General features: G+C 37.9%; 4 long non-coding RNA genes across 5 annotated transcripts; 1 reads left to right on the top strand and 3 right to left on the bottom strand.

Annotated features, from left to right (window-relative positions):
- The first annotated feature begins 50,360 nt into the window (after nt 1-50,360).
- On the top strand, nt 50,361-64,421 carry LOC112640756 (uncharacterized). The gene is made up of 3 exons (XR_003124185.3): nt 50,361-50,497; nt 56,502-56,633; nt 64,035-64,421. It is a non-coding gene; the product is annotated as an uncharacterized LOC112640756 (long non-coding RNA).
- On the bottom strand, nt 58,069-93,147 carry LOC112640755 (uncharacterized). Its single transcript, XR_003124184.3, has 6 exons — nt 93,094-93,147; nt 90,693-90,764; nt 89,019-89,605; nt 88,805-88,904; nt 62,704-62,758; nt 58,069-59,584 (listed from the first exon to the last, which is right to left on the bottom strand). It is a non-coding gene; the product is annotated as an uncharacterized LOC112640755 (long non-coding RNA).
- Nucleotides 93,148-99,802: 6,655 nt separating this feature from the next.
- On the bottom strand, nt 99,803-105,062 carry LOC112679093 (uncharacterized). Its single transcript, XR_003148107.3, has 4 exons — nt 104,928-105,062; nt 104,318-104,376; nt 103,422-103,508; nt 99,803-99,926 (listed from the first exon to the last, which is right to left on the bottom strand). It is a non-coding gene; the product is annotated as an uncharacterized LOC112679093 (long non-coding RNA).
- A 23,634-nt stretch (nt 105,063-128,696) lies between these two features.
- On the bottom strand, nt 128,697-134,481 carry LOC112679092 (uncharacterized). 2 transcript variants are annotated; one of them, XR_003148106.3, is made up of 4 exons: nt 134,407-134,481; nt 132,872-133,100; nt 131,141-131,266; nt 128,697-128,953 (listed from the first exon to the last, which is right to left on the bottom strand). It is a non-coding gene; the product is annotated as an uncharacterized LOC112679092 (long non-coding RNA). The 2 variants fall into 2 exon arrangements; XR_003148105.3 differs by having other exon boundaries at nt 132,872-133,103; nt 134,407-134,476.
- Nucleotides 134,482-144,179: the final 9,698 nt, after the last annotated feature.

The following is a 144,179-nucleotide window of genomic DNA, read 5'->3' as shown; positions in this document are numbered from 1 at the left end:
CCAGTCAGCCTTCTATTCATTATCTGATTTTCTTCAGAGACAGTTCTAGCGTACTATATTAAATGTTACAGTGCTGATTTGATATTTTATATCTTAGAAATAATTTTAGAATATTTAGGGTATATTGTTGAGACCCAGTTTCAGTTTATTAAGCATTGGTATGAGTTGTTTTTATAAAAGTTTCTAAGAATTCATGTGAAAATTTCTCTTTAGGAGTTCATATTACCTTTGACATTTTTGTAATTTCTCCATTTTCTTTGATGCTTCAGAATATTTTGCTTGTTTCTTTGTTTTAAACTGAGAACAGGTTTTCTCTAAACCAATACTCTCTACTAATTAGCTTGCTACTTCTGGGAAACAGAATTTGAAACAGACTTAAAAGCCCCAATTTTGGAAGGGGAAGTAAAACAACTTAACTTAAGAAGTGTCCTTTCCTTGCTTCCAACCTCAAATATTTGTACAACACATTCCTGTATTTTAAAAAAAAAATTAAAATGCAATTCTTGATTTCACATTGGCAATTCTATGTCTCAAGAAGAGGATTAAAGAATGAATAAAAGTGTACATATATGTATTCTTACTGGAAGCTATATATTAAAATGCACATAGGTGCATACTCATAGCCCCAGACTAGTAAACAAAACAAGCAAACAAAAACAAATTTTCAGCAACAGTAGAATGAATAAATAAGTTGTAGTTACCCATAAAATGGGATATTAAATAACAGTGCTACTGAATGTACCATGAATAATACTGTACTCACATACATAATATTGAGCACAAGAATCCAGATACACAAAACTAAAACTTCTATTTGGTCACGAGAGCTGGAGTGGTGTCACCTTGGGGAGAAGATCTGTGATACGGAGGGAGCACAAAGGCCACAGTTTAGGAACTGTTAGTATCCTACTATAGCTCTGGAAAAGGATTATATAAATATATTCCCTTTGTAAAAGTGGTTGAGAAGTATATTGTGATTTGTACACTTCTTTGTATAAATGTAACACAGAATAGTTTATTTTAAAAATGGGTGGGATGACAGAGGATCCGCACTGCATCTGTATCTACCATTAAGTATCAGTAACCAATTATCTGCATCATCTGTAATGAATACATTATCTAATGATAACATATATCACGTTCCCTAAAACAGGAGTAAGTGTGGTGCCTTAACGACAGGTTGAGATAATCCTAAGGAGGAATCAGAAATGGTGTCACAAAGGAATGGGCAGTTAGAGGATTGATGGGTGCATAGAGAGGCAAAACTCAAGGAGATTAGCTAAGACACTACTGCAATACTCTAATATTATATCTTAGTATTTAAGGGCTGAGCATTGTGCCACATGCAGCTAGGTAATTCAGAAATATTTGCAAACTGTGTGAACAATATAGGGCTGAGTCTTACCTTTGACCATAAATTGAGTTACCACAGGGGAAAAAGAAAATACAAGCTTTTTTCTCATTACTTACACTAATTATCTTTTGGGGGAAATTCTGGACACAGGCATAGGTTTTGGGGATTTTGATTCTTAATAAATAAAAATGCGTGGGCTAAATGTTGTTTATGTAGTTATTAGCATGTTGGAAACATGGAAAATGACAAACACCACAAAAGTGACAAAATACTTGCAAATTCATGTTGTGAAGATTTCCAGTTCAATGAACTACTAATTGATTTATCTTTGCATTTATTTTTTGATAAAAAACATAGTGATATTTTATAAATGCAGATATAAGAAAATATGAGAAGAAAAATTATATGTACCCAAGTCTAAGGTGACCTCCCTACCATGGTCTAAATCTATCTCCTCATCCACTGAAACAGCACCTGCTACAGAAGGTCTAATTTCACTTTCAGCAGCATTACTCAAAGAACAAACAGAAAAACCTAGCAAGTCCACTAAATGTGGACTTCATCAATCAGCTAGCAAATACAACCATGTCTAAAACAAGTCAATGATAATTTCTATTGGGCCGGAAAGCAGAAAATCAAATATAAGTACCGAGATTTATCTGAGGCCAACGTGACTTTCCACAAGTATTCTTTCTCCCTGCAAAATATATTATCGGTTACCACAGGGGAGACAACTCTGTCCTCTTCAAAGGAATTTGGAAAATGATGTCACTTACAACAGATAAACTGTGAAATGTAAATGAGGGAGGGAGCAGATGTAGTCGCAAAAAAAGAAAAGTATCATTAAAAAAAGAACTTCAAAATTAATTCTTACCTCATGGAGCTGTGACAAATGAGGAGCCGTGGAAGGGAGATAAAGAAGGAGACCAGTGGGCTGAGACTGGATACAGGGAGGCAGTCACATCGGCAGAAAACCACGCTCCCTGTGCCATACTCAGTCCCTCTTCATACTCCACAGCTTTGGTACCCCATGCGAGTATGCACCTGCCTTGCATTATTTCCACAGATTTCCTCCACTCTCCAAAGAGGTTTGAAGAACTTCTTGAAGAGTGTGTGCCCACTTGCTCACAGTGGGCAACCTAGTTAAATAAACTTGTTTTATTGCAATCTCCAGTTGCAAGTCAACAAAAGCAAATGAGGTGTATATGAAAAAGTGGAATGGATAAATGTGGAAAAGAAAGGTCACTACATGCATATATAGTGAAAAATTTCTAGTCTTATTATTTTGCACACCGCCACAAAATTAATTTCTAGATGTTCTAGTCAAAACTGTACCCAATCACTGGCATTCTATAAAGCAGAACAAATCTCTCTTTGGTAGCATTGATCACCCAACTGGATCATTCAGATCAGCCTGAAGGCCATGGAGCTTCACTTAGTAGCACATGGTGTAATTCTTACCCATACAAAGCAGAGACTTTTTGGACAGAAACCCTCCAGGGAAAGAAATACAGTAATATGTTTTCGTTTTGTTGGACTGGTTCATTTCCAGGCTCCTGTACTCAGCTACATTTTAACAAAAGCAAAAGCAAAAGCAAAAAAAACACCACATGAGCAGAGACTGAAGGAGAGAGAAAGAGAAATGCTCACGTTGTCTTTTGTTTTGAGTGGAGGGAATCTATATAATATCTATCCCCAGTACCTAAAACTGGGGATACTAGTGAAGGGAGCAAGTGCCCAGTATTCATGGCAGTGAGGCAATGCATGTAGCCTTGTTCAGCATGCACTTGCTGCACCACCTTAGACAAGTCATTTCCCCCTCTCAACTTTGGTGTACCCTTTGTAAAGTATGGTTGGTAATAATACCCCTTCCTGGGATTGTTTCAAGAATGTAATTAGATAATGCCTATGAAAGCACTTTGTGAACTCTAAAGTGCTCTGCAAATATAAGGGACAAAAGATTGGAAAGTTGCCCCTGAGTGGCTCCTTCTCAAATATGCCCAGATATTAACATTTTAGTGGTGAAAAAGGAGTGCTAATATTTCTCATTGGCACTTTTCTACTGCAGAAGGAAGTAATCTAAGTAGAAGAAATATATTTTTCCTTGAGACTCAATAAAGCTATTTTCATTTTAATTGGAAAATTGTGGCATATAAACATTTTTATTTTCCCTGAATTGACCCTTTAGGGAAAAAAATTAAAGGTTGCTCTCGGCTTGTCTAATGGAAAAATCTGAAAGACTGTCCAGGTCTTGCCATCCCCTGTGTCTGTGTGACCTTGAACAAGTTACTGCTCTTTCCATCAATCAGTTCTGTACAACAGATATTTATCTAGCCTCGAATATATGCCAAGTTCAGTGCAAGCTCTGCTTGAGGAACAAAGAGCAAAAGACATAGTCCTTCACACCTATGTAAACCTATGAAGTTTACAACTTGGCAATTGTTTTTTCTCTCAGATGGAAGTGGTAATCACTGCTACCCACGTGTCAGGTTTGTTATGAGGATGAAAAGCTAGTACAGGAGAGTGCTTGGCAAAATTGAAAAGTGGTGCATAAATGCAAAGTAGTTTTATTACTAGATATAAAACCATCAGCAGCATATAGATGGTTAAAGAATTCTTAACAGAGAATGATGACAAATGGATTAATATTTATAGAGCCTCTGCCCCGTATATACACAGAGATCTACATATATTATTTCACCCACACAACAGACTGGTTGATATTAATTGCTGCTTTTGACCAACGGGGAAATGGAGACTTACATCAGTTAAAACGACTCAGCTAACAAATCAGAGCCACTGCAAAGACTCTACAGAAACTATTGATGTAAACTGTGTTGCTTCAGAAATCCACACAGAGTTTTCACTAGGCAAAGGAGTTGCCAGAACTTCACAAGCAGCATAATCAGCTGTAGAAATGGTTAAAAACTTATTTCGTCTACTTATTTTAAAAAAGGCATTTGAAGGAAAGGAATAAATGGAACTAAATTAATGTGGCAACATAAAGGAATCAAAAAATATATCATTATCTTTTCTTAACCCTCTAAACATAACTCAGGGCTAGAATAATTTTTATTTAAAAGTGAAACAAATAATGTTTTCTGAATCCCTGAGTGCTTGGAATGTATTGCAAAACTGCACATTTCAGTACTCACATGGTTAAAAGAATCATTTAGAGAGGACTTCATAAAATCAAAATTTCTGTACTGCTTTCTGTATGGATTAGCATACCAAGCAAAATACAAAAGGTAGCTTAATGCCCAGATATATTAAAATCAAGAGCTTAACTTCTAATATCCTCTCTCCAATCAGGTACGGATTTACAAAACATTTTACTATGGTTGTTATTTTCCCTAGCTAAGACTCACAACTAAATCCACCAGCCTGAAAGATTGTTGAGTTATATTGGTATGATTTTTCAAAATTTATTTCCAACCTATATAGCAGAATGAGATAAACTCTAGGGGTATGCAAAAGCTGGAAACTGCTTAGGAGCAGCTAACAGGAACACATATAAATCAAGCAGCCTGGAATTATAAATATGTAATGACTATTTAGAAAAAAAAATGTTAAATGATTGGATCTCCTGCTGACCTAAATGGCTACGAATTAACACTTCTCCCTCACAGCAGAAAGAGAACTACTAATATTTATCTAGCGTCTACTAAATGCTAGAGCCTGTGGTACATGCTTTTTATACGTATCTCATTTACCTCCCACAAAAACCCTGTGAAGCGAGTAATGTTGTCATCATGTTTTAACCAGATGATTGAAGTTCCACATGATAGAATTGAGATTTAGAATTTAAATAATGGTCCACAAGCACACAACTAATAAATAGAGCCAAGATTCATTTCCGAGTCTATCTCTTTACACTTCGATGTCCTAAGTCCCTCTTGCATGTTAAGTACCTGAGAAGATCACATCTCTTCTCTGTGTGCCATTAGCAAATATAAAAAAGCTCAAAAAGCTCAGTATATGTTCATTCATTCATTTAACAAATAATTATGAGGCACCTGCCCTCTGCCAAGCCCAGTGATGAGCAAAACAGTGATGAAGGAAACCTACACTGGCTCTGTTCTCATGGGGTTGATTTTAGTCTGAATTATTCTTCATTTTGAAGCAGAGGCATCTCAAAAATAACCCAGAATTGAAAAGAAACTAGACTCTATGTAGTGAACCAGATATATGTAGTCTGTCTGTCACCCACTGTCTGTTGACTCAGGCTAAATAGGAAGCACATGGAGCCCGGTTGTGTCATCTATGAAACACAGATAGTAAAAATTGTACTATTTACTTCAAGGTGGTATTATGCCATATATACCAGAATAAACCATATAATGTATATAAAATTACCATGAGTCTTTAAAAACAGATGATAAAATACACACACACGTATGTGTGTACAAGGATTAGCATTCTGCTTACGAAGGAAAAGCTAATACGTCTTTAGCATATAAAAAAAACGCTATTATGTGATATGATGGCAAGTTTTTACCAGACTGCAAAGACTTGAGGCTCCTGCTCGTGTAGACAATGCAGAGGGTTCAAGCAGCAGGAGTTTGCAGCAGAACATGGAACTGGAGAAAGGAACAAGGGAGAGGAGCAGTGGACTTAAGTACTTGGGAAGATATGTTAAGGAATGTGGAATTTTTCCTTGTGATAAGGCAACTGAAACTAAGAGTCTCTGATTTTGAGTTTAATATTGGCTTGGGGGCAGGCAAGGAGGATCACAGTCACACCTGCCTTTAAGAGACACCCCACCGATTTCTGGGCGGGAAGTGGGCTGGCAAAATTAAACCAGGACGCTGATTAGGAGGATGTTGAAACCTTTGACATAGAGCCTTTGCTGAGTTACCATGACTGATGACTGAAAATAAATGAGTGCTATAGATATACACTATAAGCTGAGTAAATAGTTTGCCAATGAAATGAAACACTAATTGAAAAGCCAGAAGAGTACTGAGCAAGGTGAGGAGGGGCACAGAGGTGATTAAAGCTGGATCCACTGGCCCAGGTTTATACGGACTTTCAGATTTGACTGGAATAATCTCTCTCTGTCCACCCCCTCCCCCCCAGACCTCCCAATTACCCTTTTTGTTCAGACTGGAGGAAAAGCGTGATTGCTGCCCTTTGGTTAAATGAAACACAAGCACCATCTGTGGGATGGTCAAGGCCAACAGGGTGCAGCATTTCCTTAGCGGGGACAGGCTCAGAACATCTCTCTGCACACAGTGCTCTGTAGAGTGAGGTACTTCTGTCTCCCACAGGAAGACAGATTTATTCATTTTTGTGGTATCATAATATTAAACAGCTGGTCATTGCTTCTCACTGTCTCACTTCTCATCCACTTCTGCTTTGTCAGCTGTAAGTCCCGTGGCTAAACACTGTGGAAACCAGAGGAAACGTGTTATGAAAGCAACTACACTGGTAAGCAAAACATATAAACCCCCTGGATATAGGTGAAAAATCCAACAATTCACTTTTCCCAAAATAAATTCTTTTTTTTTTTCCAAAATAAATTCTAAAAAAAAAAAAAAAAAAAAAAAAAAGTCTGCTGATATAAAGCCTCATATTTGAATGATCTATCTTGTAACTTCATAGTTCTGATGACCATCAATCTGATTTAATTCATGATTTTAAGAGGTATATATATTACTAGGGAGAACAGTTATGCACCTGGAGCATGGAAGTTAAGTAAATACTTCAGTGTCCACAGATTGATTTAAAAACTGCTGGAACTTAAAGGTAGGTCACCTGACTCCAGGATATATTGCCAACTCCTAGTCTAGGTGTAGAGGCAGGCTCTGGTTAGCTGAACTGGCCCCTTGATCAAACCATATGGTAGGCTCAAAGGCAATCTTTGTTCAAAGTCAAAACTCCATATGTAAGTTTTCCCATTATTACCTTTGTATCATCTGTCGGCTTTTTATTGATACTGGGTTGATAACAATAATATGGTTGTAACAAAAACAATGATAATAGAGCAGCTGTGGCATAATGGTTAATATTAAAATAGCAACAACAATAATAGAGCAGCTATAGCAAGGTAATTAAGCATGTAGTCTCTGGATGACACTGACTAGGTTCAGTGCATTGGCTCCAACATTCTTTGACTATATGTATGAGGTTAGGCAACTTAGCCTCTTCGTTCATCTCTCTCGCTCCCTCTCTCTTTTAAATTAACTCTATCCTTCAGGTGTAAGAAAAAATAGGTATGGGGGGGGGTTGGAACAATACCATAAAACAGAGATTTATTATAAACATTAAAAGAAGTAATACACCTTAAGGATCTGGTATATCATAAACATTCAGGAAGTGTTACTTACAATCATTATTTTATTTTATTTTTTTTATTTTTTTATTTTTTTTTTACAATCATTATTTTAAAAACAAATGTATGTATCTATCTTATCATGTTGTTAACATATAATTAGTATTATTGTTGTCATTACTGTTATTGTAACTACTTTCCAATTCCCAACAGCCCTATGATATAAGTAGTGAATAAAGCTCTATAATTATTCAGCGATTAAGGGACTGAGACAGAATTTGAACTAGATATCCCCAATACTGAAGTCCATAAGGCCTTGTTTATTGGTCCCATTATTCCTATAACAAATTACCACAAACTTAGCAGCTTAAACAACACAAATTTATTATTATACAGTATTGTAGGTCAGAAGTCTAGCATGATTTCACTGGGCTAAAGTCAAAGTTTAGCAAGGCTGTGTCATGTGCCCTTCTGTCTCTTTGCTCATTCAAATTCTTAGTAGAATTCAGTTTCTTGTGGTTGTCAGACTGAGGTCCCCATTTCCTTGATGACTGTCAGCTGAGGACAGTTTCCAACTTCTAAAGGCCAACCATTATTTGTCTCAAGACTTCCTTCACTGGCAAATTGAACAACGTAGGGTCAAGTCTCTCTCATGCCTCGAACGTCTCCTGCCTATTCTAACATTACATTTCTCTGACTGATTCTTCTGCCTTCCTCTTTCATTTTTAAGGGCCCATGTGATTATGTTGAGTCCATGCAGGTAATCCAAGATAGTTTCCCCATCTTACAGTCCATGATATTAATTCCATCTTCCAAGTTATTTTTGCCATATAGTATGTAACACATTCACACGTTTCAGAACTGAGGGCACAGGCATCTTTTGTGGGCCACCACTCTGCTTATTACCTCTGATTTGCACTACAGGCCAATTGCAGTCAGAGGACTAAAGCTGCTAGTGACAGAAAAGGAGAATGAACTTTATAAGCAAGAGTATAAAATTAATCAAACTTTTTAAAAGGCAATTCTAATTGCATACTAAACCTGTGGCCAATGGAGAAAGCAAGAGCTGGGTTCAATAGGTCAGTTTTGTGGGAAACAGAGCAAATTACAAATGTATTAAAGTGGTAAATTGGGGAAAGTAAAGAAAAAGCTAAAAGAAACTATAGGCAAATATTAATCTGACAGTACTAAATAAGTTCTTAGTTTAGAAGAAAAGGAAGGAATTATTTAAAAAAAAGAATTGGGATCCCTGGGTGGCACAGTGGTTTAGTGCCTGCCTTTGGCCCAGGGCGCAATCCTGGAGACCCAGGATCGAATCCCACGTCGGGCTCCGGGTGCATGGAGCCTGCTTCTCCCTCTGCCTATGTCTCTGCCTCTCTCTTTCTCTCTCTCTCTCTGTTACTATCATAAATAAAAATTAAAAAAAAAATAAAAAAAGAATTCGGTCCAAGTCCCTGCTCCGCTGTGTCGGGTATACTTGGACCCAAGCTTGAGCTTGTAAATAAACCCTCGTGTGTTTGCATCGGTGTCGGCTCCTTGGTGGTTTCTCGGATTCGCAATCTTGGGCACAACATTTGGGGGCTCGTCTGGGATCCAAGAAACCTCCAGGACCCCATCCGGAGGGTTTCACGCATGGTGAGTACACTCAGCTTTTTCCACCTTTTGCGTGCATATTTTCTGAGAGCTCTAAACTGTACTGTACCTGTAGGAATTCCAATCTGTATTAGGTTGGCATTGGCTTAGGTGGACGTGCTGGCGGGCTGTCAACCGGGGGTCTTGAGGAGACATCCCTTGCCCCTACCTGGAGGACTGAGGTCCTCATCTGTAAGGAGGACGGAGGTCCTCATCTGTAGGAGGACAGGAGTCCTCATCTGTAAGGAGGTCTGACTGTCAGCCCTTCGGGTTGCTTTCTGTTTTGTCTCTGCGGCCGTACTGGAACATTTGTCTGTGTTACTATGTCCTTGTTAACTTTTTTTGCATTTGTCTGTGTTGTTCTGTCCTTGTTAATTGTCTTTACTGTCTGTGTCTTGATGTGGATTGGGGACATAACGGGGGAGACAGAAACCACTCCCACTGTCTCTTATGCTCTCCCACTTCTCAGATGTTAGGGAAAGGGCTCATATTCTGAGCATAGACATATGGAGAGAGAGATTCCAAATTTATTGCATATCAGAATGGCCAACCTTTGACGTGGGATGGCCCCAAGAAGGAACTTTCCACCTACCTATTATCTTACAGGTTAAGGCCATGATCTTCAGGGACAAACCAGACGGCCACTCTGACCAGGTGCCCTACCTACATCCTGATCTGGCAGGACATGATTGAGAATCCCCCTCCTTGGCTAAAACCATTTTGACCCCCCAAAGCAGGATCCACTAAGATTCTAGCCCTGCGGAAAGCTGAGAAGGCGACCGACTCTACGCCCCAAGCGCCCCTTCATCCCGTCTTCCAGGATTCCTCCCCGGAGGACCTGATTCTCCCGCGTCCTACTGGGCACCCCCTCCCCCTTCCACCCCTCCATTGGAGACACCGGGGGCTGCAGAAGGGGCGCCACCCCTCCCTGAGGAGGGAGTCCCTGTGCGCGGGCCAGCAGCAGGGACACGCTGTCGGACCCACCGGATGGCCCCACCTCTGAATGTGGGGCCACCCGACTCCACCGCCCTTCCTCTCCGCGCCATGGGGCCCCCTGACGAGACTGGCGAACAGCTAATGTTATATTGGCCGTTCTCCACCAGTGATTTATATAATTGGAAAACCCAAAATGCAAAGTTCTCTGATAATCCGAGAGATCTAATTGGGCTTTTAGATACTGTTCTCTTTACCCACCAGCCTACTTGATGACTGCCAACAGCTCTTGCAGGTTCTCTTCACCACCCAGGAGAGAGAACGAATTCAGGTGGAGGCCCAGAAGTCTGTCCTCGGAGAGGACAGACAGCCGACTCAAAACCCAGACCTCATAAATGCTGCCTTCCCCTTATCCCACCCCACCTGGGACTACAACTCAGCTGAAGGTAAGGAGAGACTCCGGGTCCACCGCCAGACTCTGCTGGCAGGTCTCCAGGCTGCCGCGTGCAAGCCGACCAATCTGGCCAAGGTCTATGATGTGAGGCAGGGTAAGGATGAGAGTCCAGCAGCCTTCTTAGAGAGAGTCACAGAGGCTTTTAGGCAGTGCACCCCTATGAACCCAGAAACCCCGGAAACAAAGGCCGCAATTATCATGGCTTTTGTTAACCAGGCCGCTCCGGACATTAAAAAGAAATTGCAAAGAGTAGAGAGACTGGGAGAGAAGAGCTTGCAGGACTTAGTGATAGTGGCAGAACGAGTCTATAATAATAGAGAAAGTCCAGAAGAACAACAAACCAAACCAAGTGACCGGCAGACCCGAAACCTGGCCAAGATCCTGCTGGCCACAACCATGGATGACCCACAGGAAAGACGGAGGCACCTCAAAGAAGCTGGCTTCAGGGACAGGTAAGGAGGATGGCCCTGGTCCCCCTCGGGAGCGCCCTAAGATGAACAAAAACCAATGCGCCTATTGCAAAGAGGAGGGCCATTGGGCAAAAAGCTGCCCTAACAAATGATCTAAGGCCCCTGCCAAGATCTTGGAAATGGAGGACTTGGACAATTAGGGGAGTCAGGGTTCGGCACCCCTCCCTGAGCCCAGGGTAACTCTTAAAGTGGAGGGACAACCTGTTGAATTCCTAGTGGACACTGGGGCACAACATTCGGTTTTATTACACCCCCAAGGGAAATTGGCAAACAAAACTTCATGGCTGCAAGGGGCCACCAGGCACCAGCAAAATTTTGAATGGACAGAGGCCATGAACAGAGCCTTTAATGACCTTAAACAGGCCTTACTGTCTGCCCAGGCTCTTGGGTTGCCCGATCTAGCCAAGCCCTTCTACCTGTATGTGGATGAGAAAGACGGGGTGACAAAAGGGGTCCGTGTCCAGTACTTAGGGCCCTGGAAGAGACCCATAGCCTATCTCTCCAAAAAGTTGGACCCGGTGGCTGCTGGATGGCCCCCGTGCTTAAAAATTATTGCTGCGGTAGCCACTATGGTCAAGGATGCAGACAAACTGGCCATGGGACAAGAACTGCATGTTACCCCCCCACATGCTATTGAAGGGGCACTCAAACAGCCCCCAGACCGCTGGATCAGCAATGCCCGTCTGACCATTACCAGAGCCTGCTGCTAAACCCCACCAGAATTTCATTTAAGCCACCGACACCCTGAATCCGGCAACGCTACTCCCTAACCCAGACTGGGACCCCCCTCTGCACGACTGTCAAGAAATTGTGGCACAAGGGCACGGAGTCAGAGCTGATCTCCAGGGCCAGCCACTGCCGAATGGGACGTCACCTGGGACACGGCCGGCAGCAGTTTTGTCCGAGAAGGAGTCAGATGCGGGGCCCGTAACCACGGAGACGGAGACCGTCTGGGCGGGGCCACGGGCAGCCGGACCTCGGCTCCCGGCAGAACTGACCGCACTGGCCAAGGCGCGGACCATGGGGGAAGGTCAAGAATCAGCATCTACGCCGACAGCAGGTCCGCCCTGGCCACCGCTCACGTCCGCGGAGCCCTTTACAGGGAGGGCGGGAGGGCTCCTGACAGCGGAGGGAAGGACTGTTCAAAACCAAACGGAGATTCTCGAACTCCTGAGGGCCCTCCGCTGCCCAAGGCCCGGCCGTCACCCACTGTCCGGGGCACCAAAAGGCAGACACGCCAGTAGCGGGGGAAACCTGCGAGCCCATTTAAAAGCAAAGGAGGCGGCCCTTTTGGTGACCCAGGTCTTAGCAACCAGGCGACCTGATCCGGGGGCACCGACCCTGCCGGACACCCCCACCTATACTGATGCTGACTTACACTGGACCAAACGCTTGCCTGTGACCCAGCGCTTGCGTGGCTGGTGGAGGGCCCCAGACTCCAGCATCATCCTGCCAGAGGAACTGGGACGGCGAGGCCTATCCCAAATGCATCGGAGTCGTCACATGGGGACAAGGAAGACGGAAGACCTCATACGACATGCAGAGATCACTATTAAAGACTCTCGAGCAAAGATCGAGCAGATTGCCGCGAGCTGCCACCCAGGCCAGTTAACTAATGCCACCGCCCATGGATCTAACCCGGGCACCCGGCTCCGGGGGGACCGCCCAGGAGCCTACTGGGAAGTGGACTTCACTGAGGTAAAACCTGGAAAATACAGATCCAGGTATTTATTAGTGTTTGTAGATACTTTTTCAGGATGGACAGAGGCATTTCCCACCAAACACGAAACGGCACAGACCGTGACCAAGAAACTGCTGGAAGACAACTTACCGAGGTATGGTTTTCCTGTTAAGACTGGGTCAGACAACGGCCCAGGATTCGTCTCTAAGGTAACACGGGGAGTGGCACCAGTACTTGGGGCAGATTGGAAATTACATTGTGCATATAGGCCCCAGAGCTCAGGATAGGTAGAGAGGATGAACAGAACATTAAAGGAGACCTTAGGTAAATTAGCCCTGGAGACTGGCGGGGACTGGGTGACTCTCCTCCCCTTCGCCCTATATAGGGTGAGGAACTCCCCATATAAGATGGGACTGACTCCCTAGGAGATCATGTTCAGTCTTCCTCCACCTGTTATCCCCAATTTAAAACCTGAAGTGCTTGCTGAATTTGATGATCACCAACTTCTTTTCTCCTCCAAATGTTACAATGAACCCATGAGCAGGTGTGGCCTAAGCTGAGGGCCCTCTATGAGACTGGGCCACCCCCGGACCCCCATCGATATCGGCCAGGTGACTGGGTGTATACCAACACGGGACACTTCAACCTCGCTGGAAGGGACCTTCCATCGTGATCCTGACCACTCCCACCGCTCTCAAGGTCGACGGGATTACTCCCTGGGTCCACTACACCCACGTCCGGCCAGCTGACCCACACGCCGTTCTCAAGGACTTTGTTCCAGAATGGAAAAGCCAACCGGACAAGGACAATCCCCTAAAGCTAAGACTGCGCCGTTCTCACTTATTTCCCACCTCCAAGACTCCCTAGTCTGAGGTTGTCTTTCAAAATAGAAGGGGATTAGACTTAGTCTTCTTACAACAAAAGGGTCGGGTGGGGTTGGTTATGTGCTGCCTCAAAGTAAGATGTTGCTTCTTCCCTGGGATGTAAATGAGAGCGAGAATAGCAACAAGGTTGGTTAGAATCCTGGTTTAATCATTCCCCCTGGCTCACTCTGAGAGCAACCTGGACCCATGATTGGGTCCTTCCTTAGGTTCCTCTGAGAGGGGGAAATGTGGAGGCTGAGAAAATTAAGGCCATTCCACTTTGAGTTCAGCGTTATCACAAGTGCAGCCATCCCAGGCCCCTGTGAATAAGAGCTGAACTTTACCTTACTTCAGTTACATGAAGAAAACAGCTTGCAGCTTAACGTCCTAGAAAGCCCCTATTAGAATGAGAACAGAGCCCAAACCAAGGGCAAGCCCAAGCCAGGGGCAGCTCTGTTCTTATTATTTCCCTATTAGAATAAGAACAGAGCTCAACGCCCTTGAAAGCCCCATATCAAAATGTAAACAGAACTTGAGAAATTCCTCCAGCCCTTCTGAAGATCCCCTAGACCAGCCTATAAAAACTAAGCTGAAACCCACCTCGGGGTCCAAGTCCCTGCTCCGCTGTGTTGGGTATACTTGGACCCAAGCTCGAGCTTGTAAATAAACCCTCGTGTGTTTGCATCGGGGAAAAAAAAAAAGAATTAATAAGGTTGAGCAAATAAAATGTGTATTCAAGAATATGTGACAAGGGATTGATCCCACAAATTTATTAATATGTCTTACAAATTAGTAATAAGATGAAAAGTTCAAGACATATGGACAAAGGGAACTAAACGGGCAATTCATAATTGAAGAAACATCAGTGCTCAATAATATATACAAGCACTTATTTTCATATATAAATAAATACCAAATTTAGGCAAAGATTAAAATTTGCTTAAAAAAGAACATTTTCCTGGAGATAAAACTTCTAAACAATTATCTCAAGGAAATAAACAGAAATATGCACGAAAATTATGTATAAGAATATTCAGGGATGCCTGGGTGGCTCAGCAGTTGAGCACCTACCCCTGGCTCAGGGCATGATCCACGGTCTCAGGATCAAGTCCCACATCATGCTCCCTGCCTGGAGCCTGCTTCTCCCTCTGCCTACGTCTCTGCCTTTCTCTCTGTGTGTCTTTCATGAATAAATAAATAAAATCTTTAAAAAAAAAAAAAAGAATATTCATCAGAGCATTATTTACCCATAATGGAAAAAAATGAAGAAAAGCATATATGTGACTAAAATTATCCTCTATGTTTGCAATAAATGCCTTGTCTAATCATTGCTTAATGTTTTTAGCCAAACATGAGAATATGTTTTGGTATTGGAAATAAATGAAAAATCTATCCAAAATATTTTGAAAAACAAAAACAAAAATCAAGCTATTGAGATTTTCCTAAGAGCAGAGATTTGAAAGTAATTTGAGAAAGACATCCAAGTGATAGTGAACCCAGCAGAAAGCTACTTTAAGATTTTTTGGAAGAATTCAAGGTACAAATATAGAACTATTTGGGAAGGAATAAACTAGGATAAAGGCTAAAACACAAATGTGAAGCAAGCATATAAATGCATCCAGTTTCATGGAGATTAGAGCAAACATGAAATTTAGAAGGATACTATCATGAATTGAGTTAGATTGAGTCATTAGTTTTCATTTAATGATTCAGAATTAACCATGATTTTTCATCTAATGGATAAGATTTATGGTACTATACAAGATTGAAAATATTAGTAATTAATAGAAAAGGCTTGGTAAAGACATATGATCACTCAAAGACAATTCAATATTGGAAATGAGGCGTGATTACTTTACATCCGGCAGAAATTTATAACACTAAATTGATAGTAACATTTAACTATAGGAAGAGAATGTAAATTTCGCTCAGAGTTCACACTATGAGTAATGAATAATCAACTGAGGAATAATTGCAGTCATAAAACATCATTATTCATACACTTTACCTCTCAGGGCATCTTTACACAATACTGAATATGGAAAGATTTGAGCAGAAATGGAGAAATGGTCATTTCCCCTGGGCATCCTGAAAGGATGTAATAGTCCACACCGAAAAGACACAAGATCATAAATGCTTGGTTAACAAAGTACAAGAGATATAAGGTACACAAAGAGCATATATTTCCCTTATTTCAGGATGTTGACCTCAAAAGAATAGAGCTGCAGTTTTTGGAGAGTTTAAACATGAAGGCATTTTCCACGTGTAAAAACACAGGTATTTTCATCTTCCTCCAAAGAATGATTCATTTTCTCCTTTATGATCTTTATAAAAATCCACTTTTTAGCAAAACCTTTCAATTCTGCCCAAAACATTATTTCCAGTAATCTACTCTTTAGATATTGCTCACATGCTACAACATTATATGCTGTGTGTGAATCCCCATATCCCATGCCAAACTTTATGTTTTTCAAGTCTTGAAGCAAGAGTTCTACTGTCCTATGAAAATAATTCACTACTGAGAAGTAATTGATTAGGAAATCGTTGAAATGTATTGAGTGGTGTTATTTTTCTCCTTGAAGTAGTGTTCAAGGGATATCATGATGCCTACCTGTCTCTGCCCTCAGTCGGGTGCTCTGTGATGATTCTTAGACAAGTCCAATGGAAGCAAAAAGACAGGTGATTCCCTAAGTAGAGAAACATGACCATTTGACTACTTGGGATTTTCTGAAGAGATATAATAAGATATAATAATCAATATTTAATTATAAACTAGAGAGTTCATGTGGGTCACCTGAGAGGGAAATCTTTGTTAGGAGGCTCAAGGAGTTCTTCAGCTAAAGTCCTACAGTAAAATTGGGGTTTGGTCTAGCATCATCATGAAATACAGGAAGAAGAGACAATCACGCACAAATGAAAATACACATTTATTTATTTTTAAAGATTTTATTTATTTATTCATGAGAGACACAGAGAGAGAGGCAGAGACACAGGCCGAATGAGAAGCAGGCTCCCTGCAGGGAGCCTGATGTAGGACAGGCGCTAAACCACTGAACCACCCAGGGATCCCCTGAAAATACATTTTTAAACTACACATTTAAGCCACAGGAATGAGAAGAAGAAACAGATGACTGTTTAAATGACTAAGAATGTTAATAGATTCCTATTCACTCTTTAGCTTCACCAGTTAAAACATTAGCACTCTTCCCTGTCGGTTTGTTGTAGTGGGGCCATTCATACTTAGCCTGCAAAGACTTCAGGGCTGGGGGATTTGTCATGTTTTCTGCATATTCCAAAGGGTTACGTACTGCTAGGAGACAGCACTAATAATAAAGCATGGTCTCATCAATTCACACTAATAACTAGAAAACCGATACAAATTGCAGGATTGGAGAGATTAACGAGAATGCAGAGACATACAATAAGCAAATCAGCCCCACTTCATCAAGCAAATGTTCTTTGCTGTACAATAACAAAGATAATTGAAGACTGTACTGGAAGGGAGCCTAACCATCTAATAAGTACTTGGCTGTAATTCACTTGCCAATCAGAAACTGAGACATGACAAGTTCTGAAGCAGATAATGCCTGATTTGAGCAGTGGCCTTATTGTTTATTGATTTCAAATTTGGCTTAAAGAGTTACATTACAGTTAAAAAAAAAAAAAAGAGAGAGAGAGATTCTGAGGGAGGGACCAATCAGCCACCGCGAATTTAACTTAAAGTTCTATCACGTTCTATCTTAAAGTTCTATCAAAATAAAATTCACTTTGCTGGTTTCTCTATAATCAAGACATTACTTTTTTTATGTAACAAAAAGGAATGCAAATTAAAGCAATCAAACTGCTACAGTTTCCCACTCATGGAATAGGCTGCCAACATTTTCTAATAATGGAATCTTACTAGTCGTGTACCCTTAAGCTAGTTTCTCTAAACTTAAGTACACTTTGCTGTAAAACATGAATAGCAGTACCCACCTTGTAGGGTTGCTGTGAGGATTAATTGAGATGCATTGTGAATTTATTCAGTACCAAATGAAGATTGGACATGTAGGATCAGTGATACCTCCCAGCATTGTTTTGCATGAGTATATGTGAATGAGAAGTTTTAATTTTCGTTGTGAGGAAGGAAAGGAGTGGTGCATAGTGACCAGAGGCAGAAGGAATTCAAGTTGAGGAAATAGATGAAGTCTATTGTCCAGCCACCTCAAGGTCTGAAAAAAAGAGGTGCAAGACAGAAGATGAGAGATTGTTTTGACAAAAGATAGTGAGAGACTAGGTATGTGGTTGGCTGTACTTCAGGGCTCAGGGAACAGACTTAGAAAGGCCAAAATTCTTTCCGTCTTTCCATCACACAAAATGGCAGCATCAAGCCAGCCTGTAGAGCAGATGAGAAGCAGCAACAGTGCCAGCTGTGCCTGGCAGACAGCAAACATTTCCACTGACAGCAGTGGCCATGCTGAAATACCTCTTTCAAAGCATTTTTAAGCAATAAGTGTCCAAGAGAATGCTAGCCCAAAAGAATACAAGTAGACTTTCCTTGACAACATGAGAAACACCTCTTAGAAATTCCACAGAGAAATGGAAGGGTTTGGCAGGGAAGCGGAGAGGGCTGCTGGAAGGTGCTCAGGAGACACTGAAATCTGGAGTTTAATGTATTTTGTACCTGCAACTAATAGCACCCAGGTCACTTAAGTCACATGGTCTACATATTTTTGTTTTTGCTTTTTACCCCAGCTAAACACAAGCTTCTGGAGGACAGATGCATAATCTCAAATGTTTCGTATTTCCCACATTTCCCAGCACCATGCTGGGCACAAGTTAGCTGTTTAATATTTCCTAGTGACTTTCATACTATGTAGGCCAGAGAAATTGATCAATAAATAAGTAAGTAGAGAGGATACTTTAGAAAAAAAATTGACAAACAAAACATAAATAAATCACCAAGAACAGATGGCATCCAACCAAATGTTTTTAAAGCAGTCAGAGGACACTGGAATTGCTGGCTAAAATGTTTAATGTTTCATTAGAATTGGACACTGCACCAAACTCTTGGCACTTTGCCATCTCGTTTTTAAAAAGGACTTGGAAAGTGACCTTGGTATTGGTTTGCTGCTATCGAATTGAAAATTAGTAAATTATGTGATAAATATTAGTAACGAAATAAGCAGTTTTTAGTTGTTTTTAGAGAGGCAAAATGGGCCACAAATGGAATTAAATTTAACTAAGTGGTATTTATATTTTGAATAACGGAGGACAAAGGAGAACCAATGGGAATAATTTATTTCAACATTTAGAAAGTCTTGGGAAGCTTCCAGACCAACATATTCACCAGAAGATTAGAAGAAAATGCTTACTCACTCATGAAGAGACTTTGGTAGAGGAAACAAAACCAGGCCTATATTGTTTTTCTTTATCTATATGCTAGCAATACTGGGGTATGTGAGGGACAGCAACGGAATAGATATCTTTAATATCCTAATAACTGATCTCAAAGAGGGAGCAAACAATTTCACAAGCAAACTTTTGCCAAATAGAGAAGGAAAGACAGTTCAGGTAGAGGAGACAACATGTGCACAGGACACAGAGGCCTAATGCCTGCTGTGTTGCATCAGGGAACAGTCTTGGCTCAGTTGAGGAAGACGTGGCAGACGGGGAGTCTGGGCCAGGTCACAGAAGCCTTCACTTAGAAGGATGACTCTATCCTTTGGGCAACAGGGAAGTACAGTATTTCGAGCACAGAGTGAAGGTGACTCCATTAAACTTGTTTTTAAGAAAATAATTTTGGAAAGAGAATTTGTTGGGAAGCCAGAGGAGATGAAGAGGTGGACAAGGTTTAGCAATAATTAGGAAGTAAAAATGACAGGTTTTTTTGTGAGTTTTCAGGTGGCAAGAAGGAGTCATCAAAGAAGAATCTGATGTATTAGAGCTTGAGAGATGGAGGCACTTGATGAATAAATTATACAGGAAGTGAGTAGGTGGAGAGCAAAGTGTAAGGAGCTTGGCATGTGTCACATTTAACTAAAGATAGAAATGTTCAATTGATAGAAATATAGATTAATACAAAATTAAAGATGTAGGTACATGTACCTGTATAAAGGATGGCAAAGATCTCAAGAATGTCTATTTTGTGCCAATTTTTTTGTTACTTCCTATACACCACAGCATTGAGAACTTCCTTTCCAATCGTGTTCTGTTACCTCTAAGGCAGGAGAGTACTATTTTCTCTCTGGGTTATTTGGATAATCCTTTTATTATTTCCTCTGCTTTCTAGTTCTGTTTGTCCTTGAAATCAGTTGCATTCTGCAGCCCAGTGTGCTTTCAGACCACCAGTTCCCCAAGTTGAGGAAACATTGTCTACTATCCCCCCTTCAGGACATTTGTGAGGCATATCAACATTCTGAAGGCCCTGGAGGCCCTGCAGCTTGGACAAATGCTTAGCTGTGTTTGACTCCGCATTTCCCAAATTTATTTGACTATGAAAATTTTTTTAATTTATTTTTGTTTTTCCAAGTAAGATTTTTAATACCCAAGCAACTATCTGTGAACTTTAGTCTTCTAAAGTTAACAATAGCAATAACAACAATGCCACTTTATTTCTATCACTCTAGGATTAAAAGGAAATTTTTCTGCTTTCCTATTTCTTATTGAACTGAGGCCAGATGCACACGTTTTTCACTCAACCCCCAGAATCTAACACAAATGTGCCTTTTAAATCTTATCTTGATCCTATATGAATTTTGCCCAGCTCCTCCTCTAGAAACATGGCATTTAGAGAGGCTCCTTTGATACAGCTAATTATTAATACCAAAGACTTTCCACCAAGATCAGTTTTACTGAGTGTTTTTGATGTAGGAATTTTGAAATAAACAAGTAAAAAAACCAAACTTCTGACTATTTCAATTCTCAAAAACACATATTTTTATCTCATCCTTCAGCTTCACTCCATCTATAAACTCTACCACTTTATAAACAACCCAAGGTAGAGGATGAAATAGCATGAGGGCCAGGGATGTGTGAGGCAAGAAAAGGGCTGAAGAATGAATTGGTTTGTGAGAAACGTCCACCAGACAAATCACACAGAATCAGGAGTCATGTCACCACTCTTGTTTTTCTCAGGGAAGACCATTATTCAATATATGTTAAATGTTTCCTGATTATCTACATATTAAAATATACCTTGTATGGCCTGACTCTTGGTCTTGATTTCTCACTTAGAAGCATTATTTCCAAATGATGCATGACTTAGATGAAGTAACTCAATAATGGAACTTTTCCTGTTTATGTATATGAGAACTTGCTTCTGATAAACCCTCTAATTTGGCCAATGCTATTTCACTGCAAATATTTATCTAAAAAAAAGCAGCATTATGGGGAAACATGGCAGAGTTGGGTCACAGTATGATTACTTATCTGAGCATCAAATTGCACGAAGAATTCTCAATTGGAATTGAGAATTCTCAGTTATTTCTATTAATTTCCTTCATCATTAATGGCATATATACATTGTATTTTATTTTGTTCAATATTTTTACTATGATGGAAAGCATTAGGCTCTAAACTCTTACAATGCATACCTGGTATTGGTGGTTTTCTTGCTATAAAGAAGTGATGCTCAATGAGTGGCTGGAATGGGGGTAAGAAAGAAGTCAGCATCAGAGGTCTATGTTGTAGCATGACTTACTAATAAAAATAAATACACGCATGTAGGCCAGATAAATCTGTGTTTTAAAACTTTTACTTCAGAGGCTTATCTGGGCCTTGTCACATCTAGAAGAAACACAAATCCAACTCCAGTAGCCGAAAAAAAAATCACACAATTCTCTACTGGAGTACCTTGAAGAGGTGATAAAGTAGGAAAAGCATATTACACAAAGAGCTCCAAATGTCCTAATCAGCCCTATTTACCCATCGCACTCCTCAAAAATCCTCTTCACAGGACATCTGCTCCTCCTTCAATCTTTTTGTTTCTCTCTGAACATCAGCCCTCTTTCCTTGACTCTTTGCCTTCCTGATAAATGTTTTCTTTGCATGACTTACTACAGTACCTCTCTTATGTAAATCAATCACATCTTTTCTTCCCTCCAATTCTTCTCTATCAGAGACAAATATTAGCGATAGCCCTTTAATGGGAGGTAGTTCCCAGGATCTGTTCCACCTAAGATCCAAGAAAGTGAACAGAAAAAAATATATGCTCTTCCTTTGCAGGCATAAGAGGAGAAAAGCCTATGAATACTTGCCATGTGGTATTTTCATCACTGTCCCATCTATTTTACCAGAACCATTTTGATACAGATGCGTCAAAAAACTACAGCATCAAAATGGCCATATCAAAATGCCCTGCTTTTACGTCCTGCTATCCTTAATGCACCTTGTACTCTAGCCAACTACTTTCAAATATTTATTCTGTTACATCTGATCTTAAGTTCAATTATTGTGGGCACTGCCAATCCACAGCCACTTCACTACTATAATTTCATTCATTCATTCGTTCAAAAAATACCTACTGAAGGCTTATGATTGCCAAAGATCTGGGGAGGGGAGCTGCAAGCAACAACAAGATAGACATTGGTATAGCTTTAAGATATTTTACATTCTGCTGAAGTAGAGTGGAAAATAGAAGATAAACACATTCAAGTAAACAAACAATAAGAAAATGTCAAATAGTGCGAAGTGTTAAAATTTAAAATTAAAATAGTTTTACATGATGAAAATGAATAAGCTGCTTATGATGTGTGACCTCTCTGAGATCAAAAAGACAGGAAAAAAAAACAGTCATGAGATCAGGAGGGTGCATCAGAGAAAGAGAATGCTAGTGAATGGGCAAGAGTGAGTTGAGTGTGGTTAGGGAATAGAAAGGAAGCTCTCGACTGTCTGGAGATAAGATATACATAAGGCTATTAGTAAGGTATTTGTCTAACTTTGGGAAACAAACAAAGGGTTGCAAAAGGGGAGGTGGGTGAGGAGATGGGGAAATGGTAACTGGGTGATGGGCCCTAAGGAAGGCACTTGATGGGATGAGCAATGGGTGTTATGGTATATGCTGGCAAATTGAATTTAAAGAAAAAAATTTTGAAAAATACATATATTTTTTAAAAAGGAGGTCATTTTTTGTGATGAGCACTGGGTATTGAATGTAAGTGATGAATCACTGAATTCTACTCCAGAAACTGCTATTGCACTGTACATTAACTAACAAAATTCAAACAAATTTTTTAAAAGATGCCTGTAAGGCTAGACTGAAGGCAAATGACAAGTCACAAAGGGCTTTAAAGACACAGTCAGAAGTTTATATTTTATCCAAGAATAAGGAGAAGCTCATGTAGAGTTTTGAATTTGGAATTTACATGAGATCATTTATATATTTTTATTATCTTCCCAATGTTTTTCTAGATATAGAAATTATATCCATTCAATCCAAGCATCCCACCTCTATCATTTGTCCTCACAAATCCATACCAAAATGTTTCTCCTTGTTAGAAATTCTGTCAAAACATCAGATTTAGGGACCAGATAGACTTAAAGGACAAGTTTTAAAAGTAGGTAACTTTGAATCCAAATCCCAATTCCACCACCTAAGACTTTATAGTGCTTAGAAATCCACATAAACTTTCTGAGTTGTGGCTCAATTATCCCTAAAGAGAGATAATAATGCTTGCCTTACAAAGATGTTACAGGGTAAAATGACATAATTCATGGAAAGTATCTAGCACAATGTGTAGAACATAGTAAGAGATTTTAAAAGATTAGTTTCCTTAATCCCACCCATTCCCATTCATTCAATAAATGTCTACTGAGTTCCCAGTGGAATGGGATGAAAACTGAGAGGTTACAAAAATCAATTGCATACAAACTTGACCTTCAAGGAGTCTTCAATCCTTCACTTAATAAAGGAGAGAAGCATGCAGGCAATGTCTATTATACAATTGTATAAAGTGTTAAGTACTAGGAGAGAGGAACAGCTAAATTCTGTTTAAAACAAGAAAAGAAAGTATTCTTTCTTTTTCTCATCCCTCCATCCTTCCTTACCTGCCTCTCTTCCACTTTCCCACTGTCAAAATTGTGCCTCTTTCTGTAAACTGCTTTCATCAGTTTGGAAATTCAATGGCTTCCTCAAGTGTGGTTGTGCATAACGACCTCAACCAACTCCTGTTTATGTAAGATCAATAGTATATCATTATATCAGAAAAATCCCAGGGATGCCTGGGTGGCTCAGTGGTTGAGCATCTGCCTTTGGCTCAGGTCAAGATCCTGGGGTCCTGGGATTGAGTCCTGCATTAAGCTCCCCACAGGGAGCCTACTTCTCCCTCTGCCTGTGTCTCTGCCTCTCTCTGGTGCCTCTCATGAACAGATAAATAAAATCTTTTAAAAAGAAAAAAAGAATCCTAAAACTCCAGGGAAGATTTCACTGACCAAATTAGGACTGACCTATTCTAAACCTATTACTGAGATTGAAAAGATGGACTACCTAAATAATTCAGGTGTAAAAACACCTATTGGGAGTGCTAGTGGGGATAATGTGTGTGACAAGCCACACCTGAACCGAGGGGCGTGGTGTGTGCAGTGTGTTAAACTGTGTCCTTCCACAAAAGGTAGGTCCAAGTCCTAATCTCCTGTACCAGTGAATGTAACCTTATTTGGAAATAGAGACTTTGCAGATGTAATGTTAAAGATTTCAAGAAGAGATTATCTTGAATGTTGAGTAGATCTGAAATAGGATAAAGGAAAGGGAGACTGAGACACAGAAGAAGGCCAGGTAAAGACAGAGGCAGAGATTGCAAGAAACACCTTAGACCAAGAAACACCAAGAACCACCAGAAACTAGAAGAGGCAAAGAAGGTGTGTGACCCTGCTGGCACTTGATTTTAGATTTGCAGCTTCCAGAGCTTTCAGAGAATAAATTTCTGCAGTTTAAGCCACCCCATGTGCAGTTCATTGTTATGGCAGCCCAAGCAAACTAATGCAACTTGTATTACTGTTTCTACAACTACTTCCAATAACTGACATTTTTGTATGTTTGCAGTACCAGGCACTGATCTAAGGGCATAACGTATGTCAACCCCTTTACATCACTATCATTAGCCCCATGTTATAGAGAAACAAACAACTTAACCAAGTTAATAACTTGCCCCCATGACCAGAGACTTGAGGATATGGATTTGGCCCAGGCTATCCAGCTCTAGAGCGCTCAACATCTAAGCACCATAGTCCATCAAAACCAAAGTACAACTGGGCCACATGGTTTAAAACCCAAAAGTGAGACAGTGTCTTATGTTTTACATGTGATCTAATGGCCTCCCCTCCCTGTCCTCACGTATTTGTGGGATATTCTTTTCTCTACAGAATCAGGTAAAGAAGGAAAGCTATTTGCCAAGTTAACCTGCCCCTTAAAATTTTATTTCTTTTTGCATGTCCCAGAATGTAAAAGTTACCATTCCTTCCACCAAAAAAAAAAAAAAAAAAAAGAGGGCTTTGGCCATTTTATCTGCAAAATAACCCACTGAAACCTCACGTCACGTGATTTAGAAATAGTTTTGCGTATGTGATTCTAATGTTCATCCTTTCTTTTTCCACCCCCTCATGTTCTTTCTAACTTCAAAGCATGGAGGTTGTCTTAAATTCTCTTTCAGGTTGAGGCTACCTCCATTTCTTCACCATGTGCTGCTTCCTTCTTCTCCGTTTTGCTTCTTTTCAGGACTGAAAATGCTGAAAACAGTGTATTATTAAGCTCCTCCTTGCACTTAAAGTGTGCCAGATCCTGCACTAACCAACGAGAGCATCGCTGCCTTGTAGGAACTGTAAACAGATGTGCAAGTCATATGTTATCTACAAACTAAAAGACATACGTACCCAAATAGGTGCAAACAGATTCATCTGTGCACTAAAAGGTCAAACGGGCCATCTATCAAAGACACTGCATTGTTAGTGGAATCACTGCTTTCCGTCTTAAATGGAAGCTAAACTCTATTGGTGCATAAGTTGTTTGGAAATGAGAATGTGCCCTTTCTTGTTTATTCCAGAGGCAGCAGTTTTATGAGTTCTGCTGTAACACTATATTTTTGCAAGGGACAATTATGACCATAAAGGGAATTGTGTGGTAAAAACTACAGAATCTGCCGTTAGGCAAGAAGATGACCTTTTTACTCAGCTGGCTTGCCAAATTTGCGCAGGTTCTTAGCATTTGGGAGAGATTTATGGTCACTAAAGGAAGCTTGACTGCCAACCATAAGACTGAAAGTCCTTATTTCTTTAAAGAAAAAAGAAGAAGACGAAAAGGAAAAATAAAGAAAAAATCTATGTGTAAACAGTAACAACTTGTGATTTATATGGGCTCAAGAACTCTATTCACTAGCACTTTTCTCCTGGGTACTGAGACTTGGAATTTCTTCTACTCCATAATCCATGCCCTACCCCTCCATTCAAGGCTGTTTCCTCCCCTAAAATCCCTCAAGAGTATCCCCTTTTAGTGATTGTCTACCTACATACGTGGGAAAGTTGAATTTGCAAGAGTAGAATTTCCCAGGAGAAAACTATACTCCAGACCAGAAGGAATAAGCCTAGAAATTTCCAAGTCAGCTTAGCAAGAAGCTCTTGGGAATATATCATAAATAACTTAGTCTATCCTGATAAATAGGAAGAAAGAACATTAGGGAACCAGTCCAGGTGAGGGAAGGGCCTGTATTATGTATCATTCTGACCTGAAGCAGGGATTGGTTATGTGAGCCATAAACACAAGTTGATCTCTTTGTTAATAAAAGAGGTTTAAGGATGTGATGAAAGATAACATAATTAAGATCCCAATAAAAGTAAATTCCAAAGTAACCAAAAATTCAATTCTCTAAGTATTAAAAAGATAATTGGTTAATATAGGTACATTAAAGATAATCTTGGAATGATAGATATTTTTATAAGTAAGAAAATGCTATAAATTTAAAAAAGAAAGGCCACTATCAAAAAATTAAAGGTTTACAATAGCTATTTTTTTCTTAAATGAAGTGTAAAGACTACCTTACAAGATGTCTGCAGCACATATAAATTTTTAAGGAATTTACAAAACAATAGTAAGAAAGAGGCAAATAGTCTAGTAAAAATACTAGACAGAGAACATGACCAAGCATTATGGGTTGAGCTGGGGCCTAAACCAATATCTAATATTCTTATAAGAAAAGCAAAATTGGGGCTCAAAGACACACAGGTTAGAAGGCCATTAAATTATGATGTAGAGATTGGAGTTAATACTGCCACAAATCAAGGAAAGCCTGGAGATACCTGAAACTGGACCGGGCAAAAGGATTCTACTCTAGAGGCTTCAGAGGAGAGCATGGCCCTGCCAACACTTGATTTCAGACTTCTTGCCTCCAGAACAGTGAGCAAATAAATTTCTGTTGGTTTAAGCCACTCACTTTTCCTAGGAAAGTAACACATCAAGCAAATGACATAAAAACAAACAAATGGTCAATAAATATTAAAAGTCAGTTTGAGCATCTTTTTATGAATTATTGCCCACTTGTAATTTTGCCTCTATCTTTGCTTCCATATATCACATTTTCCACAGAGCACAGAATGTTCTTTGTAAAATTTACACTAGATTAAATCAGACTCCTGCTAAAAACCAACCCATATCTACTGTATCAGGATCAATTTGGTTACAAGTAACAAGAGGTTTAAACAAATAATGTTTGAGACCAGAAGTATGTAGGTCAGGGACTCAGCAGTGCCAGGAAGAACCTAGCTTCTTTAAATCCACGAATCTATTTCTCCATTTTCAGATGATTATGACACTATTTCCTTACCCTTCTCTACTTGTCCCGATACTCTATTTTCTGCAACTCAAAATTATCAAATCATAATAATCAAAATCCCCTAAGTACTCAAACTCTTCTCGGAATGTTTTCTTCTTTGTGCTAAGTGTCAACTGTGCTTCCCTCATATTTCTCATGCCTGAGCCTACAGAGTGTCACATATGCCCCCAATGCATACTAATGCTTCATGAGCATTTTCCTCCCTTCTCCCTTAAACATGTCCAGCTTTGAATCGTATGCAATTAAACTACACCACTAGCTACTCCTCCATAGTGCAGTCACCCACAGACCCTCGCTGTAACTCTCTGAAGATTGTAGCTCCTGAGTTATGGTCACTTTCTCCAATGCTGTGATTCCTGTCACAATTCTTGGTAATTCATAATTCATCCCTTTGTCATGGGCACCTTTCTTAAATCATTTAATCTTTACTCTGACTTTAACATGCCAGCAAACTTGAGTCTTAATTGCTTCTATTTTACCCCATGTGTTTGTCTCCATAGCCACAGCATTTTTTCCTCATGTTTCACAAATAAAATTCATACCTGAGTAAGATCTTTTGTACTAGCAGTTTCCTTTCCCTGGTAGCTTTTCTTTCTTTCTTTTTTCATAGGACTAGCTGCTTCTTATTTGTCTTTTTTTTAAGATTTATTTATTGATATGAGAAAGTGAGCAAGCAAGCATGAACAGGGGGAGGGGAAGAGAGAGAGAGAAAGAATCTTTTTTTAAAAGATTTTATTTATTTATTCATGAGAGACATAGAGAGACAGAGGCAGAGACATAGGCAGAGGTAAAAGCAGGCTCCCTGTGGGGAGCCCGATGTGGGACTTGATCCCAGGACCCCAGGATCATGACCTGAGCCAAAGGCAACTGCTCAACCACTGAGCCACCAGGCACCTCAGGAGAAAGAGAATCTTAAGCAGACTCCTCACCCTGAGCCGAAATCAAGAGTCAAACACTCAACCTACTGAGCCATGTAGGTGCCCCAACTTCTTGTTTTTTAAATCTTACCCTATATATTACTTTCTCTAATAAACATTTCCAGTCTACCCAAAATAACATTACCAACCATTCAATGACTGTCACCTAACCTGTTTTAATTTCTTGCATAGTTTTTCCACTTTACAATGTGTTTGTTAGTTGATTTATTTCTAGCTCTCTCACTCCAACCCAATCCCTTCCTAGAACTTGAATGAGTATCCTTGAGAGTCTGTAACCTTATGGGTATTATGTATAGTCTATCCAGAAACACAGACAGTATTTTTTTAACTATATGACAGGTCCTGAATTAATATCTATTGAATAAAGGTATTAAAAACAATAATGTGGAATTTCTTATCTAAGAGATAAGAAGTAAAAATATCAAAATTGATGATTAGCAAGTATGTAAGGAAATAAAAGTGCCCACTTTTGGAGGTAGTACAAATTGATACAATATGTATAGAGAGTAACATAAAAAAACACATTTAAAATTTATTACATCAAAATTCTGAACTTCTTTAATCAAAAGATAATATTAGGAGAATATAAAGTCACAGAGTGGAAAAGATATTTGTACCATGTATAATCAGCAAAAGTTTGTATCCTGAATCTGTAACAAAATCCAACAAAACAGTTAATAAATAAATAAAGGGTTCTGGAACTTTAACTCCCAGCCAGAACAAAACCCAACATAATGAGTTAACAAAATCCAAAGTATCTACAAGCCACTTATAATGGAATACAATTAAAAATTACAGAAAGATGTAGCCCATAGTCATGAAAAAGGTCAATAAAAAGCATACAAACAGGTGTCCTAGTCATAGAAATTAGCAGAAAAGGACTTTAAAAGAATGATTATAATTACATTAAAGAATTTATAGCAAAAGATGACTGGGTAAACAAATAAAGAGTGGGTGAACAAATAAAGAATCTCGACAGAAACATAGAAATTATAGAAAAAGAACATAGTGGCATACTAGAACTAAACAAGCTCTATCTCCGGAGGACTTTGACTATCTGTTGTAGTGAAGTAACAAGAACCAGATTCAACCCCCACTTTGAAGAAGTAACACACCATACAAAATATGTGATTTAATGTTTTTCAGACTTTCAGTAATAGATATCACAAGACAGTGAGCACTGAAAGAAGAAAAGCAAATGAGATGAGACTATTGTCCCAGAGGACTGGCTATTGCATTTCTAGACTATTGCCCAGGGAAAGGAACCATAAACAGATTCTGGTGGTCTCCCTACACTGAGGAGACATTATTGAGAATTCAAGAAGGGAAAGATAACCAAATTATGCAGGGAAGAGTATTAGACAGAGGGATGCCACACAGAAAGAACTTGGGAAAACTAGAGAACAACGTTCCATGAGCCCTCAGCTGAATACTTATCACACAATGGTGAGAAAAGAGTCACAGGAAAATAACTGGAGAAAGAATCCCTAGGAGTAATACAAGACTAGATGCAACACATGTCCCAACAGACACTGGCAAACCTCATGGTACCTGGCCTGAGGAGCACTCAGGAATGTGTTGCTTCATTAGTAGGACAAGACTACAGACTACTCCAATCCAAGATAACAAAGCTGAAAAGCAAACCTTGAAAGGATCAATCTGTTCCAAAGTAGCATACCCATATTTCAGAATTAAATTGAAAATACAAAATATCCAGTATCCAAGAGTTAAAATTCAAAATGTGTGACAGCTAACCAGAAATGATAAGGCATGCAAGTAAGCAGGAAAACATCATGCATAATGAGAAGATAAATTAATCAGCAGGAATGTGAGTAATAATAGAATTAAAAGTCAAGGATATTTTTAAATAACTTAAACTATATTTGATATATCAAGAAAGTAAAGGAAGTATGCACGAAAGTAGAGGAAGCATGAATGAGTATGTTAGAGTCATGAAAGTATTTTCTAAAAAATTGAACTTCTAATTGAACTTCTCTCTCTCTGTGACTATCATAAATAAATAAAAAAAAGAGAGATGATATAATCGATGTGTGATTAAAAATATACTGGATAAGGGTCCCTGGGTGGCTCGGTCACTTGAGCTTCAGACTCTTGATTTTTGGCTCAGGTCATGATCTCAGGGCCCTGGGATTGAGCCCCAAGGGATCTCCATGCTCAGCAGAGAGTCTACTTGGGATTCTCATTCTCCCTCTCTCTTTGCCCCTTCCCCCTACTTATGCATGCACTCTCTCTCTCTCTCTAAAATAAATAAATAAATATTTTAAAAAATATACTGGATGTGATTAACAACATATTAAATACTGGAGGAAGAAAACAGTGGAGGATGGGGAAGCATAGCAATAGAAATAAAAATTGAAACACAGAAAGGGGGAAGAAAACAGAAATAAATGAATAAAACATCAGTGAGATTTGCTACACTTTAATGGGTCTGACATATATGTAATTGGAATCCTGAAATAAGGAGAAGAGAACAGAAAAAAAATAAGTTGAAGACATAAAGGCCAAATTTTTCCAGACTTGACAAGAACTATGAACTCACAAATTCAAAAAGTGCAACAAACCCCAAATGTGAGAAAACGACACTAAAGTACATCACAATCAAATTGCTTGAAACTCACGATGAAGAGAAAAAAAATTAAAATCCACCAGGCATATAGCATAAAAGGAAATAAAAATAAAGATAGCAGTAGACTCCTCCATAGAATAACTGCAAGCTAGAAGATAATGGAACAATCTTTATGAACAATAACAACAAAAATGCTAGAATTCTATACCCAGAAAAAAATATATATCTTAAAAATATATACATGTATATTTGGTGTCTTCTTTCTTTTTGATTAAACATTTTTAATTTCTGTAAGCATACCTCAGAAAGAATAGATTTATAAAGAGACTACTTTTTAACTTCATAGCATTTTCATCCATATTTTGGGTTATGCATTGCTTTTATAGTAAAAACTTTAACCATGTGAAAAACCATAATTTCAATGAGTTTAAAATGGAATAAAATCCAGTTTTAAAAGACCAATGCAATGAATTGGATTATACTAAATATCAAAGGAATTATGCATAATTTCAACTCAAAACAGATGCCAGGGAGTAAGGCTAAAGACAGAAAAATTCAGATCCTCAAATCCAGAAAGTGAAACTCATGTTTGCTCCAAGAAGTGAAAGTAGAAATAGAATTATTGAAGTGTAGGTGAAATGGTGCCACGTAGAGCTGTTGGATGGGCAGAAGGTAGGCTCTATTCCTGAACTGTGACTGAGTCTTTCATAAAATTCAATAAATGTACCTACCGATCACTAAAGAAATGGATTTGACTTTCTATGATACATTTGCCAGCATCAACATAAAGGGTTCTAAACTAAGTATTTTCAATGACCATTTAAAAAATTTTAAATTGAAAGTCAAAGGAAAAGAAGAAAATCCTCCACTTTTTCACCTATACACAAAGTAAATACTAAAGGAAAAAAAAAAAAAAAGATGAGACAGAAAATCACAACAAAGAAGGGTTCCAGCATTCTTAGGTGCTAGTTAATAACTTTGGGAGCTTTCCAGGTGTAATCTGAAACTGGCCCCCATACCCAGAGGGCAGGGAGATAGTGAAGAAAGACTAGGCCACTCCCAATTGGTACATGACAAGTTTAATGGACAAAGACATTTACATCTGATGCCTGTCTTTGGCAGCCACAAAAGGAGCAGTTCTCTGCACCCTTCAGCCAAATCGTAAATGTTTATAAAGCAATCTCAACTGGGTTCAGTCACATATACCATCCAAAGGTTCTAAACACCATATCACTATCTTAAGGCTGCATCCTGGGGGCAGCTTCTGGGGGCAGGGGACATTCCATGGACACATTCCAAGATCAGGGGACAGGCCATTACCTTGGTCCAGCTCAAAGGTTAAACAGTAGTTATGTCCTTTCAATGACCTCCCCAAATATTAAGATAAAAAATGGGATGATCTAAAGCAAAATTGGAATTACTTGGCTTAGTAAAAATATTTTTCCCCACTTGCCTGTAATGCCATAAGAATAGAAAACATGTCTGTCTTTATTTCCCTATCCTCATCTCCTAAGTACAACGCCTATACACAATGAGAACACAATTCTGAATCAATGAGTTAACTCTTGGTATGTTCTAAACTGTGTTTTTGTCACTACACAAGTAAGGGTAAAAAATTGGGGCTTAGTATTGTAACACAAGTAGGCAAATATAGTTTTATACATAATGACGTAGTTTGATGCTATGGAACTGAATATTTCTTATAGAAAAGGAAATGACAGTACTTAACAAGAAATGTGTGTGTGTGTGTGTGTGTGTGTGTGTGTGTGTAACACATCTAGAAATAAAAATGTAGTGTTTGGAGGACAGTGTTAGGATGATTCCTTAAAGAGAAAAACTACACTCTCCTCATCTATATCACGAAAGGAGCAAAGAGGAAACAATAAAGTATTTGTAAAAAAGAAAACGCTCCTAGAAGAATCATTTAACTGAAAGCAGAATTAGAAAAAAACTTTGATGTATCTTTGACAATGTCTATATTCATAAGAACATGTTATACCAATTCTACACAAACTCTTCCAGAAAATGGAAGAAAAAAGACCACTTCCCAACTTATTTCATGAGTTCCCAACTCACCAGGCTTATACTGATAGGAAAAATGGACAAGGGCACCTGAGTGGCTCAGTCTGTTAAGCACCTGCCTTCAGCTCAGGTCATGATCCTGCATCAGGTTCCTTGCTCTGTTCTGCAGGGAGATTGTTTCTCCCTCTCCCTCTGCCTGCAGCTCCCCCTGTTTATTCTCTCTCTCTCAAAATAAATAAATAAATAAATAAATAAATAAATAAATAAATAAATAATCTTCAAAAAATGGAAAAGATATTACAAGAAGTTTACAGATCAATATACTTCATAAACATAGATTCAAACATACTTAAATTATTAGCAAATTGAATCCATAGAATCCATTATGATCAAATGTGTTTTATCCCAGGAATGCAAATTTGGTTCAGCATTTGAAAATCAATTTAATTCACCATATTTACAGAGTAAAGAAGGAAAATCATATTATCATTTCAATAGATGCAGGAAATAATGATGAAATTCAGCATTCATTAATGATATGCAATAGATCTCAGTAATCTAAGAATTAAAGGGACTTTCTTTTTTTTTAATTCTTTTTTTTATTTATTTATGATAGTCATACAGAGAGAGAGAGAGGCAGAGACATAGGCAGAGGGAGAAGCAGGCTCCATGCACCGGGAGCCTGAAGTGGGATTCAATCCCGAGTCTCCAGGATCGTGCCCTGGGCCAAAGGCAGGCACCAAACCCCTGCGCCACCCAGTGATCCCATAAAGGGACTTTCTTAACCAAAAAACAACAGCAACAACAACATCAAAGCAAAAATACAAAAAAAAAAAAAAAAAAATCAAAAACCCTATAACTAACATCACATTTAAGAGTGAAATAAAGAATGTTTCTTCCTAAGACTAGGAACAAGTCCAGGATTTCTTTTCATCTCTTCTATCCACCATTTTAAAATTGAGCACAAAATTCATTCAGTTTACCAAAGAGAATGTATGGATGACAAATAAACACACAAAAAGATACTCAACATCATGAGTCATTAGGAGAATGCTAATTAAACTCCCAATGAAATACCACTACACATATATTTCAGTGACTGTCATAGAAAATAAATCTGATAATACCAAGGCCTGGCCAAGATGCAGAGCAACTGGAACTCTTTCCACATCAATGGTGGGGAATGTAAAGTATACTCACCTTTGAAAACACTTCAGTAGTCTCCTAAAAAGTTAAACACATATTTACATGCAATCATCTAATCCCTACCTTCTGGTATTTAACCAAGAGGGCAAAAATATGTCCATATGGTAAGGACTGCAAACATTTTAGTCGCTTTATTATAATCACCCCAAACTGGAATTATTCCAAATGCTCATTATCTGGTAATAGATAAGTAACTATGGTCCATACATAAAATGGAATACTGCTCAGTTAAAAGGACTCAAGTACCGCTACATGAAACAACTTGGATGAATCTCAAATACATTATACTAATTGAAAGAAAACATAAACAAAAGGCTGTGTACTATATAATTCCATTTATATGACATTCTGGAAAAAGCAGAATCATAGGGACAGGAAACAGATCAGTTTGCCACGGGGTTGGGGACAGGGGAAGACCTTGATTAGAAAGGATCAAGACAGAACTTTAGGGAGTGAAGGTGTTGGAAAGATCTTATATCTGAATTGTGGTGCTGTGTACAGAAATGTATGCCGTTGCCAAAACTCAAAGAATTATACACCTAAAAAAGTGAAGTATACTTAGGGAAATTACGCAAGTTATCTATTGTTCCCTAGCAAAGTATCCCCAAACTTAGTGGCTTACAACAATAAACGCTTATTGTCACATGATCTCTGTGGGGCAGAAGTCGAAGCTCAGTTTTGTTGGTTGCCTGTGGCTTAGTCTCTACAAGGCTGCAGTCAAGTGGTGGGCTGGGCATACAGTCATCTTCATGTTCAATGGGAGTAGAGTCCACTTCCAAGCCCACTCCGGTGGGTGTTGGCAGAACTTAATTTCTTACTGCCTGTTGACCAGGGGTCTTCCTCAGTGCCTTGCCAGGTGGCTCTCTCCATAGGTGGCTCACAGCTTGGCCACTGGCTTCCCACAAAGCCAGAGATCAAAAGAGGGCAGGCTGTATTCCCCATAGGAGTGAAACCACATGAGGATTGTCATTCTGGTATTTTATTTACTTCACTCAGCATAATCCCCTCCAGTTCCATCCATGTCGAAGCAAATGGTGGGAATTCATCCTTTCTGATGGCTAATATTCCATTGTATACATAGACCACATCTTCTTTATCCATTAATTCTGAGAAACAAACAAGGGGTAGTGGAAGGGGAGGTGGGTGGGGAGTTGGGGTGACTGGGTGACAGGCACTGAGGGGGGCACTTGGCAGGATGAACACTGGGTGTCATACTATATGTTGGCAAATTGAACTTCAATAAAAAAATATATTAATAAAAAAAGAGAAGCCTAAGGCAGAAGGCACCGTGTTCTTTAACCTAACCTTGGTAACGACAGCCCACCACTTTTACCTTCTTCTATTCATCAGAAGTGACTCACCACATCCAGCCTACATAGGTTGGGAGGAAATTACGTAAAGATGTGCATACCAGGAGATAGAGCATTGGGAGCTCCCTTACAGCCTGCCCACTGCACAAATGATACCCCAGTAAGCTTGACTTTTAAAAACAAAGGGGATTAAAAATAAGACTAACAGAAAAGTATACAGTTAAGGGCAGCTAAGGCAAGGAGAGTAAAGCAAACGAGAACGTGTTACCGACCTAAACCTAAAATGCGCTCTTACAAATCAAGAGTGATATCTCTATCAGGAAAATCAGCTAAGAATGAGTGGGAAGAATGCAAAGAAACAGGGTTTTGTTGATTAGACACAAATTGGGGCTTAAGAGCAAGACTTGAACAAAGGAACGGAGACGGTCTCAGGACTCGGAGAGACAAGACATGATGCCAGCTGTTAATACTGAGCTCTCTGGGAAAGACTTCAATCCAAAGATCAAAGACAAAAACCAAAAACCAAAAAACCTCATCACAAAATTGTTGGTTCACAAATGCTAAATTGCCAAGCCCCAAATATAGGATTTTTAAAGTTGATTATGGGGTCTCACTTCCCTCAGGCTTGGCATGCAGTAGGGGCAGAAGGCAGGCCGATCGTTCAGAGACCTGACTTGACAGTGTGCGAGAGAAGAAACCCTGAAAGGCTTTCGATAACCACAAGTTCAATATGGGCCAATAGTGGAATTAATTTTCTTGAAAGGCCCACTCAATATTAGACTGCTTTCAAAAGCTACCATGTCCGATCAGGGGACATTCCTGTCCACCTTCATGGTAAGATCATACAAGAATTGGATGATTTGGCCTACGTTTTCTCTGTCAGTGAGATTAATCTTTAATATTTGAATGATATTATTTAAATTTTAACAGGGGATTGAAATCCAAAGTGTACAATGGGTAAAGAGATTTTAATGGAAAATTAAAATAGCATGCGCACTGGGCATAGAAACATAAAAATGTATTTTATCTACTAATATATTATATTCATTACACTTAATATAGGTGTTATAATATGAATCTTATTTACATAAAAATATAAAAAGGTCAGATATTCTGTCCCAATACCAAAACAAAAACAAAAACAAAAACAAAAACCCAGCTTCTCCCTTATTTCCGATGGATAATTTTCAGGGAGAATTTCTGGTTCATTGTCATTTTGCAGATTGGGACATGCTAAAGCCTTCCGTGGAAAGCAATCTCAGTAGCAATGCTGCTCGGCTGAGCCCACTCTTTCCAAGCCTCCAATGTGCATGTAAAGATGACGGGGAAGTTTGTGATTTATTCCTCCCATACATATCTAGGTAACTGGCAAGAGCAACTGTTTATTATCAGGTTTCCCTTTGTGTGAGTGTGTTTAAATATGCCATTAACTTAGATGCCTTCTCATGGGTTAATAGAAGAATTTAATTTTCTTGTATAGTTTCAATGAGAAATGGACCCATTTCGCACTGACATGCTTGTGAGTCACTCTTATTACCTTTTTTTAAGAATATGAAACCTGAGGGATTAGGGACCATATGTGTCTTATTTCTCACCCTTAGTAGAAAGCCTGCTACATGGTAGGTATTAATATTTACCTCCAAACTGGATGATAGCCTACTTACTTTCTCTATTCTCTGAGACAATATGAATTCTAGTTGATATATATGATCTTGTCTCAAGTGTTACTATGTTGGATTTCTTCCCCAAAAATCCCAGAGAGCAAATAATTCTCTCACATAATTATCTACAAAATGTGTAATTATGTATAAAGTCAACCCTGCCTTCTCAAACAATCTGGAGAAGCCTAGAGGGGTGGGAGAAACAATTACAGTGATTTTTCTGAAGACACGAAAGCTCCATTAAAAAAAATGCTGAGCAAATATGCATGAAGTCAGTTACCATAAAGCAGAGCTTACTCTTAGAAAAATTAAAGATGAAATTCAATCAAATTATAAATTAGAGCCAAGAAACTACAGCTTGAAGAAAATTGAGATAATTGACTAAGTGTTTTAGTTTAGAACACTAATGATAAAAGAATTAAAAACCTTTGGTAACTATGAAAGCTATGTAAAACTATTGGTAACATGTCAATTAAAAGAACAAGCATTTCTTTTCCACCCGGGTTTATACGTATGACCACATTGGTGTGTACTGTACACCTGCCACACACAACCTGTGTACCCAAACATGACCGCTGAATCACTATTTACCAAGTAACAGATTGATTTGCACATGGCATTCCACTTATTCTTCTCAACAATCCCCTGAGCAAGAGATTACAATCTCCATTCTACATACGGGGAAATTGAGTCATCCAGAGGTGAGAGGGGATCCTGAAGGTCATTCAGCTGGTAAACAGTGAAGCTAAGATTAAAACCACATCTGTTTCAGTTCTAGACCCAATTCTCCTTTTATTCAACATTGGTGTCTGAAATATCACTCTCCAATTAATTTGATTATTTATATCGATATTTATTTGGAAAGTGGAATTTCTTGGTCTGATTTCATTTCTACAAAATTATACTAAAGACTTAGTTTAAAATATAACCAAAGATTTAGGTAAAACGACGCTCACCATGATATTGCTGAAAAAATAGAAGAGTAATAAACAATAGAAAAATAAGCTCCCTAAAACTCTAAAATAGGCAAGTAGTTAAAAATATTGTAAGATAGAAGAATACACTCAAATATTAAGGACATAAGAAGTGCCCACCAACTATACAATCTTAAGTGATTACAAGCACTAAGAAGGTCACAAAGTAGCTACACAGTAAACATACCTTTTTTTTTTTTTTTTAGATTTTATTTATTTACTTGACAGGGAGAGAGAGAAAGCACAACAGCAGGAGCAAGAGGCAGCAGGAGAGGGAGAAGCAGGCTCCCCGTGGGGCACAGAGCCTGATGCCAGATCCAGATCGGATTGGATCCCAGGACCCTGGGGTCATGACCTGAGCCAAAGGTAGATGTTTAACCCACTCAGCCATCAGGCACCCCAGTAAACATAACTTTAATGCCTTTATTCTTCTGCACTGCATTTATGAGAATATATTCAACATCTGAATTTGTTTAATGCTGCTCTTTGATTCTAACGTTTACCTGATTCCAGTTCAATATAGAAAATATGTACTTCTTCTTTCCCAAAAGATGATTTCAGTAACAGAAGAAATATAAAAATAAAAACAATTCATTGTTTCCATGTAAAAGCCAAGAAGGGGCCATCGACTGAGTAACCCTGAGGGGTAGTCTGAAAATATAAAGAAGGCTGCCCTGGATTAATGACAGAAACTAGAGCAAAACAAAAACAGAAACAAAAACAAAAAGCATGCAATTCCATCAGACGTAATAGGATAGCTTCTGAATTAAATGGAATTGCCTGTCACCCAGGGTCTAGATTCATCACTGCTGGAGGGAGGGAGAAAGCCACAGGAGGAGTAAGCAGGTTGTTCGTTCAAGACAAGTATTCCGTGTGCCTGGCTATGATGTTTGTGCTCATTGAACACCATAAAATTAACTCTTGAAATAATGTAAACCTCGTCCTTGATAGAGTTTAAGAACAGACTTGCAGCCAGAGAGAGGATTCAGGGAGTTCCTCAGGTCACTCTAGCTAAGAGTATTTATACCACAGAATCAGCAAAAGCTGCAAAGCTTGTGCTTTTTACCTCCAAAGAGCCAGTTGTTAAACATTTATCAGAACACTACATATTGCTGCAAGGGAGGCTGGAAAATGAAGGTCTTTTTCTTTTTCTTGCCTTGTCTTTCTTTCTGTCTTGCCTTTCCTCCCTTGTTTCCTTCCTTCCTTCTTTTTTTTTCCTTCCTTCCTTTCTCCTTTTCTTTCTCTCTCTCTCTTTTTTTTAGCTGAGCACATTACCATTCCATATTCTATTGGCCAAGAGGATGAAAGGATAGAGCTAGCAATAACTATTACATGCAAGGATGTTGATGTTAGTCCTCAGAAATTAAAAGCCTGATTACTAAAATAATTTCGAATCTCCACATAAAGGATAAGTTGAAGAAAAAAAGATGGAATTTGTAATCTGGAAGATTGTTTTTATTTTCCCCAAAATATAGAACAAAATTTAAAAAGGGTAAAACTGTAAAGAAGCTTTATTTTTTTGTTAATTTAAGATGGTATTTGTAATCTGGAAGATATTTTTACCAAAATATAGAACAAAATAAAAAACATGTAACACTACGAAGAAGATTTATTTTTTGATTATAAATATAAAGAAGCTCTAAAAGACATGGAGGGTAGACTGGAAGGATCTAGTGTGTAATGTGTATCTAATAGAAATTTCACAAGCAGTTCTAGTATCCTACAAATGGAGAAGAGAAATAATGGAAGAGGAGAAAACATAAAATACTTAATATAGAAAATGTTTCCTTAGAGACAAGTCTAGGATAGGTCTTCGTGTAATCTGGGACATCAAAGAATAGAAAGAAATTCAAATTATATTTGGGATAAAAAAAATAAGTTACTTACATTAGATTGAAAAGCAGATGGTAAATACCGAACATTTGGTAAAGAGTGGAAAATGGACATGATTTTAACTATGGATAAAAGTGCAAACTGGGGGCAATGTGACAGCTTCTACAAAACTGTTAAATGTACACATCCCTTAGAGTGATCAGTTGGTTATCCTGGTGTCTATCCTCCATGAATATTGGCACCAATGCACAAAGACATATCCTGAACCATGTACGGTAGCGAAAACCAGAGTCCGCCTAGAGGTTTACCACTTAAGAATAATTAAATACATTTTAATATTTTCAAATTATGAAAATCTATATAGCCAATTAAAAGAATACATTCTGTGTCCATATACTGATATGAAAGGATTCTACTACATGTTGCTAAGTAAGGAGCAAGTTGCAGAACAATAGGTAAATTTGTGTATCGGAGGAAGTGCAGAGGATACAAGGAAACTGTTAGTAGCAATTAATCTTAGAATTGGTGAAAGATGAATATGTCTACTCCTTATTTTATGCTTTTGTCTTTTTTATTTCATTTTCTTAAAAGGAGCAAGCTCTTCTCTTAAAATTTTTTGTAAGTTATACTAGAATACATCCAAACATAACAGTCCAAACATGCAGGGGAAAATATAATAACAAAGAGCCTATACCTTTATGAACTATAATTTTCATATTTAGCCAGAACTCATGATGTTTAACTAATGTGACTATATAAAAAATAAAACAAAATTTCAAAACCAACTCCCCCATTTAAAAGAAAGAAAAAATAGGGATCCCTGGGTGGCTCAGCGGTTTAGCACCTGCCTTTGGCCCAGGGCGCAATCCTGGAGACCCGGGATCAAATCCCACGTCGGGCTCCCGGTGCATGGAGCCTGCTTCTCCCTCTGCCTGTGTCTCTGCCTCTCTCTCTCTCTCTCTCTCTCTCTCTCTGTGACTATCATAAATAAATAAAAATTAAAACAAATTTTAAAAAAGAAAAATATGTAAAGTGTATAAAAAAATAAAAGACAAAAAGAAATTGAAGCGAAAAAACATGTAACATGTACAATAAAGTATTAACTATATTTATATATGGTATTTTAAAATACAAAGTAGAAGAAAAAGAGTTTAAAAGCTTGTCTAAAATTATATACCTAAGAAAGCAAAGCCATGACAAGGTTGGAATTTTACTCAGGCTGCATGAGTGTGGGCACACAGGCTGACCACCCTGCTGCCCTTGGATAACTGGCAAGTCCAAGCCATAGGGGCAGGATGCAGGCAAGGGGCAGGACATAATAAGCCCTCTGGGATGGATGGATATTTAAGTCAGTTCAGAATTTCTGGACAGAAATTTGTAAAATGATTTAAATGACTTCAAAAAAAAATGTGCCTGTCATTTGACCTGTTAATCTCATTTGTAGAAATTCACTCTAAAACAATGAGGGAAGTATCCAAAACAGTTTTGTAGTAACTACAGTTGTGGACCTGCGAATACCATTGAAGCATCCAACAATAATGCATTGATTAAAATAATTATGATGTATGGATAGATACAGACTTAGATATATAGAGAAATATCCACATATAAGCCTAGAAATTTAACTTTTGATATATTTTAAGAGATGAGAATACAGTTTATTTCATGTTTCCATTTATGAAAGAAAGTATCCGTACATAGAAATGTATCAGGAAATGTATTGAATTCGCCCAGAAGATGCCTGAAGTGTCTAGTACAGAAGGGCAGCATTGTAGAGAGATTATTACAAGCATCCACCCTGCAGCCAGGGCCTGAGTGAATCGTGAGTCTTCCACTTCTAACTGTGTGGACTTGGGCACATTATGTATGCTCTCTCGATGGAAAATAGTTCTGAGAAGAAAATGCATGGGGGAAGAGTAGAGAGTCATGGGTAGGAACTGGTATTTTAGTAAGAGTGGTTTACGGCAGGTCATAAGAAGAAAACTGTAACAAGTGAAGGAGTAGAGCTCAAGCAGCTCAAAAATCGAGGGAATAGAAGTGCAAGCAGTGGAACTTGCTAAGGCAAAGCTTGAGGTTGAAGAGTCCCTGCAATGTTCTGGGAGGAGCAGGAAGCCAGGGTGGCCATAGCAGACTGAGTTACCCCTACCTGTTCCTACTGGAATTCATGGAGGCCAGTTTCCTCTTCATACCTGTTTAGATTTTTGCCATTAGCATGAAGTACTCTTACAATGGGAAAGAGCAAAGGTATTTACATTTGGAGAAAAGAGAATAACAAGTTACTCACTTCCTGATTACCCTCTCCAGTGAATATGATCAGTGCTCAGTTTCTTAAACACCCGTGCTCAGACTTTCTAAGCAAAATTCAAAGCCATCTGCTTGTGCGGGCTCTCTTGAGAGGGTTTGAGCATGAGGCGTCTGTGCTCATGATTCTGTGTGGGACAGTGCTGTTTTAATACTTCGCTCTTTACCTTGCCTCTCCCCTCCAACCGTGTTTGCTTGAAATCATTTTTAACTTCAAATGACTTAAAAAAAAAATTGGCATTTCCCTCATGTGCCAGAAATAATGAGCATCTATTTTAAAAGTAGAAAATGAATTTGATAAAATATTTTGCTTGGCTAGAAAAGTTGTCTGTAGTTCATTAACTGCAAGAGAGTTCCCTACTGAATACCAGAGATCCTGTGCAAGATGTTGCCTGGGGCTCAAGGATATGTGTTCACCTTTTAATCACATCACATAGGCCACTAGTCACCATCTCTATTTCAATGGAGAGGAGCTGGAGCATGAATAGAACAAAGTATCAGATAATTCAAAAAGCATTTATGGCTTTGTTGAGGGGTGAGTATAGTTTTCCTCTGTGGGTATTTCTAAAACTTTTTTTTTTAAAGATTTTATTTATTTATTCATGAGAGATACACAGAGAGAGGCAGAAACATAGGCAGAGGGAGAGGCAGGCTTGCCGCTGTGAGCCTGATGCGGGACTCGATCTCGGGACCCCAGGATTACGACCTAAGCCAAAGACAGATGCTCAACCACTGAGCCACCCAGGTGGCCCTGAACAGGAGTATTATTAAGAAGGAAGAGGGAAGTTCATAGATATGAAGACGGAATCAGTTGAAGTCACTGCATACTGTTCATCCTCCCACCAGTAAACTTTTTATAGTTTTGCAAGACAAAGGCAGAAAATAGGGTCATGTTCACATTTTATCCTGAGCAACTAGCACAGTGCTTGGCAGTTAATAAGTGTCTAACATTAGTTTGTTGAAACTAAAAGGTAATCCTGAACCACAGTGAACTTCATACTTCATATTGTAATAAAGGAGAACTTTGCAATTTTATTTCAATAGCAATTTTCTTCCAACTCTATTCCTGATTTTCTAACAGGCCAAGTAAGAAAGTCAGCAAGGATCCAGTATAATTGCAGAAATTTGCTTCCTTTGTAAGTGAGTACCACTCTGGTCCAAATTTGCATTTTCAGTTTTATGTCTTTAACGTGCAAAAATTTGTTTTTAAAGATGAGTCCAAAAATAATTACATCGAAAAATCATTAATTATTCTGAACTAATATGGGTCTCGTTTATTGTTTGGCTTTGATGTTATTATGTAAACCTGAAGTATTGGGTTTTTATTTTGCTTGAGAAAAAATGTAGAGAAAAATATATGAAAGATTTAGCAGGATTAAGTGGATTATTCATTCTGTATGCCTCTTCCATCCTCAAACCCATCCCCAGTTCTGTGGTGATGAGTAATCCTCCTAGGAAAGCAGCAAAAAACAGAGAGGGAAGTACTTAAAGCAAGTTATCAACACTACCATTAACAAAATATCTTGCCGAGCTTTGCAGAGAATATGCTTTTTGCCATTTCTTTCTCTTTTCCTACTTATAGTTCATTAAAACACCTCGCTGTAGCCTTTGGGTGTACTCCAATGGCAACCTTCTGAGTCACCTCTGTATATTTATTTTTAGTCCTTGAAGTCCTCACCCCTGCAAAAAATTATAAGGTAGAAGTAAAGACAATTATCAACAGCTTTAAGCTACCTTATTGAGAAGATTTTTTTGTTCTTTCAATACATTCTGCAAACATAGGCCACTAGTCACTACTAGTAAATGTCATTTCTCTTTTCATGGTGCAATAATTTCTGCCTTTCTTTAATGGTCTTTGTTTTTTTAACATGTCTCAAATAGTGATTTCTGAATTTCTTTGCAGTGATTGGAAGATTTTATAGTCTCTGTTCTTTTATCAGGAATGTCCATTCTGCATATGAACAAAAAAAAAATCACCTCCATCCATGCAGAAGTCATGAGCCTCCTCACACTTCTCATCTTGCATACACTGCTGTTTGCAGCAGCTCCAGACTTTCTTTTTGAAATACTGCATTCCCATATCGGATAGGGATATATAGCAGATGCATGCTGACATCCAATGAAACAGCATTAGAAGCCTCTTTTTTTTTTTTTTTCAGATCTAGAACCTCATTCATCACCTGCTAGCAATTTAAAGTTTTATAATGATACTATATTATAGTCTTTAGGATGTTCTATTTATGACGCATTGCTTCCACTTCAATGTAGCTTTGTGGGTGGGTGCATCATAGTAGGAGCTGAAGCAGAAGAGAAAGTTCATTAAATAATCATTTTGTACTTTATAATATATGCTCCTAATAAATGCATTGAAAGATTTAAAATATTCCAGGGAGGATATATTCATAGAGGCAGCTTGAAATATGATTTGAGCAATTATAAAAATATATTTATCAAACGCAGACAACCAATCAGTGTGTTTCAAGGGAAACTTCTTTCTTTTAACATTGACTTCACTTCTTGTTCATTGTTATAGGCAAAGTTCTAACATGCCATTTGTACAAACTCATCAGCATTTATTTTGCCTCCACCATAGTTTGCTTAAAATATACATGTATATTTATGTCATATATATTTAAATATACATATATATGTATTAGAAATATATATCAAGTTTATGGCAAACAGGTAAAAATTAAACTGAAAGATATATTTAATAACAAAATAGTTAAATGCAACAAATTATTACACTGGATTGTCTTTTCAAATTGATTAGACAACATGACGTAAAAACAATCTACTTTCAAACACTTGTACCTAATTTGTTTTTCCTGTCTCACCAATAAAGTTAATATGTATTTTAAAGAATGTTTGATAAAGGCACCTGGGTGGCTCAGTGGTTGAGCATCTGCCTTTGGCTCAGGTCGTGATCCCGGGGTGCGGGGATCGAGTCCCACATTGGGCTCCCTGCATGGAGTCTGCATAGTCTCCCTCTATCTATGCTCTATCTATGCTCTGCTTCTCTCTGTGTGTCTCTCATGAATGGATGAATAAAATCTGTTTTTAAAAAAAGAATATTTGATAAGGTATAGTATATTAAATATTTTGCTAGTATTATTAGTAAAACCCTGGTATTTAGAGCTACCAGACTCTGGATCTAACACAGAGTTAGAAGTCTCCTTGATATCATTGTTTTGCTTTGGAAAGAATCTCTCATGTGGCTTCTAACATAACAGATACAAGACAATGAGTACCCAAACCTTGGGAGAAAGCTTTTAACAGGTTTTATGTGTTTTTGTTTTTTAATAGAGATTACTTCATCCCAAATTTTCCTGGTTTGTAGAATTCAATCTTCTGGGCATAACGTAAGCCAAGTAGCACAAGGCATGAAGACCTAACTAGGAAGAAAATGATTAGGATTCTATCTCCTTCATTTCAGAGAGAGGAGCCCAGACAGATGATCTAGTATAGTTCTAAGCTCACCATGTAGGTGAAAAAAGGTCGTGTGATAGTGTGTGTATCTGCTTCCATGTGCGTGCATGTGTGTGTATGTGCATGTGTGAACCGAGACGGCTGCACCACCGTACAAGCTGCAGAGGCTCATGAAGTGTCTTGAGCAACCATCATCTGGTAGTCTCCCATCTTGGTGTCTTGGTGGTCTCCCAGCCTCAAGGGAATGTGTCTGGCTTACAGCTCTTGTGCCTGGTGAGATCATCCAGGACAGCCCCCACAGTTCAGCTTCAATGGCAACCCCTGAGGAATTAAATAAAAGAATTTCTTTGGATTGCTTGATTTTCACTGGCTTCCCCAGGGCCTCTGTCTCCTTTCACAATAGCAGCAGTGTGGCAGCACATTTTGGAACAGCCAGTATCTGGTGGTAATTATGGATTCCTCAAGCTCGGAACTGGCACATTTATGAGTTGGCTTTAGCAAAGAAACGAGGACAAATAGACCATGGGGAGCACAGTTCCCTTAAGCCAAGGGCAAACACTGGTGAGAGATACAGATGTAAGTTGTCAGCAACCAACGATGCTGGAACCTAGAGGGAGTGTCTCTGTACTGGACTGGCCTGGGGATCCAGGCGGGCCCAGACAGCACCCACTACAATCTGCCTTCCACGCTCTCACACTGCTCCCTCTCCTCTGATGTAAAGTTGGGCGGAGCACTAGTTTGTCTTAATTAAGGAAATGTACCAGAGGAAAGTTAGTGGAATGAACTACATTTTCTGCCTCTGTAGCCACAACTGATACTTGTCATCTTTCCAGCAGGGGCTCCATGATGACACTTTGGGTCCCATCATCAGTGTCAACTTGGATTTATGCCCAATAGTTGCCATTCCCTTTTGTCCGATATAAGTTTATGTGTGCAAGTAGCCATAATTCCCTTTGGGGAAAGTCTCGGGGAATCATTATCATACATACATACTGTGGTATTTCAGGATCTTTCCTCATGAGGCTTCATATTCTCCAGCCAGTGTGTTCTAGATCTGAGAACTAGACAAAGAACATACATTTTTATTGGGCTAATTATGTCCTGCCTCCTGGTTATACATTCTAAATTCATTTTGATGGTACAAGTCAGGCAACACTCTTAAGTGACTGTCCATACATCTTGTCTCTATGAGCTGTGTCTACTAAGGATCTTCCTAGCGCTGTAGGCCAGGACCCTGGGCTGATGTTACAGTCTTGCCATAGATTAGTGGAGTTGCAGCCACGTCGCTTCTGGTCATTGATGCTGCCTTCTCTTATGTTGGGTTCCCATCGTGCCCACTGCTCCTAGGGAACCCAGTGCTGTAATAGCATCTCTTAACCTTAGATCTGGCTACCACTGAGCTTCTCAATGAGTCTAGTACATTCAATCAGCATTTCTCTAGCACTTTGGTAAATGGCATTCCCTCCAGGCTATCTATGGATCATGGTCAGCTGGTGTTTTCTGGGCTTATAGAGCTAATTTGGAATGCCTGTTTCTCTTGTCATTTTGATCCTTTCTTCTACTATCTGACATGTGCATTTCTATTTATTATAATACTTATTTTTTAAGATTTTATTTACTGATTTATTCAGAGAGACACAGAGAGAGACGAAGAAACACAGGCAAGGGAGAAGCAGGCTCCCCACGGGGATCCCGATGCGGGACTTGATCCCAAGACCCCAGGATCACAACCTGAGCCAAAGGCAGATGTTCAACAACTGAGTCACCCAGATGCCCCTCTACTTATTATAATATAGGCCATCACTTTCCCCCAGATTCCAAGAGCCTTCCTTACAGCATGATAGCACTGGAGGTCTTGTATTGGGCTTTACACTTTGATCTTGGGGGAGTATTGCCATATCAGTCAATTTTCCCTCATCAACTTTATACCTCAGCCCCTTTGGTCCAGTAATGTCAAGATCCAGTTCCATATGTTCTCTCACAACTATTGCCTGCACATGTTGCTGGATGCTGCAGACCTACCAGCATCTAGCCCCTTTCCTCCATTAGCAGGCTCAGAACAACCCTTACGTTGTCCTGTGAGACAGAAGTCTCTGTATCACCCTTGAACAAGGGAGTTTGCTGACTTTGTCAGGAAGGAGTTTTCCATTTCCAAAAACCTGGAGAAGTGTTCTCTGTTCCAAGATCTTAAGAGCATCGTATCAAATATCTCCATCCAAGTCTCAAGGTCCTATTCCTTCTTGGTCAGAGCCCTGACTTTGCTATAGGAAACTTCCTACGATTGAGAATTTGACCTTCTCTAGAGCTCTACTACCCTTCTGATTAAGTCTTGGGTCTCCTCCTCATCTTCTGCCCTTTGGCTGTCAAAGATGAGAGTCCTTATACATGCTGCCAAGGAAACCATCTAACAATCACGTTTTAGCTTCAACTACTTTAATTTACTTATCCATTTACTTATTAATCACTCTCAGCCTGTTTTTAATCCAACACATCAATATTATCCCAAAACTGCCATTTGATCTGATGGCCTTTAGAATTATTAATTTCCTTGTACCTCTCAAACCCTGGAGATAATTGCAAACATTCACAAAGTCCTTTCTACCCAGTTCACCACCTGCAAAATTCTTAACAGTTCCACCCCCACAACATGCCAGGAGCTGTATTCCCTGCCAGTTGGCCAACAGATGCTATAGTTCCAAACTCCATTTTAGAGCCTGCTTTCTAGGTCACTTCCAGTACTAACTCTTCTAGGTTAAGTTTACTATATACAAGGACAGAGAAGGAGATGTGTATGCAAGGGACTGTATATGGGGAAGGGCCCTTGGGAACCACCCCTGGAAGGAGGTGATGAGAGTAGGACTGGCAGAGAGTAAAGTTAAAGTTCAATTTAGTTACAGTAGAGGCCTCAGGCCCTCAGACAAGTCCACAGAGAGCTCAGGAGTTGAGATAATACTTCAGAGTTTTCCCAAAGTGAGGGACAGAAGCCAGGTCTTCTTCTCCTTCCGTCAGCTAGACTTTGGATGCAGGCTGCTGCAAAGGAAGGGGTGTGCCTTCAACTGAGGGCGACTGCAGGGGTAACCATGAACAGCCTGCCAACCCAAGATCCGGACACCTCCACCCCGGAGGTAATATTTCTAGGTGAAGCTCTATAACATATGCTGCACAAGGTTCTTTGAATCATCAAAGTAAAAGAGAAAGAGAAAGCAAATATCCAGATAAAATTCTAGGAAAAATATTGCAGTGCACGTTTTCTGAACGAAGGAAGAGCAGACAGGAAAGGAGAGCAAGAAAGAAAGAATGAGGTAACATCTTTCTATGCCTATTTTCACAAGACATTGTGCTTCACACATAATATATATATGCTGAGTGCATAAGTGAATGAAAAATGAGGCTACCTTTTCCATTCTATAAAAATATTGTGTGCATATATTGTTCAGATTATAAACATCATCAAGAAATTCTGCTCACTCACACTTATTATTCGTGAAAATAGAATCTCTGATTGGTTCCTTGTAACCTTTGCTGAATATTATCTCATAGCAACAGCTAATTTGTGTAAGCATATTTAACATTTGGCAGGGGGACCCCTGGGTGGCGCAGCGGTTTGGCGCCTGCCTTTGGCCCAGGGCGCGATCCTGGAGACCCGGAATCGAATCCCACGTCGGGCTCCCGGTGCATGGAGCCTGCTTCTCCCTCTGCCTGTGTCTCTGCCTCTCTCTCTCTCTCTCTCTCTCTCTCTGTGACTATCATAAATAAATAAAAATTAAAAAAAAAAAAACATTTGGCAGGAATTTACTTCCCTTAATCAATGCAATGCAGACAATGGGGCTTTACTTCTTTTGGAAAGAAAAGTAGACAAATGGAATATACTTAGTAAACTCATTATTTTACAGCTTTCATTGGTCTGTACCTAGTAATGTTAACAGTGCCTGAAAATTAGTAATTAAAAATATGCTTTGAGATAACTATTTAAATATTCAACCTGTTATTAACATTTAAATTAATAATATTTACTTGACTTTAAATCTTTTCTTAATTGTTTAAATATTCATTTTAGATTGGACTTTTTTTTCCATTTTAAGGTATATTCAAGCCTTAGAGCATGATAAATGTTTCCCAGGTATATTTTGATTTAATAATTATCTTTAGGGGCATTCTATATTAGAACTATTATTCCACATAGTTTCATGTTTTTTTCCTTACAGAAGGCTTAATGATGCTGCCATAATAAATCATAGTCTCTAATTTAAAGGAGTTATGTAACTATAAACATAAAATACCAACCAACAAGCTATTTCAAGTAGTCCTAAATATAAAGGCTTCCAAAAATTTTTCACATCCTCTCTAATAAAAAGAGTAGTTTGATAAGAAGTGTCATCTATATATTAGCAAAGTATTACAGGTTTATTCTGCAAACCTTTCGGAACAGCTATTATCTGGTCAAAGCCTTGTGCTGGATGCTGTGGAGACAAAGCAATGAATAAGACCTCCTAGCGAATGCTGTAACATTGAATTAAGAGATTATGAAAATAATGTATCATCAAAAAAAAATAATAATGTATCATCATACAAAATAAGATAAGTAAAATATACTCAGTATAAGCAAAAAGAAATGATCAAATTATTCCAATCCTAGGGATGAGGGAAGACTATATTACCCTCTATCATAATGTTTATCTCTGTTTCCTTTTGCAGTAAGAGCGGGATTGAATGATCCCAGTATTTCCTGTGGGTACTCCCGAGCTCTGAGCTAATAGATGATCTTCTAGCCTTTAGGTGAGCTAATATGTAAAGTACATGCACGTTGAAAGATGAGTATCTGTTCCGTAGGGAGCTTTCCAAAATGAGAGGAAGGCGTCAGCTTGTTCACACAAGTCAGTTGGTGTGATGTTAATGTTCACCTTGAGGAATTAGATGCAGATGTTCCTGAAGTAATAAGTGGATGGCAGATGCCATACCAAAGAACTTGATATTGCCTTGTTTTGTAGGCAAAGCGTTGAGTATTTCTTCATAATTATATAGCATAATCTGAGAGTTTATCAGGATATTGGGTCACTGAAGTCACCCATTTGGATTCCCATTACTAACCTTTCTAACTCAATCTCAGAGGGGAAGATAAATGAGCCAAAGGAAGCCAAAGAAATGGACTAGTTTTGCTCCAATTTAGATAAGCCAGTTCCAGAAATAAGAGTTTGAAGAAACTAGAATATATTTTCTAAACTGCATCATTATTAAATTTCTGCTGTATTTCAGGTAAAAATAATATCCCTTGAATATGTTTCTAATTTAAAGAAACAACCTCACTGAAAGGTTTGTGGACAAAGATGCTATCCTAATAACTTTGGAAATGAATATAATCTATAAGACTAAAGGTAAAAGTAACTGTACATAGCAGTACTCTATATTTGGCAAAGGGTCTTCCCCGGCACATGGGTGAACAATTTTGAAAGCCTTATTATATGGATACATGGAATAGTTAAAGTAAATGGACAACAGGTTTCTCACTATTGGAGTGGGAAGAAAAGTCAGGGGAGGATATTAGAATGACCCATGTAGCAGATGGGAGTTACAGACTAATGAACTCATGTTTGGTTTAATATAGATAGAGGTGCGCATATTCGCAGACATGTGTATATGCATGGGTTAGCATGCATACAACCATCTAGTTAGCTTGTCATCTTAGAGGGCCAAGAAACAATAACCTAACAGTAATGAACACTAGTGCGCCGATCTTAGTTTCTCACACCATTCTCCAATAAAAGGAACCAGAGTTTTTTGAGGAAAGATTGATGCTAGAATGAAGCAGAAAATACACAAGAGGAACCTAGAGTATCTTGTAGAGCCAAAAAATAAATGCTTATAAATGAAAAAAAATTATAGGGCCCAAGAGTCAACAAAACCAGCTCCCAACATTTAAAGCTGAACAATTTGAGCAACAAAATTTATGAAGTATAGATTTGAGTTAATAATCATAGTGATGATTATGTTGTATCAACATCAGTTTATTAACAGGAACAAATACCCCACATTTAATCCGAGTTGTTAGTAATAGGGGAAACTGGGAATAGGGTATATGAGAACTCTTTAAGTTGCTGGTTTTATGTTTTTTGTGGTTTTTTTTTGCAGTAATTCTGTAAATCTAAAAGTGTTATAAAATTATGTTTATTTTTAAAAATCACACACTTTAAAGAGCTAAGTATATGTTCATGGTTTATCTGTGGATAGATAACAACACTGTATCCCAAAGATCATTGGAAGGTCTTATCTTCCAGATTTCAAGTTCACTAAACTTGCAAGATGCTCAAATTACATAGCCTAAGCCAATTTTATGGCAAAAGACAAGCCCCACATTTCCAAAGCAATTTTTAAAACAAATTTTTATCCATAAAAACAAAAGTAATGCTTTGCACTTACTGTCAGATTAAATTTCACATTGCTTTTAATCTTTATTGCTTGTATATAAAACACATTGCAGGTTTCAGAACAAAATTCACTTAGACAAGTAAATGACTTTTGTGCTGTATATTTCCACACATTAATAGCATCATTTGCATGCTAAAGAAATGAAATTTTTATTCTGCTGTGGCCACTAAGGATTAATTTAATGAATTGAATAGAGTTTTGATTGCCTTCTGAGAGAGAGAAGGTTAAAAGGTACATTTTGCTAAATATTTAAAATCTTTAACCTTTGTAGTATAGATCTCCATGATTAAAAAGAGAGATAGTTCCCGAACTATCTTGTATCTTGATTAAAATTTTTCCTTTTCAGATATGATCTATATGATTCTTTGAATTAATACAAAATATTTCTAATAAGGCTATGTAATTTCTTCTATGAAAAAATTTTCAAACATGTTTATGAGATTTCCTATAATTTCCATTTTATCAAACCTGAGTGCATAGAGGAGGAACTTCTGCATGTGGGCAGCAGCATTGAGTCTCTTGTAACTTTTTCTTGTGCAGCTACATATGAGATCATCTTAGAATTCACTATTCCCATTCCTAAATGAATGGCCTTTGTAGTTCTATTTAATTTTTAATTTGGTTACTTGTGGAAAAATTAAGAACTATTTTTTAATTTGTGTTCTTGGAACTTCTGTATCAATTTATTATTTCACATTTGGTATTCCCATCACAAACCATCCAATATAGAACAACCCATACACCAGAGTGTTTTGTAATGCAATGGATACTATGAATAGCCTCAGACCATTTCTTTTATTAAATATGTTCTCTTCTCACAATTAACATACTAAAAGGAATCAATCAAATATATGATTGAGACATCTCTATAAATATCTAATATTAGCAGCCTAAAGAAAATTGATTAAAATAATCTCTTGGTAGGAAGAAACATCAATTTTAAGTGGTAAATTACATTATGAAATGTGTTTTATATTCTTGACATAAGTAGAAAAGGGTATCTGAGCTTCAACATATAATAATAAAATATAAGAACTTAAGTAATATGTTTTCTTGAATTATTAAATTTAATCCAACTCATAATGTGTCTATTTAGTATTTCATTTACTAATTACATTTACATTACTAATTTTTTACTTATTTGAGAGAGACAGAGAGAGAGCAGATGAAAGAGAGAAAGAGAGCATGAGTGGGAAGAGGGCCAGAGGCAAAGGGAGAAGCAGACTCCCTGCTGACTGGGCAGCCCAATGTGAAGCTCAATGTGGGACTGGATCCCAGGCTTCTGGAATCATGACCTGAGCTCAAGGCAGATGCTTAACCCCCTGTAACCCCCTGAGCCACTCAAGCACTCCTCATTTACATTTACAAAAAAGTAAACTATGAGGTTGGACAAAAATGAACTTTCCATACACAAATACATTTTATTGTTCCATTCTTTTTATACCTTTATATTATAAATATATACATGTTAACACATCTGAAAGACAAGAGATTGAAAAAGTGTTTTATAAAAAGTGAACTGTTTACAGTACACACTGTAGTTGCTTAGTCCCTACAGCCACCAGTCTTTCCAGTATGTCACTCTGGTCTCTTTCCAATGGCTGCTGCATTTCAGCCAGACTGCACTTAATTCCTTCCAGAAAAATTGTCATTTGTCTAACTATGACACCTGGCCCCTCTTACTGTCAATCTCTGTTGTCTGCTTTCCTTTCCTATGCATGGGTCTTATTTGTTCTGTGCATGTATCATAAACTTTTGTTGAAACTGAACATTTTAGGTAATATATTGTAGCAACTCTGACTATTGATTTCCACTTCCCCTTTCAGGGCTTGTTTTTATTGTCGCTTCTTGTTTATTTATTTAGTGACCGAGCTAGAATATTTTAGTGAAGCCTATTATGCCTGCAGGGTGAAGCGTCTCATTTTCTCCTCCTATGTGTAGCCCTGCAGGTGTGCCTAATCACTGCAAGATGGCAATTGTCTAAACAAGACTCTCTTTGTCTATTTCCCTGATCTGTCTAATGGGCTATTTGCCTCTCCTGGTATCACACCCTGCTCTTAAAACTGCCCTAATTGTGAACTGATTGCTCTATTATTTTTGACAGAGTTCTCAGGCATAAATAATTCCAAAGCCTGGTCCACTTAAATATGGGTAGGGATGGTTTTTAAACACTGTCTTGGAGGCTTGTTCGGACTCTAGGAAGCTTTGTCTTGGCTCATCTCTGGTGAACTAGCTGACCTCTGGTTCAGCTCAGTGATTTCATAAAGCTAACAGTATTTTCTTACTCGTTCATCACCTGAATCTCCATTGTTTTTGAGAGTGCTTTTCCCATATTGAAATTACACCATGTTTTAAATAGAATTAATTTCTTTGGTGAAAGCTTTGAAGTACTGTTTTAATGTACTATCTGTTCCCCTGAGCAACTGATCTGAATACTGGGCAGGGGTGATAGCCTTTGTTATTCTCAGCTTGCCTTTCCTGACGTTGAAAATCTGTTCAGCAAATGAACTGTGATGAAGATCATAGCCCTAATACTCATGCCCAGGTAGAGCAACCAACATACAATGGAGGAGGAAAATTTCTGACTTTTCAACTGGACGCACCAACAATGTAGCCTCAGCAACTCAGTTGGAGGAGATTCAAAATGATGATGACCCTCCCTTCCTAGTACATGCAGTGTCCCTTGATTGGGAGCTGTAAAGAGAGGAAGTGCTGTCTTCGTGGACATATCCCCCCAGAGGGGAGCTTCCATTAAGCTGAGCTGGTGCTGAAGAGGGGTTAAAGGAGACCAGGAGAAGGAAGTGAGCTGTGGCTCAGCTTCCACAGGCTCTTAGCATACTCACCAAGTCTTAGTAGATTTTCCTAAATCAATGTTTCTTCATTTATTTGCTGTATGCTCTGGATAATTTTCGGACTTTAAATAGTTGTGTGATGTGTGTGTGTGTGTGTGTACAGATATAGACATATAATTTTATCTATCCATCTTTCTACTTATCTATCTATGCTTCTGGCACTGGTGAGCAGGTTGGTGGAACTCCTCATGCTGCTGTTCCTAAAGTGGAAGCTCTGTTGATATCATTAGTTTTGAGCCAGCCATGCTAAGCCATCATCAATAGTAACAGGATCCTCTAATCTCATTCTTTCTTTTAGCCAAATCAATGATAAGGTTTGTAAGAGTTCAGTGCTGCTATCTCTAGCATCAGAGCTCTTTCTTTCTCCTCAAAATTTCCCCAGGAGAACAAAACTCTCAGGGTCTCCAAAGCCTGACATAAACAGCAAATGTGACTGTTAGCAACTTTCTGTCTCTCAAATGTGTGAAAATGTGCAGCAAATTCTTGCCATTGAGAAGATATTAAAACTTAGAGCTTATTTTCTGCTATAAAATCTGATTGTCATATTTTGGATTAGCAAAATGTACCATACTCCATTTGATAAAATACTATTATGCAATAAAAAGGAACAAACTATTGATCCATGCTTCAACACGGATGAACCTCAAAAACATCATGCTAGGTGAAAGAAGCCAAATGCAAAATATTGCATGTTCTATGATCCCATTTATACGAATAGACCAGAGAAGGTAAATATATAGAGACTGAAAGAAGATTAATTGTTGCCTGGGTTTTAGGAAGGAATAGAGATCGACAGCAAATCGGCCCAAGAAATCTTTTTGGAGTAATAAGAGTGTTCTAAAATTGAATTTTTGTGATGATTACAGAGCTCTGTAAACTAGTAAAAATGATTGAATTGTACACTTAAAATGAGTGAATATGTGGTATTAGAATTATACTTTAATAGAATTCTTAAAATACGATTATCTTATTTGTCTTTATAATTCCTATATTTTAATAACATTGATGAGTGAATTAATCGATTAATAAAGATCCAATTGGCTGCAGACCAATTCTTGCCCAAATGGTAGTGTCAACAGACTGGAGTGCATGAAGCATCCATGGATCTATATAAGCTCACCAGGCACGAGAAGGGGACATGAGTGACAAAAACACAAAGTGCAAATAATAGTAAATTACAGGCAAATCTTCTCTAACTCTGGTTATCAAGTAGATGGCTACTTTAACACCATTCTTCTCCCAACCCATACCTCATCTAAGGAGAAATGTAGGGAAAAAAGGATGACAAGCCTAAAAGGATCCAGGACCACTCTCAACTGACCATGTTTCTGTCAAAGGAGGTCACTACTATCTGATTTTGTATTGTTTAAGATGCCTATTTTAAGTTTTCATTTAAAGACTCTCTGTAGCAAACAAGCAAAAAGTATATAAGTGATTTTGAATAATCACATTGAACTCAATGCCAATTGATTTTTAAACAAATTATTTCCTAATTGATCTTATAGATGATCTTCTCAGGATGCCATCATTGGCCTGGAACATCCTCCATTAATCCAGAATGTAGGAAAAAATACACATCAGTTTGGGAAAGGCTGGACAAGAGTTTCCTCATTCATCATTCTATTTCTGGAAACATAGTAGGTTCTTAAATATCAATTGTATGATTTAATGAAATATTGAAATTACCAAAACAATGTCAAACAAACTCAGTGTTGTAGCAACCTTGCAACTCTTAAGGTGAATAAAACACAATCTCTATTTGCCGGTTTGTCATAGGTTTCCTCACTCTCTTGCTCATTTTGAGATGCTGATATATTAAGAAACTTATTGAATAATCAATGACATGCTATGCACCTGCAATGCTGTTTACAGGAACATTTTGCCTGATAAAAAAACAAAATAAGGCCAGTATGCCAACTATTTTTCCAATTCAAAGCACCACAAAGCTCAACATCGAACGATAATATAAAATCAGTTAAAAGTCCATTTCTCTTATTTGTAAGTGTTCAAAATTACCCCAATAACCATATTTAAAAGCTTTTGGTTTAATCCTTTTTTATATATATCCTGCAAGTTTTTACATCTTATAAGCATCCAATTTCTGACCTGCCCCTAGATAGAGCCTTCTGCTCTTTATTAATTTAGGCATTACCCTTCCCATGTAAGGGAGAAGAAAAAGAGAACAGAAACAAAATCTAAATGAAAAGTGTTTGTGACTTGATTATAATGCCACTAAAATTTTGGTATGGGTTGAGGTTGAGAAATATTGCTAAATGTGGTTTTTCAATTATCTATGGATTTCAATTATCCAGGGATCCCTCTCCTTTATTAGATAAATAACTGTGAGTTAATGTAACTTATTTGGATAGAATTTAAATCTCATCACCACACTCAACTTCATTATCTGGAACTGGGCTTTCATTTTCAAAGACTGAAGGGAATTTAGGAAATTACATTATTGTTATTTTTTCCTTTCTTTAAAAAAGCTGACACAAAGTGTTTCATGCATCAAGAAAACAATAAACCAGAAAGACTGTCAGCCACTTTTTGTACTTTACTGATTCTAAGACTTATATTCTATCATATTTCTCAAACTTAATGGCTATAATACTTGGAAAATGTTTTGAAACATAATATGCATAGATATAGAAGTTTCGTTGGTATATTACATGCACATACATGAATAAGCTATACCAGAGCCTTGAAAGAAATTTCTAAGCTTAAATAATTAACTATGAAAAGATTGCACATTTACTGCCTTCCTGAATGGACATTCAACATTAACACATGTCATCAGAAGGTCTTAATTGAATCATTCTGGTTAGAATATGGGCCAAGGATATTGATCATGACCTTCAGCAAGTTATTTGACTTCTTGAGTCTCAGTTTCCTTCTGAATAAAATGTATATATTAATGTTTTTTGTGAGGAACAGGTTATAAATACACATAAATATAAATACATATTATATATACAGACATACAATAGCCATATAGTATCTATATTTGTGTAATACCCAGCACATAGGTAATTTTTTAAAGATTTTATTTACTTATCATGAGAGACACAGAGAGAGAGGCAGAGACACAGGCAGAGGGAAAGGCAGGCTCCCCTTGGGGAGCCCGAGGTAGGACTCAATGTCAGGATTCCAGGATCACGACCTGAGCCAAAGGCAGACGCTCAACCACTGAGCCACCCAGGTGCCCACACATAGGTAATTGAATAGCAGTTATACTATGGTTATTATTGCCATCTTTGACTCCTTTCTTTTCCTCATGTCCATATCAAATCAGCTGAAAAATCACCTCAAGAAATCAATTTCTATAGTGTCTCTCAAATGTATCCAGTTCTCTTTTTCCCTTCCACAAGTCTTACCTAAGACCATAACACTGGTCTATTATAATAATCCCGTAATTGTTCTTACACCCTCTGATCTTTCCTTCTCTACCCACAGTTCTGCAAGAGATATCTTTAAAAGCACAGCTGATTGTGCATTACTCTGTGGAACAAAAGCTTTAATATTTTACCATATATCATTTCTTTTAAGATTCAAGAAAATGTTCACCTTATTTTATTTTTTTATTTTTTAATTTAAATTCAATTTGCCAACATATAGTATAATATCCAGTGCTCATTCTATCAAGCGCCCTCTTCAGTGCCCATCACCCAGTCTCCCCATCCCCCTGCCCACCTCCTTTTTTCCCGCAATCCTTTGTTTCCCAGAGTTAGGAGTCTCTCACGTTTTGTCACGCTCTCTAATTTTTCCCACTCAATTCCCCTCTTTTCCTTTATAACCCCTTTCACTATTTCTTATATTCTCCATATGAGTGAAACCATATGATGTTTGTCCTTCTCCGATTGATTTATTTCACTTAGCATCATAACCTCCAGTTCCGTCCACGTCGAAGCAAATGGTGGGTATTTGTCCTTTCTGATGGTTGAGTAATATTCCATTGCATATATAGACCACATCTTCTTTATCCATTCATCTGTCAAAAGACATTGTGGCTTCTTCCATAATTTGGCTATTGTGGACATTGCTGCTATAAACATTGGGGTGCGGGCGTCTCAGCATTTCACTGCATCTGTATCTTGGGGGTAAATCCTCAGCAGTGCAATTGCTGGGGCATAGGGTAGCTCTATTTTTTACTCTTTGAGGAACCTCCACACAGTTTTCCAGAGTGGCTACACCAGTTCACATTTCCACCAAACAGTGCAAGAGGGTTCCCCTTTCTCCACATCCTCTCCAACATTTGTTGTTTCCTGTCTTGTTAATTTTTATCAGTCTCACTGGTGCGAGGTGGTATCTCGCTGTGGTTTTGATTTGTGTTTTCCTGATGGCCAGTGATGCGGAGCATTTTCTCATGTGCTTGTTGGCCCTGTATATGCTTTCTTTGGAGAAATTTCTGTTCATATCTTCTGCCCATTTCATTATTGGATTTTTTTGTTTCTTAGGTGTTGAGTTTAATAAGTTCTTTATAGATCTTGGATACTAGCCCTTTAACTGATATGTGATTTGCAAATATCTTCTCCCATTCTGTAGGTTGTCTTTTAAGATTTGTCCCCAGGGTGCAAGGGTGGTTCAACACCTGTTAAACAATTAACATGATAGATCTCATCAATAAGAGAAAAAACAAGAACCATATGATACTTTCAATAGATGCAGAGAAAGCATTTGACAAAATACAGCATCCATTTCTGATTAAAACTCTTCAGAGTGTAGGGATAGAGGGAACATTTCTCAATATCTTAAAAGCCATTGATGAAAAGTCCACATTCATTCTCAATGGGGAAAAACTGAGAGCCTTTCCCCTAAGATCAGGAACACAACTGGGATGTCCACTTTTGCCACTGCTATTCAACATAGTACTGGAAGTCCTAGCCTCAGCAAGCAGAAAATAAAAAGAAATAAAAGGCATTCAAATTGGCAAAGAAGAAGTCAAACTCTCCCTCTTTGCAGATGACATGATACTGTACATTAAAAACCCAGACTCTACCCCAAGATTGCTAGAACTCATACAGCAATTCGGCAGTGTGGCAAGATACAAAATCAATGCCCAGAAATCAGTGGCGTTTCCGTACACTAACAATGAGACTGAAGAAAGAGAAATTAAGGAATCAATCCCATTTACAATTGCACTGAAAAGCATAAGATACCTAGGAATAAACTAACCAAAGAGGTAAAGGATCTATACCCTAAAAACTACAGAACACTTCTGAAAGAAATTGAGGAAGACACAAAGAGATGGAAAAACTTTCCATGCTCATGGATTGGAAGAATTAATATTGTGAAAATGTCAATGCTACCCAGGGCAATGTACATGTTCAATGCAATCCCCATCAAAATACCATTGACTTTCTTCACAGAGTTGGAACAAGTAATCTTAAGATTTGTACGGAATCAGAAAAGACCCCAAAAAAGCCAGAGGAATATTGAAAAAGAAAACCAATGCCAGGGACATCACAATACCGGATTTCAGGCCGTATTACAAAACTGTGATCATCACCATATATCATAAAATAGAGCCTCACATTGGCATTCAAAGTCACAATGTGATCTAATCCACATTTCTAGTGTCTTCACCCTCTATACCACCTTCTGTCTTCCTCACTTATTCATCACCCAAGAACATCTTAAATCAGACTACCTGACTGATGACAAGCTCTGGATTTTCTCAGTTCATAACCTTGCTTGAATTATATTCATTGCTCTTAACATCCCTCCCTCTATGATGAAGCCTGAAAAACCCTCTAAAAAGACACCTTAAGAGCACCTGACTGGCTCTATCATTAGAGCATGTGACTCTTGATCTCAGGTCATGAGTTTGACCCCTATGTTGGCAGTAGAGATTACTTAGGAAAAAAAAGACACCTGATCTGTATTCTGGTGCCTTATGAGGTCTCCCCAGACACTTACTCATACTCATCTTCCAGAACTCCTATATTGTGCATTTTTGCATGCCTCACATTTGCTGGAGCACTGCATCAGAGTAGGCTTTTGCTTATCTGAAGATTCCTTAGATTGACACTTTATTATGACTACATGTTTGATTTTCTGATACAATTGCAACACTAAACAAGGGCTTTTAGATTCTCTGATCATGCTCTTGAAAGAGCCTCATGTCAGTAAGATTCACTAGCTCTAGAACGCTAGCCTGAACAATCATTCAAGTCCAATTTATATAAGAGGGAATTTGGTACATTTGGTTCCTCTTATACTCAAACTAATGTGTCTCTCAAATTTCTACCATATATTTCATCTCTCTCAAGAAGTATTTCACAGCCTCTTTAGTTGGATTGCTCTCTTCTCCCCCTGTAATCCAGTTGAACCTTATCTCTTTCCTGTAATTCACATCACATACTCCTTTTTCAGAATTTTTTATATTTGTGCCTTTTACTTTTAGTATATCACATGCTCTAGATAAAGCATTTATTTTACTTTCTACGATACCTACATCAGAATATATCTCATAGCAAATATTCAATACATGCATGATGAGTTGAATTGATATAAGTCTCTCACCTAATATTTGTAAAAGTCCTTTACTTTACACTTTTGAAAACAAAAGTAGAGATATAGACATATGACAGAACAAGGGATGCCATCAATGCCCAATTCCAGATAAGAACATTGAGACTCAGAGAGTCGTAGACATATGACTTCAAAACAAGAAGCCTAGTTCTCACAGCTTGTCCAGAGTTTTGCCACAACCCCGAAGAGCTTTCTAGCCTCAAATATATCTATGATTCATAAGTTTGTGGTGATACTCCAGTGTTGTGGAGATAATACAGAAGTCAAGCCATTGCCTGATACATGCATCTTTCCTCTCCTACATCGAAATAATTGTACTGTTTATTAAGAAAAAAAAGGTTAAAATAAAGAAGAGATGACCATAATGCTATGTTACCCCATGTAGCACCTCAGAGGGAAGGTGTAGAACTAAATATGTTAACATGGAAGCGTCTCTAAGACATGAGGTTAAATTAAAAGCCCTTTCAAAATGACAAACCAACATTACATCATTTATATATTAAAACTATAAAATATAGGATACTATATATTCTCTAGAACTGCGTATGTATTTATGTAAATGCATAGCAAAAGGTCTGGAAGAGTGTACCGAAGAAGTCATTACCTCTGAGAATCAAGGAGAGGGAGACTGGGGTTGGGATGCCAGCCATAGAACTGAACTTCAGAGGTTGCTTTTTTTTATTCCCCCTATTTAAATAATGTTTTAATTTTTTTTAGCAAGTAAAATGTATTCTGGCCCTAAGCCAGATGCCAGAGTTCAAATCCTGTGTCTGCCGTTTACTACTTGGGTGAACTTGAGCAAGACATTTTCTCCACCCCTGTTTGTCATCTACAAAATCTTTATAATACACCCCCACGATAGGCAATACCGCCTTCATGGGCAACAAACACTTTTTTTAAAAAAAGATTTTATTTATTTATTCATGAGAGACACACACACATACACAGAGAGGCAGAGACACAGGCAGAGGGAGAAGCAGGCTCCATGCAGGAAGCCCGATGTGGGACTCAATCCTGGGTCTCCAGGATCACGCCTTGGGCAGAAGGCGGTGCTAAACCGCTGAACCACCTGGGCTGCCCACAAACACTTTTTAAAACAAATTTAATACTTGGGTTAACCAGCAGAATCTTTAAATAGAAAACAGACATCCAAATTCCCCAAAATATGTATTTTACCTTTTAGAGTTTCCATATCATATCTGGGAAGTTTCTATATACCATATATTGGAATCTGAAAATGAAAGTTAACAATACCAATTTAGAGATGCCATTGAATTGAATTATGTCTTAATAATTATGTTCTAATGTTATAGGTTAGATAGCACTAAAATATTACAGAAATCTTCATGTGGAAAATTCAGCAAAAATTTAATAAACTCTTTATCTATTTGAATAATTATGTTAAACACACCTTCTTCTGTATAATATCAACTTTCTATACTTGGCTACATGTTCTTATGAAAGAGTTTTCTTCAGTGGTTGCAAATTTCTTTTCACTATTATTGATTCCTCAATTTTAGAAATTTTTGACACATAGCAAAATGATTTCCTAGAGCTTAATATATATGTAAAGGTGAAAGAAGTAGCTCAAATGGTTAATCCAAAATGAAGCCTAGGTCATACCTAAATGGGTCTTAAAAACCTATTTACTGCTGTATAAAGAAAACAAAAGAATTTCCACATTAACTCAATGACGCTGCTACTTTATTTTACATGCCTAGTTTAATTAAAACTGAGACTGTGCCAACAGGGAATAGCAAGCCTTGTTTTGCTCAGAAACTAAAAGCCTTAAAAACTTCTGGCCTTCACCGATTTTTTTCGTTTGTTTTTCTTAATGTTCTTGTTGAGAAAACCCACAATTGAAAATAATTTTGTTTAACATCATCTCCCAATATTTCCTGAACCTATACTCTGGGCCAGGAATTGTGCTAGATACTGGTAGTATAGATGAAAATACATGACATTCCTTGGCTTTGTAAAACTTGCAATCTAAAAAGAAAAACACAGAAGCAAACAAGTTTCTTTGTTTTGTTTTGTTTTGTTTTGTTTTTTGCAATTGATCTATTAGAACTAAGGCTCATGGGGCAGCCCGGGTGGCTCAGCGGTTTAGCGCCGCCTTCAGCTCAGGGCCTGATCCTGGAGACCCGGGATCGAGTCCCACATCAGGCTTCCTGCATGGAGCCTGCTTCTCCCCCTGCCTGTGTCCTCCCCCCACCCCCACCCCACTCTGTCTCTCATGAATAAATGAATAAAATCTTAAAAAAAAAAAAAAAAAGAACTAAGGCTCATCTGCTCTAGCCATACACACACACAGTTCTTTAAAAGCAATTACATTCATCCTTAAACCTATTATTTGAGGGGAAAAGAGGCAAATTTAATCCAAACAATGTCAATCATGTTATATACTAATTATTTGTTATTAGTGATTTTTTTCCTAAAGTCTGTTTTTCTGGCTCAAGATATTATTTTAATTTTTTTTTCTAACTTGATCTTTATATCTACAACAGAAATATCCCTCCAAACTTCATTGTGGAGACATTGAAATGAGAAGATCCATTCACCAAGTGATTTTCTTCTAGGCTCTGCGTTATCTTAGATCAGAAGACTTGGATAGATCTTGATTAGCAGCACACTTCTTGTCCAGGAGCCCCAGGACATCTCTAGCTCAAATCGTAGCATTTAAAAAGCGGTCGTGAATCTGTTGAGGGATACTGTCCCGTGGACACCTGCTATAAATCCGAGTCAGTGATATACTTTGGCAACGTTACTTTCCAAGTGTTTCTGTTTGATATAATCAGGCCTGACTGCCAGCTTATGTTTCTGTCAAGTCTATTAGGTATAATTTTTAGTTGATGTAATTCTTTTAAAGCCAAATCAGAGTGCTGTGCGGTAAATAAAGCTCACTCTTCTTCACAGCAGGCAACTGTGTGATTACTCCTACTAACTTTGTTTCTCTACCCCTTCCAAACCATGCATATCACCAAGGAGATGCCCAGGTGTAAGAGGGAAAGAATAGAGCGTTCCTGAACTGTAATGATGTGTACTTTATCAGCCACTGGCTTGCACAATGAAAGAAGTAGTAATTGCCCGACGATGTGTCAGGTGACCTTTGGGTTTTACATAGAAAAGAATTCAGAGGCGATAATACAGAACAAGTAAAAGTGACATTTTTAATATCACAGCTGGAGCAGAACAACCTACTATTTAGTCTACTATTTCCATGTGAACACCGAGTACTTGGGTTGGCTTTTTCATGTCACAAATTTGACTGCATTATTTGGACTTTTCGCAAGTTGTAAATAAGCACTATGGTTACTGATTTCAGATAAATATTCTGATCTTGGATATTTTCAGTCTTTCTGTGCTCTGAGCTCCTGTAGTGTCTAGTCTGAATCACTCGACTCAACACTTCATTAAATGTAAGCCTTTGATTGCATTCTTGGGTATAAAACAGAATCTTCCATTTCTGTTGTAACTCTCATCCACCTATAAAGGACTGGCACATAGTAGGTTTCTGATAAAAACCTTTGGATTGTTTCAATCTCTTAGTTCCAGACCTGTTAAACTCTACTCAGATGGTTAAAGTACTGCAACAGGAAGGGAAATGTTAGTCCGCTTTACAGAGAATACTATGAAGCAATTTTCAAAGGAACAGTAGGTTCTTGGCAAAAAAAAAGAAACAAACTCAGAAATCCTAAAATAATTTCCTTTCTGTTACCTATGGGCCACCCTATAGTTCGATGCAAGATTCAGAGATACTTTTAGTCTCTAAATATTTTGCAAGAGGGAAAAGAAGTGTTCCAATCTCAAGAGAAATTGAAGGAGATGCAGCATTCAAAGACCACATTGAAAAAAAATGTCTGCTTCTGAATTAGGAACACCAGTGGCTCATTACTCTAAAAAAGACCACACATATACAAAAAAAAAAAAAAAAATCAATAAAATTTGAAACAGGCTAAAAATTAAGTGTTTTTATCAAATAAAAACTGAAATTAACAAAAACCCTTATTTATTCAGCACTTCTATTGCACCTATATAAGATTGCTTTACAAGAAAAAAAAAGATTGCTTTACAAGTACTAGGAGCTTAGATATTAATTTATGTCCCAATATATTCTGATCAATCTAAATATGTATTAAAGACAATAATAGAATCCCTATTTCTCAATAAAAAGTTATTAATTAACAAGCAAGGAAAACTGTTCTAATTTCTAACATGTACCGATTTGGTAATTAAAACCATGATATTCTGAGGCATGAGACAAAGTTCTTAAGTATTTAAAGTAGGAATTGGACAGCTGTCCTAAAGCAAAGTAAAACAAACCAAAATTCTCACGGATTTATATAATCTCATCTGTTCCCAAATGGCTCTTGTTAAAATACCATTTACCTTATGTTAACCCAAGGAAAATCAAATAGTTTTGTTCCCCTCCCCCTCAATTGCCAGCTGAGTGATAAGAACGTTTATGGCACTAGAAGGTCTAGATCAGGAATCAACACGAATCCTTCCCCACTTTCCTTTCTCGGCAAACATCTCTTACCACTAAACCAATGTGGTTTCCACTCAATCCCTCAGGCCACTGAACTCCCACGCTTTGAAGAGGAACTCCAGAAGCCATTAGACCATTTGACAAGGGATAGTAATTCACCTCAATATGCCCTTCAAATCTGTTAAATAGATGATAGCAAGCTGGGTGTTCCTTCTGTGCTGCAGTTCAACTGCTAACTCAAACAGCTGTGAAAAGTGAGAGTGGAGATACAGCAACTGCATGGCCACCTGCTGTTTTCTGTGACAGGTGCCACTGCCCCTTGACACTGAAATGCATATCATCATCATCACCCAAAGCCAGGCAACTCAGGAGTTTGGGGATATATATATATATCTGAGGATTTACACTGTCATCCTAATACTAAAAGTAATGGCTAATAACCTCTCTTCCAAATGTATGTTTGCAAAACTGTCAAGCCAGGATGGTATTTCTGCATTAGAGAAATAGTTGCCTTTTCCATCAGCAGTCCTGGCTTATTTTCTTTATTTTCAGTATAAATTAAAACAAATGATGGTTCTAGGATTACTCATATGAAGAAAGGAAGCTTTGGTTTCTCACTTTCTGGACAAATATACATCATAAGCACATTTTTAGGAGCCGTGCTCAACTCCAGCATAAAGATCCTCTCTTTTATAAGCACTAATGATCTATTATTCAAGCCAAAATGTTGTAGGCTTTATGGTTTTCACTTAATATTCAGACCAACTGCTCATGACTATGTAACATCTCATATCCCGTCAATGTCTCCAGCTAGAGAAAAGTTGAGTATGTTTTTCTCTCTTATTTGAATTGGGAAATTCAAATAAATGTGAATCAAAAGAAGAGTCAACCCTTTTGTAAAAATAGCTATTATGGTCTGCTGGCTGACTGATTAAGAACAAAGTATTTGATGAGAAACTGTGTTCTAAATTGAAACCAAATCCATACATGGCACCTTCATCAGAAGGAAAGTAGACACAAACATAAGACTTTCTGCTCTCATGGGGCTTTCCTTTGACAAGTAGAGCCACCTCCCACCCTCTAAAAAAAGGGGGGGAAAAAAGATCAACCTCTCATTATTAGCCCAAGAACACAATATGGGTATGGTAGCTGAATTGAATATAGAAAATAACTGGGTTAGCATTTATTTTTATAGTATGGGAATGGAGGCATTTCCTATTTTTATTTTAAGAAGATGATTCCCGTTTAATGCTGTTGTTGATTTAGCCCGTTTTTGTTTTTGTTTTTTTTTTTTTGATTTAGCCCGTTTTCTTATCTTTTGTGGATGACTTCCCAGTGAGTGAGCTGAAGGGAAACTCGTACAATTCATAAATACCCAAACATTGCTAAGCCTCTCCCCTGTACCTTTCGAGGCCAAAATTTACAGATAGATACTGAGGGACCCTGTGATGATGCATTGGATTAATTCACCAGCTTCTCACTTCTTTAAGTTTCTAAGAGACCAAATCTTTAAAGCTGACATATGGGAGAGTGGTGATATATTGCATTAATTCTGTAGCCCCTTACTTTCATTTTAGGTCCTATGTGTTTCAATGGACATTTGTCTCCATCACAGCCACATCACACCAAACATTTGATTTGTCAGTTCATTTGGTCAAATACCACTCAAAACAAGAGGTGCTCAGAGAGGAGAAGAATCTAGCTCAAGATCTGCAGCTGTTTTCTGAAGTTGACCCAAATGACTTTTTTTCTTCCAGTTTCTCAGAATCCTGCCTCTGTAGTTGTCTTTCCCTTTGGTCCATCCAGGACTTCAAAGCGATAGTTTGGTGTATTCTCTCCCCCCCCCCTTTTTTTCTCACTAATGAATCTATAGCAGCATGGATTTTCCATATTTTGTTTAATGCTAAGCATTAGAGTTTTCAGTTTATAGTTTCACTTCCTCTGATGCCATTCTTTCTGCTGTAGAGTCTCTGCCTAAGATCATAGTTTAAATATGTTTCCCATGCTTTTTCTGCAGTGACGGGCCTGGAATATAAGTTTATTATGGATGAAGAATAAGAAAAACACTGAGAACTGTAACACAAGCTCTGCCGCTACCTGTGAAACAAACTGAAACTGACTATAAAACAATTAATATTTGTAGTTTGTATATAAAAACATTTTCATGTCCAGTATTTCACATCATCCTCATGAAAGAGAGAAGCGAAGTGACTGTCAATCTCAGGATTGATTTGCATATGAAGAAACAAGAGTCTTTAACAGGTTAAGTCACTTGTCCATCACCACACGATTCTTACAGAACAAAATGGGGAATTTCACCAGGTCTAACAAGTGATGATCTTTCCCCCAAACCACCTTGCTCTCCAGTGAAAGTTAGAAAAACTGGGATTTAAAACAATAAGGTACAGATTAACATGGGTGAGAACAGGCAAATTCACAGTGGCGAGGATCTATTTGAGCCTTTCCAGCACAACAAAACAGGAAGTGAATATCCACATGAAATATGTGTATCACCATCCTTGGAAAAAGGAAACATGAACTCTTCCAGAATATATGGGCCAAACACAATGTATAGTGCTCTGTATAGCTGCTGTTTTGTAAAACTCACATGATAATCACGTATTTAATGTTTGTCTTCACCATAAAACTGTAATCTCCACAAAGAGAAACTACATCAATTATCTGCATGAATACCAAGAAGGAAAATAAAGCAATTCTTCCTTACATTCTAGATTCCGGCCAGTGTCTGCTCTAGGGTTTCTAGGTTTACCAGGACTATACTAAAAGCTTCTATTTCATTCTATGCACAATATTGAAAAATAGGATACTTGAAACATGAATTCTCTGAATCCATTAAACCCAGGTATGGAATATCTGAACATGAGTCAATATACACTGATTACTTTTACAATGAGTACTCCGAAAGAATTGTCTCAAAGGTAGCAAACAATTTGACTGATGTGAAACAGTCGGCTGTAGAGACCTGTGGGCGTCAGTAAAGAATACTTGATGGATCAGACATAATAAGGAAAATAAAGTCAAGAGTTATTCAAAATTAGACGGAAGAAGAAGGCAGTGTCTGATGAGAAGTGAAACAAAACAAAACCTAATAACAACACAAAAACAACCAAAAAATGAGTTGTTCAGGAGGAGCTCTGCCAAAAGCACTTGAGCCAGAAGGTAGGGTATCCTCCATTCTAACCAGGTAGCTTTAGACAGTCCATGTACGTTCCTGTGACTTCCTCCAATACTGTTATAGAAAGACTCTGAGATCACATGACAGAGCCCTTTAAAATATATGCAAGTGATAAGTGGAGGTGGTATGCTGTACAATCTTGTGCAAGTATAATTTTATGAAAACAGACTTTACTACATTGGTTATTTTAAAGGGACTTTAAATCAGTACTGGTGAGAGAAGAAATAGCCAACTGTCTATGAAACAGATAACATGGTAGCCACTTTCCAACTTCAGATTTGAGCTTCAGTGAGCTATCATTTCCTCACATTCATGATATGGCCAATAACTGAAATTATATCTCTAGTCTTCATTGAAATTTCTATAATGTAAACGGTTTTGCTGTTCTCTCCACACAAATACACTCAGAGAACCATTAGCTATCACCGTAAGACTACGTCAAGGTTCATTTTGTTTTGTTTTGCTTAGTTATGTAGGTCTGGCCACTACTACAATGTTTAAATTAGGCTCATGCTTCCCTCTGTTAAAGAAGATAAAGAATGATTCATGTGCTTACTGCCTTCAGAAATGTTGGGTTAAAGGAAAATAGGCATTTTTGCCAGTGAAGTAATCCATATACTCAGAACAACTGCTACAGATAAATGGGCTTTGCAATAGGGAGTGATAGCCTTCCCATCATTAAGTAGGCCTATAGGAGACCTTACCTTCAATCTTCTTATTTAATGTAATAAGGAGTCTTTTTAAGGACTTGTCAGGGGACATAGTGGTAGATGAAACATAGCTCCAACTATGTCATCGTAGGCAGACTGAAGCCATGAGTCATCCAGTGTGCTGAGAAGTGGAGAGGTGTGTGCCATCTTCAGGCAAGCTTATCTAGACAAAATACATGTTAGGTTATGAGAACTGACAATTATGGAGACCTTGAATGCTGGTTTTTTTTTAACATAGGATTCAAATGAAAGGGAAGGTAGATGTAAGCCAACATGACTTCCATGTATCTTACAACGCAGCACAGTTGAAGGTGCGGAGTGGGATGGGGGATATTTAACTTGGCCTCAGGAAACCTGGATTACAATAAATTAAAATGTGATCTTGGGAAAAGCTGACATACATAATGTTTTAAAGGCATTTTAAATTATAACATTGCATCACTCTTGATAACTAAAAGAAACCACCATTGTTCATCTTTTGTCCAGTGTCATGGCTATTTCTAGTCTGTATCTGTCTAGAAGGTCAAAAGCAGAGTCTAAATTAGGACATCTCCCAAAGACAAACAGCATGGGGCATATTCAATATCAGCTTATTCAGGACGCACCAAAGGCATGATCTAAAGTTTTTTTCTCTGGCTAAGCCCTGAGTACAGACTTTAAAACTGTTCTCTATTTTCAGGTCTCTTTATTTAATGTTTTATGGAATCTGGAATCTGTAGAGAAGAGGGAATCACTTTTCTTTGTCAGTCAACATGATGGCATGACAACCAGTTGAAATGTGAAAGACTGTCAAATCAACAATTGTTTTGTCTACAGGATGCCAAATAACAACCAGTTTGATTGATTTGGGTTTATTCTTAAGTATAAATTTGTTCAGTTGTTGAAGCCTGTCGATGCAAGCCTTTAAATAATCATACTTTTTGTTTTCTTCACGGGGAACAAAGTGGTTTCAAAGATATTATCTCATTTTTATTCTGATTTCTCCCAACAACCCGTTAACTATCAGTAGAGCAAGTATTACTACATTTGTTTTACAAATAAAGATTACAAGTGGGATTTACAGAGCATAGGCCTAACTATCCCAATTAATTTGCTCCATTTTTTTTTTTAGTGGAACTGAAAGAACTACAATGTTTTGTACATCAAATAATAGTGTGTAATTTTAGCCTAGCCCAAATGAAATGTTCAGTAAACAGTATTCAATTAGAGTCTTTTATTTTCCATCATCAACAGCAGAGTCTCCACTTTCCTGCTGGATTCTTGCCCTTCCATATATCTATTGGCATATGTTGAAGGCTCTCGTTGTCTTGAATAGCCTGAGTGCTGGAAAAAGCATCCAGCTTTGCCTCCTTCACTTAAAATTAAAATGGTTCCCCCCTCAAAAATATGAACCCCTGGTTCAGTTTCCATAGACCAATTCTACCAAAATGTCTTAATTAACATTTTAAAGATACTGAGGGTTAAGAAAGTAATTTGGTCAAGACCACTTGAAAGCCTATCCTTTCAATTACTTCCTTTTTTTTTCATTTTTAATGTCAAATCCTAAAACTCTATGGTTATCCTAGAGCCTCCCATCCATTGCACCAATGGTTTACTGTACCTCTAGGTAAGGGAGATACCAAATAGAAAAGGAAATGATTGTTCAACATCACCTATTAAAATATAAATATCATTTTATTTTATCCCTAGATGCAGTGTTCTTCAATGCCAAGTATTATTTAGCAAGAAGCTGGTTTTCTTTATTCTTTGGGGGCCTGTTAAAATAGCAAGAGCTGGCCCTGAATGCTTGAGCTGTGGATGGAGAGAACGTGCCATCTGGACCAGCCTAACCTGTGATCTATTTATTCCCACATTCAACAGACTTTATTGTCAGCCATGCAGGGAACAAGATAGACTCATGGAACTTCATGGAACTTGCAATCCAGCAGATGGCTCAGATATTGACTAAGTAAAAAGGAGTGTGATGGGCAGAAATGCAGGGTGCTGTCAGGGACATTTAACAGAGAGTGAACTTGGTCTGAAGCCCAGAGAAAGCTCTTCACCAGAAGTGACAAGATATTTATGCTGCAACCTGAAGTGTGACCATGAGTTAGCTGGAGGAGAACAGATTCAGGCAGCTGGAAAAACATATTCAGAGTTTGTGATGGTTCATTTTTGTGTGTCAACTTGACTAGATTATAGATCTCAGTTATTCAATTAAATGCTATTTAGGTGTTGCTGTGAAGGTATTTTGTATATGTGGTTGCATCTACTATCAGTTGATCTTTGGTAAGGGAGATTTTCCTTCATAATATGGGTAAGCGTCATACCATCAGTTGAAGGCCTTAAGACCAAAACTGAGGTTTCCCTGAGTAAGAAGAAATTTTATCTGGGGCCTGAAGTTTCACCTCCTGCCTTAGAGTTTCCAGCCTGCTTGAATCTACAAATTTCAGACTTGCTAACCCCACACTGTGTAAGCCAATTGCTTGAAATAAATCCTATATACATCCACACACACAGAGTACAATTCTTCTTTTTCCTCAAAAGTGTGTGTGTGTGTTGGGGGGGGGTGTCTATATTTTTCTCATGTATATACACACAGAGAAAGAGAGAGAGAGAGAGAGAGAGAGAGAATCCTGACTAGTTTAGATGTTGGTACCAGGAAAGGAAGTGGGGAGCTACTGTGACAAATACCTTAAAAGATGGAGGTAGCTTTGGAATTGGGGAATGAGTAGAGACTGGAAGAACTCTAAGGCACGTGATAGAAAAAGCCAAGACCGTGTTGACGAGACTGTTAGTGAAAGTATGGGTGTTCAAAGTGAAGTTTCCAAAAGAAATGAGGCACATGTTATCGAACAAGTGTAGGAAAGGGGGTACGTGTCATAAAGTGGCAGAGGACTTGACTGAATTGTATACTACAATTGTGTTGAAAGCAGGATTTGTAAGTGATACATTTGGATATTGAGTGAGGATATTTCCAAGTAAAGTGTGGAAGATAAGGCCTTTCTCCCTGATGATTTTATTAAAATGCAAGCAGCAAGAAGTCCATTGAAGAAGGGACTATCAAGCAAAAAGGAGCCAACACTTTCTGATTTCAGAGATTATCAGTCTACCCAGATTGCCAAGGATGATAAAATCAAGAAAATTATTGTTGAGAAAGCATGCTCTAGACAGGAGACTAAGGATGCAGCTGAGCAACTTCTTTTTTTTTTAAAGATTTTACTTATTACTTATTGATTCATGAGAGACACAGAAAGAGAGGCAGAGACATAAGCAGACGGAGAAGCACACTACCCACAGGACTCAATCCCAGGACCCCAGGATCAGGACCTGAGCCAAAGGCAGATGCTCAACCACTGAGCCACCCAGGGGTCCCTTTTTGTTGTGGTGGTTTGTTTGTTTGTTTTGTTAAAGAGATTAGGTATGTGATTTTTGGATCCAATCATCCATCTCAGCAGAAGCCAAGTATAGGGCTGGAGTTACCCAAGGGTCTGTGGACGATCATTTTTGTCTAATGCTTGGATCACCTTGACCTACAAGGGAGGCCCCAGATGATTTTGAGAATGTTATACCAGCAGAAACATTTCCATCTGGGACCGAAAAAGACTGGATGAAATGAAAGAAGGTTGTTGTACTCCCCAAATTCTATAAGCAGGAAACAAGTTGTTAGAGATAAACAGCTGCAAACATCTGCTACAATTCAAGATAAAGGAAGAATGACAGAAGGTGAGGAAGCTACCAGTGAGGGCACAGAGGGTGAGGGAGCCACCACTAGGGGTGCACAAGCACACACAGCCCTCAAAAGCACCAGCTAGCATTCCTCTCTTGCGGGGTCACCAGAGCCACAATCCACAAGCAACTATCTCTGGCTGTACCTTGAGCTGCTTTAGGTTATTATTTTTATACAATTACTAATGCCTCTTGCTCCAACATGTTTTGACACACTCCAGGGAAGCACATCATATTTATATTACAAGTGGGGGAGGGGGTTACTAAAGTGACACAATCTGCCTAGACTCCAGTTTTCATTTTTTCAATTCCTGAAGAAAACTTCCCCCAATGATTCTCTATAATTTGATCAAATTCTGAATTCTCATTTTTTTATTTAAGATTACAGAGTCACTGGACATAATGCTGTGTGTCTTGATTCCGACTGCTTTCTGTTGCTTAACGTAAAAAATGTAAGTCTTGGCTCTTTCAGCCCCTGCAAATGTTCCATCCTCAAGCCCATCTCTGTTTCTTTAGAGACATTCCTATCCCTGTCTTAGTGCTCTCTATATATCCCCCTACCACTCTCTACCTACCCAATTCCTACTTATGTTTCGTGGCCACTTCATTTTCCAAAATCTTTCCAGATTGCTTGAGCCTACCTAGCCCTTCTCTTTTACATTGCACTTAAAGTCAATATCAAAACTTTACTTGGTAATTTTTGGCTTGTAACTTTTTACAAACTTTGGTTTGTAATTTCTATCTAACTGTTTAATGTGTTTGGCACTCATCTCTTCATTAACTATACCATAAGGTACCTGAGGATGTTGATTATTTTTTTTTAAGATTTTATTTATCAATTCATGAGAGACACAGAGAGAGAGGGGCAGAGACACAGGCAGAGGGAGAAGCAGGCTTCCTGTAAGGAGACCGATGTGGGACTCGATCCCAGGACCCTGGATCATGACCCAAGTCAAAGGCAGATGCTCAACCACTGAACCACCCAGGCGCCCCTGAGAACATTGATTGTATCTTCTATTTTTGCAAAGATCAAAACACAAGGAATAAAGCAAACAAGTCTTACTAAAGCTATAAACATTATGATTGAGCTGTAGAGCAACTGAAAGCATTTCTGGATCAGCAGGGAGTCTTCTTCAAACCTCACTCGCCCATCTCTGTGAACCTCTGTGCAGCTCTCTTCAGGCATCATGATCATCCAGGATGGGGTTTACATACAAGTCCTCAAGGCCTTATCTGCAAGGATTCTGTAGTGAGGACTTGACATCTATATTTTTAACAAGCCAATCAGGTGGTTCTGAAAGTTGGAGGACAATCTTGTAAGGATATTGCTGTAGGTGTTAGTAATGAAACTAGATGTCCTGGGATTTGAGACTTGTCAGGAAGAAGAGAAGCAGAACCTATAGCCAGGACCCTGGAGAATCTCCCGCTCCCTGGATGCTGTGGTCGGAAACCTTGCACTCAGACTCCCTAACTCTTTCTAATTCTTCACTTGGCAATCCAGCCTTAAACTTACTAGGCTCTAGTAAGTCTTCTGTATCCACACTAACTCTTTAAAATATAATAAAAATGTATGAGTTCGATCCCTATACTCTCCCTGTGTTACAGATGAAGAAACTAAGACACGGAAGGTTATGTAACTTGCCCAAAGCCATAGACTAAGTATATAGCAGGGCTGAAAATCAAACCCAGGCCATCTGGCTCTAGAATCTGTATTTTTAACCACTGTAACCTCTATAAAACCACCACTGTGTCCTGCCTCATGGGCTCCACATTTTGGACTTATTGCACCTTTTTCCTACCTGCTAATATCAATGAAATAAAAAAAATAAGTACTCAATATCTATTATGTTTAAGATAGCATGATAACTACCTGGAATGCACCCCAGAATAAGATTCCATCCATCCCTGCCCTCAAGAAACCTACATTATAATGGAGAATTCAGGCAAGTAAAGTAACATATAAGCAAACTTACTGATGAGCATAGTAAGAGGGGCAAGAACACGATACTATAGGATGACAAAGAAGGGAACCTATTTTAGTCTTGGGAGCTGGATAGAAAGCCTAGAGGAAAGGCCATGTGAGCTGAGATTTGAAAAAGCCCCGGAAAGCAAGCTAAGGCTCCCAGGACAGGTAGTGCTTAGCAGAGGATGGCCACTGGAGAATATTGCAGTCAAAGGTAAGGGCACATACAAAAAAACATGAGGTAAAAGAAAATTTGAGACATTCCAAATAATGTAAGTAGTGCACTGTCACTGTAAAGTACATACAAGAAGGTAAAAGGTAACAATGAATGAAGGAGGAAATGTTTCACAAATCTTGATTTTTCTATCTTCACTGCTGACCTTAATAGGCCTACTCAAACTCTTGATTATTCTCCAGGCCCAGTGGTTCAGTTTGAAGTTTTCTTGACCCATGAAATAGGATTAATGGAATCCTAGTAGCTCAACAGAGCTCACCTTACACCCTTTCCTCGAATTTAATATGTGCCAATTGATCAATTAGCCTAATAAATGAATAGCTTATTTTTAAGCAGACCTAGGCATATGACTGAACATAATCTTCTCCAAACAAGAAAAACATCAAAGAGGATTCAGAACTCTATGTGTAAATATATCCAATAAAAGAAAGCTTAATCTAATACTTGAAAACTTGAATAATTTTTGTCAGTTGTTTAAACACTTCTAATTTATAGTTAGGGACCTTCATTTTCAATCTTCATTAACAAGCACAGGGCAATAAAGATGGATCACTATATTAATAAAACAGAATTATTATGTGTTATTTATACAGGGCAGCAATAAAATCAGACTGAGAAGATTAAGCACTCTAGCATGCTGTAATTTATGTCAAAGCAATGTCCTACTTTGAAATCAGATTCTGGCTTAAACAATGAGTAGAACATATATTCAAAACAGCAAAGGAGGATGGGAAAGTAAAAAACCAGCTTTATGTAGAATATTGAGACTCTTGGACCAATTTAAAAAAGAGATCACTTAAAGAATATAATCTGAGACAAAGGAAGGTTAACAGTGGCTTATTCTCTCCTTCTTAATCCTCCATATTTAGTCAATGTCATTTCAAAAGCTACTTTCAAAAGAGCAAGTAAGGTAAAGTGTTTCAAATGTCCTCTGAGTACTCTAATGCTCTATTTGGCCCAGACACCCTGAGTCACTACCTAGAGAAACACAAAGAAAACATTGCAGTATATTTAGAGATGTTTAGTTCATAAAAGAATCTTGCACAATCAAAAAATTACTTAAAAAGAAAACCTAGTGCTAGGAACATCCTGAGCCTTACTCCTACTGCATTTATTCCTATTAAAACTATAAAGTAGCTCTTTGAAATAATTTTGGGATAAATGAACAATATGGCTTCTTGTAATGTTTCTGAGACCTGATTTTGAAAAATGTTTTAAAGCTATAATTTTTAATCTGGGGTCCTACCAAGACCTGTGCAGCAATATATTAGAGGAAAATGATAGCCAAAGATATAAATCTGTTGCATCATCCTGGAGAATCAATTTCACTAAAGAATTTTGGAGAAAAGTTCTGATTTTTTTTTTTTTTTTTTTACACTTAAGAGGTTTTGTCACACCCACATACAACCAAAATTACTTTTTGGGTGTGAGCCTAGAAAGTAGAAGTTTTTATGGGCTGCAAGTGACTGTCAAGTTTTATTCTTCTTGCATTATGAGGAAGCCCCAGATACTAGTATTACAGTTGAATTAAAGAGAATGGGTCATCAATGGAAGACAAATAGATTATGGTCTTGCCCTAGTCTGGGATCCATGGTTTTGGTTTTTTGGTTTTTGGTTTTTGGTTTGTTTTGTTTTTTTTTTTTTTTTTTTTTTTTCAGAGCTGGAATTTGCCATATTTTCCTGAGTCATTTTGTATTACATGCATAAAACATTGACTCATCAAAATTATCTTAATATCTTGACACAAACGTGTTCATATATACTTTTTAAAATATATAGCCACTATTTTCCCATGTTGTAGAAGAATGAAAAATTCTAGAGTTTGACAATACATGTGAACTTAATCTTATGTTGCTTTTGCATTTTAAAAGCTTAAAGATTTTTTTTAAAAATTCTTGCAGCAAACAAGGACTTGAGGTTCAAAAGAGAAAGTCTGTAGAAAACATCTCTGAATCTCAAGCTGTGTTATCCATAAAATGGGGATAGTTACTGCCCTGAAATTTCACACAGCATAATGTATATTTTTTTTTTCAATTTTTTTTATTTATTTATGAGTCATAGAGAGAGAGAGACAGAGACAGAGACAGAGAGAGGCAGAGACATAGGCAGAGGGAGAAGCAGGCTCCATGCACCGGGAGCCTGACATGGGATTCGATCCCGGGTCTCCAGGATCACGCCCTGGGCCAAAGGCAGGCGCTAAACCGCTGCGCCACCCAGGGATCCCTGCAGTTACTTTTAAATCTGTAGATCATTATATGCATGTCAAGGGATCCTATTTCCATTGTGTGATCATATTAATTGTCTCCTATAGCCTAGCCCCACAAACATAAAAATACAAAATAAACTATACAAATACAAATGCAAAAGAAACAATAAAAGTTCATGAACATATAATTAATATTTCCTAAAAGCCTTAATGCACAGGACATGAAGGACTTGACCATCATTAACAGTGACCAGCACAAAGTCTGATGTGGCAAATATTTTAAAAATGGAAAACATGTTGAATATTGTATCTGTCCAGTTCCAGTCAGAAAAATACAGGCCAACGGCTATTTTAATCATGTTACTGAAGAACTGAAAGTGTAGAAAGCAAACATTACCATATCAGGGAGGTAGTAACTGCAAAAGCAGCTATCTTCCAAGGGGAAGAGGTTGATGACTTCAACTTAGGAGGTGGAGAAGTGCTCAAACAGCAGCTGACACTCAGATCTCTAAGGATGAAGAGATGTTTGGCTGAAGCATCTCCAAGCTTAGTATAGGGGATGGAGACCCGTGGGTCCAGATCTCAGAGGAGCTTATAGCTACCTGGGTTTTTTTTTCCTTCAGCTCTCCAGTCTCCCTCTGGAATCCCATATTAGCTTAGCCCAACACAGAGGCAGCTCTAAGCTGGCAGAGCAGAAATGTGGTGAGCAGAATTCCAGGAGGAGCCTCACAATACAAGGGTGGAAGGGCAGGTTTGGACTGGCCCACTAGCATTGCACCTAGCTCAACCACAGGAACGGCAAACTGGATGAAGAATAAAGGGGCAGAGAAAGAAAGGAATGAAGGTATGAATCATTCATTCTGTGCCTGATTAGGCAAAAATCTAAGCTCCCCGAAGTGCTTTCTCAAACCTGTATTCCCAAGGACTAGATATAAGCTGAAATTTATGAATCATATCACATTCAAATGCACTAGGGAAGTTTGCTATTTAGAAGAATTTCACGGCAAATTGTTTTGCAAGACAAATAATCACTCACTAATTTAACTGATGCATAAATCACAATTTTCATTCATTTGGTTTGCTTAAGCAAATTGGATCTATATTGAAAAATATGAGATTCACATTATAAAATCTCTAATACCTACTTGGCTCCCAAAGGACATCCTCAACATATAATTTGCCAGATTGAGGTGGCACAATTTTAGACTTTGGAAAGATGATAAACTCCTGTTTCCTCACTCCGACCTGGCCCAGCCTTGAAGGTGTAGAAATTGGTAACATTGATAAAACAAAATTTAAAACTGTGAGAACTATTAAGAGAGAAAAGGGGTGTGTGTGTGGGTGGGTGTGTGTGTGTGTTAGACGGAGTTGTGCTACAGTCTTCTGGAACAGAAGGTCTTAATACTCCAGAAGAAAAATGGATTGTGGGACAGCAATTAGGTTGTCCTGTTTTGCCCCCACTGCATACTATCATGAGTAGATCATTGTTTCTCTTCCCTCATTCACAACAAGAGTCAAAAAATTATGACACTAACCCAGTAGCACCATAGTTAAGACATAACAAGCACAGCTGGAATGATGAACAACTGATAAGTAATCAAATCAAAGTAGCAAGTCCCGACATTTCCTGTGCTATCTTCCACTCTTTCCAAAAATTAGGGCTGAAAAATTATACCTTAAGAGAAAATTGTTAAAGAATATAATGCCTTGGGAAAGACAAATGGAATATAGTAAATGCTCCCTACCTTATACTGCATCCACGTCTAACTCCTACATTCTAAATCTACTAAAAGGTGTGTCTGCTTGGACTTGAGTTGGAGCTTTTCAAGTTAATTATACATTACCAGACAATGTAGCTAGCATTCCTTTAAAATGAGATAACTAGCTAATTGAGAAGGGTAAAAACTAGAATACCAAGAGAGTTCAACAATCTAGATGGAGTCTAGACATATTACCATAAAAAATGCAAGAACACTAAAGACAAAGAGAAAATTTTTAAGTTGAGTAGATTGCTAAAAAGAAAAACAAATAAATAGCAACAAACACCTCAAGAGCAAGACTAGTGCAAAAGAGAAAATGGAGTGGTTTTTAAAGGTATTTAGAGGAAAGAAACTTTGAACATTAGATCTAGGTAAATTGACATTGGAATATATCAGTCTATACACATATATGAGAATACAAAGCTTAAGAAGGTTTGGCACTCACAGACCATCTTTAAAAACACTCTGGGATAAACATAAACAAATCTAGAGATTTGCTAAAAGTGTGTGGTAATTTAATAAAATATACCATTATTTTATAAATCAACACAAACCACACCACTAAAGTAAATCCAAACAATGTAAAATTATAAATGATACATGCACAGAGGGAGTAGTGGAAGGTGGGTATCCTGGAGGAAATGTGAAGGGAATGAGGGTATAGATAAGTCTTATTTGGACAAAGATCTAAATATTGTCAAGCTTAAGAAGTTGAAAACAAAAAATAATAACATGTTTATGAGACTTATTCTATATAACACTACGATTGGAATGCATAGCTTCCATGGCAACAAAGAACCAACAAAAGATATGCAAGAAAGGAAAAAAGGGAAAACTTATATATGGCAAAAGGCTTAATATGACAATAATAAAACTAAATTAATTTTTTTATGATAGAGAGAGAGAGAGAGAATGGCAGAGACATAGGCAGAGGGAGAAGCAGGCTCCATGCACTGGGAGCCCAACGTGGGATTCGATCCCAGGTCTCCAGGATGGCGCCCTGGGCCAAAGGCAGGCGCCAAACCACTGCGCCACCCAGGGATCCCTAAATTAAAAATTTTAAATTCACCAATTAAAAGCAGTAAACTATCACACTGAATAATACCAGTAACCTACTACACATTAAGTACATGTGATAGACTAGAATTAAAATGGTATTAAAGTTGAAATTTAAGTTTAAAAAGCCAGTATACCTCACAGTTATGAACCAAACACGTGAAGTAAGCATTTCAATATCAGAAAAGAAACAATATATATACACATACACACACATACACATGTACACACACACACATGCACAGGTGCTCACAAGATAATGCAAAGTAATGGTAAAATAAAAATGATCAAAACCTAACAACATAGCTTCAAAAAATATCAAGAAAAAAGCTGACAGAACTATAACGAGAAATTGGAAATTGAAAGTTGCTTAGTTTACATTGTTTTATTTTGTTTTTATGGAGAAAAAAACCCCACAGGGCATCTTCACAGACATAGAATACAGGTGGATTAAAGCTTTAAATGTAGGAGGAAAAAATGCATGAAAAAAAATATGGGTGATAGAAGAAATTTCAGAATACTTCTGTGACCTTCTGATAGAAAAGGACTTTTTAAGATTAAATCCTAATAACAAACACACAAAATATACAGTCAAATATATGTATTTGACTACACCAAATAAAACTTTGTGCCTAATGAAAGACAATATTAGATACAAATGAGATATATAGTTGGAGAAGATAATTGCAAAGTCCTAAAGTAAAAACATTGACATTTGGAGTATAAGTGGGACTCCAGAAAAATGTCAGAAATGTATCAAAATCCAATATAAACATGGAAAAAGAAAAGGAATAGGACAATTTCAATGCTTTCCAGAGAAAACAAATAAAAATACATGTGAGATACAAGTCTGCATCCACTAAACTTGGCAAAAAGAAAAAAAAAAAAAAGGTAATTCAAGTGTTATAATAAGGGCAGGTATATGCTTCCCACACTGTGGATAGAAATATTCTGGAAATAAATCTGATAAGACTTAATGAAAACCAAGTTAAATATAGTGTTTCCTAGAGCTCATTAACTTCACTTCCAGGAATACACCCCAGATGATAAAATATTTACATAGTCACATCAGCGTCTTATTGGTGATGGTCATCACATACTGAATCCGAGTGCCACCTCTTTTCTTCCCTTCAATGCTCACAGTAGAATCTGTCCTGGCACTGGTAGATGTGTTTTGCTATTACAATTAGATGGTAATGATCCCAAGATCATCCAGAGAGTCTGCATAGAATCTGAACTGGATCAAACAGGTTGAAAACTGGGTCATGGAGGCTTATCTGGAGTTTGTGGCTTCTGGCATTTGACCATAGTCTCTAGCAGCACCTGTAGGCAAAGCTAGAAAACTTGATAATTATGGCTTGGTCATTATAGTTCCCAGCAATAAGCTCAGAGAAAAACAAATCAAAAACTTAGATGAATCTGAAAATCAAAAATTCAAAGCATGTGAAGAAAACTAATATGAAAAAGCCAGTAACATTGGTAACCAAAGAAAAGGAATATGAGAAAAGCTTAAAAAGAAGATTCTTTAATGACTATGGTTAGAATTTCTCATAAACAAAATTGTTCACCAATAGTTGCTCCCCTTCCCTGAAGAAGTATTTTAATTCTTCACTCTAATGAACTCAGATATGGGTGATTTGCCTTTAAAAAAAAAAAGAGAAAGTGGTAAAATCCCTTTATGAGTCTCCTGCTTGAAAATTTCCTGTAATACCTATTTATCTAACTATCTCTCCATTTAGTAGCAAAATTATCCATTTCTACCCACCTATCATTTACATCTATATAAATATTTGCATGTAGATCCATTTCTTATTGTTTCTCCAGGACAATAGTCCTGTTTTTCCTTTGAGAGAAACAAAACACACCTGTCTTATAAATTATGCCTCTTCAAATATTTGTAACAAAAATCATGTATCTTTGTCTTTCATTCTATCAATAAAATATCACAACCTTATAATTTTTCCTTATGTGGCATAGGTGTCAAACTCCTCAGTATGATACTTAACCTATTTCTCCAAATGTTTAATGGGGAAATCTTAAAGCTGGGCAATCAAACTTTACATTTTTGGGAAAAAATATACAAAACATTATAAGCCTGGAGCCACAACAAAACCCACTCTGGAAACTAATTTCTCTTCATGATTATTTAAAGAAACATCACAAAAAATACTGCCCAAACAAGATCAAACAAAGACGTTAGAGTATAAAGGGGAAAAAGTATTATTCTTAGTCAAAACTATGGATAAAAATTCCACCTCTGCACCTCACATGAACAAGTTATTTGAATCGTATGGGGCTTGGTTCACTCAGCTTTCATATGAGGATTCAAAAGACTTCCACAATAATTTATGGTGTAAGGAATTATGTAAATAAACTCAATGAGTGCCACTTCAGAATGTTTGGAAATAATGATAAAACATATTTTAAGAAAGCACTACCAAACTTTGAATCATACATTTTGACAAAATAAATATTTAAGTGCAATTCTGACAAAAGTGTGAATTATATTCTTCCAGTTGGAGAGATTATTTTTGAAAAGACATGTCTCAGCAGCAGTCATTTTAATCTAGCTCGTTTGGATTAACCCTTAAGGTGGGTCAAAAAAAAAATCTGTCTCTGTGTTATTTTTCCATGGTTGTTCTTCCTAGTTCTGAGGTTTCTGTATGATATATTTAATTGAATGGGACTCAGTGATGGAAGGGAGGCAATATTTTGTAAACCTGGTTGACAGCTTGCAATTGATGGGGAGGGTTCCTCAATAAAAGAGAAATCTGGAGCTGGAAGTCAATAAAATAAAAAATGTGAGAAGCATGAAAACTTCACTTATATAAGAAAATCACTGATTTTTATTGGAACTGGAAGAAAAATTATTATTCTAGGTCTGAGAGTGTCATGTAGTATCTTGATCCATCATGGTTACGTGAAAGGGATCATTCTCTAAATTTGTATAGACACACACACCATGAATATATGCAGGAATGAAATAAAGTAGAACATCAATGGGCATGGGCATCCTCAGAATTCTGGGAGGAAAACACTGTTGCTCAAACGTGACAACCTGTGATTGAATGTGTAAGCAACAGTCAATATTTTGACTTTAGAAATAGGTCATTACTGGCTCATCCAGGGAAGCAGACAGGGATTTTAGGTTGTCAAGTCAAAGAACAATCTCAAAGTCCCAGCTTCTTGAGTGATCAGAACTTGATCACTTCCTGAAGGAGAGACACTTGACACACTGAGAGGGACACGCTCAGCTATTAGAGTGCCTCTGCAGACCAATCCTTTTCTCTGCATTGGAAAGATCGGCAGCTGCTGCTTGCCCTTTCAGTCAGGAAAGAAAAAAAAATGGCCACAGCAGCCATAACAGCTGTCACTCCCAGGGAAGGGGATGTGGAGAATTCGAATTGGGGATAAATAGGGTTGGCACTACAATAAAGATGTAGAGAATTAATAATGTACCAGGCAACTTCCTCACGATGTCCCTAGCCTTCCATCAAAAGCAACTGAGACTAATTAAATCAAGCCAAGTATTTCAATTGACACATAAAAGGACAGGTCTAGCTAGGAATTCTTTTCTCTGTTTGATATGATTAATGTTGCATTATACTTCAGAAGGCCACTTAGTAAGTGGTTAAACCATGGTACATTTGGCATTTATGAAAGAATTTTTGTCATGTTGCAATGGTGCTTTTAAAGCCTGACCACACAGTATCGAGTCTGGCTTTGATAGTGCCCTCGTGAAGGCTGTCTGTGGGAAAATAGTGAAATACTTTTCTCCAGCATGTAGTTGGCCCTGCTGCTTTCAACACTGAGGCAAGATGTTAGAACACATTTGCCCAATTTCAGTTCAAAGAAACCATCCAGGCTTACATTCTCATATATTTCTTTTGTGAATGTTTAACTCATTCTGTTGATGTAAATGCTCAATGTGGATATTATTATTACTATTATTATGATCACTAGTCCATAATCATATCGATCTCATAAAAGTTTGTATTTTTTGTTAAAAAATTCTTCCATGGATCCTCTTAGTTTCTTTCACTCCAGCTTTAAAATAAATTTGCAATCTTTAGCAATTCATGTTGTATAGGATGCTACCTATACTGCCATCAAAACACTGAGAAAGAGCAATATATGCCTAAAACTTTTCAAGCCCTGTTAGACTTTCTGCTCTTGAGCAATGGAATCCTAAGAGGTAATGCAAGCATTAGCAATTGAATGTGTTCTTCATAACAATTGAGTTGAGAGAGTAGAGAATGCTTTATTTAAACAAATCTTAATGAATGTTACAGGAAAATAAAAAGAGATGCCATTATAGAATGCGTGCAAGTGCCATAGCCACAAAGACAGACTTAAATGAGATTCTATTTCTAAGCGATGCTCCTTTCAGTGACATCGTTTCCAATAATGCCTTTACTTTAACTTGAACTATCTTCAAATTTGTATTTGTCACTATGGATCTTCTTTTTCTCTAAACTCATTTAGGAAAGAGAAAGATGGCCGTCCTAATTAGTCTACAGAGTAATAACTGTTCACACCCAAGCAAACTATTCATAATTTTTAAGCCCAGATAAATGAAAAATATTTTAAATGGAAAGTATGTGGTGAATTTAGTGTGGAAAAAAAACTTAGAAGAAAGAATTCTGATCCTTCAAGGCTTGCATTCAAATAATTAAGAACAAACCATTCCACACCATGGAGTGGAAAGGTGAGATAGGAGCATGTAGCATTCTTAAATATATACCTCTCATTATAAATATATACCTCTCATTGTTTAACACTTGCTAACCCAGGACACAAGTCTGTGTAATAGTACTTATATCTCTCAGACCATAGCCATTATTATAGTCACAAAAGAAAAAGCAATATTCAGATTGGTTTGAAAGAGTGAACCCCAAAACATCTATGTCTGTGCATCATTGTGCAGCTATTGCTAATGCTAGTCAAGGCAGGCCATCTTCAAAGGTACTGCAAGATTCATCAGGAATGCGTCTACTTGCTGTACATTTCTAAGCATTCTCCCAGAAAATTTCTGGTTCTTGAGCTCCTCTTCTTATTTTAAATGGAAACAATATATCTGACCTAGTTTTGAGTACAGAACTTATATTCAACCAGGTTTTGGCTCCTATCTCATCATCTGCCTCCTTGATAAGAGTCGAGCAGATACTCCTCCAGTAGAGCTCATTATCCAAAGGCTTCCTTCCAGGCATTAGTCCACTCAGGTAAAGTGGTCATTATTTCCCAAGGATAAGGGTTACTTTCTGAGTCTTTTTTTCAAAGTCACATTTGATTATAAGGATAGCACTCCTAACAATTTCCCTCTCACTCATTTCTTCTTCCTGTGCAAACAGCCATTGGTGCGATAGTCAGTTAAAGCTGACGGGAACTTTTGTTCTTTAACAGTTTTAAAATCTTAGGAGAAATTGTCAGGAAAGGCACTCCATAAAAATTGACAAAATAAATTTCTCATGTCATTTCCTAAATAGAATTCCAAGATTGCCTGCATAATCAAGTTTATTTTATTTGAATGCTTTGTGTGGGGAGAATTTGTAAATCAAGAATAAAATTCCTTTTCAAGTGTTCTGATTATACAATATTAACCATAAGGAAAAGAGCTCTATTGTATTTACAACATCACTGAAGAACTGAAAGACATTATCAACTTTTATAGAAAAGTCTTCATATGGGCGCCTGCGTGGCTCAGTGGTTGAGTGTCTGCCTTTGGTTCAGGCCATGATCCCAGGGTCCTGGAATCAAGTTTCACATCGGGCTCCCCACAGGGAGTCTGCTTCTCTTTCTGCCTGTGTCTCTGCATCTCTATCTGTCTCTCATGAATAAATAAATAAAATCTTTTAAAAAAATAAATGCGTTTATATTTGTATTGAATGCATATTTATACCAGCAAATATAACAAGTTCTCATTTTAGGGTAATTCGTTGTTGTTGTTGTTGTTGTTGTTGTTGTTGTTGTTTTATTCAGATCATGAGCTTTCATCCAGTCTCTAAAAGTAGCTAAATTCATGCATTGTATCTTCTCATCTTTGTTGGTCATCAGGATGACACTTTTAATTCCCTTCCATTGATTATCATGATTCAAGTTCATCTATTTCCAACTTATAATTATTTCAGGAAAGATTCAGTGAAACTGCCTATTTTGCCAGGGAAAAAAATTCAACTTTTGATTACTTTCTTTTATTTTTTTATGCTAGAGAGCATCTGAATCTTCCCTTTAGCTTTGCTTCACTGCTTTCCAGAGCAAACTGCCAGGACCCTCCCATTATCATTCACCTCCCTGAACACTTCCATATCATTTCTCCTGTGTGCACTTTACCAGAATTACAGAACAAACCAATTTAATCTCTGATGCTTGACAGTATATTTCACAGGTTGGTCTCTCTTTTATGTAATACTTATATATGTGGATGGATTGATCAAATAAAATATTTAGAAAAGGTTAGTTTTATAAGAGAAACTCTGATTATACCAATGTATACCATATAGGTCATGCACATACCTTCATATTTATATCTCTGTCTATTGATCTATCTAGATACATCCGTACACTTTCATACATACACATGCTCTCTTAGCTTGCTGCACATAAATAAAATTGCATCTGTTGCAGCCATTTGACTACCTGTCTTTAAGGTAATTTAAGCTAGTGTGCACGTGTGTGTGTGTGTGTCTTTCTGTTTTTGTAGCATAATTCCTTTTGGTTTATAGCTCAATAAATAAAACATCCCATCATTTAAACCAAGTCTTAAAATTTGCATTACCAAGATAAGGATGTGGTGAGGATGTTGTTATACAGTCAATCACAATTTAGTGGGGGCTAAATAATAAATACTATAGCACTCATATCCTCTCTTTCCTAATATTTTACGCTTCCTTATTTGGCAGCTATTGGCAGATAGTAGGCAATTAATATATATTGGGAAAGGTTTTGATTAAATTGAATACTCTCAATTGTTTCGAACATGACCTTAACTTTTCTCATTGGTTTTGAACTACACCTTTTATCATTGACTAGCCCACCAGAGTTATGTCCTTGTTTAAGCCATTTTTTCCATTACTATTAGCATAACTCTGGTTTTGTTTTATTTTGGTTTGGTTTGGTTTTCTGGATTATAAATTTTTATGGCACTGTTAACCTCATCTCAAATCCATTTAAGTAATTTAAACTGTCCTATTTTTTTGGAGACTTCTGCCTATCTTGTCAATTTTTGTTCAAATTAGCATGTTTTTTCTTGAATATGTAAGTTAGAAAACACCATAAATCACTTACTCATTATTACATGTACCAAACTTGATACAATCGGGAGCCATCATTACCAGTATCAGAGCAGATAGAGGAATGATTTTTCTACCATTTCTAGGGCATTGTTCTGCATTCCACTTTGCTACTATCTCCACATCTTCTTCCATCCCAGAGAAAGGCACCTCTCCTCCTGCCTAGGGTAGTCACTGCCTCTCCATCTCCCTGTAGGTACAGCACGCTTCTCTTCTCTAAGGGACTTGGAATTTGGGCATTTTCTCTTTCTTTCTTCTACAGCTTCTCCCCTCGTGGTTCTTTCCCATCTAGTTGTCACTTTTCAATACGTATATTACTTAAACTTGTTTTAGTTAATTTCTCTTAGTAGTATCTGACACTAGTGACCAAACCCCATAGTTAAAATATTTTCTTCCCTCAGTTTTTCCTGACCCTTACTCTCCTTAGCCTCCTTCTACTGTTCAGGCTACTTACCAGTTTCCTTTGTTGTTATACATTCTTAAAGGTTAGGGTTGTCCTAGATTCTATTTGGGGAACTCTTCCCTTTTGATCCCACATTCCCATGCATGTGTTCTCTTTCAAGCACCTTGCTCCCATTTCCAGCTCAACGTTGGTGCTTCTCCGTTCTCAGTGCCCAGGTCCACCCTATCTCCTAAGCCTCAGACATGTCTGTCCAATTGCTTACCAGCCCTGTGACTCCAATGTCCCACAGACCTTAAAACTCATGGCTGTGTCACTTCTCTGTCTCTGAGGCTCTTGTAACAAATGATCACAAATGCAGTAGCCTAAAATGACACAAATGTATCCTTTTACAATTCTGGAGGTCAAAAGTCCTAAAATCAACATGTCAGCAAAGCTGTGTTCTTTCTGGGATTGTGGGAGAAAATTTATTTCCTCACCTTTCCCAGCCTCAGCTTTTTCTCACGTCACTCCAACTTCTGCTTCTGTATCTCCTTCTCAGACTCCGAGTTTCCATGCCTCTTTCTTCTTATGATTACGTAGGGCCTAACTGTACTGTCCAGGCGATCTCTTTATCTTAAGGTCCTGAATTTAATCACGTCTGCAAAGTCCTTTCTGGCAAGCAGGATGTGGACCACTTTGGGGTCCCAGTGTTTTATCTACCATTGAACCACTTCCCCCTCATAATTTCTTCTTCCAATACTGATTCTCAGTGAATGACACTGCCATATGTTGAGTTGTTCAAATTAGAAAACTGTTGGGGTCTTCCTTGATTCTTTTCTCTAATTTACTTGCTTGCTCCACAGATTCAATCACCAGGTTCTGTTGATTTTACATTGTGAATATTTTTTAGACCAATTCAGCTTTCTCCAACTTCATTATTGCTTCCAAAAATCAGGTCACCATCCCTTCTTGGCCTTAATAGTTATTCCTGCAGGTTGCTTCTCATTACCTGTTCTATGGTCCTAAACATGATTCTGATTCTGCTGGCTCACTGCTTAAAATCCATCAAGGATTTTCCATTTCCCTAAAAAGAAAAATCAAACTTAGCTTATATTATAAATTTAGTGTTACCCTCTTAAACCTTGTCTATTGATGTCGCATTCCTGTTTCCCAGTTCCTTACTGAACTCAAAAGTTATATGAGCTCTTCGGCTCCGTGTGACTCAGGATAAAAGTTGTTTATTCTGTTGGGAATGCTTTGTCCTGAGTCCTTGAATCCTACTGATTCCTCCTACCCCAGTTTCATACCATTTACCCACGGAATTTTGCTGTGTTCAAGCTACTTGCCACATTGCTTTTGTTTCCAATATTCCTGAACTTTACCGATTTAGCATTTTAAGATAATTGCACGTTCCTTATCTGTCCCTCCCTTCACATCATATGCTCTGGGAAGGCAGGATCTGTGTCTGCCAAGGTTTTAGTTTATCCCTGTGGCTAGCATGGTCTTACACAGGGCTCACTATGTCTTGTTGAAGAAATGGATTTGCAATAAACTGCACAATTTCTACAAGAGTCACTAACTATAACTGAAAAATTTGATACTGATCAACATTTTATGAACCATTTAGAGCCATTTCCATGAAACATTAAACATTGAAAATTCTTATTATATGCAGAGAAAATCCAATTCAATTAACGTCTGTGAAAATCATACTAGGCACATGACACTGTAAAAGCTACTATTAAATGTACAAAATTCACTTAAATTCCCTGAAAGTACTAATAAGAAAAATATGCTAGATATAAAAACAACAATGCAATATATAATAAGATGCACGCTATAAGAAAAATCTACATGGATGTACAACTACACAAAAAAAATGATTATTGTAACATATTAATGCACTTAGTCAATAGTCCAGACCATAAAGACCATCGCCCTGGAGGTGGAGCCCACATAGAGAAGGCACTCCCTGAGTAGCCGAGGCTCGTCCCTCCAGGAACATACAGGGGAAATGGCTGCATTTTTCCTGACTGCAGCATCCAGAGTCAACTCTGCACCTGGCCTTACATCTGAAGTGGCTGCTAATTCTTCAATCTTGCATTCACAGTGTCCAATGATGGCATTACTCTGCACTACTGCCATTCACCCAGCTTAATTTTATAAATTACCGGTTTCAGTAATAGCTGAACATGTTCAAAATGTTAACAAAGTTTTTGTTGAATGGTAACAAACGAAGCACCCTGAGGAAACAAAGATACAGACTATTATTCATCTTTTTTAAAGCATAGCATCTCACTGGGACTTGGTATATATGTAGAACAGTTTTAAAATATGGCTCCATAAGTCTTTGATTCCTCTTCATCAAGAAATGGGTCCATTGTCCCCACATCTTAAATCTACACAGACTTGTGTCTGCTTAACCAAGAAAGTACAGAAAAAGTGATACTATATGAGTTCTGAAGCTAAGTAATAAAAAAATGCAAGCTTCCTCCTACTTCTCTTGGAATATTCAGCCTCTTGACTCATTCCTGGGATGTTCTTTCTCAAAACCCACCAGCCATGATGTAAGAAAATTTAAGATACATGGAGAGGGCCCAGCTGATACCAGACATTTGAGTAAGGAAGTTTTCAATTGTTCAGATATTTGAGTCTTCCCATATGAGGCTCTACTAATAGTGGTAAGAGACAAATAATCCCTCTGTGCCCTGTCCAAATTCCTGCCCTATAAAATCCATGCATAAGATGAAATAGCCATTGTTTTATAAGTGTTGACTCTATATAGGAGGACTTTTTATAGGAGGTTTGTTACACAATAATAGATATGCAGAAAGAAGGTAGCAGCTGAAAAAGTATTTGAAGAGGAAGCTGGAAAGAGGAATGGAAGGAAAGAAGAAAGGAAGAGAAGGGAAGAAGGAAGGAAAAAGGAAGCAAGAAAAAACAGAGGCAGAAATACAGAGAAAAAAGAGGACTTAAGACACTTAAAGAGAGACTTTAAGTCTCTCTCTCTTAAGAGAGACTTAAAGACACAGAGAGATAGAAGAGAGAAAGGAAAAAGAAAGAAAGGAAGAGAAGTAAGTAGAAAAGCAGGACATGAGGAAGAAGAAAGGAAGTCTTTATTTTGCTATATTTTTATTAAAGATTTTATTTATTTATTCATGAGAGACAGAGAGAGAGGCAGAAACACGGGCAGAGACAGAAACAGGCTCCACGCAGGGAGCCCGATGTGGGACTTGATCCCAGAGGACCCCAGGATCTCGCCCTGGGCCAAAGGCAGGTGCCCAACTGCTGAGCCACCCAGGCATCCTGACAGAAATCTTTAATTCAAAGAGAAGGAGAAGAAAAGTTTCCTGAAAGGTAGAGAGCATTGTAAGAGAAAACGTGTACCAAGTAGGTCAGTTAGGTGTCAGTCTAAAAAGTAAAAGTCGCTTGATGTATATCAGGGATGAAATGTCTAATAGAGGAATCAGAGGCTTAGATAACCAAGGAAGACCTGGGATCAAAGGTCAAGAAACCCACCAGCATTAGACGGAGGTGGGGGAGTTCTCACAAGCGTGGGAGAGAAGTCTCACTCATTGAAGCTCAATGTCTGGCTGCACCTGTGCTTGAAGAATAATGACTTCTCCTTCCCTTATGCCTTCCAACTCTTACATTAGTATTTTTCCTTGGCAAAGTATCCTGGATCCATTCAGGGAGAGAAATTCTGGGAAAAATATTTCCTGGCTTCACCTCAGCCCAATCAGCCCAGTGGGCAAGTGCTAGTACGCCAAACATCAGTGTGGAGAGACGCAGGTCCTACTTAAGAAATGAAACTGGAATTCAAACGAAGGACGCTAGGCTACTAAGGCTTTACTTTTCCCCCTAAGACAGTGTTTTCTGAATTTTGGATATTTCATCTATCATCTTGAAGATTTGTGTTAAAATTCATGTACCACCCATAGTATTACTTAAATTTGTATTCCAATATCATTGTTTTAAATTAATAATTCTATATAAGGAAGATTGACATCCTGGTCAAAAATGGAAAGTGAGTATCACCCAGTAAAGTAGAAGGTATCAATGTGAATCCTGATTCTGATGGCCTGAAGATTTCTGAAACCTGTTGCAAATAGAAACTTTTATTTCTTAAGAGGAGGGAATAAATGGTAACACACTGTGACCATTAAGCAGGTTACACCAAGATTTATGCCTCCTTTTACAAAGAGAAATATATAGATATAGATGTAGATGATATAGATAGTAGCAAGGAAAGAAATCGTGTACTATTTGGGAAAAAAATCCTCTGCGAAACTTTCATAATCATAAATTATACTTTCTTGGTTTTTAATATTTATAATAGTGAATAGAAGGTAGCTTGCTCCCAGTGAAAACACTAGCTGATGCCACAACTCTGCTAAAATGAAACCAGAGCCACGGGCTGGCAGGTCACCCAAGCTGTGCATTCCATCTCCAGGGGGTTAATAAAGACTCTTGGGCTGCCCTCGCCCCATCATGCCCATTTAGCAAGGCTGCAGATTGAAGATCCACCCCACTCTAGTTCAGAGGCCCTGCAGAAGATTGAAGTCATCCCACCTTTGATCAGAGAACTAAAGTGCAGTGGTGTCACCATGTTGGTCAGCATTGTCTGGGAGAGAGAAAAAAAGGGGGTTAAATACAAAGAAAAATCTTTTAACTGGTGTATGTCTCTTCTCTATGCTTATCTCCCTGAAACTGAAAGAATGAAAGGAGGGCTTAGGTCAGAAAGGGAAGAGGAATCTGGGTTTGGGGAGTCCTAAAATAATGATAAAAACAAAATAATCTTGCTGAATTCTGGCTAGATATTTTTACCTATGAAGGTTTTGCCACTGAGTCTGTTCATCCTTCCTCTCTCTCTCTCTTTAAAAAAAAAAAAAAAGAAAAAGAAAGAAAGAAGAAAGAAAGAAAGAAAGAAAGAAAGAAAGAAAGAAAGAAAGAAAGAAAGAAAAAAAGAAAAAAGGATTACCAAGTGTCATAAGGCCACATCAACATCAAATATGCTGGTTCTCTTTGCTGTAATCAAGTGTCTGAAAGAAAAGTGTAAAGAAATACTCAGCGAGACAGTTCTGCTTAATGTTGTAGGAGGAACATGATCAATTTTCTTGTTGAACTTGGTGTTACTGTTTTGAGGCAGGGGTAGGAGATAATTCCAGAAGCACTAAGAACAATCCCCGGTGTCAGAGAGTTCATTTTAGAAAGCTATTACAGAAATGCAAGCAGGAAGGAGATAAAAGTCTTATTAGTAATTGAAAACTAGGCTGGATCATCTGAAAAAGATTTTAGGAGGTGATACAGTAGAAGTGAGACAGAGAGGATTTGAGGATGGCAAAAGGATTCCAGATTAGAGGCTATTTAAATGAGGATGTTGCCAATGCAAACTGAAATGACAGAAAACAGCAAATTTTGTTTTGGACAGAGGGGGTTAGGATAAATGTCCATGAGAGCTGCAGAACATGGAGAACGCTTTGTTGGATACGTCCAGGAGGCAGGTGAGGTCCTGAGCTTGGACATGCTCACATCTAGTGACAGAGATTTGGAAACCTGGACTCACAGAAGTAAATGAGATGCCCCGCAGAGGCATAGCAGAGCAACAACTCCAGAAGACCAAAGGCAGATTTCTTATATGATAGGTTCTATCCTACATGCAAGGAAATGCTGGGGGAAAGAGGAACAGCCAAAGAGAAGAGAGGCAGGAGAACGAGAGCTGCAGATGACAGCATCAAAAGCAAAATGGTCAGAAACAAATCAGCTGAAAATTAGTAACCTGGAAAAGAAGAAATAAATGTTGGTGAAAAGACAGGGAATAGATTTAACTTGTACCTACGTTTTCAACTTGTGGTTCTAGGACCTGTCATGCTTTCTCCTTCTCTTTGTATTTCAAACCCAACTGACTGCTCTGGATGAAGCCCTGTCCCTTCATCTTCCTCCTGGTTCATTCCTGCTCATACTCACCCTTGCCCATGCACAACCCCCAATGGAGGGGCAGCTCTTGATCTTCTGATGCCCTGTGATGACAGCGTGTACCATCCTCTCTCATACACTTTGTTTAATACCCTGTATGTCTGATCCACTTGTCTAGCTTCCCAACAACGGTACAAGGGGGCTCTTGGAAGTAGGGATGCTACATCTCCTTCTGAAGGGGACAATACTTGGCACACTGCAGATGCTTCTAAATCACACATCACGGCCTCTTGATCAGCAATGAGAGAATTTAGCCAGAGGAAACTCATCTCAAACAGTTTTGATAGTATTAATTGGAGGTGAAGGAGGACTTAATCGAGGACTGAAGCAAACACAATTAGGGAAAATTATAGATTATCAGTGAAGTGCACATAGTGAGTGGGTTTGTACGTGGAGAGGAAAAAATGACTAGTTGCCTCACTTTCACTTCTAATGCAGTGTTCCCCAGTTATTTGACCACCAAGTTCTGGGAACATCCCATGATCAGTGTATTTCTTCTCTGCCCCTAATTTGAGTTTCCAAATTTTCCTTGGCTCTCTCACTCCTGGCTGGCTGCCCTAAAATATCCCACTGCCTGATGGAATGCTGTTTAGCACATAAATCAGTGACACTTTTGTCTCCCAGCGTGAGGACTATGAAGAGTTTACTCTTTGAAGAACCTCAAAGTGAACTGGAGAGATCAATGGGTCTCACTTCCAAGGAAGTGAATGGTTTTTTACCTATACTAGTTTGCTGCTAGATTTTTTAAAAAGATAGCCAGGCAGAGAGCCTCCCAACCATTCTCAGTGTGAACTGTAGGATAACCATATAGGACAAAAAATATATGAATTTAATTCTGTTCTTCTTGAAGGTGACCTAACAATACACTTCAGTAAAAGTTTAAGGACCAAAACTTCTAGTCAGTTCCAGTCATCTCTAGAAGTGTACGCTATATTTCTATAAATGTCAGATGCTATGCTGACCCCTGAGAAGAAGGTAGACATGGAGCTTCCCTCACTTTCTTTACCGTCTGGTAGGGAAATCTGATGAAAGTTTAATTACATAATAAATTTAAAAATAAATACATGACAGAATAAAGGACAGAATTTTTCTAAGATATTAATTCAGTGGCTGAATATTCCGGTCTTTAAAAAATCATGGATTTAAATTTCCTTACAGATTCCATCAACTCTAAAAATCCCAATGGAGTATAAAGATTTAAAGATTATCATCCACACGTTTTCTTTTCATTGGGAAGCAATGCTCCCATTGTAGCAAGAGCCATGTTGAAAGGATCCTCAACCTCACCTGTCTCTTCATCCACTTTGCCCTCAGGTTTCTAAAATGCCAATAGGACCACATTATTCTCCTGCTTACACATTTTCAGCGGGTTCATATTACCCACAGAACGAGCCCAAGTTCTTTGATGTAGTCTATGGGTGTGTGTTTTTATCTTCCAACCCTTAATTATAGTCTTTCAGTTCCATTTCTACTGACTGTCCCTGGCATCTTGATGCATACACCACACATACGCAGACACCTTATACTTCATAATGTAAAATCAAGAGTTCTTGATACATACTCCAATGGCCTACAAGTCTGCTTTGCACAAATTTTCCCATTGCCTGGAGGTCGCTCCCTATCATTTCTATTTCCTCCATCAAGACATAGCTCCTGTGTCCTTGCATACCCCCCAGGAGGTGTTAAATCTTTCTCTTTCTTAATGCTCTTTGTTCTCCTGTGGCCTCCATCACATGCTTTTGTCTCAGCATTTGCCACTTTGGGTTCATTCATATCTCTTCTACCGGATGGACTACAAGGTCCTTAAAAATAGAGACTTTTGATTGGAGTAATTTCATATCCCAACTCATAAACCAACACCTGGCCTATAGTACATACTCGATATGCATTTACTGAATAATGAATTTATCCACAATAAATTTGTGCCACTGACAGTAATAAATATTTCACACAAAGCAATGACACTTAAGTAAAAGAGCAAGCAATAAAAGAACATTATTTTAAACTAATTTGGCTGGGACTAGAATTATATCTCTCTAAAAGCTGTCATGTATCACAAGTAAACTGAGGGTCTAGTGTCTGCAATCCTGGTTTGGTGGGAAGTACTACAGAGCATCAGTAAATATGTACTTATTTTTTTTAATTGTTGTGGGATAAACTGGTTTTAAATGCTCTGGCTTTAGGTGACTGTACATAATACCACAAGCTAACAATCGGATGGCCCTTTAAGTGAGGCTCTTTATCAACACAAGCCTGCAAAAAAGCAAAGCTGAGAATTGCTAGAGGAAACCACGTTTGCAGTAAACTTAAAAACGTACAGAATTTTCCTGTTTTCATTTTTAAAATATAGATATATATTTCACAATAATCTTACAATTGCTTGCACTCAGGCTGCAGCCTCTAATAGTCTCTGACTTTCATGGCTGGTTTTTTGTGGCATATCTGATGTACAGCGAAGTCTTAAATGCTTGCTTCATAAGAAATTTTAAATACAGATTATGCGATTTCTCCTTGCAACACTTTCTGCTTAATGCCCTTGTTCTGCAGGAGATTTCATTAGCATGTGCCCTGCTCTTGTCGTCTAAGCCTTCATTGCTTCAGACAAGCCTGGGTTTAATTGAGAGAAAACCGAGCTGTTACTGTGACTCAGGTGTGAAGGCTGTTTCTCTCGGCAAATTAAATCCAGTGCAATGACTGAGTGTTCTTTTCCATACCCTTCTGATAGATTTAATACTGCATATTAATTGTTGTTCTCACATCCTCTACTCTGTGATTGTTTTCCCCGGATCCTATTGAGGATGATTGATGTTCATATAAATTTGATGGTTTCATATAGAGAAAGAAAGATTAACAGGTGCTAGTAAGAACACTTGTTTATAAGAACTTAGAGCAACCTAAATATTAATATAATATTAGCACATGCTTTTAAAGATTTAAAAGGAAACACTTTGATTAATAAAATTCAAAAGTGAAAATTTAAAAAAATCTGGTTCCTTAGGTATAGTTTTTAATACCTTATCTTTGTGACATACAAACTTTCCAACTGGTTTACCAGTTAACCCAACTGGAAATAATTCCTTGACCATGTTCATGGCTATGATAAAAGAATTTAGGAGCAAATGAAGATTTTAGAATCTGTTTCCAATACCATTTCATCCCCATGCTGAACCGCAAAGTTCTTCAGAACAGGTGTGGAGCTATAGTTTGCATTACCCAGAGGTTTCATGTATGTTTCTTGAGTTTGAACATCACTGTAATATATTTAAGTTTACTCACTACAATGTGAAGGTTCATTTTTGAAACCAACTCTCACTTTTTTCTCTTACTAATTTCTTTATAATTTTTTTCTCATTATTGACCACTTATTTCTATAAACAGCCTCAAATCCTTTCTGAAATCAGGCATAACACAAAAACAAAATGAAGCGAAGATGGAAAGTTAACTCAACATTTTTATAGAGAAAGAAAAACAGAAATGTTGTTTACTTTTGTAATTATATTTCTAGCTTATGTTATCAGAGTATCATTTAACTGAAAGCTTCTGCTTCAGGCAGCTTATAGTTTATGTAAAATGTCTTTGCTAAACTGGACTCCTTAGGGTGAAGCAAGTTCACTTGTGAAATCCAACCACATCTCTCTTAACTAAAGACCATAATGAAGGCTGAATTTCTTGCTAAAATAAATTATCTTGGGTATAGATGCTAATCTAAAGCCTACTTCATGAATTTGCTTATTTTTTCTGCTCCCTTCAGACATTAGCCAGCTAAAGCCATTACATATACATTAATTACACCAATTAGTCCCAACTGCACATACACATATATTCAAAATTTGATTATCTGAGCTAAAAGAAGTGGTTGGGTATGGCACAAATAATACAAATGAGCAAAAATTCAAATCCCATGTACATTGAACTAATGAGTATATTATACATTTTTGGCATAGCTCAGTTACCTTATTATGCTTTTTGTTTTAATTTAATAATGCAATTACCTTAAATTTTCTTATTCCATCCAGGTAATGGTAGGGAGAACAGACCTAGATTTATAACAGGATTGGAAACTGTAAGCTACAGTTAAGGATTTGCTTAGAGCCTTCTATTTCTTCTTTATTTTCAAATATATATATATATTTTTTTAACCTGGCTAGACATCCTCCATACTATTGCTTTAACTCTCTACAACATCCAACACACATGATTATCCTCACAAGTATCATAGTAAGGATTCATTCATTCATCTCTTGGATTAAAAGAAGCTGGAAGGCAGCTAGTCCCTACCTCAAAGCAATTCCAGCATTTATTTCCTTGAGTTTGAGGAGTTCATTAGTGTTTTTGTTTTTGTTTGAGTTCACCTTCATAAATTTCTGCTAGTTTTGATCACCTTAGGTAAAACAGCATAATGTAATGCACTGTGACTCAAACTTTAGTGTGCAAAAGAAAATAATTTGGTGAGTTTGTTAAAGCACAAATTGTTGGGCTCCCACCCCCAGGATTTTTCATTCAGCATGTCTGAGATGAGGTTCAATAATTTGCATTATTAGCAAGCTCTAAGGTAATGCAGATGTTGCTAGCCTAGTGACCCCACTTTGAGAATCGCTCTGGTGTAATGGTTAGGAATGTGGCTTCATGGGTTTAAACCCAGCTCTGGTACAGCTGGGTATGTGACCTAGGACAGTAGATGTAACCACAAGTCTCAGTTTTCTTATGGGTTACCTGAGGGTAATTATAGCAACCTATTTCCTACAGTTATTTTGGTGATTAAATGAGTCATACATTGAAAATGCTTACAATGTCTGACACCTAGTAAGTAGTAAATGTTAACTATTATTATTGTTGTCATTGCTGTTATTTATAAACACGGGTTATCTAGAGTAATCGCAAATGATTTAACATTAAAAAAAAAAGAACAAAATGCCTTTCTCTGAAACACTTGGCTCAACACTGGACACTGGCAGAAAAAAAGGATGCTGATAGGCTAACCCTTCACAGTTACACAAAAAAGATTCTGGGAAAGCATGTGGGCCTCGATTATAGTGGATCATCATTAAGGAAGGAAGAAAGTATATGAAAGAAGTGAGAAAAAGGGCAGTGAGGTGGAAGTCTGATTTTTTTTTCTGTGAGGTACAGACACTAGGCTCAGTTAGGGGTTCAGTATATATATGTTATATGCCTGACATTTGTTTTTGAGGCCCTGGGTGAGAATTGGGTATGCAAACATGAACAAAACCAGACATGTTCTCTGCTCTCCTAGAGCTTAAAATTTAGCATTAAAAAAAATCATAAAAGTCCATGTAAAAAAGCAAATGTCACAAGTGCCAAAGAGGGTTTTACTGCTTTTGAGATGTCAAGTGATACTTCTCTGAAAGGGATTAGGATTGAGCTGAAGTCCGAAGGACAGGATAGGCACAGTCAGTCGTCATCCATAAACACTGCAAGTTAAATCGTAGAAATTTCTCAGTTTCAGAAATAAATTAACAGATGATAAATAGATGAATGGATGACTAGATAGACAGATAAATGGTATTGAATCAATGCCTCCTGAGTGTACAGATTATTAAGTAATGATTGTGCATGATATATAAAGTAAATAATTTCAGACCAAACTTGCTAACTCTATAAAGAATGCTGTCTGGGAAAGTTACAGAAAATTCAACTTTTCAGAGGCTGAAATAAATAGGAAGTTACTTTTCTTCAGTAAAAGAAGTCTGGAGGTAAGATGTTGCTAAATGCTGGTTTCAGCAGCTCAACACTTCCAGGACCCACAGCTCTGGAATTCCCTAGGCCTTTCCATCTTGAATGTCACATCTTGGTTTCAAGATAACTGCCGTATTCAAGGCAGAAAAGGAGTGTGCTTCTGATAATCCCCCCACGCTTCCCAAAACATACTTCTCTTCAAGTATCATAGGTCAGAACTGATTCACCAATGAACCCCAGAGGCAAGCCAGGCTGGGACAAAAGGAATTGTCATGACTTCCTTAGGTTATTCTGACCCTCTTCCTCAGGAGACCTCAGGTACAAAGCTGGGATCTTGTTACCTAAGAAGAAGGAACAACTGACAGTTTCTGCTACAAAAACATACATAATTTTGGTTTATAGGTGCATTTATAGTTATTGGGCTGTAAATCTGAGAGTTTGATGAAAATAATAATAAAGTTGATATATGTGTCTGGTTGTCTTTTATCCCAAGTTGGTAGAAGGCCAACAGAAACATTCATTAAGGCTTTTATTTTTTTTCCAGAGTGATGATTATTTTGATATTATGAACCGGAATTCTCTTTTGTCCTTGAGCGGTGGAAAGAGAGAGCAAGAAATTAATAGGAAATAGAGTATTTATTGATAATAATTTTTTGTTGGAGAGGTTCAAAATAATTGAGAATTTACTATTCACTGGTGCATAAGATTGTGGAAAACTTAAGCATTTTGGTGAATTATTTTGAAGTGAAAATCAACATTTTCTTCTACTTTTCCATTTATGTTTTAGTTCAGTAATTCTTTCTAGACATAACATTTTGATAGTTCCTGGGGAGGAGCACTGAAAAATTTTTACTGACCAAATCATCGAAATTGTTTTTGTTTAAAAATTGATTCAAGAAGGAGTTTGACTTTTAAATATACTTTTATTTTTCATTTTAAGTCTGGCAGTGACTTTTTTTAAAGTACACAGACGTTTGGGTAAACATTTTCTTTTTTTTGTAAATGGTGGGTATTTAGCATATTTGAATTTTGAATGGTTTTCTCAGTATTGATTGTGTACTACCCTTATTTCTTCCTATTCATCTTTTAAAAGAATTTCAAGCACAAATTTCCGCTTCAATAGAAGGCATTTCCAACATACCACCAGCTGTAGGTCCTTTGCTTCACAGACCAGAGGCCAGGAGCAAATAAGTGACCTCTCTGCCCTCTGGCTTCCTTTTCTGCAACCCTTTTGTGATAGAGATCTTCACACTCTGTTGCAATCATAGGCTTACTTCTTTTGTTCAGTATCAAATAGTATTTATGTCAGCCTTGCTACAAGTCAGACCATATTTGCTGTCTTTCCTCTTACATTAGCTCCTTTGAGGGCAAGAATGTGTCTCATTTATCTCCCTTAACCCTATTCCCACTGCACTGGGAGAGAGAAGTGGTCCAGGAAGAGTTGTAGGAATAAAGTTACAGAAGTCAGGAGCAGATTGACCTTTAACATAAAATGTCAGCTGCTAACGTGATAGATGAAGAATGACATTGCTTGAAGGTAAAAGTAAACTGATAAGAAGATGTCCACTTTTGCTTTCTTTATGACCTAAGTAATCAAGCCCAGAAGAAAACAATGCAGCAAGTTCACTGGGCAATGCCAGAAAGGAAGCCTTCAAGACACTGGAGCTTTCGAAAGAACAAATAGGTGAACTGAGTTCTGTCTTTGTAGTCAGATAGAAAACCCTTTCCCATTTTAATTAAAGATAGAAAGTATAATGGGGTGGGGGAGATGAAAAGAAAAGGAATGTAGTTTAATATATGTAGGGAAAGATGATGAGAAAGTGTGAAGAGGAGTCTTAACAAATAGGAGCCCAATGTGCACAGAACCAGGTATAAAAGAATGTAAAGAAAAAACATTAATAAGTAACTCAAATGACCATCAGCTGCAGAATGATTGAATAAGTTAGGGTATATCCATAAAATGAAAAGCTACTCAATGCAGAAAAAGAATTGCATGCACGCACAGATGCACACACATACGCACACACACATGCATAAGCTTCACATATGTCAGACTTCATGACATTGTCACAGCCACCTGGGTGGTAAAATACGATCATCATCCCTGTTCTACAGATAATGAAACTAAGGCCCAGATAGATCACCTAACTGTTCAGAGTCCCACAGCCTGCGAGCGGAAGAACTGGGGTTCAAATCCGGGCGGCCTCATGCCGCAGCCCTGAGCGATCCTTGAAGCGAGAGGCAAAACTCCCCATTAAATGAAATGCAAAGGTGGCTGAACAGCAAATATGCTAATGGTCCCATTTTTGCAAATGTGACATAGAGCCACGAAGAAAGAGTGAGTAGAACCAAATCAAAAGTTCAAGAAGCAAATGAGGCAATCTAAAGCTGCCTGGCACATCCCCAACTAATTACAAAAAGCATTAAATTGTGTTAGGGAGACGGAACATCCCGAAATTCCTCTAAAGCATTTGGCTCACCCCGAAATGCCCCTTCAGCTGGAAGAGGAGATCACATCGTGTCCCCTCTACTGATGCGCTTGATTGTGTGTCAGCTCTACTAGAAAGTTGCTTCTCACTAATCCAAGTTGACTTTTTATTAGCCACTTACACCCCAAGCACCAGACGCATGACAATTTTAGGGTTTCAAAGCCGTGGTCACTAAGATCTAGGCAGACTTAGCTCTTGGCTGGGACCAAAAGACAGCATTTGAATTTGACGTTTCGCTTAACCGGTGCACTTTTCACTACCTGCTTCTGTGAGGAGACAGCTAGGGAGAAAGGAGCGCATAAGGTGACCCCAAGCAAGTGTGGGGGACGAAGAGAGCAGCTCTGTGCAGGATAGGATTTCTCTCCAGCGGGAAGAAGCAAAAGATAAAAGTGCCAAGGTCAGCCAGCAGCTCCAGGGGGTCCCCTCCCGAGATGGCCAGCCTGGGATAATTACCCTCTCCGTGGGAAATTACCTCGTTGGTCCCTCAGGCACGGAGACAAAATAAATCAAAGCCCTTGCAAGGCTTGGGTTTGTCAGGCTGCCACTTTCCTGTTTTCAGTGTTTTCGTGATTCTCTGGGTGATTTATTTATCCGTGTAAATTTTGAAAGTAATTCATTAATATTAGAAAAAGCCTGGGACTTGCTGTTTGGGGGGGAGGGTGGGGGGCTTTGGAGCAGAGAGGCCCGTCCTGGATGCATTCAGCCCTGTCTCCAGCTCCCAAGGACATCATACCTGCTTACCGTATATTCCAAGCTGAGTTTCTTATATCTGTAGGCGGGGGGTCACTGAGATGTTAGGAAGTCTTAGTCCCCATTGAACTTTGAGGCCTGCGTATAAAAGAAATGCTGGTATGGGGTATTAGGCTTAATCTTTTAATAAGTTATTTTGAATCTTGAAAAACTTTAAAACCTGCAAAAAGGAAGACAGAACTTTCTAAAGGGGCTAGTAGGGTAAGACACTGATTGGAAATAGGGTCTCCAGGATCCCATCTCTGCTTCTAATGGGTCACCTACTCCAAGTCAAATTGCTTAATCCTATTGTTCCAGAAACTTCTATATACTGGAAATAAGATAAAACTTAAATATTGGAATATGGAATTTTGGAATCGAGACAAACACAGTTAATCCCACAATGCCCTCTTTAAACAGAAGAAACCCGGCACCTGAGTTTCTGCAAAGTTACAGGAGCTATTAATGGATGGTGGAGTGTGAAGGTGCAGCTGTCTGGACTCCCCACCCAAGGAGTTTTCTGCTGTACCTGTATTGATGATAAGCCCACAGCCTATGGGAAATGCATGATGACAAATAATAAATCTATTTTTAATTGGGGCTATTTACTTCATGTTTCTGTGCTTCCATTTCCTTAAAGTAGAAAATGAGAAGTTTCAAAAGTGACAATGACGTGGTGAATTCCTTATACAAATATTTTGCAGATCCACCAACTATTTGGAAAAGCAAATAAATAAAGCAACAATGAAGACATATGGCAACTGACTAGAAAGTCCACTAATGTAGGGAAAGGACGGCCAGTGAATTACTAAACAAAACTTCATCTTCTCTAAAGTCAGCAACATATGGAGTTCAAGGCCTACAGCAGAGTTTCCTGATATGGAATGCTCCACCCCTGGATGTCTCACCCTCGGTCCACAGCATGTTGTACACAGCACCGTCCAGAGATCCCATGGTCATTGAACACCTAAAAGGTCATAAGAAATCTTGAGTAAAGAAATGATGTTATGCTTGCTTATATAGCATTTATTTTTTTAAAGATTTTATTTATTTATTCATGAGAGACACACAGAGAAAGGCAGAGACCCAGGCAGAAGGAGAAGCAGGCTCCATGCAGGGAGCCCGATGTGGGACTCGATCCTGGGACCCCGGAATCACACCCTGAGCCAAAGGCAGACGCTCAACCAGTGAACCACCCAGGTGCCCCAGAATAGCATTATTAAGCATAAATAAGCAGAAAACTTTTTATTTATGATCTTTTAATACATTACGTAAATATTCTGCATCATACATACGGAAAACTCTAGGAAGGAGTCTAGTCAAAGAAGACTCTACGCTGCCTTTTCTCACAGCCATCTCCTCAGCCCCAGGCCTACACTCTGATCATTCCTCTTCTGTCCCTTGACAGTCCTCACCTTGGAGGTTAGGGAGTGTGGGTCCTGCTCTGAGCACCTTTCCTCTTTGTGGGCTGGAGGAAAAGTTAGGACGAGGGAGCAAAAGACAGACAGGATCACTTACTACCAGGTTGCAGAAGAGCGCCAGGGAAGCAGACAGTCACTCTGGACAGCGAAGAGGAGCCAGATTAATAATGACACCAGTACACACGGTATAAACCAGAGCCATCCCCAGGCAAAAGAGCACGTGTGGTCACCTGTAAGGAGAGCTGCTTGTAGTTCCAGTGATGACTGTGAGGCTGCCACTGGCCACTGGCCCCTGCCGGGCAGCCGAATGCCAGCACATCTCATCATTTCAAAGCCCTTCCCTCTTTTCCCGTCTCTGGACACAAAGCTATCAGAGCTTCCAGAGAGAATCGATTGTTCCTTTTTCCAAGTGTCCTTAAGCTCTTTGTTTATGTTTATATTGTGTCTGGATTATATCATATCTGCTTGTAACCTAGTATATGTACACATTTTATAGTTTTATAGCAACAACTAGCATGTCTGTCTTCATAGCCCAAATGAAGTGTTCTACTCTGCACATTGTAGGAGTTCAGTAGATGTTTATTGAATGAACGAACTCATGATACATGAAGGAATAACTGAAGCACAGCTTCTAGATTAACCAGCAGCTGTGACTCTCCAAATTTGAGCTTTTCACCATTCAGGTTTGAAGGTTATGAACTTGAGGACAATTACTTAATATCCCCCTTGAAGATCCCATCCCTAACTTTTGCTCTTCAAATTTGTTCTTTATCTGACCCACAACGAATCTTTTTCTTCAACCTCGGTGACTTCTTGGTGCCAAATGACACTCTGAGATATCACTGTAAAATTTTTTAAAGGTAACATATTTGTGTGAAAGGACAGAACAATGCTTTAATTCCCAATGCTTTGGTAAAAGTAATGGTGAAAATTCACAGCAAGACTGACACACACGGTACATGCCCAGCTGGGTTGTGCTGATGACGGAGGAAGGAAGAGACTCATCTCCCTTTCTGAGCTTGAAAACTCCTTGCTCCTTACCATCAAGGACAAGCAAGGTAGAAGAGAACAAAAACCAAAGGCCAAGATGGTTAGGTGACAAGATTAATGACATTCATAAAATTGATGGAGGCCTGTGGGCTTGAAATGATTCTAATAGCTCACGTGAAGCCCAAGGGCGTAAATATTTAACAAACAATCACTTCTTACTCTCATATCCACCATCAGGCCACAAAGTAAAAGTGGAGATATTATTCTCTCTCTGAGGACTCAGTTACTTAACAATTAAAGGAAGGAAAAAAATAAAGCCTAAAAGGATTTCCCCTTCACATTATTTCTCCCTGAAACTACACTCAATTCATTCAGGACTCTGTGTAAAAAGATTCTCATTCACATTGCTTCTCCGTACCCCACAGGCTTTGGAATGTTTGTGGCAACTAGTTATTGCTGTTTGAACTTGAACATATACAGTGGCCTTCCCTACTTGGTAAATTGGATTGCAAAGTCAGGCTCTCACCTGTCATTGTACTTACTTGCCCTTGGCCCAACCCTTTTTTTTTTTCTTTTCTTTTTTTTTTTTTTACCATTCCTTTTTTGGTACGTGTCAGTAAGGAGGGTGTTTCCTGGGTGGCAACCAGGGGGGCTTCCCAGGTGCCACGCATCCAGTGCCTAACACTGGACCCTAGGCCAATTCAGTGAACTTTCCCTCATCCCATTCCAGTCACGGCACGCAGGCCAAGGCAAAGTGGCACCGTGAGATAGATGGGTGAGCTTATTCCTGCCAGCAAGAAGAGAGTGACATTGCTCACTTTGGAAAGGTAAATCAAATCACAAAGTGTACCACCAGTTTAATAAGAGTCTGTATTTATTGAGCACTAATTATGGGCCAGGATCTGCGTTGAGTGATTTACAAACATTATTTCATTAAACTATCACCACAGTTTTATGAAGTAGGTACTTTTATTATTCCCCAGCTTACAAATGATGTAAGTAAGATTTAGAGAGGTTATGTAACATGTTCAAGGTCGCAAATCTAGGAAGTGGATGAGCAAAGATTATAATCCATATCTGTCTGGCTCTGAGAGTTTGCTGTTTAATTAATCTACCATGATACCTCACATATTAATGCGTGAAAAGAGACAAAGCGCTAAGTAAATGGTAGTCAATTTTCAAAACATGAAAGAAGTACTTGCTAGAATTATATGATGATCGAATGTTTCAAAGAACTCTGAAAATCTCAAAAGCAGAAACATATTTGCACTATAGCATTAGTAATTTTGTTGAGGTTTCCTTGAGGACTGCCTGTGAGGACACCTTCATGGGAAGATGAGATGGGATAATAGTCAAGCCATCAAGACTCAATGGAAATAGCTAATGCTCAAGTTTTAGTTATGAAATAATAGCTGTTCTTTAAGGCAGCTGATGCGCTCAGCTTTTTTCCCTGCCTATACCTGTTTGGTTTCCCAGGTCCCATCCATCCACGAGACAGGATCTGGGAAGGGTGTAATCAGCTGCCCTCGGTGGTTAGTTCCATATGCCATCCATTTCTTCTGCTGATTCTTTGGCATCTGGAGTCACTCAGTAATTTTTCACCCTTTCTCTTCCCTTTGTAACTCTTAGCTCTGTATCTTTTAACCTCTGAATATGGGCTTCTCCTCCCTTTCTTCCCTTTCCCACTCCCCATTTAAATATCCTGCCTCCTATTCGGACTTGCTATTGAACATAAGTCTCCAAATTCATTGAGACCTTTCTCATAAAATATATCCAAAGATAAAGTTAAATTGCAATTTTCAAGATCAAAAATAAAGGTTTCCAAAGCTTAAAGAATTTTACCCTTGACACTAAATATGGTATCAAGTTATAAATTCCATTCTCTTAATTCTGTAGAACAAAATCTTGCTGTCAATTAAATATATTTTGACATATGTTGAGAGATGTGATATCATGTGCTCAAGGGTGTAGGCTCTAGAGGTGCTAACTAAATACTGGTTCTGTTGTCATAGCCATGTGACCTTGAGAAGGTTACTTCATTGCACCGTGCCTCAGTTTTCTCATCTGTAAAATGGGGATAATTATATTAACTAGTTGATAAGTTTGCTGTAGATATAAAGCAAATGAGTGTCTAAAAATTTATGAGAGTGGCTGGTATATGGTAAACACTCAAAGATGTTATAATTATCATAGCATCTTCACAATGTCAGCAGACCAGCTCTAATAAACCAGAGAAATGATAGACAGATCTTAGGCTCACCAAACAAACTTATGACTAGGTGCATAAATAAATATCTACTTAAGATTTAAACTTAGTCTATGCAGTATCCTTGGTCTTATACAAGCAAAGCAACAACACAGAAGTACTTTCTTCAAATACTTGCCCAAGAATAGAAGAGAAAAAAGAGAACCTATCTATTTTAAGATTTTGTTGTGGGAGGAGGAACATGGAAGTAGATGTCAGAAGAATTAGCTTCTACCTCTGATATTCTCATGTATGAGTTTTAAGAACTTCTGAGCCTCTTCATTTTTAATAGTAAAAAGAATACTTCTAACCATAGTGACATTCCCAAGTTGCCATGTCAACAGAATGAGATAAAATAATAAAAACATGTTACAAATTGTAAAACACTATATGCTTCCAGTGGCTACTGTTTTGTTTTTCAAAAAGGATTGTAGAGCACCGATGTTAAGCATAATACTTGTTGGGCACAACTTTGTGCAAAGCCATCTGATACATGCTAGATGTTTTCCTAACAGCTCTCCACATGAATATCATTATCTCTGTTTCACAAGTGGGGAAACCATGGCTCAGAAAGATTGTGGGAAGCTCAGCTACATGACTGTTAAAAGAGACTTTAATTTTTTAATATGATTTTTTGGTCTCCAAAGCCTAGATAATTCTTTCAATTATGTAAAAGCAGCTTCTTTATTGTGCCTTCTTCCTGATACAATTGACTAGATGCAGGGATAACACATAGTGCCTTTCTCAGAGAATATATAGTCACCATATATTTTGCATAATTAGTAAATAACACATAATCACATGATAGAATATATACTTATCGATGCTGCTATAACAAATAAGCCATAAAAATTCAGGGTCTTACACGAAGAAAATTTATTTGTCACTCATTTAACAACACAACGCTGGTATTTCTGGGCAGTGAGCAGCTTTCCTTCCCAAAATGATTTATAGACTTGGCTTTCTTCCACCTTGCAGTTCTGCCTTCAGCTTGGGCCTTGGAGACCTCTGCTTGCAGCCAGCAGAAGATAGAAAAAGAAACCCCACCTGCTTGGCCCAGAAATGACACTTCACTTACGCTCACATGCTACCAGCAATAGCCAGGCATGGGATCACATCTGCTGCAAGAGCGGCTGGCAAACGTAAGGCCTGGATAGGCAACCAGCACCCAGCCACAACTCCATCTACAGAAGCAGGACACAAACATTCGCCAGAACTGCCAGAGTTGGCAGTAGACAGTAAGTGACAGGAGTCTGCAGTTCCCCAAAAGAAAACTCTGGGACCCGTTGGGTTTTGGGATGCAGAAATTTTCAGATTTTAGGAAGATAATAGAGTCCCTGGACCACATTATCTGTGACACCCACCCAGGGCCTAGAGTAGATCCTTATGATCCTACCTAGTGGTATTTCTGCAGTACAGCAGATCAATAGCCTCACTAAAATGTGGTAAATAAAAATATAAATTGTTTCGTATCAGTTGAAGTCTGTATTTCTTACTACAGAGGCTTTCCAAAACATACAGCAGATGAATAAACTTTTAGATTTCCAAATTGCACAGGAGTACTTCATGAACCGGCATCTAGACTCTAGAGAGGATTCAACAAAAACCTAAGGGAAGTACTTGAGGGTTGCTAGTGCCTGTGCGAGAGCTCTCACTAAGGAGAGGAGGTCAAATGTGACTGGTCAGTTACCATGTGATGTAGCCCCTTAGCAAGTTAAATGTTTTGATCTTTTTGTGTTTCCCGGTGCAAAGTGTTATTAGGCCAAGTGATAGAGTAAGTACTTAACCATTTGTTATGCACAGAGCACAGCTGCCACATGGCATTTTCTTTCCATTTACAGCACTAAGTAGATGAACTGACACTTTGAAACTGATAATCAAAATGTCCTTCCCACTAAGCTCTAGTCATCACCAATAGGCACTTTTAAATGAGTCATAAACCTTTCAACTCAGGAGCAGACCAGCTTATGCTTAGCTTTATATTATAGTCATTCCATTTGACTCTTTTTTTATGGTAAAAATAAGAGATAATTTATGAGTTTCATTTGTGCTCTCTTTAAACTACTCTTAAATCCAGGCAACCTCAAACATTTTCTTTGACCCAGGACATTTCTCAAGCCAAATTTTTTGATCCAGGTGTTAAATGCAGATGACCACACAGAGAGATACATTATATTGCTATGAATTAATCATTATGAGCTTTAATCTTTAGTGATTCAAGTCGGATAATGGCTAAATCTGGTGATGTGACCTTGATGTTAATTTTTTTAATTATATATTTTTTGCAAATATAGGTCAGTTAACTTTCTCATGACTCTAGCTATGTTTTCCAATCTCGTGGGTTCTAACAAAGGCACTAACCTCAGGCAGTTTGGAAAGGCTTTGTTGCATGATAATGAGAAGTTGAACAGCACATACAAAAACCTGATATTTATTTAAATAGCATCATGAATAAAAAAACTGATAGATAACAGTATTCATCTCATGACAACAAACTACTTGAAAATGCTGTAAAACCTAAAAATAATGCATTTTAATTTTCCTAACAGCTTGAAGCAAAATTGGATGTTTTAAAATTAAAACCATATATGGCATTGACTGGTAGGTCTTAATTCAAACAATGAGGCTGTATATGATATTATATTTCCTATTAAGTCCTAGACATTAGCTCAAATATTTGTGTTACAAGAAACAGATTATAACAATTTAGGTAGTTACCCCCTTCAATTATTATCAAGCTCTTGATCAGAGTAGTAATAATATCTTAGGTATATAAGATGTGCTTGTGTGAGTAGTAGGGTGAAGATCCTTGAATGTATCTACATCAGATATAAAGCACAGGTCTGACCTAAATGGGCTGAACTGCATATCAGAAGAGCAGCTTTACAGTTACAACTCTGACCATATGGCTGACTTTGGGCATGTGACCTGTTTCCTCATTGGTAAACCAAAGACAGTGGGTTTACTGATATGAGTCCATTTGAAAGTCTAGCAATCCATGGTTTCAAATAATATTATTTCAGGAATACAAATTCATTTTAGTAGGAATGTGTACAAGATTCTATGGCCTCTGTTTCAAGTCATTCATATGACAGGAACTCTTTCCTTCCTGAGTATCTTCATCACTGCTGTTATATCCTGGTTTTCTGGACTCCGCCATGCTTATAGCACATGTGTCAAAGACTAGTTGCACCAGATGGGTTAATCAGGCAAGGAAGACTTTCTTCGACTATTGCAGTAGAAGCAAGATATTGGAGCAGGCCCAGTGGCCCAGGGGTTTAGCGCCACCTTCGGCCCAGGGTGTGATCCTGGAGACCAGGGATGGAGTCCCACGTCGGGCTCCCTGCATGGAGCCTGCTTCTCCCTCTCCCTGTCTCTGCCTCTCTCTCATTCTCTCTCTCTCTCTCTCTCTCTGTGTGTGTCTGTCATGAATAAATAAATAAGCAAATCTTAAAAAAAAAAAAAAAAAAAGAAGCAAGATATTGAACTCAACCATGCTGAAACAAAAAGCAGGAGAAATTTTAAACAGTGGAGTGAGCTATGGAAAAGTACTAAAGGACTTGAAGAGAAGTCAAGTGATTAGACCATTTGTATTTGCTGGTGATACTTAATCAAAGTTAGGCTCCGACCCTTTCACAGACATTGGGAGTAAGGAACCCTATCTTTCTTGTTAATTGTATTTCAAAAGGATGTCTCCCAGGATCTTTAAGAAAGATTTTCCTGGGTTGTATAAGATTTAGATGCCAACAGAGCAGAGAAAGAATTTATAATTGCAAGTTTTTGAAAGTAAGTACTCTAAGAAAAAGAAGGCCAGGGATCTACAGTCAGGAAGAAGACTGCCTAAAATTTAGTCAAGCTGAGGAGAAAATTAAGGTTCTCTTGGTAAAGTGTCCTTGTAAACCAAATATTGTGGGTTGGAAGAGGCCAAACAGGGACTCTCCAGAGACCAACAGGACCTAGAAATAACCCCCACTAGTATTATGACTGGACACTTAAGGCAGCTTGCATATAGGCAGCTTATTTACTGCCATTTCTCCAATGCCCAGCAGGTGCCTGTCACATAGTGGTAATTACATAAAAAGAATACTCAGGGTGCAAAAAACTAATCTCTGTGAATCAATTCATGAAGATGGTTGTTTTTCCTCCTGCCTTCAGCAACAGTGACTGAATGTGAGTACACTAATCTGCTATCATGACTCTCATTAACTCTAAGCTGCAATGTCTTAAAAGCAGGAATCTATTTTACCCCTCTCCAGAGCCACCTGGGGAATCAAGAAGGGGCTAAATTCAAGTTTCAGTTCTGATGCACAGTATTTGGTTGACCTTGAACAAGTTTCCTAACCTTTATGAATCTTAGTTTTTCATCTTTACAAAAGAAATAATATCGGTATCCACTTCATAGGGTTGTTGTGAAGGTTAAATACAAGAATGCATGGAGATAAGAAGCACTAAGCAGAGGACTTTGCACAGAGTAAGTATTTAATAATTGCTGGCTTCTTTTATTTTATTTTATGTTTTTATTTATTTACTTTTAAAATTTAAATTCAATGAATTAACATAAACTTTTAAAATTTAAATTCAATTAATTACTTTTAAAATTTAAATTTAATTAATTAACTAATTCATTATTAGTTTCAGAGGTAGAGGCCAGTGATTCATCAGTCTTATATAATACCCATTGCTCATTAGGTTATGTGTTCTCCTTAATATCTATTACCCAGTTACCCTTCTCCTCCAGTGACCCTCAGTTTGACTCCTATGATTAAGAGTCTCTTATGGTTTGTCTCCCTCTCTAATTTTGTCTTCTTTTATTTTTCCCTCCCTTCCCTTCTGATTCTCTGTTTTATTTCTTAAATTCTACATATGAGTGAGATCGTCTGATAATTTTCTTTCTCTGATCAAGTTATTTTGCTTAGCATAATACCCTCTGGTTCCATCCACATAATTGCAAATGGCAAGATTTCTTTTTCTAATGGCTGAGTAGTATATTCCATTGTGAATATATACCACATCTTCTTTATCTAGGCTCTTTCCATAGTTCGGCTATTGTGGACATTGCTGCTATAAACATTGGGGTGCAGGTTCCTTCAGATCACCACATTTGTATCTTTCGGGTAGATATCTAGTAGTGCAATTGCTGAGTCATAGAGTAGCTCTATTTTCAACTTTTTGAGGAAAGTCCCATACTATTTTCCAGTGTGGCTGCACTAGTTTGCATTCCCACCAATAATGTAAAAGGGTTCCCCTTTCTCCATGTCCTTGCCAACATCTGCCATTTCCTGACTTCTTAATTTTAGCCATTCTGACAGATGTGAGGTGGTATCTCATTATGGTTTTGATTTGTATTTTCCTGATGCCGAGTGATGTGGAGCATTTTTTCATGTGCCTGTCAGCCATTTGTATGTCTTCTTTGGAGAAACGTCTGTTCCTGCCTCCTGCCCATTTCTTGATGGGATTATTTGTTCTTTGGGTGTTGAGTTTGATAAGTTCTTTATAGATCTTGGATACTAGCCTTTTATCTGATAAGATATTTGCAAATATTTCCTCACATTCTGTAGGTTGCTTTTAGTTTTTTTGATTGTTTCATTTGCTGTGCAGAGGCTTTTTATCCTGATGAAGTCCCAAGAGTTCATTTTTGCTTTTGTTTCCCTTGCCTTTGGAGACATGTCTAGGAAGAAGTTGCCACAGCCAAAGTCACAGATGTTACTGCTTTTGTTTTCCTTTAGGATTTTGAAGCATTCCTGTATCACATTTAGCTCTTTCATCCATTTTGAGTTTATTTTTGTGTATGGCATGAGAAAATGGTCCAGTTTCATTCTTCTGCATGTGGCTGTCCAATTTTCCCAGCACCATTTGTTGAAGAGACTATCTTTTTCCATTGGGTATTCTTTCCTGCTTTGTTGAAGATTAGTTGACCATAGAGTTCAGGGTCCATTTCTGGATTCTATATATATGATGCTTGCTAAAAGCTTGAAAGATAGATAGAAGATAGATAGATAGATACCTACTAAAGCAGATGTGTGATATTTTAACTCTACTACTGTTTCTGTCCTAGGTATTTGAACTTTGGATAAAGAAGTAGAAAATCATGCATTCACTGAACAGACCCAATATACCCAAATGTGTCAAAGATTTCATCTTCACTGATGAATAAATAAAAGTAAACAAAATGAAATTCTTATTTTCAAAGGAGAAATTAACTAAATTTCTTACAAATCTGTGAAATAAAAAAATGAACACAATTCATTGCTTTCTAATTATTTTTTCCCATTGTTGAGTATCTGTTCTTGTTTATTTGCTTTTTGCTTAATTGCTTGAGATAGGACCCCACTAATATTTGAATTACTTTCCTTTCTCCATTTACTTGGTAAAGCACATTGACACCCTCAACTGAAAGGCATTTTTTAGTTATAGAAGGTCTTCTTTAGAGAGATTTGATGGTCTTTCCAAAGATATGGTACCAGGTTGTTTCCATTCTCCTGTGTGTGCATTTGGTGAGATCTCCAAAAGACAAACATTCACTGTAGTTAATAATCTTTTAAGGGTTATGGTAATTTGCTGCAATTGTATAAAACAGTGCTCTTTTAAAAATGAAAGCCTGAATGGAAAAATATAAGGGATTTCTATTTAGGAGAGCATTTTGTATCAATATGTCAAATAATTCTGATAATAAAAATGTACAAAAAAATAAAAGGTTAGTAATTTGTTTGAGAGACTATGTCAACAATAGATCTGTCTATATTCTTTTCAAGGAATTGAATGTCCAAGACCTTATTTATATGCATAGCTTTTCTCAAGTATGATGCACTGTTTCTCAAAAAGTTATAAAGCATTTCCCTGAATTTAAAAAAACACATATTCTGTTGAGACTACAATTGATAATAAATGATGTCCTGGTTTGGAAGACCACTCCAACAGTAAGGAATTCACATCAACCTTCTGAGAAGGCAGCATGTCTTTCCAACTTTCAGCCTCTGATCGGAATGACTTGTGTTTGCATCTTTCTTAACATTAAGACTTCTGTTTGAAAACAAAAGTTTTCATTTACTGTATCTGGGAAAGAATGAGGGATATTCCTATACTGGAAAAGATTTTCAACTCAGAGTTTATGCTTTTATTATAAAAATGTTCACATTAACTAGTGCTATGAAAGTACCAAAAAGTATAAAGACTTGGGATCTATTCTTGAGATAACTAATCTGTTACCCATTTCTCTAGTTCCTCGTACAGTAAAAATTTTTGAAAAGGGAAATTTATACCACTAAATCTTCAGTACAGTCTTACTGTGTTTTGCCGGTTCTCTCTTGAATCCAATCCAATCAGGCTTTCATCCCAACACCCACAAAATTTGCTCTTATCAGAGTCTCTCAAGACCTCCATGTCATTAAATGCCGTAGTCAGTTCTCAAACCTCTTTGCAACATTTGTCTTTCCACCTTAAAATAATTCTGCATGTGCCTTGTAGGACATCAAATTTCCCTGTTTGCCTTCTATCTTTCTGAGAATTCTTTTTCAGTCTCCTTATCTGGTTCTTCCTCATTTCCTCAATTACTCAATGTTACAGAGCCCATGGGCTTAATTTTTTGTACCTCTTATTTTCTAAATAATGCATTCTTTTGGTAATCTCATCACATCTCATGCATGTAAATGTCATATATTTATAACATCATAACATTTTATATCTGTAGCCCAGACTAGTCCCTGAAACTCTAGACTTAGGTATCAACTATCTACTTAACAAATCGACTTGAATGTCCAATGGGTGACTTAATGTGTCCAAAACAGAGACTCTGATAATGACTATAAAATTTGCTTTAAAAAACAAACAGTATTCCACAGTGTAGTTAATGGAAATCTCCATTCTTCTAATTGCACAGGTCAAAACTTGAGGTGTCCTCTCATAATAATAAAAATGCAAATTAATACTACACTGGGATACTGTCACATTTGCAAAAATTCGAAAGTTGACAACATTCTATCGCAGTTGGGGAATGGCTGTTGCGAGATAGGCAATTTCATACATTGCTTGTGGGGAATGTTAAATAGCAAAATTCCTCTGAAGGTTATTTTGGTGATATTTAACAGAACTACATTTGCAGGGCAGCCTGGGTGGCTCAGCAGTTTAGCGCTGCCTTCCGACCAGGGCATAATCCCGGAGAGCCGGGATCAAGTCCCACACTGGGCTCCCTGCATGGAGCCTGCTTCTCCCTCTGCTTGTGTCTCTGCCTCTGTGTGTGTGTGTGTGTGTGTGTGTGTGTGTGTGTGTGTCTGGGAATAAATAAATACAAATCTTTTAAAAAAACCTACATTTGCATTTACCTTTTGATCCAGCAATCCTACTTTTAGGAATTTGCTCTGTAAATACCTCACAAAATAAGGAAATATGTACACACAAGGTTTTTCATAGCAGCATTTTTGTTACTTTTTTTTAAGATTTTTTTTAAGATTTTTTTATTATTTATTTAGATACACAGAGAGGAGAGAGAGAGAGAGAGAGAGAGAGAGAGAGGCAGAGACACAGGCAGAGGGAGAAGCAGGCTCCATGCAGGGAGCCTGACGTGGGACTCGATCCCGGGTCTCCAGGATCAGGCCCTGGGCTGAAGGTGGCGCTAAACCACTGAGCCACCTGGGGTGCCCGCATTTTTGCTATTTTAAAATATTAGAAACACCTTAAATGCCCATTCCTAGAAATTAACTAAATGAACCGTGGTTCATACATCCAATGGAGTGCTCACAATTCTACAGAAGAAGCAGTAGCATCCCTATGAATGAATATGGAATAATTTCCAGTATAGATTATTATGTAGAAAAACAGTATATAGAGATACAAGTGTAATTTACTTACTGTCTCTCAGATAAGAAAAGTAGAAACAACGTACATGTGTATCTGTTTACTTTTGAAAAAGAAATAAAGTGATGATAACTAAATGCTAATGTAACTGGCTGATTGGTAGATGGAAATCAGAGGGCAGAAAGCAATGCCTCTCTGAGAATGGCTTTTTGTATACTTTAGACTTTTGGAACAATTTAATGTTTTATAATTAAAAAAATAAACTAAGTAAAAATTAACTGGAGCAATCTGAAATTGAATACAAATAGGAACAAATAAAATAAACAATGTAATAAATAGAATATATAACCACAAAGGGAAAAATATACTAAATAATGTCTGTTCATGGTACTTTGGTTATACACCCTCAGTCTAAAGATAATAAGAGTTGCTCAGAAATCTTTCACTTAATTTAGTAGAATTTGTCTTTGTTACAGTATAGATGTGGCAATTCTCAATTATTTCTTGTATATTGTAGAATTGAGCCCATACGTAAATACACTCATAATGTCAGATCCAAACTTTCACTGTGGGAGAAGGAAAAATACAAACTGGGAATGTGGGAAAGCAAGAAAGAACATTATAATTGGGACTTACATTTGAATTGGAAATCTCAGTGGGAACACGTGGAATTCCCTTACCTCCATCATTTCTTTCCTCAACTCTCATTATCTTGATGAGGCCCTAAATCACCCTTTCCTGTTCCCCTTCTCCATTTTTTTTCTTTTTCTTGGTATCACTTTCTGTTTTACCCATCTTTGTTTTTGTCTATCCCACTAGAGTGCACACTCTACATATCTATTCTGTTCATTGGTGTGTTCCCAGAGCTTACAATCGTGCTAGGCACATTAAAGACCCTCAAATACTTCTTTACTTAATTAAGTAAGCAACAGACTAACTAAACCTACACAAAAAGTCAAAGAATAAATGGTATATACAGTATATAAATATAGTACATTATATAATATGGATTATATAATACCACATGAATAAATATATTGAAACAAAATGTGTTCATAAATTTGCATAAAGGAGATATTACATGGATGGAATGATAATGGAAGGCTAAAAATTGAACTGGAGCTTGACTAACAGGAACTGGAAAATAAAAAGAGTATTTATGGAAGCACTCGACTGAGGAGTCACTGTTTGTATCCCAGAAAAATAGTAAATTATTTTGAAAATATGATTCTTCAAAATATGCATTTTAAAATAGATTGAAAATTATTCTACCAATACCCCTCTCACACTTAAATCTTCCAAAACACCATTACTCTATCTTATGAAAAACAGAGAAAACAGACAAGAGATGCTCCAGTTAAAGATGTTGAGCAGTCACTGTGCTATTAAGTACCCAACCTAGAAACTTAAATCAAAGATTCCTAATCACATAAGCATCTCTACTGTAGTTTATGAATTATATCAAAACCAAAAGGCATTTTCTGATATTATGTCACATTTTTTCCTCTTCATAGGTCTGATCAATTCATTCTTTTTTAAAATTCAGAATTTGAGTGAAAAATCAGGAAAGCATGTTACTACCTCTTCTGTACTTCTCTAGAATTTTAAGTTACTAATCTGGGAGATCCTTTACCTTTTGAAGGATCTGAGAAGACTGTATCACTCACTATGCAATTAATGTCTTTTTCCTCTTTTCAAGAAAAAAAACCTGAATTTACTGAAGTATGACTATTGTATACTATTCATAAGAAAGCTATACCAACCTGCGTATGTTCACAAAATAAATTACATATTGCAGATAACATTTGCATAATTCTGAGAAAAACTCCCTTTGTTCAGAAAGTGCCTATGTTTTCTATTTAATAAACCAAAAGAACTTCTGGTTAAGTCTCACTCAGATGTTGTTATGATGTGATGAGTTATCATTATAGTCTATTATTTATGTCCCAGAAGAAACAAAAATCAGAACATCTTTGTGCCTATCCAGAAGTCATCCAGTCATGCACACAGAGCTTGTCTGAGATTGTGAACAAACACCTCTGTATCACCTCTCTACCTCCAACTGAACTCTGTCAGTAAGGAATCCGGAACTACTCAGACACATAAAGAAAATCTCCCCTCTGGCAGTGTGCTAAAAATCAATGGTTGATATCTGAAGTTTCTTAACATTGTCTTAGATAAAGAATGATTGTACAGTACACTAACCGTTTACTTGGCTTCTTTTAGTATCCTAAAACATCCAGTTTTGTTTGTTGTTTGTTTTCTTACAAAGAACCACAGTGGGACCTTCTCCAGAAAAAGAAGTCATCCCTAATTTGGGCAGTTCTAAAATAATGCAAAATTGTATCATCATTATTAATCACATTACTTTGCATTGTAATTATTTGGTTACTTAATCTTCTTTTTCCATCAGCCTGTAATCAACTCAAAAGAATTTCAACCTAATGGATCTCCATGCTATGTTTGATGTAATATTTAGTACATGGATAGCATATAATATAAATTTCTAAAAAGAATATACAAAGTGAAGTTCATTAAATCTGTGAATGATGTAATGCTAGGGAAATGGACAGTTGAGTTACAAAATCAATAATACAAATTATCTCTGAAATCAAGCTAAACTCTAATAAGTGATGTCTTCAAATCTTCTGTGCAGATGTTTTAATAATGTACCCAAGTACAGGTCAAAAGAAAATTGACTAAATTGTAATTCATTAAGAAAACTCTCATGGGGTCTAGTTCACAACAAGCTCAAAATAAGTCAATGTGAAATGGCCTCTTGGGGAGTGAATGCAGGATTAGGGTGGTGCCCTAGGGGCCACCCCATCCTCATCTCCAGAACCTACACCTCAGGCCACAAGGAAAGTGAAGCTCTTCCCACATTTTAACAGGAAAAGAACATTTTTAGCTCTATGAAGGAAGAGACTGGCTACTGAAAAGATCTAGCTACGGTGTAGAAGCAAAGGGCAAAGAATATACAGAGGAACCACAGAAAGTCCCAGAGGGAAGCAAAAAATGAGAGGGCGACGCAGCTGCAACAATGTAAAAATAGAAACAAGAACTCTCAGCTCAGAAAATAACTGCCTCCTGATGGAGCTAGAATCTCTCTGAAAAGCAACATTCTGAAATCTTCCAAGTGTTCTCAGCATTAGAATGGCCTTGTGAAGACTAGAAGAATTACAGATTAATTACAAGAATATATTTTAGAAAGCTGGACAAGCAAATGATGACATGGAACCAGTAAAATAAACCTCTGTCAAATTTCTGGAGGGCGTTGAGCTGTACCTGACTCGAAACATTAAAATAAACACCTTCCTGGAAAGGAAACTTGCTGTGGAGGAGAGAATCTCCTGGGAGCTGATCAGCAGATGAAAGGTGAAGCTCGGGATTTGCAGCAGAAATTAGCAGAACCGGGGAAGCAAGAGAAGCCTAGAACTCCCATTTCCAGCCCTGTGGAAGCTAAAAGTTGGACACAGCCATTCAAGTCCGAGCTCACTGAAGAGGACTCGACACTGGTCTAAACATGTGGAGAAAATGAGGGTGACTGGTGGATCATTCAACACGTCTCTCTACCCCCCAAAGCCTGTAACCTCAATGTCTTCACTCAATCTCAAAGTGAATTTTCTGTTGTAAATGGGACATCCTGACAGACCTATTTATGGAAGTCTCCGAACTGGGCAAGTATTCCGGCATTATAATGGGAAAGTGAGGACTGAAATGGCAGTGACCAATAATAACCTGGCAGTTTCCATGTGCTTCTGAACCATGAAGTATTGGGAAATCCTTGAGAACTAGGAAGCTGCCTTTAAGAATATCCTCACCACCACTGCCATCACCACAGAATGTGGTCAAGATATTGCTTTAAGAGAACCAGAATGCCCTGGATTGGTCTGCCCATTCAACTAGTTCATGCATGTTCTTTGTATCTTGTACTTCTCAACAGCTGGAGTTGCAGACAGAACCTTTCATGCTTAATGACATTAAGGATTGACAGTATAAACTATTTATAGAATCTCAGTGTCAATTAAGCAGATTTTTTTTTTCTAAAATGTACCTCAATGCCTAGCTAGAATTTGATTAATCTGTCTCATATTGGAGGTGTGCTAGCCTCCAAATGCTGCTTGGAGTGGAAGATAAATTTCATTTTGACCAAGTACAGGGGAAGATATTTTATTTTGTCAATGCTTCCTGGTCATTAGACTGTCTGACTGTCCTGTGTGGTGTTGATTTCATTTCCTGGCCTAGGAGGGTCCTCCATCAAGGGCAGACTGGCCTTTGTAACATGGCCCCTGATAATAGGGCTTTATTCAAAACCTTATTGAATTGATAGAGCTATCCGTTAAAGAAGATTCACATGTGAAGATTGTTTCTGGAAACTTATTTTTCAAGAAATAAAATAACACTGTATATCAAATAATCTATAGCTGAGAAACTGATCATTGCTTCTCATAAATAGATGTCTTAGACTGGAGAAAAGAAGGCACTAATTTCAGGACATTATTCCTAGATTAATAACTTTCCTTTCATTACTAAGTTATTTTTTTAAAAGAAAATGTATCTTTGAGTTGGAAATATACCTTTTATGTATCATTGATACTCAGTAGAAGAAATGAGGCAAAGTATCTGCCTTCTTAACCTAAGAAGTTTTCTTAATCTGCATCAAAAAGACAGGTCTTACCTTCACCACTGCTATTCAACATATTATTAGAAGTCGTAGCCTCAGCAATCAGGCAACAAAAAGAAATAAAAGGCATTCAAATTGGCAAAGAAGAAGTCAAACTCTCCCTCTTCACAGATGACATGATACAGTACATAGAAAACCCAGAAGACTCCACCCCAAGATTGCTAGAACTCAAACAGCAATTTGGCAGTGTGGCAGGATACAAAATCAATGCCCAGAAGTCAGTGGCCTTTCTATACACTAACAATGAGACTGAAGAAAGAGAAATTAAGGAGTCAATCCCATTTACAATTGCACCCAAAAGCATAAGATACCTAGGAATAAACCTAACCAGAGAGGTAAAGGATCTAAACCCTAAAAACTACAGAACAAAACAAAACAAAAAAAGCAAAACAAAAAACTACAGAACACTTCTGAAAGAAATTGAGGAAGACACAAAGAAAAAAATATTCCATGCTCATGGATTGAAAGAATTAATAAATATTGTGAAAATGTCTATGCTACCCAGGGCAATTTACATGTTCAATGTAATCCCTATCAAAATACCATGGACTTTCTTCAGAGAGTTGGAACAAATAATCTTAACATTTGTGTGGAATTGGAAAAGACCCCGAATAGCCAGGGGAATATTGATAAAGAAAACCAAAACTGGGGGCATCACAATGCCGAATTCAAGTTGTACTACAAAGCTGTGATCATCAAGACATTGTGGTACTGGCACAAAAACAGACACATAGATCAATGGAACAGAATAGAGAGCCCAGAAATGGGCCCTCAACTCTATGGTGGACTAATATTCGACAAAGCAGGAAAGAATATCCACTGGGAAAAGGAGAGTCTCTTCAATAAATGGTGTTGGGAAATGGTGCATGTGCAGAAGAATGAAGCTAGACCATTGTCTTACACCAGACACAAAGATAAATTCAAAATGGCTGAAAGGTCTAAATGTGAGACAAGAATCCATCAAAATCCTAGAGGAGAACACAGGCAACACCCTTTTTGAACTTGACCACAGCAACTTCTTGACATCTATGAAGGCAAGGGAAACGAAAGCAAAAATGAATCATTAGGACTTAATCAAGATAAGAAGCTTCTGCACAGCAAAAGAAACAGTCAACAAAAACAAAAAAAAAAAAAAAAAAGAAAAAGAAAAAGTCAACAAAACTAAAAGACAACCACAGAATGGGAGAAGATATTTGCAAATGACCCATCAGATAAAGGGCTAGTTTCCAAGATCTATAAAGGACTTATCAAACTCAACAGCAAAGAAACAATCCAATCATGAAATGGGCAAAAGACAGAACAGAAATCTCACCGAGGAAGACATAGACGTGGCCAACAAGCACATGAGAATATGCTCCGCATCACTTGCCATCAGGGAAATACAAATCAAAACCACAATGAGATCCCACCTCACACCAGTGAGAATGGGGAAAATTAACAAGACAGGAAACCACAAATGTTGGAGAAGAGGTAGAGAAAGGGGAATCCTCTTGCACTGTTGGTGGGAATGTGAACTGGTGCAGCCACTCTGGAAAACTGTGTGGAGGTTCCTCCAGGAGTTAAAAATAGACCTGCCCTACGACCCAGCAATTGTACTGCTGGGGATTTACCCCAAAGATACAGATGCAGGGAAACGCCGGGACCCCTGCACCCTGATGTGTATAGCAGCAATGCCCACAATAGCCAAACTGTGGAAAGAGTCTCCGTGTCCATTGAAAGATGATGGATAGAGAAGCTGTGGTCTATGTATACAGTGGAATATTCCTCAGCCATTAGAAGAGACGAATACCCACCATTTGCTTGACGTGGATGGCCTGGAGGGTATTATGCTGAGTGAAATAAGTCAATCGGAGAAGGACAATCATTATATGGTCTCATTCATTTGAGGAATATAAAAATCAGTGAAAGGGAATAAAGGGAAAGGAGAGAAAATGAGTGAAAATATCAGTGAGGGAGACAAAACATGAGAGACTCCTAACTCTGGGAAATGAACACGGGGTGGTGGAAGGGGAGGTAGGCGGGGGTGGGGGTGACTGGGTGACGGGCACTGAGGGAGGAACTGGCAGGATGAGCACTGGGTGTTAATGCTATATGTTGGCAAATTGAACTCCAATAAAAATAAATAAATTAAAAAAAAAAAAAAGACAGGTTTTGGAACACCCAGGTGGCTCAGCTGTTGGGCGTCTGCCTTCAGCCCAGGGCGCGATCCTGGAGTCCCCGGATCAAGTCCCAATCAGGTTCCCTGCATGGAGCCTGCTTCTTCCTTTGCCTGTGTCTCTGCCTCTCTCTGTGTGTGTCTCTCATGAATAAATAAATAAAATCTTTAAAGAAACAAAAAACAAACAAACAAACAAAACCCAAAAACACAGGTCTTTTTTAAAGATTTTATTTATTTTTTTGAGAGAGTGAGCAAAAGAGAGAGCACAAGCAGGGTGGAAGGGCAGGGGGAAAGAGCAGACCTGGGGCTTTATCCTGGGACCCTGCGATCATGGCCTGAGCCAAAAGCAGACACTTAACTGACTGAGCCGCCCAGGTGCCCCAGGCTTTTATTTTTTTAACAACAACAACAAAACAAGAGGAAGTAATGTTCAATTTATTTCCAGCTGAGTGATAACCCTGTGATGATGTTTTGTTTTGTTTTTTATAGATTTTGTTCATTTATTCATGAGAGGCACAGAGAGAGAAAGACAGGCAGAGGGAGAGCAGGCTCCCCACTGAGCAGGGAGCCCGATGTGGGACTCGATCCCAAGACCCCAGGATCATGACCTGAGCCAAAGGCAGACCCTTAATCACTGAGCCACCCTGGTGTCCCTGTAATGATGTTTAATAGTGCGATACATTTTTGTATTTTGATGTTGTCTCATCTCACATGGCAGTAAGGAACTGTTTTGACTTCTGTTTGTTTTTATTTAACTAAGTCACTAATATGAAAAATCAATCAAAATTTTATAAATGTTTCCATTGAAGTAGGCTTTTAGTGACATATGTTGGAGCAGTGTATATATTGCTAAAGGTATTTTAGCATTTGATTATTTAATTGAGTCTTCTCAGTTTCCATTATAGATAGTAATAATCCGTATTTCCCTTCTCTCAAATCTATCTTATTCCACAGATTTGTTGTATGGAACAAAATTTGTTTTGAAGAAAAAAATAGACTCACGCAAGTTTAGGGACTACAGTAAGTAGAGCAAATTATCTATTTGTTGTTGTAGTTGTTCTATCCGTAGACGCTGAAGAAATGGAAGAGTCTAAGAAAAATCCCAAACCCCGTAGCATGGCTTCTACTCAGGGCCAGGATGAGGGTGAGGCCAGAGAAGTACCAAGTTACAAAATTTAAGAAGATGCAAAGGGGCCTTTCCTGATTTGATCTTTTCCAGTCCCATCTTTCAGTGTCCATACCTTGCAGCCTATACCCCAAGTCTATTGAAACACTAGTTTTTAAATGTGCCACGCTCATGATAGTCTCTCATGAAACACCTTTCCTTCTGTCCATCTAAAATTACTTTCCCTATAGCTGTCCGATATGGGGAAGAGTTCTGGAAAACGCTTCATCCACACAAAATTGAATGGATTCCCTACTACCCTTGGTATAATAGTTATCACACTGTAGGCATAGTTTTCTTTCTCAAGTCTAATTTTATTGAAGTATAATTTGCATTAATAATGTTATACTATACTATGTATATCCTTCCATTGGCTTATATATTTCATTTCTCTCAACAATTGTGTTACTTTTAGTGTACAATTCTTATATGTATTTAATAAGCTCCATTCCTAGATATTACATGTTTTTGATGTCAATTTGACATCGACAAACTTTTGACATTCACATCGTAATTTAATTTTTAATTATTCCTTGCTAGTATAGAGAAATACAGTTGACTTTCCTATACTGGTTTTGTATTTCATGATCTTGCTAAATACACTTTTAGTTCTCGTAGCTTTTTTGGAGTTTCTTGTGATCTCTTACATACATGATCATTTCATGTGCAAATACAGACCTCATCCTTTCCAGTTTATATACCTTATATTTCTTTTATTTACCTTATTATCCTGACTGGGAACTCCAGTAGAATGCTGAAAAGCAATGTTATGTTATCTTGATTTTTTTTCCCCAAATGTAGAGCCATTAAATATGCTGTTAGATGAAGGATTTTGTAGATGCTCTTTTTCAGTGTAAGGAAGTTTCTACCTATTCCTGCTATCTTGAAAGCTTTATCATAGTTTGATATCGTTTTGTCAATCCTTTTTCTCCATCTATTGAGATTATCATAAGGTTTTTCCCTTTATTTTACTAATATGGTAAATATATTGATTGATTTTCAAATTACAAATAATTTTGTACTCCAGAGATAAGTTGCATTTGGTCATTATGTAATATATTTACTATACATTACTGGATTTGATTTTTCTGATGTTTTATACAAAAATTTTGGCATTTATTTCTCAAAAAGTATTCATCTGTAGGTTTATTTTCTGTAATACTACAACTTTGTAACGTTAACACCATAAAATGAATTTTGAAGTGTTCCTTCTTTTTGTATTTTGCGAGTCTGTGAATGGTAGACATTAGATCTTTCCTTAAGGTGTGTCTAGAATTTACAAGTGAAGTTCATGGGACTGGGTTTTTCTTCATGGGAAAGTGTTTAATATAAAATTTAATTTATTTCTTAGTTATATTGATATGCAAATTTTATTTCCTTTGGGGGCAAATTTTGTAATATATGCCTTGCAAAGAATTTACCTACTATATCTATTTTAGTGGCAAATTTATCAACATGCTCTTCATATCATACTGGCCCTTTATTATCCTCCTAGTGTCTATAGAATCTGTAAGAATATCCTTTTTTCATTATTGTCATTGGTAATTGATATCATTTTCTTTTTTCCCATTCAACTTAGCATGTTTTCAATTTTATTGACACTGTGAAAGAAAACCCTTTGGTTTCTCCTACTTCTTTTCCATTTTTCTTTACATTGTTTTCTGTTCTTATTATTGCCTCCTACTTAATAGATTCTTTTTTATTATTTTTATTTTATTTATATTTCTTTTATTATTATCACTTATTTTAGATTAATTTGTTTTCTCGTTTATGAAACTCAGATAATGCATTTTAGACATATTTTATTATTTTCTAAAATAAAAATTAGAGTTATAAATTTCTTCTCTATAATGCCTCAGTTGCATCACCCAAATTTTGATATATTGTGTTTCCAAAGTCATTTAGTAAAAAATATTTTCTAAATCTTCATGTAATTTCTACTTGACCCATGGGGGTTTTGACCTATTAGGTTAAGTTGGTCAATATCTATTGATTTGTGTATTTGTTCTATCCATTACTAAGAGAGGATTATGGAGATTTACAAATATAATTGTTGATTTATCTTTCAGTTTTGTCAATTTTTGTTTCATGTGTTAGACTATTTGATTTTATCTCACACATAACTAAGATCTTTCACTTATTTTTCAGCTTTTTTTCTCTACGTATTTCAGTTTGAATCATTTCTTCTTCTTTTTTAAAAAAACTTACCATTCCAGCCATTTTATTTTATTTTAAAGATTTTATTTATTTATTCATGAGAGACACAAAGGAGACAGAGAGAGAGAAAGAGAGAGAGAGAGAGAGGCAGAGGGAGAAGTAGGATCCATGCAAGGAGCCTGACATGAGACTTGATCCGGTTCTCCAAGATCAGGCCCTGGGCTGAAGGTCGTGCTAAACTGCTGAGCCACTGGGCTGCCCTGAATCATTTCTTCTAATATATATTCAAGATCATTGAGCTTTTCTTCTGCAATTTCCAATCTGTTGTTAATAACACCCATTAAAATTTTCATTTCATATATTGCATCAACTCTAAAATGCTTACTTCATATATAGATACATATATACATATATACCTGTAGATATATATGTATATACTTTTCACTGTAGCTTCATCACATTTATGTTTTTTTAAATCATTCAGCACATTTATAATCACTATTTTAATGCCATGGATAATCCTATAATCTTTGTCATTTCTGGGTCTTTTTCTATTAGCTATTATTTCTCCTTGTGGTGGGTCACATTTTCCTGCTTCTCATAATTTTTTATTGAATTTTAGACAGAATAAAACTTACTTGTTAGTTTTTAAAATGATTTTCTATAAAGAATGGTGAACCTTGTTCTATTGGACAATCAAGTAACTTGTGAGTTAGCTTAATTGTCTGGGAACTTGTATTAAGGTACCCTTATTAACCCTTACCCTTGCCAAGGTAAGTCTAAAGTAGATTTTTCTCTAAGTCATTCGGCAACTGTGCTAAGTGTCCTGTGTGTTCAGTGACATCCCTCCACTTTGCCTGATTGAGACTCAAATGTGTCATAGCAGTTTGTGAACTCTGGTTATAACTAAGTGGTAGTTTTCCTTGTTCCACCTCATGGATTTTATCCCTACATATGTGGAGTTTGTAGTCAGTCAAAAACTCAAATACCCATGTGTATATCTAGGACTCGTTTTCTGTGTAGATCCCAGATTTCAGCAACTTTAACCTCCTCAAACTTTGATCTCTGTCATTCCTGGGTTCCCCTTTCTCTACCATGGTCCTCTGGATGTTTTAGAAGAGAATCTATTCCTTGTCTTTCTTCCAGCTTCTAGAAGCTTACCATATTCCCTAAGTTATTCCATAGTCACATTTCTTAGCACATTTCTTAGCTCTTGGCCACATTATTCCAATCTCTGATTCTGTTATCACATCACAGTCCTCTTAAGCTTATCCTCCTACCTTATTCTCATAAGGACATAATGTTTGCATTGAATCCACCCAGATAATCCAGGATAATCTCTCCATCTTAAGAATTTTAGTCAGTGTGCCAAGCCCCTTTTGCCATATAAAGTAATATATTCACAGGTTCTGACAGTTAAGACTTCAACATCTTTAAGAGGCTATTATTCAACCTATCATATTTGGTGACTTGTGTAACAATTTACAAAGAATACATTTACATGAAGATTTTGAATGTATTGTTTTTTGGGGGGTTAGCATTTTGGATTTTTTAACTAAGCAGAAAGGAAGGGACTTTATTAAATGTCTATGGAAGTGGGCTAGTAGGTGGAGAAGATAGCGTAATACTGACAGTTCTTCAGATAAACAGAACTAATAGGATGCAGAAACAGAGACAGAGATATTTGAGATTTATTTTAAGAAGTTAGTCCATGTGATTGTGAGGGCTGGCAAGTCTGAAAATTCTGTGGGGCAGGCCAACAGGATGGAAATCCTGGCAAGAGTCAATGTTGCAGTCTTGAGCCAAAAGCAGTCTGAAGGCAGAATTTGTTCTTCCTCTGGGGATCTCAGTCTTTTTTCTTAAGACCTCTGATTTAATGAAGCCCACCAATTTACTCCAAGTCTGATGATTTAAGTGTATACATCTAAAAAATACTTTTAAAAAAATTTTATGAATTTCATTTTTTTTCATTTAAATTCAATTTGCCAACATATAGTATAACATCCAGTGTTCAGAGGATCCCTGGGTGGCTCAGCAGTTTAGCTCCTGCCTTTGGCCCAGGGTGCCACCCTAGAGTCCCGGGATCGAGTCCTTTGTCAGGCTCCCAGCAAGAGCCTGCTTCTCCCTCTGCATGTGTCTCTCTGCCTCTCTCTCTCTCTCTATGTCTGTCATGAATCGATAAAAAATAAAAAATAAAATCTTAAAAAAATATCCAGTGTCCATCACATGACATTCCCTCCTTAATGCCCATCACACAGTTACCCCATTCCCACACCCACCTCCCCTCCGACAACCCTCTGTTTCCCACTGTCAAGAATCTTTCATAGTTTGACTTCCTCTCTAATTTTTCCCCCATTAAGTTTCTTCCTTTCCCTTATGGACTCTTTTCTTAAATTCCACATATGAGTGAAACCATATGAAAATCATCTTTCTCTGATTGATTTACTTCACTCAGCATGATGCCCTCCAGTTCCATCCATATCGATGTTAAAAAATACTTTCACAGTAAGATCTAGACTGGTGTTTGACCAAACAGCTAGACATCAGAGACCAGCCACGTTGTCAGATAAAATTAACAATCACAGACAGCGTAGTGTCCATCCTTCTATCCAGTCACCTGTACAGAGGATTTGCTTTAGGCAGAATAGGGTACGCCTCCAACATAGGGATTTTAAAGTGAATATGACATCATCTTGGCACCTCAGCATTTGGAGTCTTTGAGAACACTGGAACTTAAATCTTGGTATGGACTTTCAAATTCTTATATTAAGAAGAGCCTTTTTAAGCAGCTTATCTGGCGGGAAATATCAATGAGAAGGAGCCTACGTATGAGATAAACTTGTGCCAAGAGACTGGTTCCTGAACACATGAGAATATTCCCTGAGAACTTCACTATCCTAAGGGAGATTTGGAAGTTGGTGGATGTCCTTTACAAATTAAGATAAATTATGTCAAAGTTCATATTATAAATCTTAAAATAATTCAATCTGTATCGTAAAAGGGGAAACACCCATGAAAATTCAAGTTACAGTTATTTGTAACCTGAAAATTTCAAATCATTTTTATGACACATAGATCTTAGAGTCCTTAATAGTGTTTAAAATCACTGTGACTTTCTTCACAGTACCTGCAGTAGGCACCTACTGTACACACCAAGAAAACACATTGATCTAGACTTGGAGTTTCTCCAGGCCACTGGAGGAAGGGGGTTGAAATGATAGCACATGCATCTGCTCCCAGCCTTTCTAGAAAGGGGAAGTAAGCACATGCAAAGGCTTAGAGTGAGACAAAGCCCAAGTGGAAGTCTTTGTGTTTTGAATACTGAAGTTCAGGGAGGACCTCACTCATGATGAAGCTAAAGAGGGAGATAGGAGAAAGACCAGTCAATATCACAGAGAGCTTCTGTCGTAATCATGAAGATGATAAGCAGAAAGTGGCATAACCAGGTTTGCATATTTGAAAAGGTCATTCTGACCATAGTGTGAAAGGGGTAGAGTGGATTGGTCAAAATAAATGCATTGTAGACCAATTGAGAGGCTATGGTAATTATTCCAGGCTAGAGGTGACTGTGACTTAGAAAAGCTGATGATGGAGAGAAGAGTGGATACTTGGGGATATTTAGAAGCAAAACCAACAGTCCTGTTGCTAAACTGAACATCCCATATGCAATACCCATTTGTTGGGGTAGGCAGGTTAATGATTATTGCATCTGCAAATATGGAATCCATGGTCGCATTTACATGTTAACAAAGTACAACCAACAAACCACAGTGCAAATTTTTCTCAACACTAAGAAGAAATAGAATGCTCATAATGAGGAAAACTGCTCCTGATTTTCGAAATTGGTATCGGAATGTTATTTGAATTTGACAGCAAAATTCACAGATTATGAAGCTTGCTCTGCTTTGTCATTGAGTCTGTAAGCTAGTGAACAATGTCACCATTTATTCTAGAAGGAATAAGCATCCAACCAAATCAGAGAGCTGAGTAACGGCTCTCAGTAATATTCTCATCAGAACTCATTCTGGCATCAAACTAAGTTCCCCAGACAAATTACCAAGTTTTATACATAAATTTTTCTTCTCCACATTCCTCTCAGCCAAAGCTTTACCTTAACTTACTTTAAATTTCTTTTCTGTTTTTCTTCTCTCCCATAAAATAAATGCCAGTACTTTCACCTCAAAATGCCTTCTCCATTTTATTGTCTTATAACAAATTTTCCTCAGTCTCCAATAGCATATTTTGTACTGAGAATGAAATTGGAAAAAAACATCATTAGATTTGAAGCTCTTTGGGAGGATTTTGTCTTCTTTTCTCCAAAATAGCCCTAAAACCTATGAGAATGCCTGGGATATGTTCAGTGTTGAGTAAATACTTGTTGAATACATAATAAATACATGAATGAATAAATGAGTGAATGAATAAATAAAGTTAACCTAAATGATTCTCAGGTCAGCCTTCTCTAATCCTCCAGAATAGGTCATGCTCTCAAAGGAAACTAGAATATATCACCCCAAAATATGCCACTTTGGCATAATTATTATTTATTATTATCACTTATTTCTTAATCACGTACTTCTTAAGTGATTAAGACACTAAGGAAAAAGCAGGTGCAAGAAGAATGTTCTAACCCTGTTTTTTCTTTCTAAAAGCAAGAGATAAAGCTCCCTTGTGAAAGGTCCTCTCCCTCTACAGAAGGAAGAAAGACATTTTTATCATGGGGAATTTGGGGTTGAGAAATGTGTACAAACAAACCTGGTTACACACTCACCTTTATCTTCCTACGTACTTCACTATTTACTACTCCTGGCCTCAACCTATTTGTCTTATCAATTCCTCACAAATGTATCATTCCTTTGTCGAAAAGGTATAAAAGCTTCCTGTTCCAGTCACTTCTCTGGGTCTTCATTCTCTTATGAAGGCTCTCACATGTAATAATTTAATAAAATTTTCATGCTTTTCTCCTGCTAATCTGTTATTCTTAGGCCCAACCAGAGACCCAAAGAGGGTAGGTAGGATCTTCCTTCCCCACATTCCCTATCGATCATTCTTTTTAAGCCCCATTCTTCTTCTTCATCGCATTGCTCACAATTGTAATTAAGCGATTGAGTAATTGGTTATTTAACTTACATTCTCTAGCATACTCTAAGCTCCATTATGTCAGAGATCATGCTGCTTTAGTCATTGCTATCTCCCTGATGCCTAATACTGAGCCTGGCACACAGAAGTAGGGCAATGGATATTGTTTGCCAAGTGAAAAAATGTTAAATAAAGTAATCAAGAGATATGAAAACTGTTAGGTCAAGGGAAGGAATTTGTAGCTTCAGACTTAACCCAGATTTCCAGTTAAGGGAATGGAGGCCCAGAAATTTAAGTGACTTGCTCGCTGTTTCAAAGCTAATAAGTAGTCAGGGCTGTATTTCAATCCCAGTTCTCTCCAACTCCATAGCTTGTGCTTTGAAATGGAAACACTGTGCCATGCTGCACCATTTATGCAATGATATATTCATTTAAAGCACCAGAGATCACATTTTAGTAAGAAAAAGAGTTTGTAGTATGAGATGAATCAATCAGCCATATGGAAGGAAGAAAAAAAGAACAGGCTGAAAGCTTCCTTTCACTTTGTACAATATGAATTGTCACAGGAATCAAATTTGGCACATACTGTAAAGCAGAGAAAAAAATTATCCCACATCGGATGTAAAATGTGACTTGCATTTTGCCTGTGTTTTTGAAATCCTGAAGAGGATACCAAAAGACTTGTGGAGTTGAGGGCACGATGTTTTGATGATGAGCTTTTTATGCACTTATCCCCAGGCAGGGAGATGAGGACCTGAAAAATTAAAGCTGACCTCAGACACGATGAATACATTAAGCGAGGAAGCTGCTGGTCCGGGTCAGTCAGCCTTCCTGAAGCAGAGTGGATGTGTCTCAGGACGGGGAGTCTCCAGACGGAGGCAGGGCAAGGAAATGGCCTGTCGGGCCATAAAACATTTACATCTGGTCCTCTTCTGTCTCGTCTCTTTGAGGTGGTTTCCTTGCCTTCAGCAACATCCCAGGCTCACAACCAGGTTCCTCTGCCTGCTAATTGGAACAGAGGTCGATCAAGCCTCCGCCTGCAACCGGCATCTGAGTCTAACAATAGCAAGTAGCTAATAGAGTTATTGTAGGTAATAGAGTTTATGGACCACTAATGATTAACTCTCTCTAACCTGCCACTTTCGGGTCCCACAGATTGTCACTTCACGGATGGCTCTGCAGTACGGTCTTTGCCACTCTTGAATCTCAAGGGCAGACCTCCTAGCAGGTCCTTATCACAGAATTTCAAAATTCGAAAGCTTTTTAGAGATCACGAGGTACAACACATGCCACATGGGATAAATCATCTTTAAAATGTCTGTCTACCCTAAAGGATCCTCTGGCCTGTGTGGCAACCCTGTGACGGAGAACCGCTGCCTCATGAGGCAGCTTGAACAGATCAAGTCGTTAGAAAAATCTTCCATCATTAAGTCAAAATGGATTTTCTTGGAACGTCCACTCCTTATGGCTTCCTCTGCTCTCCAGAATTGCAGAACTCCTTTATCTACATTGTGTAGCTAATGCTGCAAAAGGCCTGGCGTATTGAAAATAGCTCTGGAGTCTTACAACCTTGGACTCAAATGTTAATTCTGGAGTTTAGTAACCATTTATCCTTCCTCAAATTCAGTTTCTCCCCCGAAGGAATGGGGATAACACCTCATGGAATTGCTGTGAGAATTAAATGAGTTAAATGCTACTCAGAACCAAGGGGTAGATCTGGTGGTGAAGAGCACAGACTCTGGAACAAACTGGCTTGTCTTGAAATTTGTCCCCAACACTTAACAGTTCTGTGACTTTGGGCAAGTTACTTAAACTCTCTGGTCTCATTTCTCCATTTGTATAATACCTATGAGGAAAACAATATTACCTATCTCCAGGCTGCTTCTATACGGGAGCATCATTGCCCACTAGGACAGCAGATACTTCTACTGGATCCTCTCTGGTGGATCCAGTGATAATGGTCAACCAACAAAGTGGAAAAGGCAGACAGGCTCTTAGCCACCATCGTCTAGAGCTGTCGCCCATCTCTTCTTCCCACATTCCATTGGCCAGAACTAGTCATGTGCCACATCTGAACATAAAAGGGCTGGGAAATGAAGGCTGGGGCCTTCCAGGGAGAAGAGGAAGTAGGTTAGGTGAGTATATAGTAATGTTTCTGCCACAAACTCCAAGAAAAGTGCTAATATATATTGTCCCTTAAGTGTAGGCCATCATTATTACCATACCATGTGATAATACCAGTTAGAGAAATTATAAGAACCCTTAATATTTAAAATATGATCACATTTGCTGGGCTAAGCATTCTCACTTTTTCCAGTGATTCCTCATATTATCATGGTTTAGGGTCTGCCATTGGTTCTTAGACTTCATAATGTCACTATCATTCCAGAACACAAGGAATACAGAACATACGCATCTGAGCTCATAATGTGCACACAATACGAACGCAAATTAACTGGTCCCATTTTATATTTCTTTATTTTTCTTCATCTCACATTATTCCTGAATCTGTGCCTTGTATTTGCTTTAACTCAGACTTAGCTTCAGGAAATACTACTGATGAGGAGTTTTTAAACTGTGAATTTTAACTTGTGGGTGGGACAAGAAAATTTCAGAAGGTCTAAACCTGCATTTTTAGAATAAAATAGAAAAAATATAGAGTTGCTGTTAAGTTATATGTAAAGCTTTCAGAATCCTAACTTTTAAAATTGGAGAAAAACTTGAAAAGGAAGAAAATTCTCACACAAACTACAACATACATGAAACTTAAAGACATTAGTTTATGTGAAATGAGCCATTAACAGCAGGCAAATACCGTATGAATTTCACTTACAGGAAGTACTGGACTAGTCAAATTCATAGAGCTAGAAAGTAGAATGGTAGCCGCTGGGCTCTAGGGGATGGGGCTGTGGGACTTACTGTTTTGTGGGTGCAAGTTTCAGCTTGGGAAGATGACAAAAGTTCTAGAGGTGGATGGTGGTAGTGCTGGCACAACAGTGTAAAAGTATGTAATGTTGCTGATCTGTGCACTTAAAAATGGTTCACATAATACATTTTATGTTACATATTTTATCATAATAAAAACAGAGAAAGATTAGAAAGTATGAATGCCTTACACTTCAGTGAGGTAGGTATTGTTTAATAAGACATTTATTTCATATAAATGTGTGCTTAGTCATAAAGTAAATGTATGTCTTACATAGGTCAAGGTTTAAAAAAAAGCCACTGTTCCAGAAAATAATCATCAAAACAACAAAATAAAGCACATACACTATTTTTCCTGAGCAGATTCACCCTTGTTAAATCTGGGTCCCTAACAATTGTTGCTTTTGAAGTCCCAGAAATAGTTGCAGCAGTGCACACACACACACACACACACACGTGCACACACACGTATGCACATACGCACATGCACACGTCACTTCTCACTCATTTGAACTACTCCATATTCTTACATCCTTCCCTTTTCTCCTGCTCACTTTTCTTTTTATCCTTTAAGGGTCAAGATGAACATTGTTCTTCTGGGAGCCCTCCTTGACCTCCACCTCTGACCCTGCTTAGAGAAACATGTATTTCTCTATCATAGCATTTATAACTCTATTGGCAATGCTTAATTTTCTACCTCCCTCACTCAATGATAATCTCTAAGAAGAATGTGTTGATCTTGCTCACTGCTAAATCTTCAGGATTTAGCACAATGCCTGGTGCACTGTTAAGTGCTCAATAACTATCAATGAATGAATGAATAATGACTGAAAATGGAGATATCCTACTAACACACTCAAACTAAAATCTATAACATGATCTTTTAGATAACTCAATTTTTTATTTCATTTTTATCCCTATATCTTTTTAATTCTCCATGGTCTAGTCTCAAAAGGAGAGGGAATAACATAGATATTTATTTTGTAATTATTTCTATGATCCCTTTTTCCATATGACAGTGAAGGGCTTAGTGTTAAAGGAGTGTATGCAATGAGATCATTAGAGCAAAGAGAATTTTATTGTGAAGAAAGGAAACGAAAGCAAGATTTTGAGGTGAAGTTGAGCTTCACTTTTAGCGCTGTGTTTTATGGCAGTCACAGATGTTTGAGATCCACACATGAGCCTAAAATACCCTCTACCTAGACCTCTAAGACCTTTAGTAGCTCCTTGGAAGGTGTTATTTATACAGACACATCTTTAAAAAGTGACGGTTTTTCCTCGACTGCAAACACTCACCCATGAAACCCTGTTGTATTGCTCTACCTTCTTGCTGGTGTATTCTCACTGTCCAGTCTTGCCTCCAAAACTATCAAAAATGAGAGACACACAGTGTTGTGCTTCCATCCACTTTCTGCCAGGTGCTAGGGAAAAGGCTAATCTGTCATATTGGGTCAAGGAGGGAGACTAGAAGCAGGTAGATAAAAGGTCAGTCTTTGCATTTTCTGTTTTTCCCATATTTGATTAACTTCTAGGCATTTTTAAAATCCACATTACTTCTAGTGGATATTCTAAGGGGGGCATAAGAGAATAAACTTTGGATCATTCATTTTTCACTTGTTGAATAAACCTCTCATGGTTAGTTGAAGTGCAGTCTGGTTCTCTGATGCTATTCTCCACATTCACATTTAGAATCTTCTGCTAACACAGGAAGTTAATTTGCCTTTTCTTCACTCAAGATACTGATGCATATTTATGAGAACTGGTTCTTGGACCACCCCTGCAGCAAGTCATCAATAAACAGCTTACTATCGACAAGACTGCCATTGAAACAAAAACTCCTCAGATTATATGCCCCTCCTGGAAATTCTGACTCTTACAATTTAGAGCAGAAATTAGAAACTAATAGTAGCTTTTATAATTAGCAAGTCACTATCACACACCCCCAAGGACCCCCAGGACCCCCAAGATCTTTAATTACCCCAACTTTAGAGACTTTTTTTTCTATCCAGCTTTGCATATCCATACTTTAGCCTTGAAAGTGTAGATAATTAGATGTTAAAATTTACTTATTACCTACATTTTTAAGTGCCATGTCCAAGAAAATAATAAAAAGGTACATTCCTAGGAATCTATAGTAGTACTGCTTGGCTAGAAAAATGAGAATGAAGTTCAAACAAGGAGCCTTTCATTTTGAATACCAGAAAGAACAAAAGGGACCCCAAGTAAGAGCATCATACCCCTTGATGCCCGTGGCCAGTAATATTCTGACACCCAAGATGCAACGCGTCGGCAAGAGGGAAAATTTCAGGATCCCGGAACCAGGCGATCAGAGCTGTGCTCTCCTCTAGGAGAGCTAGAGGTGAGATGTGCTACACCAGGAACAAGGGTCTCAGCTGGAGGGGCAGGGGCTTTGGAACTTCTCTTTTCTCAGCCAGAATTCTCTTTCAGCTACACCATTGAGTGAATTTTCTTTATATTCTTCAGTTCTCAGTCAAGTGACCCTGCCTCAGAAAGGTCCTCTCTGACCTCCCTCTTTCACATACTCCCAGGACCCCAGGAAGTCTTGATTTCATTGTCACCTGACTTTTTTCATAGTTCCTACACATCTTAAATTATTTTATTTTGGACTTTACTTGGTTTTATTTATCTCTCCTCATATAGAATTTGCATTTCATATGAGCAGGTGCCTTCTCCATGTTTCCAGGCATATGACTGTGCATGGACGAGGTGCTCAGTAAATGCTTGTGACATGAATGGATGAACGAATGATGGAATACATTCTTACATGAACTATGTGGACATTGGCATGCATACCACATCCATAATCTGCTGCCTCTCAGGTTGCCTTGATTAGACCTGTTTCCTTTTGATAGAAGATAGTACAACACAACCATTCCTTTCTAAGGGATCTAGAATCCCTGTCATATGAAGGATGCCTCATCACTGCCAAAGGTCTCATTTAATCCACGCAACACTCTGTGAGAGTGGTGTTATTACCCCATCCTAGAAATAAGGAAAGTCACAAGCTGTACATGAACCATGATTCTGTCTCCAAATCCCTTGTTCATTTCTTCAAATAAAATTCTGAGCCTCCTGGTATCTGTGGTGCTGAAATGGAAAAAAAAATACAAATGTTGGTAGGGGACTAATCATCTTTTGCTTTGTTTTTCTTTCTCTTGGCTTTCATATCTTTGAAAGGCATGGGAGGAGGAGTGTGTGTGTGTGTGTGTGTGTCTATGTGTGTGCGTGACAGAGAGAGAGAGAGAGAGAGAGAGAATAGACTCTACACCAGTCTCCACCATTCATTACATCTCCTGGAATTAACCAATTAAAATATCCTAATTCCTAATCTTACCCTGGGTCAGGGTAATGCATTAGGAAGAAACTTTGACTTTGGAGATGGAAAATATACATTCTGGGCAGCCCAGGTGGCTCAGCGGTTTAGCACCTCCTTCAGCCTGGGGTGTGATCCTGGGGTCCCAGGATTGAGTCCCACGTCGGGCCCCCTGCATGGGGCCTGCTTTTCCCTCTGCCTGTGTCTCTGCCTCTCTGTCTGTGTGTCTTTCATGAATGAATAAATAAAATCTTTAAAAAAAAGAGAGAAAATATACATTCTAATACTGACATCAATATACATTAACTTTGTGGCTTTGGGAAAATTATTTACCCTTTCTAAACCTCAGTTTCCTTAAAATTAGAATAACAATATGATGTATATCATATAGTTGTTACAAGTTGTAAACAAGAGTTTATATTTAAAAATCTTAACAACGTATTGAATACCCATAATCTGCATGAAAGTTTGTTCCTTTCTCCTTTATTTAGATTCTATTTTCCCTTTTTGTTATTTTATCCGCAGTACATGTTAGGGTTGCTTATTGCTTAGGCATTGTTATATTTACTCAAGCAATAAATATTTCATTTTCACCCACCACTTTTTCGTATCTCATAAACCAAGTTTGGGCTACTGGTGTTAGGCATCTATTTTAAGTTTTTCATTTCTTGATCCAGTCCTTCTGATAATCCACAAGCGTGGAAGTAGGAGCTGTCTGTGGTTGTGCTTTTTTTTTTCTAGTTATAACTCTAACTGAATTTTAAAAAGAATTATAGAGTCTTAAAATTTGGAAGGAAAAAAACTTAGAGGTCATTGGTTGCAAAAGCCAACTGAATAAAACCTGCCTGGGAGCTTGGCAAAAATACAGATATTACAACCTAGCAGTATAGATTCCAATTTAGCAGATATGGAAAAATACCCAGAAATTAGTAATTTTATGATGCTCCCCCTGGATTCTGATGCACAGCCAAATTTGGGAAGCAATGAAATATAGACTAGCAGTTTTCAAATATTATTAACTTTTTAAAAGACTTTTTTTCACTTCTTCACTTGGAACCTTAAGATGTAAAGCTAGATGTAAATCAAGAGCTGTCCTGATTGAAGGCAAGAGGATGGAAACCTTGGCTGCTCCCTTCCTCCATGGTTCCTGAGGCCCACTGAGGAACTCCAATGAGGACTATAGTTTGAAAATTACTAATCTAGACCAAGTCGTCAGAAATATCACTGGTCCATGGTCATTCAGTTCCCGTTTGGATGCTCTTAGTCATGTAAAACCTTCATTTTATAAATAGTTTCTACAATTGAGATATAAAGTTATTTCTTATTTGCTAGTCATATCTTGCTGCCCCAGACTTCTGCAGATTTGTGCACTGACATAATTCAATAGCTCAACTAAGCATAAAACTAAAATTCTCCCTGGGGTGAAGATAATGCTTTCTTCTCATTCCTGCCTCCTGGTACTCTAACCATCCTCTTTTCTGTTTCATTTTCTTCTTTCTTTCTTTCTTTCTTTCTTTCTTTCTTTCTTTCTTTCTTTCTTTCTTCTTTCTTTTTTCTTTTCTTTTTCTTTCTTTCTCTCTCTCTCTTTCTTTATTTCCTGTCTCCTTCTTAATTCTTCCCTAAATTTCTCTCCTTTTTCCCAGATAGCCATACTATAACAAAGAAATTACATACACAGGGCAAAATGTTCTTAAAAGTCCCTTTAAATTATAAATGGAAAAATCTATCATTGCTTTGACAAAGAAAAAAGTAAATTAGCTTATTTGTGTCACCTCTTGATATAGTTTGTACATATATAACGATTTCTAAATTTCTGCTTATTCTACAAGCACATAGTCACAAAAATATTTTTGAGCATTGACTCTGTATGCAGCCATGTGCTAACATTCGCAAAGAGGAAGAGGGGAAAAATATATAAACAGTTATAATATAGATAATGAGATAAGTCCCCAAAAGACATCATAAGAGCAAAAAGAGGAAAGTGACAGCTACAGGAGGAGGAGCTACTTGAATTGGGTCAAGAAGAAGAGTTCATAAGAGAACGAGAAGAAGCAGAGAGGGAAAAGAAAGAAAGATTGGTAAAATTACAAGAAACATTTTTTCTCAAGATTAAACAATGAAAAAAATGAAATACCTGGAATTTCTACAAAACTGTCATGAGGAGTGCAAAATCTCTAGGAACTCTCTGTGATTCCCAATTGTGAGTTTTAAATAAGTCTGAGTTCTGAAGGAAAAACAATATGATTTCATCTGCATCGTAACTCAAAAGAAATGTACTAAGTTAACATCAGTAGCATGAACTTTTTCTCGTTAAAAAAAAAATCTAGTGATCAGGTGTGTTGTGATGGGGTAAAAAAGTACTATATTTCATTATTAACCTTACTGATCTATTTGACTTTTTAAACTATGTATATAAAGCAATTATAGAAAGAGAATTATATCAACATAACAGAAATTTAATTTTACTTTAGAGGGGATAGTGGTATGGCTCAGCATGCTTGTATGTTGTCAAATCAGCGTTAATGCCATCTCCTTCTGACATCCCTCTACTGTAGAAGAGAAGCTGGAGAACTATATTTCCCAGCATCCCCTTCCCTGTATAGTTCTAGAACGCAGTTCACTAATGCAGGGAGGGAAACGCTGAAGAAAAGAAACCATCCTTTCTCAAAGTTGTAGCCAAATGCCTGGGTAGAAAGCAGACTTGAAGTTTAAAGGAGCAGAGGATTTTAAGAATCATCTAGGACAGTGCTACAGGCAGAAAGCATTGATGGGAACTGCCCTGAGGTTCTTGGGGTGTGCAGCTATTTCCAGGTGAGCCCTTGAAAACCACAAGTGTCTGCGCTTACAAGCAGAGACAAGTGTGTGATGGCCTCATTGACCTTTGCCTGAACTTGCAAATGGTTCCATAAGCCTCCAATTCCCTATATTACAGCACTTTATACCCAGAATACGTAGACCGGCTTCTTGCCTGAATCTAACTGGTACGATCAGAAGGAAATTCTTCTTTAACTTTCTTATGATATCTGTTTCATTATAAATAACATTGCAGTGATGACATGTGTTGTACTACTTATTAGAATTAGAGAGACTGAATAGAGGATGGTGGGTAAGAGTATACTCTGTGGAACCAGGTTCCTGGGGGTCACATCTCAGCTCAGTAGGTTTCAGGCTAGGTCATTTTGGGAAGATATTTAATCCTAGTGAGCTTCATTGTTCCTCACCTGTAAAATAGGGATAATAATCGTACCTTTCTTAGAGGGTCACTTGGGAATTAAATATCAATACAGGAAAGTTTTATAAAAATCTTTGACACAGAGTAAACATTCAATAAATTTTAACTGTCATTCTTGGTATTTATTATTTAAATTTTCTCTGCTCTCTCTTAAGAGCACCCATCCGGTAACTAGTGATGGAGAATCTCTCCTTGACTAAACTTTAGTTAGACTCCTTTGAGCCCTGTTCTTACTAAGCCCTGTCCTTAGGCTGCTGAACCCAGTTTTAGCAAAGAATCCCACAAGCCAGTTTAATCAAGAATCCCCCACTCTGGATATCTAATTGAGCTCCTCTGCCTCCATCTTTGATAGCTAGCCAAGTAGTTCTTTCCCTAAAACCTCAATGTCTAACCAAATTCCTCTTGTGATTTTCCATCTACTTTCTCACCCTGCCAGTTGACTATGAATCCTCTCTTATCCATATCATATTTGGTGTTCAGTCTCTCCCCTATTGTGATAGTCTTGAATAAAACCTTCCATACTATTTGTGACAAGTGTCCAGATTTTTTTTTCTTTGATAGTGGCAGGGAGAAAAAGGTCTAATTTCAGTCAACTACTTATATGCACAATTTGATAATTTAAATATTCTCTTTAAATTTGGCCTACTCTTTTTTCCCCCTTCTTTTCTAGGTTTCTATTTAAAATATAATCTGGGTATGCAAGAGGGCTTTACTTAACCTGATGTTGGTCTTTATGTGTGTGTCATTCAAGTGCACTAGTGTTTAAGTGGCTTGATCTTACGTTTGCCGGTTGGGATCCTCCCTTTGACTGAAGAAGTTGTGGTCTATTTTTCAACTAGATCAGGATATGGAGGCCCCTCTCTGCTGACTAAGCCATTGCTGGGCTCTCAGTGGTGCCGAAGACAACTCTGAGTCTCCATTATATTCCATCTGGCACCTGACTCAGCTGTTCCTCCCATTCCCATCTCTGTACCACCAAAGGCTTTGCTATGATGACTCTTTTCCTTCCATGGCCCCATGACATTCTACTGGTGCTCAAATCCATGTCCATGCCACACAGGGTCCAAGGAAGCTCCTCAAGTACAAAATAGAGTCTCTGTGGTTGACCATGATTCCATGTTGTCCTGGGCTTGTTCTGCAAAGCTTGTTCAGCTCAAAGGAATAGGACAAGAGTCCTCCCCATTTGGATTTCAGAGCTGACAAACAAGATCCTATAGACCCAAGATTTCATCCAATAGCTCTCCATTCTCATTTTCTTTCAGTTGTCTCTACCCATAATCTTGTCAGGATCAAAAAGAAGTAAAGTTCCCTTTTAATTTTTCTATGCCATATCTTGAGATAACTTTATCTCACCATGGAAAAAACTCTGTCATGTGACATTTAAGCCCAGGGCTTTGTATTTTATGTGGGAGGTAAAAAACTTTAAAAAATTTTCTCTTGGGATGCCTGGGTGACTCAGCAGTTGAGTGTCTGCTGTTGGCTCAGGTTGTGATCCTGGAGTCCCAGGATCGTGTCCCGCGTCGAGCTCCCTGCATGGAGCCTGCTTCTCCCTCTGCCTGTGTCTCTGCCTCTCTGTCTCTGTATCCCTCATGGATAAATAAATAAAATCTTTTAAAAAATTTTTTTCTCTTTTAAAAATATTCAATTAACTTGCTCTAATATTCTACTAAGTTTTTATTTCTCTGAGTTCCTTTTGTAACAATCCTAATTTCCATTCTAAGATCCTCAAACATACAAAAAAATAGTAAAAATAAATAACTAAAAAGAGTCAAAATACTCTAGTAACAGAGCTACTGAGATAAAGCAGAAAATTGGTAAAGAGGATAAATGGACACCTGGGTGGTTCAGCGGTTGAGTGTCTGCCTTCAGCTCAAGGCATGATCCCGGGGTCCAGGATCGAGTCTCACATTGGGATCCCTGCGTGGAGCCTGCATCTCCTTCTGCCTGTGTCTCTGCCTCTCTCTGGGTGTCTCTCATGAATAAATAAATAAAACCTTTTTAAAAAGAGGATAAATATAAGATATAATATAAAAATCAATAACTTTCTATACTAGCAGTACTGCTTGAAATTGGAATGGTACAAAATAATTCATTTACAATAGCAACAAAAACTATTACATACCAAAGCATTAATTTAACAAGGAAGTTTATGATTTGTGGGAAGAACATTATAGGAAACTTTCTTTAAAAAAAATATTTATTTATTTGTTTGTTTGTTTGTTTGAGAGAGACAGAGAGGGTCCATAACTCTCTCTGGAGGAGGAGCAGAGGGAGAATCTTTGAGCAGACTCCCCCCTGAGGAGGAAGTTCTATGCAGGGCTTGATTTTCAGGATCCATGAGATCATGACCTGAGCCAATACCAAGAGTCAGACACTTAGCCAGCTGAGCCACCCAGGCACCACCTCTAGGAAACTTTCTGATTAAAAGAACAAAAAATGAGGAGCACCTGAGGGGTTCAGTGGTTGACTGTCTGCCTTTGGCTCAGGTCGTGATCCCAGGGTCCCAGGATGGAGTCTCACATTGGCCTCCCCATGGGAAGCCTGCATCTTCTTCTACCTATGTCTCTGCCTCTCTCTCTCTGTGTGTGTC

The sequence above is a fragment of the Canis lupus genome, chromosome 6 (genome assembly GCF_003254725.2).
Source record: "Canis lupus dingo isolate Sandy chromosome 6, ASM325472v2, whole genome shotgun sequence".
Taxonomy (NCBI): domain Eukaryota; kingdom Metazoa; phylum Chordata; class Mammalia; order Carnivora; family Canidae; genus Canis; species Canis lupus.
This window is presented reverse-complemented; position numbering and strand designations above follow the sequence as displayed.